Genomic DNA, 144,179 nt, shown 5'->3' with positions numbered 1-144,179 from the left:
CTTGTTTCTTCTATATGGCTTTGCAATTGAATGGTAGAATCTAACAAAACTGGGGGAAAGGTGAATGCCAGCAATGGAGAATGGTTAAATATATCACGGTATGTCACAGAGTATCACAGACCCATTAAAAAGATAATAAATTTACTTCTAGAACCAAGATTGTGGTCTCTACATATCATTTTCCACTAAAAGGGAACATTCCTACTTGGAGAAATGACTCAATCTAGATCTGGTGTAGAAAATGTACTAAGTCTAGTATACCTTATTGTGCCAGAAAGCATGGAAAACATCATGAATCACTGGGGTTTTATTAAAAGAAGACAAAAGGAGAAAATCTGAGGGCTTTCCATTGGCCAAGGATGGAACCATTTGAACATCGAATAAAATAATAGCTTCAAATAAAACATATAGATATGAAAATCTGCAAGTCCAAATATGTAACTGACTATCACTGGGGGTTGTTAAAGCACCAACTCATTTTTCATAAAATTGACAAATAAAAGGAAAGGATCAAGCCCTTATTCTGCCTTTCCTATACAACTGCTTTTTGGGATTACCAATGATTGACAAGGGAGAGGTCTTCATAGAAGAATTCCAGAGAATAAATGCAGAAAAATATTAATAGATTTAGAAAATCATTTTTCAACTCTGAGTGAAATAATGGATGTAACTAATGTTCAATTCTGAATGCTAAAACCATTAGGAAAGGTTAATGAGGAAGTTTATACTGGGGAGAGGAAGCTGACCACACTTGAACCCACTGATGAATTTCAATGTCACTTAAAGCGGGCCAGCCAATGTTCTATTCTTCCCAATGCTGATGCAAGAGGAAGCGCGCAGACAGCACCAGCTATTAAGTGTTCTTGTTAAAAGAACTGAACTTGGACTTCCCTGGTGGCGCAGTGGTTAAGAATCTGCCTGCCAATGCAGGGAACACGGGTTCGAGCCCTGGTCCAGGAAGACCCCACATGCCACAGGGTAACTAAGCCCGTGCGCCACAACTACTGAGTCTGTGCTCTAGAGCCCACGAGCCACAACTACTGAGCCCATGTGCCACAACTACTGAAGCCTGCGGGCCTAGAGCCCGTGCTCCACAACAAGAGAAGCAACCACAATGAGAAGCACCGCAACAAAGAGTAGCCACTGCTCACCGCAACTAGAGAAAGCCCGCGCGCAGCAACAAAGACCCAAAAGAGCCAAAGATAAAAATAATTAATAAAAAAATAAAAGAACTGAACCTGAATCTAGTCAATCCTCTATATTCAAGTAAGTATGTAAAGGAAAAACGTGGTAGAAGAATGTGTTAAGTGACACCATAAGGCTACAATAAGCCAAATCTAGAAGGTGGGAAGTTCTACAAAGAAAATAACCTGGTTTCTTCAATAATTGGGGCATTAAAGGGGGAGGGGAAGGGAAAACTGTCATACATTTAAAAGCGATTCATAAGACTTATCAGGAAAATGCAATGTTTGGCATTCGAATCCTCAAACTACTGAAAAAAGATATTTTTGAGGCAACTGGGGGGATTTGAACATGAACTGGATAATAGATGATTTTAAAGAACCATTATAAATTTTAACTGATAATGGTATATGGTTATGTTTTTTTAAACATCTCTGTTAGTGAAAAATATAGAAGTGTTTACTGCATAAAAATAACAAAGTCTAGGTTTGCTTAAAAAAACATTCCAGCAAAAAATAAATGAAAGAAAGAATTTAAGTCAGGCAGAATAGATGAAATAAGATTAACAAAATGCCAATAGTTGTTGAAGCCAGCTGATGGGCAATGGGGATTCAACATATTATTTTCTCTATCTTTGTATATGTCTTCAATTTTCCATTCTGAATTTAAAAATAATAAAAGAATAACTAGAGTTCTGACAGTTGGCCTGGAGCATTTTCCATGATCTCATGTTGAAAGAAAAAAGCAAGATGATGTAAAGCGCATGTAAGAATAATAATATGAACCCATTTTTGTAGAACAATGACCTGTTTTTGTAAAACACACCCATATATAAACATGTGACATTACATGTGACTTTACAAGGTGAGCACTGAGAATTATTTGGAAGGGCACATGCTAGATTATACACATGGACTAGCTGGGGGTGGAGGCTGACATGGGTCAGGAAAGTAGGTAAGGGCAAATAAAGAAAAAATATTTCACTTAAAAAAAGGTATTATGATATGACCCAATGTATAGATTTTATGACACGATTCAAATGCATATATTTCTACATGTATAAAGAGGATTGTTTTAACCTTAAAAATCAGCAAAACCTGCTCCCATTTCTGAAATTCGGGCTGTTTTCCTAGTACTGGAGCTGCGGTAAAACTCTGCAAGTCTGCAGGTAAACAGAGCGAGAGTAAACCAGGAACTCTTAGTAACAATAAATGGTGAGCTGAAGTGAGGCAAATAGAAATGGGTGTGTGGTAGGGTCTTTGAGATGGGGGCCAGCTGAAAATCAATACTCCAAAAATGTACTGAAACACTGAACACTGTGGTGTAGTCATGGATGGCAAGGAAGCAAAATGAAATGTCAGCTGAGCATACGAGAGAATAAATATCTTTTTCAGAGCCCAGGTGTCAGGCAAAATGTACACCAGCACCAGGCAGCCATGGGGCAGATGAAAAGTGCTGACCCAGAATCAGAAGTCTGTGGCTTGTACCTTACCTTGGCTTGGCCACGTACCAACTGCATGCAAGACCTTGAAAAGGAAAGAAACTTGATCTCTTAGCTTTGATTTCTACACATGTAAAAGTGACAATAAAAATAACACCTCACTTGTGATGATCAGGTGAGATAAAACACATCTACTTTACCAAGTGCTTTAAAAAGCACTTTAAAAAGTGCTGCACATATGAGGACTTCCCTGGTGGCACAGGGGTTAGGAATCCGCCTGCCAATGCAGGGGACACGGGTTCGAGCCCTGGTCCGGGATGATCCCACATGCAGTGGAGCAACTAAGCCCGTGCACCACAACTACTGAGCCTGTGCTCTAGAGCCCACAAGCCACAACTACTGAGCCCACATGCCACAACTACTGAAGCCCACACGCCTAGAGCCCATGCTCTGCAACAAGAGAAGCCACCGCAATGAGAAGCCCGCACACCGCAACAAAGCATAGCCCCCACTCACCACAACTAGAGAAAGCCTGTGTGTAGTAACGAAGACCCAACACAGCCAAAAGTAAATAAATGAATAAATAAATTTATTTTAAAAATAGTGCTTCACATATGAAAATACCAAAAAAGATCACAGACTGCCCCACACACATACATGCACACCTTACCATTCACATATATATTCATATATGGAAATATATACTGTTAACATATAGAAATGCTGTATATATATAAGTATACAACTCTCCTCCCAAATTATAGGTTAAAAAACCAAGGCTTAAAGGTCTTAAAAAGCTAATCCACATAGTAACCCATTATAATTCTTTTGGGATCTAGCAAAGATAGATATTTTTTAAATAGTCTTATTCATAGCTGTTAAACATTATTTCTCATCTGGAGAGGGGTCTGTAATCCTTGACCTGGAAAACTTCTAAAACCGGGCGCTATGGCTGAATTATGTCCCCCCAAAATTCATGTGTTGAAGCCCTAACCTCCAATGTGATAGTATCTGGAGCTGGAGCCTTTGGGAAGTAATTAGGTTTAGATGAGGTTATGAGGAGGGGGCCCTCAGGATGGGATTAGTGCCCTTAAAAGAAGAATATTGGAAAGCTTGCTCTCTTTCTCCTATGTGAGGACACAAGAAGGCGGCAGCCACCTACAAGCCAGAGAAGAAAGCCCTTATCAGAAACTGAACCCTGCCAAAGCTTGATCTTGGACTTTCCAGCTTCCAGAACTGTGAGAAAATAAATCTCTGTTGTTTCACACCCACACCCAACCTATGGTATTTTGTTATGGCAGCCTGAGCAGACGAAGACACCAGGTCAGGAGCCTCTATATCAGACCTTCACAATATCCTTAACATCCTATATCTCATTACCTTGTATCTTTAGTGCCACTTCTAGCCATGTGACCTTGGGTAAGTTACTTAAAACTTCCCTGCAGCTGTGTTTCCTTTTCCATAAAATGGGGATAATAATGGAACCTATCTCATAGGACTTGCCCACATCTTAGAGTAATGATTATGTGATTTAATACATGACCTCACCTACAATAATATCTGGCAAATAGTAAACATTTAATAAGTATAAGAAGCTGTTTCTGTCGCTGTTGTTTTGTTGTCATGTGACTACTTGGCTAAATTATAAGCTCCATAAGGGCCTAGGAACTTTGATTATCCCTAAGAATGAACACAGTAACACAGCACACAAATAAATATATGCTAAATGAACAACTAGATGATGAGAAAGGAGAGAATGATTAGGAGAGAGGGAAAACATTTTCAAGAAGTATATACTGCACCTATAAATAGAAACAAAAGCTATTTTCTCAGAGATTCTAAGCAGAAATTTATAAGTTGCAATTTAGTTGATTCAACACACAGCCAAAAAGATGAGGAAAGAATAGTATAATATTCTCAGAATAACTGTCTTGGGCATAATAAAATATCCACTGTAGAATTGTAGGGAGTGTGCTCCATCCTAAAACCCATTAAAGCTGCTGGAACAACCATTGTGCAGCTTTTGGTTTTTCATTTAATTTTAATAAAATATTTTACTGGAGGAAATGTGAGGTGTAATAGCAATGAAGTGTGTCTACTGCTTTAGGTGACATTTCATTTCATTTCTGGACACCTGTGGAGATGAATATACTAACCCCAATGCCTGGGAATTTTGGTTGCTGGTTATCCAAAAATGAAATGTCATGTACAAAAACTTATTTTTTATTGTTTAATATTCAACTGTCTGCCCAACAAATCAGAATGACAAAAACAATAGCTATTTCAGGATGGGCCACCACATGCATTATAGAAAATGCATCTCATTTGGAACTTCAGTCCTATTCTTGACAAAAGATCTATGAAAACATGAACTTTAAAATATTCCTCATTACTTCCTGAACACAGGTGATTATGATTCTTTAATTTTGTTTTGACTGAAATCATAAAGCAAAGGCATGGATATACTGCAAGTTGCAGCCACACCATATGCATAAACAATCCATACCTCTAGGCAAACCTTTTATAGCCTAAATAAGTCTAGAAGACAATGAGAGTAGTAAGTTAGATTTAAAAGCAAGATTTGATCTGTAGCTCAAAGAATTCAGAGCAGAGAGCCTGTTCATTCTATTACCAGGACCACAGTCGACAATTTTTCAACCTTATCACATATCTCAAAACAACAGAGCATAATTCCCACCTTGAATTAAATTGTCTGAAGAAATTTAGTACTACTCTCCTCCTCTGAAGTCCAAATAACTTGCTTAACTGTATAATTTAGTCTCCCCAAAATAAGGACAGAAGAAAATTCTCTTCTGGTCCATTCTCTAGCCTTCAGGGATACTGCCAAGACAAAGCTTCCCAGAGATTTCTAACATAATTGTTTGTGTTGGACAAAACCCATGTGTCATCTCTGTCAGAATACCCCACACCGATTCCTATGGAAAAGAAGGAACGAATCAATATTCATGAAATCCTTGTGTACATTTGCTCAAGTTCTGTTGGAGACAGAGTCAAGAAAGTTTATTTCTCCTCCTTTGGAAATCTACACTGACCATCACTGGAGCTTCCTGCACCAAACTTCCCACTGACAAGAGTAAGAGGTAAGTTAATTAAATAAAGTTTGGAACATGCTGCTGAATTTCTTCATCAAAAGGCCCTCCTTTGTTTTTTGCATATTTGTTCAATGGAATTACCTTGCAGCTCTGACTATGCCACATTGGTGATTGCTTTAAAAGATGTATTACCTTCTCTTTTCTAATGACTCTTCACTCTTTCCCTGGGTACTACTGTCATATGACTTTAAATATTATCTGTATGCTGATGATGCCCAAGCTTTTATGTCCATCCCTGATCTTCGCTTGACTTCCAGACTTTTATATGCAACTTCCCACTTGATGTATCCATTAGGATGAAGAATAGAAATCTCAAACATGAGCCTTTTAAAAACAACTCTTGATTTCCATCCCATATCTATTTCTCTCACAGGCATCTGCTCACTTGCTCAAACCCCAGATCTAGGATTCATCCTTGATTATTTCTTTGCTTCTCCATCAGCAACCGCTGTCCAACTGGCCTCCAAAATGAATAATGAACAAGTAAAAACTTAAATTAATATTAATTAACATAGTGATAAGTGTCATGAAGACTATGAATCGGGGTGATATTAGAGGAAGGAGTGGGGTCGTACTTTTGGTAGGGTAGTCAGGGAAAGCCTTTTTTAAAATTATTTATTTATTTATTTTTGGCTGCATCGGGTCTTAGTTGTGGCACGCGGGATCTTCATCGCAGCACGCGGGCTCTGTTGCGGTGCACAGGCTTCTCTCTAGTTGTAGCGTGCGGGCTCCAGAGCTCTGTAGCGCACTGTAGTTGTGGTGCGTGGGCTCCAGAGTGTGTGGGCTCTGTAGTTGTGGTGCACGGGCTCTCTAGTTGTGGCTCACAGGCTCAGTAGTTGCAGCGCATAGGCTTAGTTGCCCCGTGGCATGTGGGATCTTAGTTCCCCAACCAGGGATTGAACCCGGGTCCCGTGCATTGGAGGGCGGATTCTTAACCACTGGACCACCAGGGAAGTCCCAGGGAAATCCTCTTTAGGAAGGTGAAAATTCTGTCATCTGACATCTGGATGGAGACGTCCATTCCAGGCAGAAGCAACAACTCTAAGGAAAGAAAGAAGGCTGCTTTGAATGAGGGGGGAAGTACCATAACCTCTGGTTGCAAAGGGAGATAGGAGTCAACTCATATGGAACACTTTAAGCCAAAATAAGGACTTTGGAGTTTACCTATCCAAGTGCAACAGCAAGTCATCAGCAGGCTTTAACCTGGGGATGACAAGACATATTTTATTTTTAGAAGATCACTCAAGATCCTCAGACAACATGAGCTGAATTCAGTTGCTTCCTTCCATTACCATCACTTCCGCACACAGATACTATTGATCCAACTGAAAACACACAGAAATGCTGTGTAAAAGCACAGAGCAATAATAGAGAATACATAATCAACTCAGAAGAAGGAAGGAAAGAAGAGGAGAACAAGGAAGAGAAAAGCCTTAAGAAACCAAGATGAAAAAAGAACTCAAACTCTGAGTGGTAATTCTAACAACTGTTGAGAGAGAAGCCCAAGGTGGCATGGGTATGGATATCAGCCCTGATGCTAGGGTTGGGAACAGAGTCAGGTGGGGGTGGGAGTGGGGGCATAGGAGGGGTGTGTTCTACCTTGAAGGTAGGAAAAGGAGATATGGCCCAGGGGTAGTGTGAGGTAGGAAGAGAATCCTGCACAGAGCAAAGTTCCTGAAAGGATTTCCCTGTCTGGATAAAGAGGACTAGAAGAGCTCTACCCATCAGCTCAGGAAAGAGAAAAGGAAGCTTACAAATTGCTGGGAATTTAAATGGAAAACAAACAAAATCTTTCTTGAAATTGAAATCTCACACAAGAAACAGCATCAGAAGTTACAATGCCCAGGGAGTGTAATAAACTCAAGCCAAGAGGATATTATAAGAATTTCTCTACTACTGCTGAATCCCTGAAGCCCAAGCAAAAGTGAATGCAAAATTCAGCCACAAGGGAGTGCTTGACTTACGTGGGGAAAACAACCCCAGTTTAACAAGCGTTCACAATAACAAATTACAAACCACACAAGAAATAAAACCATTTGAAGGTGAAGAGCAGACACAACCATTAATAGATTTAATACCACACATTGTAGAGTAGTTGACCAAATCTGAAAGAGATTATAAAATAAGAATGGAAACTAAAATCAAAGAGCTGGCACTAGGAAAAAGAAGAGACAAGTTGAAAACAAAAACTAAACATATACTGCTTTAAACATTAAAAAAATTACTTATTCCATAACAATCTTAAGAAAGAAGCACAAAGCTGGAGGTCTCACACTTCCTGACTTCAAAATATATTACAGTGCTTGCTTCAGCAGCACATATACTAAAATTGGAATGATACAAAGATTACCATGGCCCCTGTGCAAGGATAACACGCAAATGTGTGAAGCGTTCCATGTTTTTCCAGGTCTTGGCGAGAAGATGGCAGCATCCTAGAGGGCCCACGACAATGAGCAGTTGCCAGAGCCACCACCGCCAGTGTCCCTGACCCCACAGTGAGCCACAGCGGCCCCCACTTCCTTCGCAGGTGACCCTCAAACACTAACAGGTCCACCCACCCCAAGCCACCACCTTCTGCATTTCCTCCGTGACATCCTGCTTCCACTCTTATTCTTCTCTCATCTTCCTCACAGCAACCAGCCAGACTGACCTTCCTTAAATCAGAGGCTCATCTCAACATTCACAGAAAGATAGACAAGATGAAAAGGCAGAGGACTATGTACCACATGAAGGAACAAGATAAAACCCCAGAAAAACAACTACATGAAGTGGAGATGAGCAACCTTCCAGAAAAAGAATTCAGAATAATGATAGTGAAGATGATCCAGGACCTCGGAAAAAGAATGGAGACAAAGATCGAGACGATGCAAGAAATGTTTAACAAAGACATAGAAGAAATAAAGAACAAACACCTAGAAGAATTAAAGAACAAACAAACAGAAATGAACAATACAATAACTGAAATGAAAAATACACTAGAAGGAATCAATAGCAGAATAACTGAGGCAGAAGAACGGATGAGTGACCTGGAAGACAGAATGGTGGAATTCACTGCCACAGAACAGAGTAAAGAAAAAAGAATGAAAAGAAATGAAGACAGCCTAAGAGACCTCTGGGACAACATTAAACCTAACAACATTCACATTATAGGGGAGCCAGAAGGAGAAGAGAGAGAGGAAGCACCCGAGAAAATATTTAAAGAGATTATAGTTGAAAACTTCCCTAACATGGGAAACGAAATAGCCACCCAACTCCAGGAAGTGCAGAGAGTCCAAGGCAGGATAAACCCAAGGAGAAACATGCCGAGACACATAGTAATCAAACTGATAAAAATTAAAGACAAAGAAAAATTATTGAAAGCAACAAGGGAAAAACGACAAATAACATGCAAGGGAACTCCCATTAGGTTAACAGCTCATTTCCCAGCAGAAACTCTACAAGCCAGAAGGGAGTGGCATGATACATTTAAAGTGATGAAAGGGAAGAACCTACAACCAAGATTACTCTACCCAGCATGGATCTCATTCAGATTCAATGGAGAAATCAAAAGCTCTACAGACAAGCAAAAGCTAAGAGAATTCAGCACCACCAAACCAGCTCTACAACAACTGCTAAAGGAACTTCTCTACCTGGGAAACACAAGAGAAGAAAAGGACCTACAAAAACAAACCCAAAACAATTAAGAAAATGGTAATAGGAACACACACATCGATAATTGCCTTAAATGTGAATGGATTAAATGCTCCAACCAAAAGACACCAGCTCCCTGAATGGATACAAAAACAAGACCCCTATATATGCTGCTATCTACAAGAGACCCACTTCAGACCTAGGGACACATACAGACTGAAAGTGAGGGGGGGGATGGAAAAAGATATTCCATGCAAATGGAAATCAAAAGAAAGCTGGAGTAGCAATACTCATGTGACATAAAATAGACTTTAAAATAAAGAATTTTAAAGAGACAAGGAAGGACACTACATAATAAGGGATCAATCCAAGAAGAAGATACAATTATGAATATATATGCACCCAACATAGGAGCACCTCAGTACATAAGGCAACTGCTAACAGCTATAAAAGAAGAAAGTGACAGTAACACAATAACACTGGGGGACTTTAACACCTCAAACCAATGGACAGATCATCCAAACAGAAAATTAATAAGGAAACACAAGCTTTAAATGACACAATAGACCAGAGAGATTTAATTGATATTTATAGGACATTCCATCCAAAAACAGCAGATTACACTTTCTTCTCAAGTGCTCATGGAGCATTTTCCAGGATAGATCATATCTTCGGTCACAAATCAAGCCTTGGGAAATTTAAGAAAATTGCAATCGTATCAAGTATCTTTTCTGACCACAACACTATGAGACTAGATATCAATTACAGGAAAAAATCTGTAAAAAACACAGACACATGTAGGCTAAACAATACGTTACTAAATAACCAAGAGATCACTGAGGAAATCAAAGAGGAAATCAAAAAACACCTAGAGACAAATGACAATAAAAACACGATGATCCAAAACCTATGGGATGCAGCAAAAGCAGTTCTAAGAGGGAAGTTTATAGCAATACAAGCCTACCTCAAGAAACAAGAAAAATTTCAAATAAACAATCTAACCTTACAACTAAAGGAACTAGAGAAAGAAGAACAAACAAAACACAAAGTTAGTAGAAGGAAAGAAATCACAAAGATCAGAGCAGAAATCAATGAAATAGAAACAAAGAAAACAATAGCAAAGATCAATAAAACTAAAAGCTGCTTCTTTGAGAAGATACACAAAATTGATAAACCATTAGCCAGACTCATCAAGAAAAAGAGGGAGAGGACTCAAATCAATAAAATTAGAAATGAAACAGGAGAAATTAAAACAGACACCACAGAAATACAAAGCATCCTAAGAGACTACTACAAGAAACTCTATGCCAATAAAATGGACAACCTGGAAGAAATGGACAAATTCGTACAAAGGTATAACCTTCCAACACTGAACCAGGAAGAAATAGAAAATATGAACAGACCAGTCACAAGTAATGAAATTGAAACTGTGATTAAATATCTTCCAACAAACAAAAGTCCAGGACCAGATGGTTTCACAGGTGAATTCTATCAAACATTTAGAGAAGACTTAACACTCATCCTTCTCAAACTCTTCCAAAAAATTGCAGAGGAAGGAACACTCCCAAACTCATTCTATGAGGCCACCATCACGCTGATACCAAAACCAGACAAAGATACTACAAAAAAAGAAAATTGCAGACCAATATCACTGATGAATATAGATGCAAAAATCCTCAACAAAATATTAGCAAACAGAATCCAACCACACATTAAAAGGATCATACACCATGATCAAGTGGGATTTATCTAGGGATACAAGGATTCTTCAATATGCAAATCAATCAATGTGATATACCATATTAACAAATTGAAGAATAAAAACCAAATGATCATATCAATAGATGCAGAAAAAGCTTTTGACAAAATTCAACACCTATTTATGATAAAAACTCTCCAGAAAGTGGGCATAGAGGGATCCTATCTCAACATAATAAAGGCCATATACGACAAACCCACGGCAAACATCATTCTCAATGGTGAAAAACTGAAAGCATTTCCTCTAAGATCAGGAACAAGACAAGGATGTCCACTCTCGCCACTATTATTCAACATAGTTTTGGAAGTCCTGGCCATGGCAATCAGAGAAGAAAAAAATAAAAGGAATACAAATTGGAAAAGAAGAAGTAAAACTCTCACTGTTTGCAGATGACATGATACTATACATAGAGAATCCTAAAGATGCCACCAGAAAACTACTAGAGCTAATCAATGAATTTGGTAAAGTTGCAGGATACAAAATTAATGCACAGAAATCTCTTGCATTCCTATACACTAATGATGAAAAATCTGAAAGAGAAATTAAGGTAACACTCCCATTTACCATTGCAACAAAAAGAATAAAATACCTAGGAATAAACCTACCTAGGGAGACAAAAGACCTGTATGCAGAAAACTATAAGACACTGATGAAAGAAATTAAAGATGATACCAACGGATGGAGAGATATACCATGTTCTTGGATTGGAAGAATCAATATTGTGAAAATGACTATACTACCCAAAGCAATCTACAGATTCAATGCAATCCCTATCAAATTACCAATGGCATTTTTCACGGAAGTTACACAGAAAATCTTAAAATTTGTATGGAAACACACAAAGACCCCGAAGAACCAAAGCAGTCTTGAGGGAAAAAAATGCAGCTGGAGGAATCAGGCTCCCTGACTTCAGACTATACTACAAAGCTACAGTAATCAAGACAGTATGGTACTGGCACAAAAACAGAAATATAGATCAATGGAACAGGATAGGAAGCCCACAGATAAACCCACGCACCTCTGGTCAACTAATGTATGATGAAGGAGGCAAGAATATACAATGGAAAAAAGACAGTCTCTTCAATAAGTGGTGCTGGGAAAACTGGACAGCTACATGTAAAAGAATGAAATTAGAACACTCCCTAACACCATACACAAAAATAAACTCAAAATGGATTAGAGACCTAAATGTAAGACTGGATACTATAAAACTCTTAGGGGAAAACATAGGAAGAACACTCTTTGACATAAATCACAGCAAGATCTTTTTTGATCCACCTCCTAGAGTAATGGAAATAAAAAGAAAAATAAACAAATGGGACCTAATGAAACTTAAAAGCTTTTGCAAAGCAAAGGAAACTACAATCAAGACGAAAAGACAACCCTCAGAATGGGAGAAAATATTTGCAAACAAATCAGCGGACAAAGTATTAATCTCCAAAATATATAAACAGCTCATGCAGCTCAATATTAAAGAAACAAACAACCCAATCAAAAAATGGGCAGAAGACCTAAATAGACATTTCTCCAAAGAAGACATACAGATGGCCAAGAAGCACATGAAAAGCTGCTCAACATCACTAATTATTAGAGAAATGCAAATCAAAACTACAATGAGGTATCACCTCACACCAGTTAGAATAGGCATCATCAGAAAATCTACAAACAACAAATGCTGGAGAGGGTGTGGAGGAAAGGGAACCCTCTTGCACTGTTGGTGGGCATGTAAATTGATACAGCCACTATGGAGAACAGTATGGAGGTTCCTTAAAAAAGTAAAAATAGAATTACCATATGATCCAGCAATCCCACCACTGGGCATATACCCTGAGAAAACCATAATTCAAAAAGACACATGCACCCCAATGTTCACTGCAGTACTATTTACAATAGCCAGGACATGGAAGCAACCTAAATGCCCATCGACAGATGAATGGATAAAGAAGATGTGATACATATATACACTAGAATATTACTCAGCCATAAAAAGAACGTAATTGGGTCATTTGTAGAGACGTGGATGGATCTAGAAACTGTCATACAGAGTGAAGTAAGTCAAAAAGAGAAAAACAAATATCGTATATTAACGCATATATGTGGAACCTAGAAAAATGGTACAGATGAACCGGTTTCCAGGGCAGAAATAGAGACACAGATGTAGAGAACAAACGTATGGACACCAAGCGGGGAAAGTGGCCAGGGTAGGGGGTTGGTGGTGTGATGAATTGGGAGATTGGGATTGACATACATACACTAATATGTATAAAATGGATAACTAATAAGAACCTGCTGTATAAAAAAATTAAAAATAAATAAAATTTTAAAAAACATATTACAAACCTGCAGTAATTAAAGCAGTATGGTTCTGGCATAAAGACAGACATATAAACCAATGGAACAAAACAGCTCAGAAGTATGCCCACACATATATGGTCAAATGATCTTTGATAAGGGTGCCAAGACTATGCAATGGGGAAAGGACAGTCTCTTCAACAAATATGTCTGGAAAATTGGATACCCACAGACAAAAGAATGATATTGGACCCTTATTCTACACCATACACAAAAATAAATTCAAAATAGATGAAATATTTAAATGCAACAGCTGAAACTATAAAACTCCTAGAATAAAACACAGGGAAAGCTTCATAACATTGGGGTTAGCAATGATTTCTTGGACATGATAACAAAAGGAAAAACAGACAAGTGGGACTACATAACTAAAAAGCTTTTGTGCAGCAAAGGAAACTATCAACTGAGTAAAAAATCCACAGAATGAGAGAAAATATTTGTAAACTATATATCTGATAAGGAGTTAATATCCAAAATATATAAGAACTCCTACAACTCAGAGCAAAAAAAAATTTTTTTTGTTTAATGGGCAAAGGACTTGAATAGATATTTCTCCAAAGAAGACATACATGTACCCAATAGGTACATGAAAAGATTCTCATCATTAATCATCAGGGAAATGCAAATCAAAAGAACAATGCAATATCACCTCACACCTGTTTGGATGGCTATTCTCAAAAAACAAAACAAAACAACAAAAAATAACAAGCATTGGTGAGGATGTGGAGAAACTGGAAACTTTTGCACTGTTGGAGGGAATGTAAATTGGTGCAGCCACCATGGAAAACAGAGTGGAAGTTCCTCAAAAAATTAAAAATAGAACTATCATATGATCAAGCAATCCCACTTCAGGATATTCATCCAAAAAAAAACATGAAATCGGGATCTCAAAGAAGCATCTGCATTCCCATGTTCACAGCAGCATTATTCACAATAGCCAAGAGGTGGAAACAACCTAAGTGTCCATGAACAAATGAAAGAATAAAGAAAATATGGTATATACATGCAGTGGAGTACTATTCGGCCTTTAGAAAGAAAGAAATCCCATCATCATGTGCTACAACATGGATGAACTTTGAGGACATAATGCTAAGTGCAATAAGCAAGTCAACAAGAAGGGGAAATACTGCATGATTCCAATCATATGAGGTATCTAAAGTAGTCAAACTCATGGAAGCAGAAAGTAGAATGGTGGTTGCCAGTGGTTGGGGGCAGGGGAAGAAATGAGGAGTTATTGTTCAATGGGTATAGAGTTTCAGTCTATGAAAAAGTTGATGAAAGATGAAAAAGTTGTAGAGATCTACTGTATAACATTGCACATAAAACTAGAAGTACTGTGCTGTACACTTAAAAATTTGCTAAGAGGGTAGATTTCATGTTATGTGTTTTTTTTAGCACAATAAAAAAATTTAGGGACACTTCTACATCTTAATAAATGATTTTATAACCACGAAATTATTCATTAAAAATTTTAAATTCACTGAATAGGTTATAGAAGATAAGAACCAGCTCAAGACAAAATTAGTTAACTCCAAATACATTTGAGGAAATTACACAAAATACTGCACAAATAGAAAGGAATATACAATCTGCAGGAGGGAGTAAGAAACAAAGACTAGAAGAAAAGGTTTAACATATATCTAGTAGGATAATAAGAAGAGAGAATGGTGAAAAAGCAATATTTAGGTCTGACTAATCACAGGACTCTATTCTCCTGGACACAAAGTTTGGCCCGAGGGTGAGGATATGCTGAAACATGTCCAAATAGAGTATCTCCTTAGGGTAGATATATGATGTTGGGAGATTTAAGGACTTTTCACTGGATTGAAAGATACAATGTCAGAAGCAGGGTATTGTGCTTTGGGTGGTGGGGGGTAGAGACACGTGCAGCATGAGATAGAAAATTTCTATAATTCCTTAACTTTGTTCCATACCTATTTTATTCTTTCTTTCCACAAGTTACATCCGGGGGGAACCCAAAAAACAAAAGCACACACTTCTGATCATGCACTGTGAACCCGACACTTTTCTAGGCAGTGGGAATAAGATGAGTTAAGACCTGATCCACGGAGAACCAGAATATCAGGGGCTGAAAAGAACCGAAGGCAGCCTCCTGGTGTCACATCCAGAGCTCCTCTGCTCTGTCTTCCTCCCTCACAATTCTAGAGCACCGTGTGCCAGGCATGACAATGATTGAGAGCTAAATAAAGGTATTTTAACCTCCTCTAGGCCCTGGTTTGAGTTCATAATGAAATGAAATGCACCAGCCTCCCTCTGGTAGCCAGGGTCACTCTCCCCGTGCTCTTTTGGCAGAAGCATCTCATTTGAAACAGCTTGGGCTCCCTGGGCTCTTTGTAAGGATTGGTGCGGATGAGTTTCGATGTTTTACGATTGTTGTGAAAAATCCTCTGCTCACAGCCTAAGAGAGACCAAGGCCATGCACAGAGTGGGGGCCAAATCATCAGGCACTGGGCACGCTGGAACCTGTAACCAGATGACCCTGGATGGCAGTGGGGTCTGCTGAGTGATCAGGACGGGGCAGCAGACACAACGATTAAATAGGGACTGCTGAAAATGAAAGACACTGCAAAATAAAAAAGCACTGCCGTACTACACTCTAAACAAAATGGGTTAAAGAATCAACTTAAATCCTTTTGCACTTGAGTGAAAATTCAAGAAAGTCAGCTCAAAAGATTTCTGGATCAGCAGCTTACCTTCAAGGTGGTTAAATGTAAGTTGTTCTTTCTTCCTAGAAATCATTCCTTTAACTTCATTAGACATAGGGTGACTTTTTTTTTTAATTTGCTTAGAGACAGTCTTAGTTTATATCTGTGTGTCAGGTTTATCTTTTTCAGCATTGGTTCTGGATTTTTTAAACAAAGTATTATTATTATTATTATTTGCATTAAAGTTAGCCAGGATGGGCTCAGTAGACTTCCAGTGCAATGCTGTGATGTCACTCTCAGAGCCCCCATCAGAACTGAAAGACTATTCCCCAAATGCCAGGAAGGGCTTCTGGCAGAAAGCCCCATGAGGCCACACCCCCTTCCCAGGGTACCCATGCCCAATGACTGCTTTATGTGGAAGTATAAATGTCCAGCCCCCTCACCCAACTGCAGAGATCCCTATGGGGCTGGCCCATGTTGAGGCTGCCTCATAAGCCAGCTTCTCCTCCTGCCCAATCCTCCTGTCTTTTCCGAGCCTATGGTCCCAAGAGCACTCCCTAACAAACTCCTGCACACCAATCTCCATCTCAGCAGGCCACAGCCTCTGGCAATCACCATTTGGTGCTTTTACTTCCTACCATGGACTTGTCTAGTAGTATATGAGACATAGATAGTGTGTTCTCACTCTGGTTAAATCCAAGGATGCTGAGATAACCTATCTCACTTTTCCCAATCTTATTCAGCCACAACACGTGATGGACAAAGTGATGCCCAGATGGCTCTTCAAAGAAGGATGTGCTGCCTAGCTGTGGGCAGTGCAGTGAGCAAGACAGCCTCTAGCTGTCAGATTCTTCAGGGTGTGCCTCAGCTTCAGAGAGTGGCCCCACCAAATGTCATGCCCCTTCCAGGACAGCCCATGTTCACTTAACAAAGAAAGTGTGTTAGGAAACTAGCAGCTAGGAACAGCTCCTTCCCATCTGGGAAATGGAGAAAGAAGATTTGGTGTTGCTGCCTCTGCTGGCCCCTTGGGATACTAGCCAGTTGTGGGGAGACCGCTGTCTTAATCTGAGAGATGCCTGCTATCAGCAGGCCACCATTAGTGCAGTCAGTGGAAAACAAGTCTAGGTGTATGTGAAATATTTATGGAAAATAAAGACTGAGTAGTCCTCTGTCCCATAGAAAATAGAAAGTAATATAACTGCTCTTGCTACTGTGGTATGCTGCATAAATCTACAACTATTCTGTATTTATTTGGTAACACTTTTAAAATTGGCAACAAATATTTTGATATTAATGGGCTCAAAAAATGAAAGGGACTGTTTAATCAACAAATACTCCATTCATGTGAAAGTTAATGAGAAACCTATAAATTTCAAAATGTTTATCAACACTGACCACCTACCATGGGGACCATATAATACCACTGATTCCACAAAATTCAGAAGACACAAATATGCTGAAGCATCAATATCAGCTTCCAAAGATCGTGCCTGAAGACAATGACCTAACACATACAGTTTTGGAAAGCATGCGGCAAAGCAAGACTTCGCAATTAGATCAAATAACTGTTCCTCTAAATTCATTTTATTCTAAATATTAATTAATTTATAACATTAACTTTATTCCATTTTTCTTGTGCACATACAAAAAGTGTAGCTGTTAATGCACTGGCTCCAATGCAGAAAAACATTTCAAACAATTAAATGATGTCACTTTTACATCAGTGTCATCAGATACTGCATATTGGAAAACAATTATTTTTCAATAATGATTCAATTTTTTAAATGTCATGGTACCAAAGTAAAGTATTTGGAATTTCATCCTGTTGAAAGTAGAACATTTGACATTCCTAGAGCGAGATGCCATTATAAACTCAGTTAAATGAATCAGTGCTACTGTAAATTCAGTGTTTAAAAAGTTCAACCTAAAGTTATCCTTGCATAACAATATAAATACAAATTTTGATGGCGCATAGTGTCATGGTAAAACCATGCTCTTTCTAAAGAAATCTATGGAGTAGAAATGTGCTTGGCATTAGGTGTGGTGCAACATAATTTATCTTTGCACTCAAGTTGCCAAATAGTAGCAGTAGCTATAAAAACTTATAAATATTATAACATATACATAGTTAGAATAACTGAACTACACATTTTTTGTGAAAAAACCTGATTTTGAATACGAAGCAGTATGTGTTTTTCTCTTTACTGGCTGCCATAAGTAGGATTAGAGATATTTGAGCCTTTGAAGAAATAATTTGTAAATGAATCTAAGTGCCCTATAATGGTATTGAACTCTTTATAAATGAGCCTTCTAAATTTGGGCCATATTTTTCCAAAATAGTTTTGGAAAATTTCTCATCCACATTTTCAATGAATGAAAGATCAAAAAGCTCCAGTTTTCCAGACCTTCAGAAAATGGGGATTATTGGTAACAAGGTATTGAAAACAGCAAGACAGTAAAATTTGTTCCCATAAAGAAAGGAACTGAACAAATTAAATGGTGACAGCTCGGTAGAGGAACCAAGATGGTGGAGTAGAAGGATGTGCTCTCACTCCCTCTTGTGAGAACACCAGAATCACAACTAGCTGCTGGACAATCATTGACAGGAAGACACTGGAACTCACCAAAGAAATAACCCACATCCAAAGACAAAGGAGAAGCCACAATGAGATGGTAGGAGGGGTGCAATCACAGGAAAATCAAATCCCATAACTGCTGGGTGGGTGACTCACAGACTGGAGAACACTTATACCACAGAAGTCCACCCACTGTAGTGAAGGTTCTGAGCCCCATGTCAGGATTCCCAACCTGGGGGTGCGGCAACGGGAGGAGGAATTCCTAGAGAATCAGACTTCGAAGCCTAGTAGGATTTGATTGCAGGACTTCGACAGGACTGAGGAAAACAGAGACTCCACTCTTGGAGGGCACACACAAAGTAGTGTGTGCATCAGGACCCAGGGGAAGGAGCAGTGACCCCAGGGAAGACTGAACCAGACCTACCTCCTAGTGTTGGAGGTTCTCCTGCAGAGGCGGGGGGTGGCTGTGGCTCACTGTGGGGACAAGGACACTGGCAGCAGAAGTTCTGGGAAGTACTCCTTGGCGGGAGCCCTCCCAGAGTCTGTCATTAGCCCCACCAAAGAGCCCAGGTAGGCTCCAGTGTTGGGTTGCCTCAGGCCAAAGAACCAACAGGGAGGGAACCCATCCCCACCCATCAACAGTCAAGCGGATTAAAGTTTTACTGAGCTCTGCCCACCAGAGCAACAGTCAGCTCTACCCACCGCCAGTCCTTCCCATCAGGAAACTTACACAAGCCTCTTAGATAGCCTCATCCACCAGAGGGCAGACAGCAGAAGCAAGAAGAACTACAATCCTGCAGCCTGTGGAACAAAAACCACATTCACAGAAAGATAGACAAGATGAAAAGGCAGAGGGCTATGTACCACATGAAGGAACAAGATAAAACCCCAGAAAAACAACTACATGAAGTGGAGATGAGCAACCTTCCAGAAAAAGAATTCAGAATAATGATAGTGAAGATGATCCAGGACCTCGGAAAAAGAATGGAGACAAAGATCGAGACGATGCAAGAAACGTTTAACAAAGACACAGAAGAATTAAAGAACAAACAAACAGATGAACAATACAATAACTGAAATGAAAACTACACCAGAAGGAATCAATAGCAGAATAACTGAGGCAGAAGAACGGGTAAGTGACCTGGAAGACAGAATGGTGGAATTCACTGCTGCAGAACAGAATAAAGAAAAAAGAATGAAAAGAAATGAAGACAGCCTAAGAGACCTCTGGGACAACATTAAACCTAACAACATTCACATTATAGGGGTGCCAGAAGGAGAAGAGAGAGAGGAAGCACCCGAGAAAATATTTAAAGAGATTATAGTCGAAAACTTCCCTAACATGGGAAAGGAAATAGCCACCCAATTCCAGGAAGCGCAGAGTCCCATACAGGATAAACCCAAGGAGAAACACGCCAACACATAGTAATCAAATTGGCAAAAATTAAAGACAAAGAAAAATTATTGAAAGCAGCAAGGGAAAAACGACAAATAACATACAAGGGAACTCCCATACGGTTAACAGCTGATTTTTCAGCAGAAACTCTACAAGCCAGAACAGAGTGGCATGATATACTTAAAGTGATGAAAGGGAAGAACCTACAACCAAGATTACTCTACCCGGGCTTCCCTGGTGGCGCAGTGGTTGAGAATCCGCCTGCCAATGCAGGCGACACAGGTTCAAGCCCTGATCTAGGAAGATCCCACAGGCCGCGCGGCGGCTAGGCCCGTGAGCCATAATTACTGAGCCTGCGCGTCTGGAGCCTGTGCTCTGCAACAAGAGAGGCCGCGATAGTAAGAGGCCCACGCACTGCGATGAAGAGTGGCCCCCACTTGCCACAACTAGAGAAAGCCCTCGCACAGAAACGAAGACCCAACACAGCCATAAATAAATAAATAAATAAATAATTTAAAAAATTAAAAAAAGATATCTTATAAAAAAAAAAAAAAAAAAAGATTACTCTACCCGGCAACGATCTCATTCAGATTCGATGGAGAAATCAAAAGCTCTACAGACAAGCAAAAGCTAAGAGAATTCAGCACCACCAAACCAGCTCTACAACAAACGCTAAAGGAACTTCTCTAAGTGGGAAACACAAGAGAAGAAAAGGACCTACAAAAACAAACCCAAAACGATTAAGAAAATGGTCACAGGAACATACATATCGATAATTACCTTAAACGTGAATGGATTAAATGCTCCAACCAAAAGACACAGGCTCACTGAACGGATACAAAAACAAGACCCATATATATGTTGTGTACAAGAGACCCACTTCAGACCTAGGGACACATACAGACTGAAAGTGAGGGGATGGAAAAAGATATTCCATGCAAATGGAAATCAAAAGAAAGCAATACTCATATCAGATAAAATAGACTTTAAAATAAAGAATGTTACAAGAGACAAGGAAGGACACTACATAATGATCAAGGGATCAATCCAAGAAGAAGATATAACAATTATAAATATATATGCACCCAACATAGGAGCACCTCAATACATAAGGCAACTGCTAAGAGCTATAAAAGAGGAAATCGACAGTAACACAATAATAGTGGGGGACGTGAACACCTCACTTACACCAATGGACAGATCATCCAAAATGAAAATAAATAAGGAAACAGAAGCTTTAAATGACACAATAGACCAGATAGATTTAATTGATATTTATAGGACATTCCATCCAAAAACAGCACATTACACTTTCTTCTCAAGTGCGCACGGAACATTCTCTGGGATAGATCACATCTTGGGTCACAAATCAAGCCTCAGTAAATTTAAGAAAACTGAAAACATATCAAGCATCTTTTCTGACCACAACGCTATGAGGTTAGAAATGAATTACAGGGAAAAAAACATAAAAAACACAAACACATGGAGGCTAAACAATACGTTACTAAAGAACCAAGAAATCACTGAAGAAATCAAACAGGAAATCAAAAAATACCTAGAGACAAATGACAATGAAAACACGATGATCCAAAACCTATGGGATGCAGCAAAAGCAGTTCTAAGAGCGAAGTTTATAGCTATACAAGCCTACCTCAAGAAACAAGAAAAATCTTAAATAAGCAATCTAACCTTACACCTAAAGGAACTAGAGAAAGAAGAACATACAAAACCCAAGTTAGCAGAAGGAAAGAAATCATAAAGATCAGAGCAGAAATAAATGAAATAGAAACAAAGAAAACAATAGCAAAGATCAATAAAACTAAAAGTTGGTTCTTTGAGAAGATAAACAAAATTGATAAACCGTTAGCCAGACTCATCAAGAAAAAGAGGGAGAGGACTCAAATCAATAAAATTAGAAATGAAAAAGGAGAAGTTAAAAGAGACACCGCAGAAATACAAAGCATCCTAAGAGACTACTACAAGCAACTCTATGACAACAAAATGGACAACCTGGAAGAAATGGACAAATTCTTACAAAGGTATAACCTTCTAAGACTGAACCAGGAAGAAATAGAAAATATGAACAGACCAATCACATGTAATGAAATTGAAACTGTGATTAAATATCTTCCAACAAACAAAAGTCCAGGACCAGATGGCTTCACAGGTGAATTCTATCAAACATTTAGAGAAGAGTTAACACCCGTCTTTCTCAAACTCTTCCAAAAAACTGCAGAGGAAGGAACACTCCCAAACTCATTCTATGAGGCCACCATCACCCTGATACCAAAACCAGACAAAGATACTACAAAAAAAGAAAATTACAGACCAATATCATTGATGAATATAGATGCAAAAATCCTCAACAAAATACTAGCAAACAGAATCCAACCACACATTAAAAGGATCATACACCATGATCAAGTAGGATTTATCCCAGGGATGCAAGGATTCTTCAATATACACAAATCAATCAATGTGTTACACCATATTAACAAATCGAAGAATAAAAACCATATGATCATCCCAATAGATGCAGGAAAAGCTTTTGACAAAATTCAACACCCATTTATGATAAAAACTCCCCAGAACGTGGGCACAGAGGGAACCTACCTCAACATAATAAAGGCCATATACGACAAACCCACAGCAAACATCATTCTCAATGGTGAAAAACTGAAAGCATTTCCTCTAAGATCAGGAACAAGACAAGGATGTCCACTCTCGCCACTATTATTCAACATAGTTTTGGAAGTCCTAGCCACGGCAATCAGAGAAGAAAAAGAAATAAAAGGAATAGAAATTGGAAAAGAAGAAGTAAAACTCTCACTGTTTGCAGATGACATACTATACATAGAGAATCCTAAAGATGCCACCAGAAAACTACTAGAGCTAATCAATGAATTTGGTAAAGTTGCAGGATACAAAATTAATGCACAGAAATCTCTTGCATTCCTATACACTAATGATGAAAAATCTGAAAGAGAAATTAAGGTAACACTCCCATTTACCATTGCAACAAAAAGAATAAAATACCTAGGAATAAACCTACCTAGGGAGACAAAAGACCTGTATGCAGAAAACTATAAGACACTGATGAAAGAAATTAAAGATGATACCAACGGATGGAGAGATATACCATGTTCTTGGATTGGAAGAATCAATATTGTGAAAATGACTATACTACCCAAAGCAATCTACAGATTCAATGCAATCCCTATCAAATTACCAATGGCATTTTTCACGGAAGTTGCACAGAAAATCTTAAAATTTGTATGGAAACACACAAAGACCCCAAAGAACCAAAGCAGTCTTGAGGGAAAAAAATGCAGCTGGAGGAATCAGGCTCCCTGACTTCAGACTATACTACAAAGCTACAGTAATCAAGACAGTATGGTACTGGCACAAAAACATAGATCAATGGAACAGGATAGAAAGCCCAGAGATAAACCCACGCACATATGGTCACCTTATCTTTGATAAAGGAGGCAAGCATATACAGTGGAGAAAAGACAGTCTCTTCAATAAGTGGTGCTGGGAAAATTGGACAGCTACATGTAAAAGAATGAAATTAGAACACTCCCTAACACCATACACAAAAATAAACTCAAAATGGATCCGAGACCTAAATGTAAGACCGGACACTATAAAACCCTTAGAGGAAAACATAGGAAGAACACTCTTCGACATAAATCACAGCAAGATCTTTTTTGATACAACTCCTAGAGTAATGGAAATAAAAACAAAAATAAACAAATGGCACCTAATGAAACTTAAAAGCTTTTGCAAAGCAAAGGAAACCATAAACAGGACGAAAAGACAACCCTCAGATAGGGAGAAAATATTTGCAAACGAATCAACGGACAAAGGATTAATCTCCAATATATATAAACAGCTCATGCAGCTCAATATTAAAGAAACAAACACCCCAATCCAAAAATGGGCAGAAGACCTAAATAGACATTTCTTCAAAGAAGACATAAAGATGGCCAAGAAGCACATGAAAAGCTGCTCAACATCACTAATTATTAGAGAAATGCAAATCAAAACTACAATGAGGTATCACCTCACACCAGTTAGAATGGGCATTATCAGAAAATCTACAAACAACAAATGCTGGAGAGGGTGTGGAGAAAAGGGAACCCTCTTGCACTGTTGGTGGGAACATAAATTGATACAGCCACTATGGAGAACAGTATGGAGGTTCCTTTAAAAAGTAAAAATAGAATTACCATATGATCCAGCAATCCCACTACTGGGCATATACCCAGAGAAAACCATAATTCAAAAAGACACATACACTCCAATGTTCACCACAGCACTATTTACAATAGCCAGGTCATGGAAGCAACCTAAATGCCCATCGACAGACGAATGGATAAAGAAGTTGTGGTACATATATACAATGGAAGATTACTCAGCCAGAAAAAGGAACGAAATTGAGTCATTTGTTGAGACGTGGATGGATCTAGAGACTGTCATACAGAGTGAAGTAAGTCAGAAAGAGAAAAACAAATATCGTATATTAAAACATGTATGTGGAACCTAGAAAAATGGTACAGATGAACCAGTTTGCAGGGCAGAAGTTGAGACACAGATGTAGAGAACAGACGTATGTACACCAAGGGGGTAAAGCCGCGGTGGGGTGGGGATGGTGGTGTGCTGAATTGGGCGATTGGGATTGACATGTATACACTGATGTGTATAAAATTCATGACTAATAAGAACCTGCTGTATAAAAAAATAAATTAAATTAAATTCAAAAAAACTTTTAAAAAACTAATACTAAACTTTCTTTGGGTTATTTGTATGGAAATATGTTAATATAAATGTTTCAGACATTACATGAAATTTCTAAAAATCTTATATGTTCTGGTATAATGTTATAAGTCATAATTCTAGCTATTACTTTAAAATGTATATCTCAGAAATAACTAAATTTCCTTGTCAATTGCATTATTATGAACTTTCATCAAATCTTTAACCATGGTCATTTTAAAGTCTTTTGTCATTTACAGACAGTTCTGGGTGTACTCTGACGCTTTTGCAAAAATGTTCCTATAAAAGGGTTTCATCTTCAAGGAATTCATGGAAAAGACTCTGACAAGTACAGGTTTCTAGTAACTGACTATACTGCTGAACTGAATGAATAAGCATTTTCAGAACTCTAATGGAAAACTGATGAATTCATAAAAGTGCTAACAAAAGATCAAGATGAAAAAAAATTAATTACATGGGACTGAGTGAACTGATGAGGATGATTATAATTTTTGTGACTTTCTGTTTGAATAAAAAAAAATGTGATGTAAATTTATGTAAAAAGAACTTAATGTAAAACAATGCCACTCTTCTCACATAGTTTCTCTTGTTTTGGAAAATATAGATATTTTCTGTTAAAAACGTGATTTACGCTGACATGTAATAGGTTGATTTTTGTTATTATAAATGAATTAATAAATATTTTTAAGTTTCCAAAAATAAAAAAAAAATGGTGACAGCTCAAATGATATGCAAGATTTAATTTTGAAATTCTATAACTGCACTTTGTAATATCTCACATTGTAGAAAGAAGTTTTCTTTTTTTTTTTTAAATACAGCTCCTATCTTTCCTGTACCAGACTAGGGGAAGATTGAGAACTAAATTTTGCAAAATATAAACTCGGCAAAATAGAGAAAACTAATTTGACAAGCTTTGCCTTGCGAAAATACTTTCTGAAGAAAGGTATTCTGAATGGAGGCAAAAACTACCCTTGAAAATACATTAGAATTGAGAATATCATCCACTTAGAATTTGTTCTGATCCCATTAAGTAGACTAGAGAGAGTACATTCTCCAACATAATATGGTCTACAGTGATCCACTGAGGGTTCGTTTCAAATTTCTTAGCCACAAAATGCAACTTCAAAGAAAATTTCAGGTAATTTTCTTTAAAAATGTAACACAGCAAGACCACATCGCTGTGGAAAGAAAAACACATTCTTCAGAAAAATAAAGTAGCATGGTATTTGAGATACATGTGTTTTAAGAAACTCATTAAAGGGGGTGAATAACTATTCTGATTCCTTTTTAATATTTACTTTTCACTATAAAAAAAAAAGTAGTTTTAAAAGTTTACTTTGAGGTCGATCGATGGATGTGGTGACGTCCGGCTCGCTGGGGCCGGGCCTAGGCCTCGCCAGACGATGGACGGACGTTCATGGCGAACTGGGCCGCCCTTCTCGTTCTGCCCGGAGCCCTTCGCCTCTCCTCCGCGCCGGTCGGTGGTGTCGGAAGGCAGGGGTGCGGCGTCCGGCCCGACCCCCGGTCCCCCGACCCCAGCCTCAGGGCCTGGGCGGGCCGGCATCCTCTACCACTCTCGCTTCGCCGCCTCAGCGCGTCTCGCGAGAAGCGCTCCCCGCGGTGGGGTTTGGCTGGGGCCGCGGCGGCGGCGTGCGTCCCTCGGTGCCGGAGTGCGTCCCGCCGGGCCCTCGGCGGTGCCGCTGGAGCGCTCCAGGTCGGCGTTCAGGTGCCGGAGACCGAGCGGTGGCGTCGTCTCCTGTTCCCTGTGAGCCCCTCGGGTCCCCACTGCGGCGGTGCTTCCGGTGAGCAGCTCTCTTGGGGAGTTGAGACGGTAAGGGAGGCACGGCTGTCCCCCTCGTGGGGCTGGCTGCCGCCTCGTCGCGGTCGTCCTCACTGCGTGCCGGGGGCGGGGCGGGGCGGGGGGGTGGGGGGAGACTGTCAAAAGGTCTCCCTGCTTAGGTGAGTTAGGTAAGTCAACGAATGCGCATGTTGCTCAGAGCCCTGCACTGTAATCCATTCAGAAGCGGAGACGTCCGGGCACTTAACAGCCTCTGCTGGGCTAGCAGAGATCCTAAAATGCCACAGTCGTTTCCTTACAAGATTCCCGTCGCTTCCATAATACCATGGAAGTGAGGTGCGGGAGGCAGGAGGATCAGGTAGTTCTTTCTGACAGTGGTCTCTTTGAAACATACCGAGGGACCAAGTCAAGTGGATGGCAGTAAATTGAAAGAAAGGGGACAATTGCTAGAGATATTGTGGAAGTCGAACTGATAAGCCTTGGCAGTAAGTTATGCGTGGATGAGAAGGGAAAAAAGACGGTTGAGTCCTGCAAGAGTCGACGGTGTTCTGTAGTCAGAGGTGTTCTGTAGGATGGTGATAAAGTAGGGAGGAAGAAGAGCGAACACTTTTAATATTGAAGTGCAAGGGTTGAGAGAGCCTCTTTCTATTTAATACTAATTTAGCATTTGCCATTCCCTTACCTTGTACACTTATTTACCTTTTAAGAGCACTTAGCCCATCCAGGTTGTCCAAAAACTATCCTGTGAAGTAGACATGGAGGTAAGAGAGTAGTCCAGGGTTTCAACATTAGTGGCTGACAGAGCTAGACTCTCGCGTCTCCTGAGTGGTTCTCCTTTCTTTTTCCCAGATGCTATGGCTCATGGCATTGCTAATGATCTGTAGGCATTGAAGGACAGGCATCACCGCATCCTTTTTGAATTACAAATAGGCAAAGCCAGCACTGGTTTGTGCCAGCAGCTGCCAGTGACAGGGGCTGAACTGACTAGCTTAGTCTGGTAGCCTCGTCCCAAGAATCTTTCCAACCTTGGCCGCCACACCTGGGGTTGGTCAGTTAGCTACGAGAAATCCCAAAGCATCAAGAGAAGCTCTTTCAGAGTGTTTCTCCTCTCCTAATTCTGATCTTCCCACTTCCTTTGACACTGAGCAGCAACTGTATTGGTCCCCTAACGTAGCTTTCCCCTCTCTCATTTTCTCTCTCTCTCTCTCTCGCCCTCCTTCCCCCACTTCTCCTTCTCCCGCTCTCCCTCCTGTCCTCCCCTCCCACACACTTAACCACAACCACTGCCTTGCTGTGGTTTACTTGCCCTAAATGTCCCTGCACCCAATCCTCCACCAACCACCATCATACTTACTTCTCTTAATCTCTGAAAATCTTAACTCCTCCATCAAACCTATTCACTTACCAAATATTCACTGAATCCCTATTATGTGCTAGGCACCATTCAAGGCACTGGGAATACAGCATTGAACAAGACAAAGTCCCTGAGCTCACCAGGTTTAAATCTATAGTCTTTAAAACTCTTGATTGATCACATCAGGGCTCCCTGTCCTCTGAAATACCACAGATTTTGTCTTTGTGGTCACATCACCATCAACACATTCACCCAGGCTAGAAATATGTTCATGGGTGGGAGGTGAGCTCCATGTCCTCTTACTCTGCCGTCTTGGTCTCTCTCCCCTTAACTAGAGACCCAGGCTAGAAATATGAAACTCATCTCTCACTTGTCACTCTCCATCTATATTCAGTCACTAACAAAGTCCTGGTTTTTTATATCCTAAGAATTCCACATGCCTATTCTGTTCTCCCCATCTCTACTCAGTGCTCTAGCTTAGGACTCTCATCATGGGTCATTTGGACTGAAGCAGTCACCTCTAACTAGTTGCTCTGCCTCTGGTCTTGCCTCCCTGAAATCTGCCTTCCATGACATCTCTCATGATTTATTTAAAACAAAAATCTAATCAGGTCCGTTCTTTGCTCATAACCCTTCAAAAGCCCAAGCTACTTGATATCGTACACAAAGCCCTCCGACTTCCATCATGTCTTACACTTCTTGCCTCATTGCTTTACATGGTTGCTTTACATGGTCCTATCTCACTTTTTTCCTAAGCTCTCTGTGTGTGTCTGTGTCCCTAACTCAGGGTTTTTTCATGGCTGGTTTGGACATCTTTGTGGTCTTCATGCCTAGCACAGTACCTGGCATATAGTAGCCCCTTAATAAATTTTTAACTGGACTGGGTTTCTACTGTTGTTTTGCATTTATATGTATGTCTTAAGTTTTCATGGGTGTTTCTTCTTCAACCTTACAGCGCATTTTTGGGGGTAGTCATTAGAAGTATTTACAAATGTTCCTGTTCTCTTCTTCCTTCTGCAAACATTGTAGAATTGTATTTCCCACTCCCTTTAAAGTTGGGGATAGCCATGTGATTTGTTCTGGCCAATAAAATATGAACAATAATGGCGTGCACCATTTCCTGGGAAAGCATTTAATTACCCAATACAAGATACTGCTACTATCTCTTCCCCTTGCTGTAGGGGAAGCACACAGGGAAATGGAGGCTTCATCAGCTTGGGCCCTTGAGGGACAAAGGTGAGCAGAGCCTCTTGCTCACCTGTACTTGAAGTGCAGCATAATCAAGAAACAAATACTACCAATCCACTGAGATATGGGGATTTACTACGGTCGCATAACCTTGTCTATCCTGACCACTCCATTCCCTCAGGACAGGAACGGTACCATTTATCTTTGTGTCTCCATGGTGCCATATTCAAAACAGACTAGAGGGACTTCCCTGGCGGTCCAGTGGTTAAGACTTCGCCTTCCAGTGCAGGGGTTGCAGGTTCGATCCCTCGTCGGGGAGCTAAGATCCCACATGCCTCGTGGCCAAAAAACCAAAACATAAAACAGAAGCAGTATTATAACAAATTCAATGAAGACTTTAAAAATGGTCCACATCAAAAAAAAAAAAATCTTTAAAAAAAAGACTATAAATATTGTATTTAAATTTTGATTTCTGATTTTTCCTAATTCACAATGTCCAATTTCAAATATTTCTCTCTCATCTGTTTCTGCTGTCTCATTACTAAAGCACATTTTCTGCTCCATTTTGGCACAATTCTGGTTTCTAAAATATAAAAATTAAAATTTCTAACCAGTTCATAGTCCAGGGTTGATCACTCACCTAACATTTTGTGGAGAATGAGATGTCTACCCTCTGATGACTGAGTGAACAATTCCTCCAGCTCAGCTGTAGCAGTGCTCTTCGGGGAAGTAAGGGAGGCTGGAGCATGGGTATGAAGCTCTGAGTGGTAGGGCAAAGGGATTATAATAATCAGCTTACTAGGGGAAGTGCGTGTTACAGCGCAGGTCTCCCTGTATCCTCTGCCCCAGCAGATGGCACAATAACATGTAATAAATGTAATAAAATTTTTCTGCCATTTGCCTTTATCTGCTTTAAAAACCCTCAGTTTTGAGCATATGATTCTGTGAGAAAAAAAAAATCCTCTTTCTATGATCCTTTTTAAATGCCACTGTTGAACAATGGACTATTCAAAAAGAAAAGGGGTGCAACACAGAGCCTCTACCTGAAATTCCTAACGTGTACTAATTCTCTCTGTAATCCTTACAGTAACTTGAAAGGCATATTTTTTCTTCCTCATGTAAGTATATTATTCATCACTCCAATCTTATTTCATGGACACTGGCCCAGAGCTACCTACTAGGTACATTGGTTCATAGAATTAAAAACAAAAAACCCACAGCCTTCTTACTATTTTCTTCTACCTATTAATAGTTCTAACACAATGTCTGTTACCTCCTCTGGCAGCCACAGCTCCAAACACGCCCTTTCATAGGAGAAGGTCCAGCTAATCGCAGCCCATCTGTTTCATACTCTGGAAGTTAAAATTCAGCCTGCAGGCACTGTCTCTATGATTTATGTTTCCTAAAATCAATTACAAATTTTTAGCTAGAGTTATCAAGACTTTGAATTTTAACTTGAAGTTTTCATTTTTATAAATGCCAAGTGCTTTATTTTGGAGGGAAATATTTCTACATTTACTATAACTATAATGTAATTTCCTAAAGATACTTTCTAAAAGACAAACAAATCTTCAAGTTAAAAATCAGCTTAGAGAATTTTTATAATGTTTAACGAGCTCAATCTATGGAAGGAATCTAATTTTTTTCAACCTAAACAAAGTGTTTAGGGACCACAGGAAATACTTCTCCAGTGTAAAAATACATAAAACAAACCTGTGAGCTCAGGTCTATGCTATGAACGGAGTAAGATCTTCTGCCCCATATCACCCATAACTACACCCAGGAGAAGTCCTTCATTTTCTCATTGGGTGGGTTGCTGCCTTGCTGCACATTTTAAAATCTATCAACATAACACCAAGAAGAAACCACAAAGGGAGAAGATTGATACATCCCCATACACAAATATTTAAAACCCAATCCTAAATTAAACACTAAATTAAAAGATTTATAAAAATTAGAATATTTGCAATGTAATATCTCAACAGAGAAATCTTTTACAAATCAACTATATACACACACACACACACACACACACACACACACACGCACGCATGCATGCACGCACACAAAAGAAGATAAAAAATGACCAGTAGACCTAAGGAAAAAGAAAAGAGGGATTAAGCTCTCCAAATGACATTTTTCACTCAACATATAAAGGAAGATTTTTTTTTTTTTTTACATCTTTATTGGAGTATAATTGCTTTACAATGGTGTGTTAGTTTCTGCTTTATAACAAAGTGAATCAGCTATACATAAACATATGTATATGTATCTCCTCCCTCTTGCGTCTCCCTCCCACCCTCCCTATCCCACCCCTCTAGGTGGTCACAAAGCACTTAGCTGATCTCCCTGTGCTATGTGGCTGCTTCTCACTAGCTATCTATTTTACATTTGGTAGTGTATATATGTCCATGCCACTCCCTCACTTCGTCCCAGCTTACCCTTCCCCCTCCCCGTGTCCTCAAGTCCATTCTCTACATCTATAAGCGAAGATTTTTTAAAAATAGTAATGGGATGAGGGAGGGTATAGAGCATACTTCTGGTGGCAGTAAATACTGATGTCAACTTTTGGGAAAGTAATTTAACTACATATATTAAAACCCCTATAAATGTGGATTCCCTTAAAACCACCAGCTCTAATTCAAGGTATTTGTCCTCATCCAATCATTAGACAAGTATCTGTAAGGATTTTATTGCAGGGATTTTGATACACATACAGATAAAAGTATCTGGAAGGATGCATACCAAAATACTAAGGTGTGAAGATCAACAAATAGAATCTGAAAAAAAACAATCACCAATTTTTTTCCTTTTTATTACTCATCTGTATGTCTAAAGTGTCTGTAACAAAAACTTACTACTTTTGTAACTGTTTGTCTCATTTTTATTCTCTTTTTCAGAAAATGTACTTTAAAAGCATAGAAAAGGTGATTGGAACTTTGGGATTCCTATCCAGGGTTACCCAAAAGTCAAACTGTATTCCAATCAAGAGCAGATTAAATATGAAAAGCAAAATGGTAGACTCCCTTACACAGCAACTCTTGCTTCTTCTCTGGTTACTTCTACCTACATAGAGAATTGTTCAAGGAAGATGTTTACCATCCCATATGTAGTCGAGATAATTTTGGCCATAAAGTCACAATTTTCCATACCTGCACAATGATTTTTTTTATGAGACCAGACACCTGAACAAAATCTTTGGGAATGCAGGATATGGCAGGCAGTAGAAGAGAAATTGACACCAACTTTCCTATAAGAGTCCCCAAAGTAAGAAAGTATCTCTTTCCCTTATACTGACTCCTGGTTACACACTGGAAAATAGCAGCAAGTGAGGAATGCCAAGCGTAGACACAAAAACCAGAACATGACCGTGGACTGTGAGGTAGCCAGGCTGGCAGGTGTAGGACTGAAATGGCTGCATGCCACAGCAGTAAAATGCCTGTGACATTCACACACTTACAATCAGTTTGGCGGTGTTTCCAATCCAGGCTGAGGGATTTCATTTTCCCCATATTAGGCAGTGACAAAGATTTCAGATGGACCAAACATTGTATATTACTGTCAACAGCACTAACGTAGGTTCAGCTGGCAGAAGTGAGGGAAACCAAGAGTGTCTGCATTATTTACTCCAAAGAAACGAGCTGAGCACCATCTGCTGTCAGCCACCACCACCCAGTGCAGCTCTTTCTGTACCACACCCTCACCCCACTTCCGTGAGCTCCCCCAATCTCGGCCCAAGAACCTGAAATCCCAGTGTTTCCCTAAATATAGGTTTAGAAATTTGCTTTCAACAGAGCAGTTGGTAACACAGAAGATCTCTTAAATGCTGCAAAGTGTTGTCTACTCGTGTCCAGCTGCAAAAATTATCTACTCTTCCAACCTTCCTTCTAAGACTAAATGCAATGCTACAGTGCTTCGCCTACATAACGTGGGGGGATGGGGGGTGGCCAGACCATACAGTGTGGAAAACCAATATTCTCACACTAGTGTCTATAAACTGGTTCAAGGTCATAAAAGTAGAACAGGAAAGCCTACTGAATTTGTGATAGGAAATAGATTGCATAAGCAAAGACAAGTTTCCAAAATACCTACAAACCACACATGGTATCTGTGTCTAGCTGATTTTTTTCATGGCCTTTCAGGAAATGAACTGTCCCACTCTGAAAAACCAGAGGAACAGTATTAGTAAGTCAAGACCAAAGCCAAATCCAATAGTGATTATAGTACTACATTTGATCTCTATGGACTGTAAAGGAGAATATAAAAATGAGACCCCTCAAGAGCTTTTCATTAAAAAACAAACACAAGCCATTTATACAGAAGCAGTTCAAATTTTATTTATAAATTTGTTTAAAAGCATATAAAAGATTTATTTTTTCTTTGGCTCACATTTGTGCCCTGAATTAAGAAAGTAGGGATTCAAATCTAAAGGTGCCAAAGCTTCCCCAAACCTGATCTGAGAATTAGATAAGAATTAGCTGTTTAGAGAGACAAGCATGCAGAAAGTAGGGATTCAAATCTAAAGGTGCCAAAGCTTCCCCAAACCTGATCTGAGAATTAGATAAGAATTAGCTGTTTAGAGAGACAAGCATGCAGCACCCACAGCTCTCGCTAACCTGAAAGCATCAAATGATTCCCTCCTTTTCTATCTTACTAACACGTCTATAATTATACTTCCAATAAGAGGTGAAACCAATTAGAAAAATAATGCAGCATTTCACTGGCAGTAGAGATTAAATATGAGTTCAGTAATCAGCTCCTACAAACATGCATAAATAATGACAGGGAGAAACCAGTCATCCCCAGCTGCTCAGCTGAGTGGGTGGGCAGTGGAAGTCAAGGTAAAAACAGTGAGGCTGAACAAAGCTGCAAGAAGGAAAAACATCTCGTGTGGTTTTTCAAGGTCAGTTGACAAAGGCCAGATGTAAGCAAATATTTCTCATATACCCTGGAAGAAAAAGAAAACAAAAATTAGTACCAGCAACAAAATTCAAAGCCTTTGTAAATTCAAAATGAAGCTCCTCCAAAAAACACTCTGACTACCTGACTATTTTTTCAATGATTTCAAGTCCCAGTGAAATGATTTAATTTTCAAGTTCCATTTTGAGTCACAAAATGGTCTCTGTCAACAATGTAATGGCTTATTGAATGATAGCTCGTCAGCTGTGTTCTGAGAGATAGGCTAACACGGGTCACAACTAATAGTGTTCTCAAATACTGTCACCCACCTCCATAGTTACAGCAAGGACAGGGCAAATATAGTATGGAGCAGAGCAATTTAAATGGAACTGTATGGAGTAGAGGTGCACTGTATTATACAGCAGGAAGGTGACTTCTAAGGGGACGTTGAGGAAAGGAGATAGACTTAAATGAGTCCCCTCCCCCCACTATGTGCAAACAGTCATGACATCTCCATCAAGCCTCCCAGACTGCTGGGCCAAGGTACACCTGGGATTCAGACTATTGGTGCTCTAACATTCTGGGAAACTAAAATTTCAGGTTGCCTCATGGGTCATGGCAAATGCTTAACTGCCTTTGAAGACACTGGATTCAGCGTTGCCACAGCATCTCAAAGGGTCTCACCTACTGGTATCAGAGAAAGGATCGTTTGAAGTGATTCTTTAAACATCCTACCCTAGATGCATCATGAAAAGTAATAAAGGACTCTAGAAGACCAAAAAAATGTTTAATATAAAAGCAATTTTAAATTATCAAAGAATATGGTACTATGGAGAACAGTATAGAGCGTCCTTAAAAAACTAAAAATAGAGTTACATATGATCCAGCAATCCCACTCCTGGGCATATATCCGGAGAAAACTATAATTTGAAAAGATACATGCACCCCATTGTTCACTGCAGCACTATTTACAATAGCCAAGACATGGAAGCAACCTAAATGTCCATCGACAGAGGAATGGATAAAGAAGATGTGGTACATATATACAATGGAATATTACTCAGCCATAAAAAAAGAATGAAATAATGCCATTTGCAGCAACATGGGTGGACCTAGAGATTATCATGCTAAGTGAAGTAAGTCAGACAAAGACAAATATCATGATATCACTCATATATGGAATCTAATTTTTTAAAAATGATACAAATGAACTTACTTACAAGACAGAAGCCAACTTACAGATATCTAAAACAAATTTATGGTTACCAGAGGGAGGGGAAGGGATAAATCAGGAGCATGGGATTAACACACACTACTATATATAAGATAGATAACCAACAAGGACCTACTGTATAACACGGGGAACTCTACTCAATATTCTGTGATAATCTATATGAGAAAAGAATCTGAATAAGAATGAATACATGGGGGCTTCCCTGGTGGCACAGTGGTTGAGAATCTGCCTGCCAATGCAGGGGAGACGGGTTCAAGCCCTTGTCTGGGAAGATCCCACATGCCGCGGAGCAACTAGGCCCGTGAGCCACAATTACTGAGCCTGCGCGTCTGGAGCCTGTGCTCCACAACAAGAGAGGCCGCGATAGAGGCCCGCGCACCGCGAGGAAGAGTGGCCCCCACTTGCCGCAACTAGAGAAAGCCCTCGCACAGAAACGAAGACCCAACACAGCCATAAATACATAAATAAATAAATAATTCCCATTTAAAAAAAAAAAAATGAATACATGTATAGGTATAACTGAATCATTTTGCCGTACATCTGAAACTAACACAACGTTGTAAATCAACTATACTCCAATAAAATCTTTAAAAAATAAAAATTATAAATAAATAATCAAAGAACAAATATGTATTAAGTAACCTGAGAAGAATGTGATTTAAATTAGAAAAAGCTTTAAAAATAAAGATCGGTCTAATTTTTCTACCCAAAATATGCTGATCAAAGGCCTACTACTTAAGTGTCTATATGATGTTTCAAGAAACAAGTTTTTCTTTCTTTGGCTTTCATCATAGTTTTATCATATTTTCTGCCTTCCTCCTTTCTTTCTCTGTCTTTGGCTTTTTACTGATTCCAACATATCCTCCAAGCCCCATCTGTGAGCTCTCCTCTCTCATTCCTTGTAGGAGCTCAACTGTTATCTACCAACTTCTAAACAAATGCCACATTCTAAATATATTCTGTATACTAACTTCTTGTCCACTTGTTATTTATAAAACATATCCACAATAAAAGTTTAGTTTATAACTTTTCTTATTTTTGTATGGTGTCCTTTGATGAACAGATGTTTTATTTTAATGTATATTTTTCATTTCTTTTTAGTTTATACCTTGGGTCTTATGAAATCCTCCCTAGCTCAATTTTATAAATAATCTATTTTCTTCTAGAATTTAAAAAGTCTTCCTTTCTATTTATAAGCTTTACTCTACCTGGAATTGATTTTTTTTATGATTTCATGTGGGTACTCAATTGTCCCAACAGCATTTGTTGAAGAGTCCATTTTCCCCTGATGATGGGCTCTGCCTTTTGTCATACAACAAAATTCTAGAAATAGTTGGGTCTGCCTGTGCCAATTCTATACCATATTAAATATTTTATTAAGTCCCATATGTACTTCTGTATTTTTAGGAGTGAACTGGCTATTCTTGGTTCTTTGCTCTGATTAGAATTTAACTAAATCAACAGATTATTTGAGAGCTCATTCATATCCATTAACGAGGTAAAACACCATTTGTTTATTTATTCCTTAATGTCTTTCTATAAAATTTTATAGGTATTTTAAAGGTAATATACATCTTTGGTTTTACCTTTTTATTAGGTTCTTTTGTTGATTCTCCACGTGTAGAGACAAAGTTAGTTCTTATATATTGATCCTATATCTACCAACATGGCTAGGCCCTTGTTTATTCTAATAATTTTAATATAAATTCTTTTGGATTTTCTAGGTAGATACTTGTATCATCTGTGATTTATAAGTTTTTTCCTTTTCAATGCTTATATCTGATTCAAAAGAAAAGCTTTTGATGTGTTTTTATTATGGAACTTTGATCCCTGTATTAGCTAAAGAAATTTCTTTTCTATTCCTAGTTTGCTAGAAGTTTTGACTGCAAATGAGTATTGAAACTTATCAAATGCTTTCTCTGTATCTATTGAGATGATCATATGGTGTTTCTCCTATAATTTATGAGGTAAATTATCTCGGAGATTTTTCTGGGTTTTTTTTAATTTGTGATAAGCCAAGCTTGTACTTCTGGGGTGAATATAATTTGATAAGGATATACTATGCTTTTTTAAAGAAATTCATTATTGAATCTGTCAAAATTTTGTTGTGATTTTTTTAATCTATATTTATGAATGAGACTGGCCTATAATTTATTTTCTATATAGTCTTTGATTTTGATTCACAGTTAAATTCACCTGCTTAATCCTTTGGAAGAATACTCCCTCCTTTTCATTTATCTGGAAAACATTCTAGACATTTGGAATAATCTGTTGCTTGAACATTTAGTAAAACTTTTCTGTAATATGTGTAGGCCTGATTTTTATTTTATGGGAAGACAGTAACTAATCTAGATATGGTTTAAATCATTTTGAATTCCCACCGACAAAGTGTGAAAGAAACTGTTTCCCCAGTCTTGCCAACAGAGTATGTTGTCAGTCTCTTGTGCTTTGCCAAATAATAGATGAAAAATGATATTTTGGTTTAGTTCTTAATTTGTATTCTTTTTGTTATAAATTCATTGGGTGCTTTAATTTCAAAGATTATATTTTTTTATTCCTAGAAGTTCTGTTTTGCTCTCTTTGAAATCTTCCTGGTTGTCTTTATCTCTTGTTTTTGCTCATCGTTTCAAATCCAATATTTATTCCATCAAATGTTTTATACATAGTTATTTTAAATTCAGTACCTAATCATTTTAGTATATCAAATCATTTGGTTCTAAATCTCTGTCATTTTGGTGACCTCAGCCACAACCACATGTCTCCCTGTGCTTGTGGTAAGTTCCAGTCACTGTGTTATGCTTGGGATATATCAGTGAACAAAACAGTCAAAGGGCCCTGCTCTGATGGAAGATGGAACATAAATTACCACAGGGAGAGAATAAGAGTAATTAGTCAACAAAACATCTAAGAAAATGATGTTAGAAGTTGCAGAGTGCTATTGAATAAAGAAATGGAGACTGCAAAGAGAATGACAAGAGCCTGGGGTAAGGGCACAGGTGGCAGCATTAAATGAATGGCCAAAGAATTCTTGGAACTCAAGAAAATACTTGAAAGAGAACAAATCATTTGGATACTTTGGAGAAGAGTACAGAGGGAGCAGCCAGTTCTTAAGTTTTCAAAGAACAGCCAGAAAGCTGGCATGGCTGGGAGGAATGAGGAAGAAGGGCAGTAGGAGGAGAGTGCCAGAGGAGTAGAGTGGGGTGTAGATCATGGAGCCCCTGTAAGGATTAGTAAATACAAATCCTTTGGCTTTTACTCTAAGGACTTTGGCTTTTACTCCAAACATTTGGAGAGTTGTCAGAGCCATTGGAGAGGCAGAGGAGTGACAGGATCTGACTTATTTTTCAGTCTCATATTGAGAACAGACTCTAGGTGGGTAAGTGTGGAAGCAAGGAAACCATCGAGGAGACTATTTCAAGAATTGAGATGAGCAGTGATAGAGGTTGGGATCTATTTTGAAGGAAGAGTCAAGAAGATTCGCTGATGGGTCAGCTGTGAGGATGTGAGAGATGGGTTGTACTGTTATGCAAACAGGAAAAAGTGGAGATAGAGCATTGGGGTAAAGAGGATCAAAGGTGAAGTTTTAGACATGTTAAGGTTGAACTGTCTTAGACATGCAAGTAGGGATGTTGGGTAGACAAATGGATCTGCAAGTCTAGAGGAAGAGGTCTAGGCTGGCAATTGAAATTTGGGAGTACAGAGCATATTGGTATTTAATTTCATGAGAATGAATGGGGCCATGAAGGTATTAAATAAATGTAAAGAAGATGGTCCAAGGTGGATCCCTGAGGCACTCCAGTGTTAAGAGGACAGAAAGATACAGGGGATTCAGCAAAGGAGAATAGAAAGGAGTGGCCACTGAAATAGGTGGAAACCCAGGAGAGTACAGTGTCCCAGAAGCCAAGAAAAGAAAGAGGTTCAAAGAGGAGGCAGTGATTCACCATGACAAATGATGCTGATCAGTCAAAAGATGAAAATTGAGAAATAACCATTTGATTTGTAATGTAGACAATGTCAGTAACCATGAGAAGAACATTGTGGTTAGACAGTTATGGTCTAAATTCCGATTAGACTGGGTTTAAGAGAAAAGGGAGGAAAGAAATTGGAGACAGACAGATACCTCAAAGTTTTTCTCTAAAGGGGAACAAAGAAACAGGACAGTAGCAAGAGGGAAAGGGGCTTCAATATATAATGTATATTTATTTAAGTTTTCTGCTGATGGGAATTTTCTAGTCAAGATGACAGCTGACAGTTCAGGAGAGAGAGAAGAACGTTGTTAGAACAAAGTCCCCCAGTAGGAGGAGGAGACAGAATCTGGTCCATAAGGAAAAGCAGACATAGAGGAAGAGATGTGTGTAGGTAAGTGAGGTGGAGATGGGAGACTGAGCAAGTTCTCACCTCTGTGTCACTGCTTCTTTCACGCAAGGGAAAAGCCAATATCCACTTTGGACTTGGATATGCCTGTCTTACTAAGGAATCTTCAATCATCCTCACTCACATCACATCATGAGAAAGCAATGTTCCGCTCTTTTTATCTGTGAGGAACCTAAGTGGAGATTCACAGCTCACTTACCTAAGACCTACCAATAGTCAGTGGTGAGCCAGACTCCCATATCCTCATTCTCCTAACAGCAGCCCATGCAGTATTCATTTACTCTCTCCCATCATCTTCCCTTCAATCCCAGGTATTTTTCTACATATATGTACCTTCTAAATTGGTGGGGGGGGGGGAGTTATTAAGTAGAGGAGAAAATGGACAGCAAGTTTCCAAGTCCTGTCCAAAATCTGAGTTTCAATCACATTTCACAACTTATAAATTCTGTAAACTTGGATAGTCTTAAATTCACAATGCCCTATTTTCCACATGATTCCTACTCACGTATTCTTATGTCAGTAATTTGTCAATTTCACACAAGATGCAAAGATACTGTGTTTTGATTCTTTTTTCTGTCTTGTACATTGTCCCTATTCTGAATCCATAGTGATACACATGAGCACACATTATAAATAGACACATCCACTGTGCATTCTCTACAAATTTGCCTACACTTAATTATCTTCAATATATATATACATTTTTGAAATCTATCCATAAATTTTAACCACTAGATGCATTCCAAGGGAACATGCATATAAGATTTTTAACAGACTGTATTCTCAAAAATGATCTTTTGTCCATTAAGTATTTGTTAAGGGGTGATTTCCTCTAGAGTTTCCAGGTCAGCAAGCATTTGATTACTTTGTTGTATTTTACCAGTTTAAAGGTTTCTATCCGTTCTTTTTTTTTTTTGAGTAGGTACATATGCACTTGGGCTTCAATTAAATTGTAAAACCCACTGTAGTTAGTTTTGATTCTGTACACATTGCAAACCCCACAATTCCATACATTCCAAAGCTTTGGTGCTGTTTCAATAATATATTGTGCACACAAAACACATTACACACATATTACAACACAGTTGCAAGGTTTTCTTCACGGAAATCTGTAAGAACATTTCATTTTCAAAAAGTGCATTTAGCTGTAGGGGTTTTTAAAAATCATTTTGTAGTGAAAAATTAAATGCTGGTTTCTTTGACCTGCTAGTTTCACTGTAAGAATATATTACAAGAGAATGCTTACTATTTTTATAACCATATTTCGCTGAAAATCTTCCTGAAAAAAAATGTTCATTTGTTTTTGTTTTAGGTCTGGGCAAAGGGTGATTTTTAAAAAAGCCTTGCAGTCCAGGCAATCACACAGCAAACAAAGGGCAGGTGTCATTTTTTATTCTGATTGGCATTGACTGGAGCTGAAATCAGGACCTTCTCCATCTCTCAGAAGCTATTGTGGAATTTACAGTAATCACCCTGGCTGACTGTCCATCACACAGCTGAATAGCACGCCAAAAAAAATAGTATCTGGGGAGAAGGCCACAACATATTTTTAAAACTCTCATTGTTTTCAATTCTTCAACTTTGAAAGAAATTTTTTTAGAAAAAAAAAAAAAACTCACCCAGCTGTTACCACTATTCATATTCCAATTGCCTCCAAAGTGCTGGAGGCCACCTGGTTGACTTTCACCTTGGAGTCGGTCCAGAAAAGCATTATTTACCCTTTAAAACAATGAAAAATGTGTGTAAGTGGAAAGCTTGCTGCAGGGCTGAGAGATTTCTGAGAACCTAATGTGCTGTCTGAACGGACTGTGGGGACTGCTGCCCCCATTCAGCTCAGAAGAAATCTACAGACACTTCTTTTCACATTAACCATACGACACGCTGTGAACAGTCCTCTGGTGGAGCTGGTGCCAGTCTTGGCTCAGGCCAAAAGGGGCATAAATTCTTAACTTCAGAGTTTCACTTACCCACCTCTACCAGTTCTACAAGAGCCTTGGTCACCCAAGCATCCATACCCCTCAGGGCCATGCCAGGAGTGAACCCCAGAAGCTGAGGAAAGATGGAAGCTTCAGCAAGAACTAAAACATAAAGAGAAACCAAACATAGCTCTGTGGTGCTCTTTTTACAAGACAGATGTCCCCTCCCATATATCCTGTACCCCATTGCCAGTCTTGCTAAGGTAAATCCCATTAGTGAAAAGTAGAAGGAAAATAGGAAGAGAGTGTGGGAAAAGGGACATATCAGAAGAAGGAAGCCCAAGCTTTCAAAAGAAGGGAGGGGTACATTTTTCCCTGATGTTCGGTCATACTTGCAGCAACCAATTTCAGAAATTAAGTTTAACATACAGGAGGTAAAACGATAAAGAAAGGCAAGAAGTGATTATCATAAGGGTCAGGATAAGGTTACCTGTAGGATGACGGTTATATTCTATTCCTGGAGCTGGTTACCTGGATGTCCATTTTATAATTAATCATCCTAAATATTCGTTTCATGGACTTTCTGTGTGTTATATCTTACAATTTTTGAATTTAAAAAAGAAAAAGGCCACACCATGCTCTGAGTTGCCCATGTGTGGCTGAGTAGAGTCAGGGACGTGGTGGCTGGAGAAATAGCATTGTAACAGGTACCCTGTGATGTGAACGGATTATTGAGGAATAGTGTCATGAAGACCATAAGCTTCTCAGCAGAAACAAGAGTGCCTGGAGCACAGCACCCACTCAATCCATGCTTGTGGAAGGGAGGATAGGCAGGACCCAGTCAAGTTAGCCTCCTTTTTAGTCATGAAGTTTAGCGAATGTGGTCATGGTGGGTGGCTGTAAGTCAGCGACTGTGGGAGATTTGGGAACTTTGAGGATAATGACTGCGGAGTGGCAAAGTCAGAGGCTGGGGGTTTGCCTAGCGGTCTTGCTCAGTGTGCCAGCTAAAATGCCAACTGCATGTTGACCCAGGTTAGTCTCTGGCTTATGGGGTTGCTGTTTTCTCCTCAACTCCAAGCCGCGTCTGGCAGTGGTCACATCTTAGTTATTAGAAGGCTTTTTTTAATCTCTCACCATAAAATCTACCCACGAGCCATATTCTGGTCAGACTGGTTCACTGCAGAACTGAATGTTTAAGTCACCTTTTCTAGACCTCTCAGCATGCAGATCGAAGTAAGATACTTGAGCTGGAGACTTGAATATTAAGGAAGACAGAACTGACCTTGATCCCCCTAAAACTACACAACCAATGGTATTCTGGATGGTCCATACACCTGGGGCTGTTTTTATCCAGTCTTTTTGTCAGTAACAAAGATGGGCTTTCCCTCAATATCCCCCATCCCACCCCACCTCCAATCCACTAGAATTTTTGTTGGCTCCACCCACTAAACACATCCTGAATCACCCATTTCTTTTGATGACCACCATTCTAGTCCAAATCCCTATCCTCTCTCATCCTGCTTCTGCTTCCACTCCTGCCCTCTGCAATCTGTTCTCCATACAACCACCTTACTAAATTATAAAAGGGATCATGCCTTCTGGAATTTTGTTTAAAACCCTCCCATGACTCCTATTAGTCTTAGAATAAAATCATTGGCTTACAGAATCTTCTATTTCCTGCCTACCTTTCTTACCTCATGTTGTATTATTCTCTTCCTCACCATCTATAATCAAATCATTTGGGACTCAAAAAGACCAAGCTCATTCCTGATTTAGGGCCTTTACTTTTGTTCCTATGCTTGATAAGAGGGGACATTCCATTGTATGTTTTGCACCCCCCATCTCTATGTGTCCGGCTCTTGTTTTTGGATGTCACCTCTTCATTGAGGAACTATCGTCTCCAATCTCTCCCTTAACATCACTCTGTGACGTGGTCCTCCTTGTGTGTATCACTGTCTGAAATAATCTTGCCGTTAAATTGTTGACTTCTGTTTCTTTCCTCCAGATTGTAAATTCCATGCAGTCAGGGACCTTCTCTGCCTTGTTTATGCCTATTCCCAGTGCCTAGGACAAAGCCTTCACAGAGTGTGCCCTGATATGTAAGAGGTGAATGAATGAATTGTCCAGGTGCATGGTCCCCACCTCGGCCTGCTTCTGTGACTGCAGCTGCATTGTGAAATTACCCATGGTAGTGAATGTAGTTCATTGTCCACTGCACTCAGTTCACTCAAACACTTTGAAGATGGATGACTTGTGATGCACACAAGGTGATGTGATTCACTTTTAAGCATGTTACTAAGAGGACAGCAGAGTGGGTCAACTAGAGATCATGGGTGGTAAACAGATTACCTTTTTCAATTTCTATCAAGAATTTGTAATAGGGAAGAATCTTTTGTATTCTACTACAAGTTAATCACTAAAGGGATGTTGCCTATAAGCTTAAATTATACAGAATGGCCCATTTTTGAGAACCCTTCCTCTCAGATAATGAGGTAAAATACCTTTGTTTAGCTCACAGGAAACATGCTGACCAGGCCCACCTGTGAATGACTGCAGGGAGGAAGAAATTAACACATCCCCTCTGGAGGCTAACAGAACCAGGAAATGTTTGACTCTACTCCCTCCCCTATTAGTATAAAAGAAGCCTGAATTCTAACTCAGGCAAGATGATTCTCTGGGACACGAGTCCACCATCTTCTCAGTTTGCCAGTTTCCAAATAAAGTCGCTATTCCTTGCCCCAGCACCTCGTCTCTGATTTATTGGCCTGTCATGGGACGAGAAGTACGAGCTTAGACTCAGTAACAAATTCAAATAGGGGAAAAAAGTACCAGTTTATATTTTTGTTTACTAGTGTTAGAAAATACATACATTTCATTGCTTTCAAGCTAGTGCTCTGAATTTTCTTCTAAGGATTAACTTGGATAAAAACTATTGTTCAAGGATGGTTCAAGTTTCAATAAATCAGTTCAGTTCTTTCCAATTTCCAGCTTGTGGCCCAGATCCTTTCAAGTCCTTGACCCCAGTGCTCTGTCTTTTCCCACTGGAGCTTCAACTTTCTTCTCTTACCACTTTCTAGTGTCAATTTATGCCACCAGTTCAGAAAAATTGGATATTGTATGTGTATGTGTGTGTGTGCGCGCATAGCAGCTGGCATCCTCACACATACCACACCCCAATAATATAAAGATTAAAAGGTAATATAGATTCCAAAACTGTATTCAATATTACTTTAGTGTTTCCCCAAAACATTGAAAAAACTTTATAGGTAGTGTTTTAACCAAGGATGCGTATTTTATTGCCATTTATACCTCCTGTGTTCAGCCTGGTGGATTCTGGCTCTTTCTTCCTCCTGTTGCTCTCGTTTAAATTCCAGTAATTCACTCTAGGAACAATGAAATTTTAAAATATGGTTTTCAGTTAACATGGTTGTACAGAAGACACCCAAATCAATTAAATATTTGACCTTAGCTGGTACAATATTTCATTTTTGAAACTTTTACTTAAGTACCATTTCCATGTGAAATTATTTTCTTACATAACCAGGTAGCAAAAATAATTGTGCCTTAGTCAAATAATAACTCTGTGAGTGTAAAATCGTGAGATTAAAAAGCCAATGTGCATGTTCAAGATATGAGACCATTCAGTACAACATAACACAGAGGAAAACACAATGTGAGCCAAACTCACCTGTGTCTTACAAAGAAAAACAAAACAAATTAGTTCCTTAACGAATGTTACACAATACTATTTCTTGGTAATTTCTCTAGCTTCTTTTTCCCAACAAATTCATGGCTACTTACAAATACATATTGGACTTGATTCTGTAGAGCAATTCCAAAAACACTTTCCATTTTGGAGAATAATACTCACCTATCATTGACTGGTTACTTCATATACTAGCAGAACTTTGGACTCCCTGGAGAGGATACTTTGCTTCAAATAGGAGATCATGTTACTAAAACTAAATCTCTAGCTTCTGACATTCTAATTATCTTCTTGGAAGAGGCAACAACTTCCACACACAGTTACTGTGTTTACAGTATTAAACCAATGAACTAGGTGCCAGAGAATCTCAATACTCAACTGCGTACATCTTGAGGCAGACCAAGTTATAACCTCATGTCAAAGACAGAAAAAGGCAGAGGGAAGTTATCAGGCCCATGTCATAAGTTAGTGCCTAAGTCAAAGAGGTTTTCTGAGAGAGAAAATATTGTCACCTCTTGATAAACACATACCAACACATGTATTTTTTTAACCCCCAAACTTCCATGATGAAAAGTATAAAATAAATTCAAAGTTCAGATTGACATTTTATTCTTTTAACTATATTCAAAGGCCTTCCAACATTCTATAGCCTCCAGAATAAAAAGACTGGTTTCTTATACTGTGATAATCCAAATATGCTACTCATTAATCCCTAAAGCACATTATTTAATTCTAATTTCCACCTAGCACCAATGACAAGGGTAAAATTGGAGACTTTTCTAAATAACTGAATAATATTCATTCAGCCACTTCACAAGTACTTATTAAATACCGAGATGCCAAGCCTTGTGCTAGAGACTCATTCTCTACAATGGCATAAAGTCTTTCATTTTAATTTTTGTCGCTATATGAACATAGTTTAAAAGTCTACGAAGCAACAATACTACTTATACTAGGCTTAAATTAAAATAAAAGAAGCTCCAGTCCTCCTCCTCACCCACACAATCACGTTCAGTTTTTGTGTGTGGTTTCATCTGTCAATTACCTCTTCAAAACATGAATATTCTTCTATTAATTTTTTTTAAAAAATAGTAATTTTTTTGGCTTCCTACCATGGAGAAGATTTATATCTCTATTACTACCTCCATCCCAATTCCAACTTCCATTCCTGGTACACCGCCATCCTCATCCCTCATCCTTACAACTTTTTTTTTCTTTAACTTTCAGTGAGGTGGGGGAAGGGTCCTAGGGGTCTTACCATTCCTGAGTTAGATTTCCAAGTCATCCTTTTTTCAACCCTAGCCCTCAGAGACACCAGGTGCCTCCAATTCCACACTTGTATTGGGACTGCTTCAACTTCAGTGTTACCACTTCTTGAAAATGAGTTCTGCCTTTTCCTGCTCTACTTTCTAGCTTGAACTTGTGCTGATATCCTGTTGTTCTTTTGTTCTTTTGTTTTTTTGCTCCAGCCTCCTGGCCTGTTCTTTTGTTCTACATACTGGCTTATAGTGCTTTTTTAAAAAACATTTCGAGTATTGTGTTTTTAGTGGGATTCGGTGAAAGAGGGACTGGAGATAAGCAAATGAAATATTTTGAAAGTGCAGTGTTTAACCAGAAGACCTTAACATTTTTAAACAAAAATTACACCAGAATTCTGTTACTTGATCCTCACAACAATTCTCAAAGGTAGGCAGGTAAATAAAGTGTTATTTGATGAATGAATGGATGAGCATTATTATGCTTGTTTCATAGATGAGGAAACAAAGGATCAGAGACTCAGTTTAAGTATTTTATCAAATGCTAAGTGGCTCCTAAGTAGCAAAATAAAGACTAGAGCTTAGACTTTTTTTGTTATCTAATCTTCTGTAAAAATGCATCCAAAATAGGCAGTTAAGATTAAGGATAACTTGTCAGTAGTTAATAAACAGCCATATCTAGAACTATAGGGCCCATTTACACTCAAAAGTTCTAGTAGATCCTATCTAACCTAAGTTCAAACGTAAATCCCGGGAGGGCAGGCGTTCCCAAGATGGCAGCCCGCAGGCCGCAGCCTTTGAGAGCACGGTCACCACCTGTGCTCCAAGAGAGGTGCCCGTAGGCGGCCTGCCATCAGAAGCCGTGTCTGGGACATCCCCCATGTATGCACTCAAGCCTTTTAAAGATATTGGGAGATGTGAATAGGAGCTTTCTCAGATAGTGTATGAATAACTCATTTAAGGGGCCATCAGGACCTCATGGAGTTTGAGCGTGGACCGTTACCTCGCAGAGCAGGGAGCCTCCCAAACAGCGACTGCAGACTGCATGCTGAGTACCAGCAGGTAAAATACTTGTACACTGAAAACTACAAAACATGGATGAAAGAATTGAAGAAGAAACAAATAAAAGGAAAGATATCCTGTGTTCGTAGATTGGAAGATTTAATATTAAAATGTCCACACTACCCAAAACAACCTATAGATTCAATGCTATACCCACCAAAATTCCAATGGCATATTTTACAGAAATAGAAAAAACAATCCTAAATTCATCTGGAATCACAGAAGACCCAGGATAGTCAAAGTGATCTTGAGGAAGAAAAACAAAGCTGGAAGCACCACACTTCTTGATTTCAAAATATTTTGCAAAACTACAGTAATTAAATTAGTAATGTACTGGCATAAAGACAGACATATAGACTAATGGAACAGAATACAGAGCCCAGAAATAAACTCATGCATATACTGTTACTAATCTTTGACAGGGGTGCCAAGAACACACCATGGGGAAATGTTGTCTCTTCAACAACTGGTGTTAGGAAAACTGGATATCCACATACAAAAGAATCAGATTGGACCCCTACCTTAAACCATACACAAAAATCAATGCAAAATGGATTAAAGACCTAAACATAAAACGTGTAACTGTAAAACTCCTAGAACAAAGCGTGACAGAAAAGCTATTTGACATTGGTCTTGGAAATGATTTCTTGGATGTGACACCAAAGCACAGGCAACAAAAGCTAAAATAAACAAGTAGGATTACATCAAACTAAAAAGTTTCCATACAGCAAAGGAAACAATCAACAGAATGGAAAGCCAAGCTACAGAATCGGAGAAAATATTTGTAAACCATGTTTGATAAGGGGTTAATTTTCAAAATAAATAAGGAACTCCTACAAATCAATAGCCAAAAATAAATAACCCAGTTTTTTAAATGGGCAAAGGACTTAAATGGACATTTATCCAACGAAGACATGCAAATGGCCAACAGGTATATGAAAAGATGCTCAATATCATTAATTATCAGGGAAATACAAATCAAAACTACAATGAGATATCACCTCACATCTGTTAGGATAGCAAATAAAGGGTAAGTGTTGACAGTGTTGTGGAGAAACAGGAACCCTTGTTCATTGTTGGTTGGGGAATGGCAAACGGTATGGAGGTTCCTTTAAAAATCAAAAATAGAACTACCATATTATCCAGCAATCCCACTTCTGGGTATGTATCCAAAAGAACTGAATTCAGGATATCAAAGAGATATCTCCAGTCGCATGTTCTTTGTAGCACTATTCATAGTAGCCAAGATACAGAAAAAACCTGAGTGTTCATCAGTAGATGAATTAATTTTTAAAAGTTAGTATGTACATAGGATGGAATATTATTCAGGCTTTAAAAGAAGGAAACCCTGCAATATGCAACAATGTGGATGAACCTTGAGGACATTTGCTAAGAGAAATAGTGGTTGTCATGAGCTAGGGGGTGGGGGATATGGGGAGTTGTTATTCAGTGGGTATAAAGTTTCAGTTATGCTATATTAATAAGATATAGAGATTTGCTGTACAACATTAATAAGTTATAGAGATCTGCTGTGTGGCTACAGTTAACAATATAGTAGTGTGCACTTCAAAATTTAAGAGGATAGATCTCATGTTAAATGCTGTTATCACGAAAACAAAGGGACACAAGGAAACTCTGGGAGGTGTTGAATATGTCTTTTACCTTAATTGTGGTGATGATATCATGGGAGTATGCACATGTACAAACTCTTCAAATTATATACATTTAATATGTATAGTTCTTTGTAATCAATTATACTTCAATAAAGCTGTTTTTAAAAAGAAAAAACAAAACAAAACCTAAATCCCTCTTGTCAAAGGATGCTAATTCTTCCCACATGTATTAACCCATTTCTCCAAGGAGCAACTTCTAATATCCAACCCATTCTAAGTTGATAATATGAACCCTGAACAAACCAAACTCATCAGTTCTAGATACGAGACAAAAGATTTTGTTACCACTGCAACAAAAAGAATAAAATACCTAGGAATAAACCTACCTAAGGAGACAAAAGACCTGTATGCAGAAAACTATATGACACTGATGAAAGAAATTAAAGATGATACAAATAGATGGAGAGATATACCATGTTCCTGGATTGGAAGAATCAACATTGTGAAAATGACTATACTACCCAAAGCAATCTACAGATTCAATGCAATCCCTATCAAACTACCACTGGCATTTTTCACAGAGCTAGAACAAAAAATTGCACAATTTGTGTGGAAACACAAAAGACCCTGAATAGCCAAAGCAATCTTGAGAAAGAAAAACGGAGCTGGAGGAATCAGGCTCCCAGACTTCAGTCCATACTACAAAGCTACAGTAATCAAGACAGTATGGTACTGGCACAAAAACAGAAATATAGATCAATGGAACAGGATAGAAAGCCCAGAGATAAACTCACGCACATATGGTCACCTTATCTTTGATAAAGGAGGCAAGAATATACAATGGAGAAAAGACAGCCTCTTCAGTAAGTGGTGCTGGGAAAACTGGACGGCTACATGTAAAAGAATGATTTTAGAACACTCCCTAACACCATACACAAAAATAAACTCAAAATGGATTAAAGACCTAAATGTAAGACCAGACACTATCAAACTCTTAGAGGAAAACACAGGCAGAACACTCTATGACATAAATCACAGCAAGATCCTTTTTGACCCACCTCCTGGAGAAATGGAAATAAAAACAAAAATAAACAAATGGGACCTAATGAAACTTCAAAGCTTTTGCACAGCAAAGGAAACCATAAAAAAGACAAAAAGACAATCCTCAGAATGAGAGAAAATATTTGCAAACGAAGCAACTGACAAAGGATTAATCTCCAAAATATACAAGCAGCTCATGCAGCTCAATATCAAAAAAACAAACAACCCAATCCAAAAACGGGCAGAAGACCTAAATAGACACTTCTCCAAAGAAGATATACAGATTGCCAACAAACACATGAAAGAATGCTCAACATCATTAATCATTAGATAAATGCAAATCAAAACTACAATGAGATATCATCTCACACTGGTCAGAATGGCCATCATCAAAAAATCTACAAACAATAAATGCTGGAGAGGGTGTGGAGAAAAGGGAACCCTGTTGCACTGTTGGTGGGAGTGTAAATTGATACAGCCACTATGGAGAACAGTATGGAGGTTTCTTAAAAAACTAAAAATAGAACTACCATACGACCCAGCAATCCCACTACTGGGCATTTACCCTGAGAAAACCATAATTCAAAAAGAGTCATGTACCGCAGTGTTCATTACAACTCTATTTACAATAGCCAGGACATGGAAGCAACCTAAGTGTCCATCGACAGATGAATGGATAAAGAAGATGTGGCACATATATACAATGGAATATTACTCAGCCACAAAAAGAAATGAAATTGAGTTATTTGTAGTGAGGTGGATGGACCTAGAGTCTGTCATACAGAGTGAAGTAAGTCAGAAAGAGAGAAACAAATACCGTATACTAACACATATATATGGAATCTAAAAAAAAAAAAAAAATTGGTCATGAAGAACCTAGGGGCAAGACAGGAATAAAGACACAGACCTACTAGAGAATGGACTTGAGGACACGGGGAGGGGGAAGGGTAAGCTGTGACAAAGTGAGAGAGTAGTAGTGTATATATGGACATATATAGACTACCAAATGTAAAATAGATAGCTAGTGGGAAGCAGTCGCATAGCACAGGGAGATCAGCTCGGTGCTTTGTGACCAGCTAGAAGGGTGGGATAGGGAGGGTGGGAGGGAGGGAGACACAAGAGGGAAGAGGTATGGGGATATATGTATATGTATAACTGATTCACTTTGTTATAAAGCAGAAACTAACACACCATTGTAAAGCAATTATACTCCAATAAAAATGTTAAAAAAAAACCCTATAAAACACATATATTTTATATATGCATATTACTACATATTTCTTTAAACTAATTTTTAAGATAGTTTTTTTCAGCCTTGGCAAAAATGATCCTGAAATTTATCTGGAAAAATTAAATTTGCAATCATAGCAATAAAAAAATCCTAAAAAAAAGAAAAGAAATGAGGGAAAACCAGCTTCCCCAAATATTAAAATATATCATGAAACTACAGTAACTAAAACAATTTGATTGAGTCCAGGAAAAGACTTACTACATGGAAACACAGTTTACCATAAGTTATTGTGCTAAACCCTTGCAGGAGAGATAGTTCAATGAATGATGATGGACTAGCCAACTACTGTGAGAAAAATTAGGACAAGATCCTTTATTTTTATATCAAAATAAATTTTATAGAGCCCTAGGATTTGAATCTAAAAGATGGAACCATAGAAGTTTCCAAAGGAGGCATGGGTAAGCTTATTGATAAACTTGGAATGAGGAAGGTCCAGAAATCATAAAGGAAAAGGATTAATAAAGTTGGCTGCATGAAAATTCAAAGCTTCAATTGGGGAAAAAAAAAACTTAAAAAAATGTTTATGACATACATAGGCTAATTCAATTATTCTTTTATTCAGTCATTCAACAATATCTGAGTGCTTATTATGAGGCAGGCTTGGATCTACATGACGGGGAAACGATAATGAACAAGATAGATGAGATCCTTGCTCCTTAAAAGTTTATATTCTAGAAAAAAGGAAGCCCATGAATAAGTGAGAAAAATATCCGCCCGTAATCCTATGCAGAGGATTAAACACACTGTTGTGAGGCTCAGTGGCTCAGTTCCTATTTTAGATGGAGTCTCAGGGAAGGCCTGAGTAGGTAGCTAAAGACCTTATATAAACCAACAAGGAAAACACAACCACCAAACAGAAAAAGGCCAAGGATAGGAGGAGGAAGTTGGCAGGTAAACTACAGACTGCCTGTAAATTAAAAATAGTCATCATCTTCACACATAGTCAAAGAAATATAAATCAAAACAATGAGATAAAATTTTTCTTCTATCACAGTGAGAGAAACTAGAAAAGTTTGATAGAGAATCAGGTACATCCCAGCACTTTGGTGGAGTGTCTAAGTTAATAAAAACTAATTTAGTTTTTGGAGAGCAATAAACATCGATATGTAAAATGTACACATCCTTTGCAGAAGTGTTCAAAGATATGTATAAAAGGAGAGGCATACTTGTATTATTGAAACAGTAAAAGTTCAGGAGAAAGTCTTAATGCACATTAACAAGGACCTGGCACAGTAAGGTAGACCATCCACACAACAGAATACTATGCAGCAGTTACAAAGAATTAGATAGACTGAGGGGGGTGCCTATGGTGAGATCTCTAAGACACATTAAATAATAAAAGTCAGGTTCAGAGCAATTTTGTGGGGGACTCTTCCATGTAAATAGAAAAGATACACATACATCCATTTTAACTCATATGCCGGTGTACATCATATTTTAGACATTTTTATGGTAAACCACATACTAAAATGCTAACTGTAACTATCACTGGAGATAAAAGCATAGCGAGTAGATAGGCAGAGGAAGGAAACTTTGATATCATAAATAGTGTTTGTTTTTTAAATTTTGAACCACGTGAATATATTACTTCCTCAAACCATCAAGAAGGTTTATCTGTGTAGGAGACCATTTCTGTTTCTTTATGCTTTCCTTTATTTAAAAATCTCAAAGGATATACAGTTGTAATGTAAAAGAGCAAAATACTACATCATGAGGCCAAGGACTGTCAGGGAAGAAAAAAGAGGACGGGAAGAGAATAGCACGCAGCATCCTGTTACAGAGGCAAGGACAGGGGAGAGGAGAAGATAGAGCAGGAGGGAAGGGTAAGGGAACTGATGAGGCATCACCATGCAAGACCACTGCTCCAGGTGGCAGAAGCGGGGGCTCTAGCTCCACTGCACTCAGGATTATTATTCTATAAGCAGCAAACCATATTTACTAGGGAGAGGCTGCTTTTCCTTTGGTGCCACAAAGGATTATTTCAACTAATTAATTTGTTCTGCTGAACTGACAGCCACTACAGATGCATCTGCATGCTTTATAAGCATATTCCTGGTTCACTGATGCGGTTCTCACACGTAAGTGCAATACCTCGTTGGATAGATACAAAATAAGTCATTCCTGTTCCAAGGACTGAGCTTTGGACATTGAGAAAATCAAAACACTCTAAGCCAGAGGGACATGACGCACAGCATCTGAGACACTGTCAAATCTTATCTCACTCAACACAAATTTGTGAAGCACCAACCGTTTTCCAGACACCTGGATTCAGGCTGAAGGTACAGATGCAAGGAAGACCCAGCTCCAACCTGAAGGAAATCACAGTATAATGAGAGAGACAGACCCAGAAACAACTGTGATACAAAACAAAAAGAAATGCATTACTGAATACAAGTTCAAGCAACATGACACGGGAATATGAAGGAAGGGATGCAAATGAGAGACAAGGAATAAATATTCCTGAATGTTTGACATTTTAAGTGCATCCATGAAGGCTCCCAGGGGAAAGAGTGTGTGTCTTCTCACTGCTCTGCTCATCTCCCTGCATTCAGACAGAGCTCCATACAGAGAAGGTACTTAAGTACTAGGAAAAACAAAATATCATCTTGGAGATGCCAAGAGCAGAACCTCCTGTAAACACTGGCCAAGTTGTGTTTGGTAAATGAGGACAACACTGCAAACGGTGCCACTTTCTGTGCCCACCCTGCCAGGATTGCTCTCACTGGAGGAAGGGCTGCCAGGGATCAGTGCTGGGGGCCCAAGCTAACGGCAAGAAGGAAAAGGGTCACCATCTCCTGCTAGAGGTTATAGAAATCACTTCTCTGTGTTGCAATTTACCAAAGGCTCAACTATACAACAAACAGGCGTGCTCAAGCCTGGATGCTTGAGAAAGCTGATGAGTTTAAAGGCATGTTCCAAAGCAAGGCTGTAGTAACTGGAGACTAGGATAGGGTCATTTTAAAATCATGTTTGAATTCCAGTGGGGCATGTTCTGACATGGTTCAGCTTGACTGCTTTATGTAAACATTAAAGTGCCATCACACGGGAAGGACATACTTCTCCCAGGAGAGAGTGTTCTCTCAACTCAACAAGAGGAAAAGGATAATAGAAGCAGGAGAGTTAATGCCATGAAGTTCAAGAACCCCTACTTTGAATGATTTTTAAAATGATTTTAAAACAGGAGAAGAGTTTGGGGCCGGGGACAGCTTAGAGGAGTCTTGGTTCTGTGGCTCCCCACAGTAGTAACTTTGCTCAGAAGGACAAAGATGTCCTTGGCTATGAGAAAAAGTGGAAATGACCTCAAAATATTGAGAGGAGACCAACCAAATCCAAGGAAGTAAATACTCATGGGTAAAGTAGGAGAGTGAAAAAATAGCATTAATGTGTACTCCTTTCTTACTAGTTATTGTTAATTCTATCATTTTAATATAAAGAAACTTTCAGCTGTCTGAAAAGTCTACTATTGTAGACTTTCAGCTACAATAGTCATTGAATCACACAGCTCTCTATCTCCCACCCATAAATACTTCCTATTAAATTTCTTCTAACTTAAAAAATTTTTTAAGAAATTAAATTTCTTTCTAACTTAAAAAAAATTTTTTTTCTTATAAAATTTACTTATACATTGTCAAAAATGTAGAAAGTACAAAAACTATGAAGGAAAACATAATAATCACTCATAAAAACCCTCCACCCAGAGATAAGCTCCTTTAACGTGTCAGCATATTTCCTTCGTTTCTTGATTTACATACATACAGAAATTATAACTGCTTATCACCACCTCGAGTCACATTTACAAGCTTCCACATGCCAGGCATTAGGATAAACTCTCCACGAGCTCTCTCTCACGTAATCTTAGAAACAATGTCATGAGGTAAATAACATCACTATCATCCATAACAGATGAGGTTTAGAGAGACGAAGTAATCCACACACAAAGTACCATAAGAAGAGGTGGGCTTCAAAACTCACCCAGACTCTATTTTATAATCTTGCCTTTTTTCAGTTTCGCATAGGTGAGCATATTCCTACGTCATTAAAACACAGTAGTGATTGATGCACTGTATTCCAAACTTCAAAATCTTCAAATCCTCTACTGCTGAACAAATTGTTTCACATTTTCCATTAAGATGATTTTAAAAATAAACACTCTTATATAAACAACTTGTGTGCATCTCTGATTATTTCCTCAGAATAGATGTATACCTTTTAGATCTAATACTTTTATATTTAGGAAACTCTTTAGAATTTGGTATCATCAGATAGCCCTTCAGTTCCCCTTTTACCAGCAGCAGTACAAGGGAGTCTGTAATGTTTTTTAATAGCTAATAGTGTAAGCCCTCCTTGCACCAGCAAACACACAAATTATCTGTATTTTTATAAAACTTCTTGTTTAATCTTGTGCTTATTCTCCCAGTTGAAGTGTAGATATAGTTTTTCAAACTACATCAAATTCCATTGAGATATTTATTGGAATTCCATTTAATCTCTAATTAATTTGGATAGAACTGTAGTTATTACAGTATTGATTTTACCACTCAGGGGCATCAGCCATCTCTACTTTATTCAAATTGACTTTAATGGATCACAGGAAAGTTCTCACATTTTCTGCGGGGTTTTTTAGGTTTGGGGGGTTTGGGTGGGTTTTTTTTTTTATGGATTGAGCAATTTTTTTACATAGTTGCTTTTTAAATCTTATTTTATTTTATTTATTTATTTTACTTTTGGCTGCATTGGGTCTTTGTTGCTGTGTGCGGGCTTTCTCTAGCTGCAGCGAGTTGGGGCTACTCTTCGTTGCGGTGCACGGGCTTCTCATTGCAGTGGCTTCCCTCGTTGCGGAGCATGGGTTCTAAGCATGCGGGCTTCAGCAGATGTGGCACGCGGGCTCAGTAGTTGTGGCGTGCGGGCTTTAGAGCACAGGCTCAGTAGTTGTGGTGCATGGGCTTAGTTGCTCCATGGCATGTGGGATCTTCCCGAACCAGAGCTCAAACCCGTGTCCCCTGCATTGGCAGGTGGATTTTTAACCTCTGTGCCACCAGGGAAGTCCCCATAGTTGCTTTTTGATGAGATCTTTTTATCCCCTATTTTCTAATTAATTTTTTGCTAATATTTGAGGAAGTTGTTGATTCTTATATAAATGTTTTATAACCAACTCTAACTCCATTTGTTCTAAGCATTTTTCAGTTGATTCTCTTGGGTCGTATGGGCAGATTGCTGTCATCTATAAATTACTTATTTCCAATAATTAGACAAACTCCTTTTTTTATTTTTGTCTTATCAAGTTGACTAAAACAAGTCCCAAACCTTGTTCCATGCAAAACTGAAGGTTTTTTCCCCTTCACTAAAAAGAGTTTTTCGTCAAATAACATTGAGAAGCACTAGGTTAGAATTTGCAGAACAACACTGGTTAGTGGTAGGGTTTGCAAATACCCTTATGTTGTTCACTATTCTAATATTTTCCCACTGACATTAATGTTGGTTATTGCTTTGGAAGACTATATATATGTATATTAAGAGAAAAAATTTTATTTCTAGCTCACTATGTTTTTTTTAATTGACAGATTTTAACTTACCAATGCCCATTTTTTACAACTACAGAGGTAGTCAAATTCTTTTTCTCTCATGACCTATCATATTTGCAGTGATATGATATTAAAAGTTATAATATATAGCTAGTCATCTTTGCATTCTGAGAAAAAACCTTACTATGTCTTGGTAAATTATTTAAGAGAAAAAAAAATCCCATTAGTTAGAATTTTCTTTCAGACGTTAATCTCTATAAATCTGTGTGTGTGTGTGTGTGTGTGTGTGTGTGTGTGTGTGTGTGTCTGCTCCCTTTAAAAGGTTGTGACATCATGGGGATGATAGTTAAATAATATTAATTCTAATTCTAAAGTATTTCATCGTTTTCCTTTCTCTGAAACAATTCATAGAACATAGAAAAAAAATCTGTTCCTTGAAAATTCTAATGAACTTGCCTGGAAAATTATCCACGTTTAGCTTGTTAAGGAGAAGTAATTCTCAGAAAATTTTAGAAATCACTCACATTTTCATTTGTCTTTAATTCTTTGAATCATTTTAGAGTTTTACATTTTCTCATAAAACCATTCACTCAATCCACATATTCAATTCATTAGTATAGTATTATCTATAGTAATATAAACTTAATCTTTTCTAAAACTGTGGTTCTAGCCCCTCATTTCTACTGTTGTGTAGAAACAGTAGAAATGCAGTTGTGCATTTTTACTAATCTCTTCTTCATTAGACTTACCAGAGATCTGTTCATTTTGTTGACCTTATCAAAGAACAAGCTGTTGGATTTTTATAACAGCTGTTTCTTGAAGTTTTGTTATTAATTTCTGTTCTTAATTACTTCCTTCAGTATAGTTTTTTGTTCTTGTTCTAAATTCTTAGGCTGGATACTTAATTCATTTCTGTTTTGAGTACTGATTGGATTTAAAGTTATGATTTTTCTTTCTCTGAGTAGAGCATCTCAGGGTACAGCTTTGAATGCATTCCCCATAAAGTTCTCTCATCATGATTTCTAATGTATTGTATGATAATTTTCTGTCATTGAATAATTTAAGTATGTTCTCATTTTTTGGTTTGTTTTTACTTTCCAAATGACTATATAAAATCAATAATCATGCAAAATCAGTAAGTGCAGTCAGCCTATCAGAAAAAAAATTTTGAATTCCTAGAAGGTAGAAAGGAGACAAAATAAATTATATGGAGAAACAAGCATGCAGGATAAACCAGGGCTGAGTTAGCTGTGTTTCTGAAGGAGCTCTGGGAGGCAGTCATGAAGATGACCAGTTGGAGAACTACACTGAGATGAGCTTGGCAGTGGGCTCTTCCCCTCCCACGCTTGCGTACATAGCAGCAAGCACTGACACAGCCCCTTGGGTAACAGTGAATGGAGGAAGGGTGTCTGAGCTCAGAGAAACAGGACAATGTCCCAATACCTGCTGACTTTAGGAGAACAAGAGGCTGTCACATGGAGAAGACAGGCTCCTGTATATCTCACTTGACCGTGTGCCCAGAGAAACATGAGGAGATAACCAAGAATCACCAAACATTCGAGAAAGAAAACTACACAAGATAAAACTTAAAATGGAAAGGGAAAAAAGTACTGCTAAAATAGTAAATAGAAAATTTTAATGGTTGTATAATTACCATCAATGAAGAGATCAGAAAGACTACTGCACTTATAAAGCAGAACGTGGCTATGAAAAAGTAAGTCAGCAACCTTGGTAAACAAATTTGATGCATGTGCCAAATAAGCAGAATGGACACTTATGAAGTAACATAGTGAGCAGGATGATCTAGCTCAAGGTTTCTTCCAGAATGCAATGGAAAAGTCCAAAGAGACAGGAAGTATAAGAAAAACGATTAAGAGAGAGAACAGATCTAGAACTTCTGAAACCCACTTGATACATAACCCAGAAATGGAGAGAAGAGACAATACAGGGGAAGAAATGTGAAAGGAAAATAGAAATTTCCCTGAACTGAAGTGAGACTTATATTTTGAGTTTAAATAGGCCAACCAAATATCATACAAAATGTGAAACAAAAACACTGTGAAATTTCTTACAATGGGGAGGAAAGGAGAGGAGAGAAAAGAGGAAAAATAAATAAATGCAACAGAAAATTCAGAGTCAAGAAAATAAAAAACAGAAAGCAAGAAAGAAAATGTAGTTAAAAAGTAAATTATGTAGGAGGAGCAGAGTCAAGATGGCGTACTAGGAGGACGCAGTATTCGAATCTCCTCACAACTAGGGCACCTACCAGGCACCAGTGGGGTACCACAGACATCTAAGGGGACAGGAGGAACCCCCAGCAACCGGATAGGATGTGGGGCATAGGAGGAGTGAAGGGGGAGGAGAAGTGGAGGTGGGACGGGACTGGTGCCCCTGAGGGGCGGCTGGGGGAGGGAAAGGCATCCCACGCCCAAAGGGGTAAATGGGGAACCATTGGGAGAGCAGAGGATCAAAAGGGAGCGTGGCCAGGTTTCCACTGCCCATTTGGGCCCCCAGGAACCTGCTGAGATCCTGGGCCTGATCCTCTGCCCACCTATGCCTCCTCCAGCCGCACAGGTCCTGAGGGAGTGGGAGGGAGGGAAGGGGGAGCAAAAGTAAAGGACAGACCTCCAGGACCGGCACCCCTGAGGGGTGGCTGGGGGAGGGGAGGAGTTACTGCACCCAGCGGGACCCACCCACAGTTAGGGGTCCAGCGGTGATGGGGTAGACCCTGGGGGACATGGTAGGGGAGGGGCACGAAGGAACGGAAGGGAATGGGGGCAGTGCTCTCCCTGTCCATTAGTCACCAGGAAGCCTGTTGGGCTCCCAGGCCTAATCCTCTGCCCTCAGAGCCTCCCTCCTGCCGCACAGAGCAGAGCCCCACCCCTACACACACACCCAGGGCCCCACCCCTACACACACCCCAGGGCCCCACCTCTGCACTCTGAGACCCCCTCCAATGCGCTGGGGCTAAACCCCACCCACACAACCTCACTCAGCGCCCTACCTCCAAACTCCGGAACTCCACACTCCAGAAGCCCTCCTTTCGACATCTGGCCTTTCCCCTTACGTGCAGGTCCTAAGCAGAGGCCCTGCCCCATGATTCAACGTCACCCCGACTAGGCCCTGCCCCCTGCTAAAATGTCACCCCCCCACCCGCCTAGGTCCCACCCCACCCAAAACCCCACCCCTGCCTAAGTTCCACCCCCCCACCTAAACTCCACCCCCATAGCCAAGGCTTCTTTTTTTTTTTTTCCTCTTTTAGATTGGGGTTCTGTTTTACCTTGTTGATTCATTGTTGTTGATTCTTTTATATTTTTATTTTTCCTAATAAATCTTTTACTTGTCTAATTTTATTTAATTCTTTATACTTTGTTATTGTACTCTCCTTTTGGCATGTTCCCGCCCCCGTTTTTTGTTTTTTTGTTTTCTTTTTTCTGTTGTGGTTTTATTTTACCTTGTTGCAGTTGTTTCAATTATAGTTTTATTTTTCCTAATATATTTTTTATCTTTCTAATTTTATTTTGTATTTTAATTCTTTGATATTGTACTGCTTTTTTTCTTTCTTTCTAACTTTTTTTTTTTTTTTTTTTTTTTTACAACACCATGAGGCTTGCAGGATCTTGGTTCCCAGGCCGGAGGTCAGGCACAAGCTCCTGTGGTGGGAGCTCCAAGTCCAAATTGCTGGACTAACAGAGAACCTCAGAAACCAGGGAATATCGATCGGAGTGAGGCCTCCCGGAGGTCCTCATCTCAGCACCAAGACCCAGCTCTATCCAACTGCCTGCAAACTCCAGTGCTGGATGTCTCAGGCCAAACAACCATAAGACAGGAATACAGCATCACCCATCAAAACAAACAAAAAAAAAATGAAACAACAAAAAGATACGTTACAGAAGAAGGAGCAGGGTAAAAACCTACAAGACCAAATAAATGAAGACGAATAGGCAACCTACCTGAAAAAGAATTCAGAGTAATGATAGTAAGGATGATCCAAATCTCGGAAACATAATGGAGAAAATACAAGAAACATTTAACGAGGATCTAGAAGAACTAAAGAGCAAACAAACAGTGATGAACAATACAATACCTGAAATTTAAAATACTCTAGAAGTAATCAATAACAGAATAACTGAGGCAGAAGAACGGATAAGTGACCTGGAAGATAAAAGGGTGGAAATAACTTCCAGGGAGCAGAATAAAAAAAAGAAAAAAGAATTGAGGACAGTCTCAGAGACCTCTGGGACAGCATTAAATGCACCAACATTCGAATTATAGGGGTCCCAGAAGAAGAAGACAAAAAGAAAGGGTCTGAGAAAATATTTGAACAGTTATAGTCAAAAACTTCCCTAACATGGAAAAGGAAATAGTCAAGTCCAGGAAGCGCAGAGAGTCCCATAAGGATAAACCCAAAGAGACACACACCGAGACACATATTAATCAAACTATCAAAAGTTAAATAAAAAGAAAAAATGTTAAAAGCAGCAAAGGAAAAGCAACAAATAACATACACGGGAATCCCCATAATGTTAACAGCTGATTGTTCAGCAGAAACTCTGCAAGCCAGAAGGGAGTGGCAGGACATATTTAAAGTGATGAAAGGGAACAACCAACAACCAAGGTTACCCTACCCAGCAAGGATCTCATTCAAATTCTACAGAGATATTAAAACCTTTACAGACAAGCAAAAGCTAAGAGAATTCAGCACCACCAAACAAGCTTTACAACAAATGCTAAAGGAACTTCTCTAGAGAGGAAATACAACAGAAGGAAAAGACCTACAAAAACAAACCCAAAGCAATCAAGAAAATGGTAATAGGAACATACATATGGATAATTACCTTAAATGTAAATGGATTAAAAGCTCCAACCAAAAGACACAGACTGGCTGAATGGATACATAAACAAGACCCATACATATGCTGTCTACCCACTTCAGACCTAGGGACCCATACAGACTGAAAGTGAGGGGATGGAGAAAGATATTCCATGCAAAAGGAAATCAAAAGAAAGCTGGAGTAGCAATTCTCATATCGGACAAAACAGACTTTAAAATAAAGACTATTACAAGAGACAAACAGGGACACTACATAATGATCAAGGGATCAAACCAAGGAGAAGACAGAACAATTGTAAATATTTATGCACCCAACACAGGAGCACCTCAATACATAAGGCAGATGCTAACAGCCGTAGAAGGGGAAATCGATAGTGACACAATCGTAGTAGGGGACTTTAACACCCAACTTTCACCAATGGACAAATCATCCAAAATGAAAATAAATAAGGAAACACAAACTTTAAATGACACATTAAACAAGATGGACTTAATTGATATTTATAGGACATACCATCCAAAAACAACAGAATACACTTTCCTCTCAAGTGCTCATGGAACATTCTGCAGGATAGACCATATCTTGGGTCACAAATCAAGCCTTGTTAAATTTAAGAAAATTGAAATCGTATCAAGTATCTTTTCTGACCACAACTCTATGAGACTAGATATCAATTACAGGAAAAAAACTGTAAAAAGTACAAACACATGGAGGCTAAGCAATACGCTACTAAATAACCAAGAGATCACTGAAGAAATCAAACAAGAAATAAAAAATACCTAGAAACAAATGACAATGAAAACACGACAACCCAAAACCTATGGGATGCAGCAAAAGCAGTTCTAATAAGGAAGTTTATAGCAATACAATCCTACCTCAAGAAACAAGAAACATCTCAAACAACCTAACGCAATTAGAGAAAGAACAAAAAAAAAACCCAAAGTTAGCAGAAGGAAAGAAATCATAAAGATCAGATCAGAAATAAATGAAAAAGTAATGAAGGAAACGATAGCAAAGATCAATAAAACTAAAAGCTGGTTCTTTGAGAAGATAAACAAAATTGATAAACCATTAGCCAGACTCATCAAGAAAAAAAGGGAGAAGGCTCAAATCAACAGAATTAGAAATGAAAAAGGAGAAGTAACAACTGACACTGCAGAAATACAAAGGATCATGACAGATTACTACAAGCAACTATATGCCAATAAAGTGGACAACCTGGAAGAAATGGACAAATTCTAAGAACAGCACAGCCTTCTGAGACAGAACCAGGAAGAAATAGAAAGTATAAACAGACCAATCACAAGCACTGAAATTGAGACTGTAATTAAAAATCTTCCAACAAACAAAAACCCAGGACCAGATGGCTTCACAGGCAAATTCTATCAAACATTTAGAGAAAAGCTAACACCTATCCTTCTCAAACTTTTCCAAAATATAGCAGAGGGAGGAACACTCCCAAACTCATTCTACGAGGCCACCATCACCCTGATAGAAAACCAGACAAAGATGTCACAAAGAAAGAAAACTACAGGCCAATAACACTGATGAACATAGATGCAACAATCCTCAACAAAACACTAGCAAACAGAATCCAACAGCACATTAAAAGGATCATACACTATGATCAAGTGGGGTTTATCCCAGGAATGCAAGGATTCTTCAATATATGCCAATCAATCAATGTGATACACCATATTAACAAACTGAAGGAGAAATACCATATGATCATCTCAATAGATGCAGAAAAAAGTTGTGACAAAATTCAACACCCATTTATGATAAAAACCCTCCAGAAAGTAGGCATAGAGGGGACTTACCTCAACATAATTAAAGCCATGTATGACAAAGCCACAGCCAACATCATTCTCAATGATGAAAAACTGAAACCATTTCCTCTAAGATCAGGAACAAGACAAGGTTGCCCACTCTCACCACTGTTATTCAACATAGTTTTGGAAGTTTTAGCCACAGCAATCAGAGAAGAAAAAGAAATAAAAGGAATACAAATTGGAAAAGAAGAAGTAAAACTCTCACTGTTTGCAGTTGACATGATACTATACATAGAGAATCCTAAAGATGCTACCAGAAAACTACTACACCTAATCAATGAATTTGGTAAAGTAGCAGGATACAAAATTAATGCACAGAAATCTCTTGCATTCCTACACAACTAATGATGAAAAATCTGAAAGAGACATTAAGGAAACACTCCCATTTACCATTGCAACAAAAAGAATAAAATACCTAGGAATAAATCTACCTAGGGAGACAAAAGACCTGTATGCAGAAAACTATAAGACAATGATGAAAGAAGTTACAGATAATACAAACAGATGGAGAGATATACCATGTTCTTGGATTGGAAGAATCAATACTGTGAAAATGACTGTACTATCCAAAGCAATCTACAAATTCAATGCAATCCCTATCAAACTACCAATGGCATTTTTCAGAGAATTAGAACAAAAAACTTCACACTTTGCATGGAAACACAGAAGACCCCGAATAGCCAAAGAAATCTTGAGAAAGAAAAATGGAGCTGGAGGAATCAGGCTCCCAGACTTCAGACTATACTACAAAGCTACAGTAATCAAGACAGTATGGTACTGGCACAAAAACAGAAATATAGATCAATGGAACAGGATAGAAAGCCCAGAGATAAACCCACGAGCATATGGTCACCTTATATTTGACAAAGGAGGCAAGAGTATACAATGGAGAAAAGACAGCCTCCTCAATAAGTGGCTGGGAAAACTGGACAGCTACATGTAAAAGAATGAAATTAGAACACCACCTAACACCATATACAAAAATAAACTCAAAATGGATTAAAGACCTAAATGTAAGGCCAGGCACTATAAAACTCTTAGAGGAAAACATAGGCAGAACACTCTATGACATATATCACAGCAAGATCCTTTTTGACCCACCTCCTAGAGAAATGGAAATAAAAATAAACAAATGGGACCTAATGAAACTTCAAAGCTTTTGCACAGCAAAGGAAACCATAAAAAAAGACAATCCTCAGGATGGGAGAAAATATTTGCAAACGAAGCAACTGACAAAGGATTAATCTCCAAAATATATAAGCAGCTCATGAAGCTCAGTATCAAAAAAACAAACAACCCAATCCAAAAATGGGCAGAAGACCTAAATAGACATTTCTCCAAAGAAGATATACAGATTGCCAACAAACTCATGAAAAGATGCTCAACATCACTAATCATTAGAGAAATGCAAATCAAAACTACAATGAGGTATCACCTCACACCAGTGAGAATGGCCATCATCAAAAAAATCTACATAAATGCTGGAGAGGGTGTGGAGGAAAGGGAACCCCCTTGCACTGTTGGTGGAAACGTAAATTGATACAGCCATTATGGAGAACGGTATGGAGGTTACTTAAAAAACTAAAAATAGAACTACCATATGACCCAGCAGTCCCACTCCTGGGCATATACCCTGAGAAAACCATAATTCAAAAAGAGTCATGTACCACAATGTTCACTGCAGCACTATTTTCAATAGCCAGGACATGGAAGCAACCTAAGTGTCCATCGACAGATGAATGGATAAAGAAGTGTGGCACGCATATATATAATGGAATATTACTCAGCCATAAAAAGAAATGAAATTGTGTTATTTGTTGTGAGGTGGATGGACCTAGAGTCTGTCATACAGAGTGAAGTAAGTCAGAAAGAGAAAAACAAATACTGTATGCTAACACATATATATGGAATCGAAAAAAAAAATGGTTCTCATGAATCTAGGGGCAGGACAGGAATAAAGACACAGACGTAGAGAATGGACTTGAGGACAAGGGGAGGGGGAAGGGTAAGCTGGGACGAAGTGAGAGAGTGGCATGGACATATATACACTACCAAATGTAAAATAGCTAGTGGGAAGCAGCTGCATTGCACAGGGAGATCAGCTCAGTGCTTTGCGACCACCTGGAGGGGTGGGATAAGGAGGGTGGGAGGGAGATGCAAGAGGGAGGGCATATGGGGATATACATATGCATATAGCTGATTCACTTTGTTATACAGCAGAAACTAACACAACACTGTAAAGTAATTATACTCTGATAAAGATATTAGAAAAAAAATTAAATTATGTAGCAAGAATATGTGCAAATACACTAGCAATTCCAATAAATGAGAATATATTAAAAGAGACTGCAAACTTGGGTAAAAGAAAAAGCCATTTTTGTCACTAGAAATCTAATTTAAGCCAAGTGACACACAGGGGTTAATATTAAGTGATGGAAAAAGAAATTGCCACATAAGTTCTAACAAGAAGGATGGCAGAAAAATATATTAGAATCAGACAAAATTAAAAGGCCAAAAACATGAAGCCAAAAATCACTAAATGGGAAGAGTAGTATATTACATATTAATAAAAATCTGTACTGAAAGGCAGGCTTCTCATAAGTCTCATTGGTTGGGACTACTTCCCATATCAATGGCTGAACCAATCATAGTTAAGGAGAACAGAATTTCCTTGATCATTTAGACCATTTGCAAATGGATCCCTGGACTGACTTCTTGGAAACACAGGCCATGCTAAGTAGGATGAATACATGAAGGAAAAAAACAGGGTTTTAGGAGAGAATTAGGCAATTGACAATATTTGATACACCACTCTGAAGTTATCACAACACAATTTTTTCTTGTGTAGCATTAATTACTACCAAGTGATTAATCACTATAAAATAAAAGTGCAATGTTTTTTATCTGTCTCCTTTTAATTGTCCATCTTCTCCATGAAAAAGTAAAATTCAGGAGAGCAGGGACCTTGTCTATCCTGTTTCTAATTGGAGCTCCAGCATCTTGCAGAAGGCTCAGTACAAAATAGGAGCTCAATACATGTTTGTTGAGAGGATGGATGGATGGATGGATGGATGGATGGATGGATGGATGGATGGATGGATGGATGGATGAATACTGGGATGGATTATTCTGAGATAGATCAACCAGAATAATAAAGTAAAAAAAAAAAAGCCAGAAAAGGAAAGCTTAATATGGTGTTAAATAATGTCAGAGTTACAGGGATAGAGGAATTTCAAAAAGACCACTGAATTGAATGTTCAGAAGGGATTTTACCTGTAGAGAGCAGTTTCAGTAAGAACATTTATGAATATAAACCAGAACATAAAGCATTAAGGACAAAGTGGGCAATAAAGGTGTGATTACAGTAATATTACCTTTGTCTTTTTTTTTGGGGGGGGGGTAGAAGCAGAAAAGGTGTTAGCTCTGAGGATAGCAGAATCAAGGAAGGAGTTGGTTGGCTTCTTCATTTAGAATGGCAAGAGTCAGCATGTTTGTTGACAAAAAATGTAGTAGTCAGTGGAGAATATACTGAAGGTATAGGTTGGAAAGGGAATTGTAAATAAATTTCTAGAAGAGGGAATTGAATCAAATGTAAAATACTGAGAAGTTAAACTTAAGGAAGAACCTACTGTCCCCAGAGACCAGCGTAATGTAAGAATGTGAAAGTCAGGGACATACAGGGCAGGATCAATGTGCTGTCACCTCAACTTAACCTAGAGAATCTACTTTCCAATTACTCCACAGCAGGTGTTCAATAAATACTTGTTGAATGAATGGAATGAACAAACACATGAATAGACGCAGTGATACAAATGTGTTATTTTCTGTATCTTCCTACCATAAACATGATTTTTTTTTAAATTTTACTTTATTTATTTTTTTATACAGCAGGTTCTTATTAGTCATCAATTTTATACACATCAGTGTATACATGTCATTCCCAATCGCACAATTCATCACACCACCATGCCCACCCCCCTGCCGCTTCCCCCCTTGGTGTCCATACGTTTGTTCTCTACATCTGTGTCTCAATTTCTGCCCTGCAAACCTGTTCATCTGTACCATTTTTCTAGGTTCCACATATATGCGTTAATATACGATATTTGCTTTTCTCTTTCTGACTTACTTCACTCTGTATGACAGTCTCTAGATCCATCCACGTCTCAACAAATGACCCAATTTCATTCCTTTTTATGGCTGAGTAATATTCCATTGTATATATGTACCACATCTTCTTTATCCATTCATCTGTCGATGGGCATTTAGGTTGCTTCCATGACCTGGCTGTTGTAAACAGAGCTGCAATGAACATTTTGGTACATGACTCTTTTTGAATTATGGTTTTCTCTGGGTATATGCCCAGTAGTGGGATTGCTGGATCATACGGTAATTCTATTTTTACTTTTTTAAGGAACCTCCATACTGTTCTCCATAGTGGCTGTATCAATTTACATGCCCACCAACAGTGCAAGAGGGTTCCCTTTCCTCCACACCCTCTCCAGCATTTGTTGTTTGTAGATTTTCTGATGATGCCCATTCTAACTGGTGTGAGGTGACAGCTCATTGTAGTTTTGATTTGCATTTCTCTAATAATTAGTGATGTTGAGCAGCTTTTCATGTGCTTCTTGGCCATCTGTATGTCTTCTTTGGAGAAATGTCTATTTAGGTCTTCTGCCCATTTTTGGATTGGGTTGTTTGTTTCTTTAATATTGAGCTGCATGAGCTGTTTATATATTTTGCAAATTAATCCTTTGTTGATTCGTTTGCAAATATTTTCTCCCATTCTGAGGATTGTCTTTTCGTCTTGTTTATGGTTTCCTTTGCTGTGCAAAAGCTTTGAAGTTTCATCAGGTGCCATTTGTTTATTTTTGTTTTTATTTCCATTACTCTAGGAGGTGGATCAGAAAAGATCTTGCTGTGATTTATGTCAAAGAGTCTTCTTCCTATGTTTTCCTCTAAGAGTTTTATAGTGTCTGGTCTTACATTTAGGTCTCTAATCCATTTTGAGTTTATTTTTGTGTATGGTGTTAGGGAGTGTTCTAATTTCATTCTTTTACATGTAACTGTCCAGTTTTCCCAGCACCACTTATTGAAGAGACTGTCTTTTCTCCATTGTATATCCTTGCCTTCTTTGTCATAGATTAGTTGACCATAGGTGCGTGGGTTTATCTCTAGGCTTTCTATCTTGTTCCATTGATCTATATTCCTCTTTTTGTGCCAGTACCATATTGTCTTGATTACTGTAGCTTTGTAGTATAGTCTGAAGTCAGGGAGTCTGATTCCTCCAGCTCCACTTTTTTCCCTCAAGACTGCTTTGTCTATTTGGGGTCTTTTGTGTCTCCATACAAATTTTAATATTTTTTTGTTCTAGTTCTGTAAAAAATGACATTGGTAATTTGATAGGGATTGCACTGAATCTGTAGATTGCTTTGGGTAGTATAGTCATTTTCACAATATTGATTCTTCCAATCCAAGAACATGGTATATATCTCTCCATCTGTTGGTATCATCTTTAATTTCTTTCATCAGTGTCTTATAGTTTTCTGCATACAGGTCTTTTGTCTCCCTAGGTAGGTTTATTCAAATGTGTTATTTTCTGTATCTTCCTACCATAAACATGATTCTTCTTGTTTTCTTAAGGTAAACCACTGAAGTGATAAGGAGTAACAGACTCTACCAGCCAGGAAATGCCTCCAGGGGACATTTTCTAACAACAACAGACTGAGCAAAAAGGGAGAGAAGCAAAAAGAAGGTAAATATCCTTATGTATTCTACCCTTATTGAAGTCCCTAGTGATGGAATTATCTATACGCTCATGATTCATTTTACTGAAAGCTTCAGCAAGCAAAGGGAAATAATTTATGTTAAAAAAATATGTTTAATCAGTAACCAGAAAATATGTATGTATCAATATTTGTCTAACTCCAGAAGAAAAACAAGATTAAGAAATAAAAAGCTTAATTTTCACTGTTTAAAATAACTGCTCAACCTGAAAATTAAATCCCAGATCTGATTTTCTAATCTGTTGAGCATTCTCTTTGTAAAATGTTCTACTTTTAATGGTTTTTACATTCTAAATATATACACCAAACTTTATAAAACACTATTTAAAATTCACTAAAAGTTATTTTAAAGTAAATTGTACGTACACTGATTTCATAACACTCCCCTCAGTATCTAAGTACCTCAGGACCTAGGAATAAGTTAAGAGATCACAGAAACACTTCATGTGATTTAACAGACATTACTGAAAATACAACATGAGTGTATACCAGATTTAGTTTCCACATGCTAATTACTAGAATCTTACTGTAACGTTGCTTCTTTAATTGTAGATTTCAATATGAGGCCTTTGTCAAAAGAAAAAAAATTTTTTAAACACCAAGGGATAAAAATGTTTCATGGTTTTTTTATTGCTTATATAGTAGCTTAATAACTAAATTGCCAACTTACATTATTTCTTTCAACAATTTAATTACTACGTACTATGCACAAAACAGCTCAGTGACACAGTCATTTATATTGTATGCTGGATGAAATTATGAATGAGTAAGAAATTGACCACTTTGGGGAGGAAGGTAGCACTCAAAAGGGTCAAATTACAGCAACGACAATTAGTACATATTTCATAATATGATTTCCACACACAATTGCTATAATAAGTTACCTTGTGCAACAAAGACATAAGGGGAAAAAAACCAAATTAAACGAAATCGAGGAACTCAGAATGGGAGTTAGAATTCAGTTAATTGTATAATTGAAGAAACAGATTTAAGAGATATTCTGGAAGAGGGCTTCCCTGGTGGCACAGTGGTTAAGAATCCGCCTGCCAATGCAGGGGACACGGGTTCAAGCCCTGGCTCGGGAAGATCCCACATGCCATGGAGCAGCTAAGCCCGTGCGCCACAACTACTGAGCCTGAGCTCTAGAGCCCATGAGCCACAACTACTGAGCCCATGTGCCACAACTACTGAAGCCCGCGCGCCTAAAGCCTGTGCTCCACAACAAGAGAAGCCACCACAATGAGAAGCCCGCACACTGCAACGAAGAGTAGCCCCCGCTCACCGCAACTAGAGAAAGCCCGTGCACAGCAACAAAGACCCAACACAGCCAAAATTACAAAAAATAAATAAATAAATTTATAAAATAAAAAAAAAAGATATCCTGGAAGAAATGACAGGATATCACCACAAACACAGCAAGAAAAAAGTTGGAAAATAAAAATGATGGGGAATATAATGGTCTTCAACTAGCTGAATAATTTATTTTGCTTTTTTAAAGGACCTGGAATGAAGTGGCCCCTTGGAGTTGACTCCCATCTTCCCCATCACTCCCAGCCCTTGTTGAGGAGCCTCTGGCACCACTGAGCCTACATATCAAAGGCAGGTATGACCATCAAGTCACAACACTGTTTTCAGTTACATGCCAGAAATTTCATATTCTAATAAGGATTACCCTTTAAGTACTTTTCTTAGGAGGTTCTGTATTCATTTCACTGATTTCTGTTGCTCGTTTTATTTGGAATTTTATGTTTTGTTTGGAATGCCTCACATATTTGTATATGTGTAGAGTATCCTTACTTTTCATTCTATGTATATTTTTAGATGAACATTTAAGCCAGTTTCATGATTTTGTATGCCTGCTTTGTTTGTTATGCATTATAGTAGTCTCTGGACACTATTTGCAATATCATATATCTTTGGTTTAAAAAATGGCAGTGGCATTGGTTATGTTTTGTAGATCATAAGTTCCCAAGTGTTCTATCATCTTCTCCATGAGATGCTGGCACCAACTATAGCAGACACATTGTAGCCCCTATGAGGCTAAGTAGCATGAGAGTTTTGACCAGAAGGAGCTACCACACCACCATACTTTTAAAACACACTCACATCTCACCATTTTTAACACCTGTGGGGTTTTTTTATCATGATTTTCACGTATGTAGGTATTTCTGTTCCGAAACCCTTCAAAATTATCTAGTACCCCAAGCAAATAATTAGCAGTGGCTAATTGGGTCTTTGAATACCTTCTGGCGGTGTTCATCCTTCATCTTTTGCAATTTTTTACTTCCTTCCCTTATAGAATCCATATAAGCCTGTCTTCTGGCCTGTAATGGTATATGGAAAAAAAGCATCACAACAATGTACTGGTCTGCCTGTCATGGGTCTGGTTCTAACAAATTAACCTCATACTAAGCATATAGTAAGCTCTCCATATACAGTTGCTTACTGAGTGATTTATGCATATGTCTGCAGACGCCCCTTGGGATATACAAAAAGAAGGTGAGTACAAGCACAATCATCCAGCATATTTTAAAGGATGATCTAAATGTTTGTTTCAGTAAGCTTTAAAAATATCCCCTCAGAGATAATCAACATAGTTTATTCTTTCTAATGAGAAGGATTTGAATCAGAGGAAAGTTAAATATATTTTTCAAGAATATTCCAACTAGCTGGTAAATATCAGAGGCAAGCAATGGTGACACTGACATCGGAAGCACTGACATGTCTACTGCTCATTAATGCTATCCTATTAAACAGCATGTCAGCTGCTGATTGATACCATGTAATCCCAGAGATGCCTTTCTCTCTAGGTCTTTGCATCCCTAATCTGTACCTGAAGCTCACTTCTGTTCCTGAGAGGGAAAGCAAAGCCTGTTCAGGAGCACAGGAGCCATCATTTCTGGCTGAATTAGGACCTCAAGGGGGAGCCTTGGAAGAGCCAGCACACACGGTAAGATGTCCTTCAGTCCCAGTGACCCTCCACGTCAGGGTTCCCCCCATGGGTGCAGAGACCATGTGTGCTGGAATTTATGAGATTTCAAGTATTCTATCTGTTCATGTCACTTTCTCTCCCTCACATTGATTTGTAGCCCACCCTCTGTAAGGCAGAGAGGCCAGCCTGATAAGTTAATGCATAGGAAATCCATTGTTCTCATAAAACTACCAGCAGCATCATGGCAGCAGGTGACATATTTCAGGCCTAGTTCTTTGGACTAATAATCCATAAAGCTTATGTAGCCTGATCCCCCCTTTTCTCTTACCATAATTTTTCTCAAGCACTTCTTAATTCATTCCCCCATTTCTGTCACTATAAAACCCATAGTCCATCAAATAATGAGAAGCACTTGCCAGAAAGGGAGAGAGGCTCTCAGAATTGTATCAGCTATAGCACTACCAATTAGAAAGGTGGAGCTCCAGATGTGTTCAGAAAGCCCACATGTATCCAAACCCTGCTACATTAGACAGGCACACATATCCTAGGACTTTGTTGTGTCCATATCCTGAAGACAAGGGGACTGTGGTAAGATATAAAGGAGGGCGAGTCATTCTCCAATGAGCCCTTCTTTTTATATTAGAGAAGGCTAGTTTTTATCACAAATATTCCATACAAGATCTGAAAGGTGGGAAGGGGGCCGGGGGCACATCTTATAGTCAAGGGACTAAAATAAGGAGTAAGATAGTTAAAGCAGATATGATGACTTTATTGAGGAACCTATTTGTATACCTTTCTTTTAAACTTAACCACTTTGCTGTTCTTTTATCAAAATATGGGTCCTAGTTTTTGAGTCAGAAAAAAAAATGGTTAGACACATAAAGTGTCAATGAAAAGGCCACAGAAACTGGGAAGTCACATGGCATCTCAACTACAAAGAGTTCAAAGTTACTTGCAGTCCTAATGCTTGCTGTGATCCCTGGGCACGACAGGAAGTTTCTGTTCAAAAATAGGGGGAAAAAAACTTTTGATCACTATTTTTCTTAGTTCTAAGTCCCAGAAATTTCTATGTCATATTCACATTATTTTTCTATCATAAAATACTGATTTAACATATTAATAATAAACTTTTTGTTATTCAACTAAAATATACACTTTTAGTCATCCTCCCCCACAAGCTATGCTTATAATATATTCATTCAATAAGCAATATTTCAGCCTCCTATGCACAAGCACTGTGGTCAGACATGATCCCAGACCTCAAGTGCTCATAGCCTAGTGTGGAAGTCAGACAAAAAGATTAATGAGACTAATGATTACAGGTATTGTGACATCATGAGAGGTATTGTGACAAAAGATGCTAAAAAGAAGGACATTTAATTAAACTGGATCAAGGACACCTTCTCAAACTGGGTGACACTAGGTTGTGTCTTAAAGAGTAGGAATCAGACTAAGCGGGGCGGGGCACTGTGTGAATAAATGAAAAATGGCGTTGTATTAGTTGGCTCAGGCTGCCGTAACAAAGTACCACAGACTGGGTGGCTTAAACAACAGATATTCATTGCCTCACATGGAAGTTAGAAGTCCAAAATCAAGGTGTCTGCAAGGTTGTTTCCTTCTGAGGGCTGTGAGGGAAGGAGCTAGGCCTCTCTCCTTGCTTACAGATGACCATCTTCTCCCCGTGTCTCTTCACATCATCGTCCCTCTATACATGTCTGTTCCTGTGTCCAAATTTCCCATTTTTATAAGGATTCCTTTCCTATTGGATTAGATCTCATTTTAACTTGACCTCTATAAAGACCCAGTCTCCAAATAAGATCACATTCTCAAGTACGGGAGGTTAGGTCTTCGACATATAAATTTTGAGGGGACACAATTCAATCCATGACAAGCACTAAGTTCCCATTTCAAGATGGTGAAGTGAATATGTTTCTGCTCCATTCCCCTCTCAGTAATTACCCTAAACAGAGGAGGAAATGAAACAAACACAAACCCTGCTTCAAAACCCAAGAGAAATCTGTATTCCCAGACAAAAATCTATGAAGACAAAGTAGATGAAGAAATGGTAAGTGGCTAGGAGAGGAAAGAGCAAACCTAAAGACTTGCTGGGTGGGGACAGAGGACTCACAAGAAGCCAGCTTTTTCCACAGAACAATGTGAGGGCCCCAGAAATTGATGCACCAGCTACTGGGTAAGACAGTTGGATGAAAGGATGGTGCCTATGTCTGCTTCCACCCTGAAAATTCAGGTGCTAATTCTCCCAGCCTTGAGAGGAAATCGAAAGTGTATCCTCTGGATCAACTAAACCAGACAGGCCTAGTACAGAAGGCAGCTGTGGTCATATCCCAGGGCAAGAATGAAAGGATTGTGTAAACTCCTACATACTAAGCAGTGAGCCTCTGGGCCCCCTTCTTTGAAGTTTTCTACTGCTCCCTGTACTGTTTCCTCTAAGACGTAGAGGGTGATTTTATCCTTGAAACAAGAACAGGTTGTTATTTTTTAAAAGCAGCAAAGAAAAGAGGAGCTCTTAGAAATTAAAAATATCTCCTCTTTCCCCACAAAAAGACAAACCAGTAAAATATTTAGAAGATAAGGTCAATAAAATGTGTGAGATAACAAAAAAATTATGTATATTTTATATTTTTATATACATTTTGTATATAGTATCATATATATGTGTGTGTGTGTGTATATATATATATATACATATATCTGCCCCAAGTTCCTGGCATAAAGCTCCTAAAACCTTTGTAATTTCCTAAATGGTGAGAGCTTTAGGAGCATCTCTTGTTCTAATATTTCGTCTTTGACCCCATCCCTGACTCAGGGCTCCTTAAAATCCTCATAATTTCCTAAGCGGTTAGAGCATAACGAGCATCTTTTGTTCTACTGAGGCAACTCCATGTGGGCTCCTGGGTGACTCCTGCATGGGGGCTGGTCACCAGAGAGACGGAGCCATGATTAGAAGTTTGTAATTTTCAGTCTCAAACCCCCATCCTCCAGAGAGGAAAAAGGAGCTGGAAATGGAATTAATAATTGATCATGCCTACATGAGGAAGCCTCCATAAAAGTCCCAGAGGCATGGAGGTTCCGGGAACTGTCAGGTAGGTGAACATATCCATATACCAGGAGGGTGACCACACCCCAACTCCACAGGGACAGAAGCTCCTGCACTCGGGACCCTCCCTGACTTCACCCTATGTATCTCTTCATCTGGCTGTTCATCTGTATCCACCCTTTAATAAACTGGTAAACATAAGTAAGTATATAGTAGTATGAGTTCTGTGAGTGGCTCTAGTAAATTAAGTAAACCCCAGGTGCAGGTTGTGGGAACTTGTGATTTGTGGCCAAGTTGGACAGAAGTTGTGGGTACCCTGGGGACCTACCACTTGTGACTGGCATCTTAAGTGGGGAGCAGTCTTGTGGGACTGAGTCCTTACCCTGTGGAATCTGACGCTATCACCAGGCAGAGAGTGTCAGAACTGAGTTGAATGGTAGGACACCCAGCTGGTGTTGCAGGACTGCTTGGTGGGGAAAACACCACACACACCTGGCCTCAGAAGTGTTGTGTGTGTGTCAGTGGAGCAGGAGTAAAGGAGACACTCAGGAGAGAAAGGACTGGGTTTTTTTCTAGCTCAATATGCCAGGAAGGAAGGGGAAAAATGTAGTCAAAGGTAAATTAGAGGAGAAAAAATGTTTACAAAAAAGAAGAAGATAAATCAAGGAGGCCTAAGATTTGAATAGTAAGAATCCCATAAAGAGAAAATGAAGGGAAATAAATCAAAGAAATAGCACAAGAAAATCATCTAAAACTAGAGATAAGTTTCCAGACTTAAAATGAATAAAAATGACCCTCCCACTAAGGCACAATATGAAATTACAGACTATCAGAAAAAAGGAGGTATTAAATTATTTCCAGGGGAAGCACAGAAAAGACCTCATATAAGAACTAAAATTCAGATGGCCTTGGATTTCTCAGGAACAAATAACTCAAAGTTAGAAGAGCAATGCCTTCAAAATGCTAAAGGAAAATTATTTGCAATTTGGAATACTTAACAGAAAATTGCAAGCTAAGTGTGAGGGCTGAATAAAGACAGTTTCAGACATGCAAGGGCTTGAACATACATCTTCTCTTGGCAAGCTACTAAATAATATGCTCCACCAAAACAAAGAAATAAATTTTAAAAATAGAGAAACAGAAATCAGGGAACCCAACACAGGAAAGCAACAAAAGCAACTCCCCAGATGATGTTACAGCAGTGATTCTCATCCTTGGCTGCAGAGTAGAATTACCTGGGGAGCTTTAAAAGCCTCAAGCCCAGGCCACAATACAGCAGGAGCTCAGGGGGTGCGATCCAGGCATCAGGGAACTTTAAAGCCCCCCAGGTGATTCCAATGTGCAGATGAGGTTGGGAATCATTCCATGAAAGGACAGTCCCAGAACCACAGCTGTGTAGGAGGCTTAAAGAACAACCAGCACAGGTTAAGTCAGGAGGGAGGAGGAGGAGAGGAGGGATATTTCCAGAAGGGAAAGAAACCCGAAATTGACAAGTTATCTGACAGGCACAAAGTGGAAAATTGTGTGGAAATTTTCATCAAGAGGCACTTTGTAGAACAGTCACGAAAGCTAAAGGAAGGCCATCAAATGTTCAAAGGAAACTAAGAAAATGCAAAAATAAAATGAAATTTTTTCAACGTTTTGAAAGGAAAAAAATGTAGAGTATAACTGGCTTGGCAGTGAGAAAATATTTTCAGAGTCATAATAAAGGAAAGCCTGAAATACTGAATGATTATATTGGGAGAATGGGGGAAAGAAATTAATAAGATCTAACATTGATTAATCAAGAGATAGCAATATACACGTTAACAGATATTCAGAGCCAAATAACAAAAGACACAGCTAAGGGAATGTGGCGGGATGAATAATGGCCCCCCAAAGATGTCCACGTCCTAATCCCTGGAAGTTGTCAATGTTATACTTTATATGGCAAAAGGGACTTTGCAGAAATTGAGGATCTGGAGACCGGGATATGGGCCTGTGTGATCCAGGTGGAACCAATATAATCACAATGGTCATTATAAGAGGAAGGCGAGAAGGTCAAAGTGTGGAGAGAAGGTGAGGTGAGCATGAAAAGTCAAGATTAAAGTGACCCACGTGCCAAGGAGCCAAAGAATGGTGGCAGCCAAGAGACGCTGGAAGAGGCAAGGAACCGATTTCCCCTCGAGCCTCCAGAAGGAACCAGCCCTACTGACACCCTGACTTCAGTCCCTTCATCCTCATGTCTGACTTCTGACCTCCAGAACTACGAGAGAATACATTTGTGTTGTTTTAAGCCGCTAAATTGGCAAAAAATCATTACAGCAGCAATGGAAAAGTAATACAAGGAGTTTAAAGAATTGAAATGCAGGTAGGATTGAAGGGATGCAAGGGACGTATGCCTTTCAGTGTTGACTTTTTAAAGGTCATGTGACACATGGGTAAAAAATTAAAGCAAACTGCACTGAGTGTTCAGAGGAGTGGAAGTGAGAGGATATGGCCAGAAAGGCGGGAATTAGAGAGCAGTGCTCCTCAAACATTAAGGTGCACACAAATCACCTGTGGACCGTGTTAAAATGCAGGCTCTGATTCAGGTCCGGAGCTCCCAGGTGATGCTTATACTGCTGGTCTCTGGAGCACACTTGGAGCAGCAGAGACCTAGACCGCAGGACCGCAGAGAGGCGAGTTGTGGGGGGTAGGGGAGAATGGAGGCACAGGAGGACAGAGGGCAGAGAGGGCTTTGTGCTTAAGCTAAGGCATTTTGACTTGATCCTTGAAGATATAGGGAGCCACTGGGCAGTGGAACAACAGGATGAGGTTTTTTTTAAATTACTAGTCCCTGTAGAAGACGCAGGGGGAAGCAAACCAGAGACGGGTTGTACATTAATGGTACAACTGGAAACATTCAGTGATCGGGACTGGGGAGGGTATGATGATGCTGGTACTTCTGCTTCCACACCCACCCCCAGTACAGAGAACTACATCCATCCATGTGTGAGTGGACACTGTAAGTTCTTCTTGTCTGAAGTTCTCTTGTGTGACACCCACAGGAATTTTCTTCTTGTCTTTTTCACTGACATCGTCATATGGCATTTATTAAATTCCCATCTGCCATGGCAGCCCCACATTTAAATAAGTGTGAGAAGAACAATTTTCTCAGGAAAGTTGCATTATATAGCAAAATTTAAATTGTGTTTAAAAAATCTTGAGACAGTGCGGCTCCTCACGCCCCGCCTACATGGATACCATGCAGTGTTCACCGTCTGTGCATTGACCACAGTTAAGGCAAACTGCAGGTGTCTTCTTTTAACTTCGCAGAAGTGTAATGTACATATTTGATTTTCCTAAAGCATTAAAAAATGGTTCTGCAGTGCATTCTCTGAGGACTTCTATGCATATGGATTAGACAGTATGAGAAGAACACAATATGGGTAAACAGTCAGTTAAATATATTGAACACCCACAAGTTACTAATAGTTTGGTGTCAGAATGGGAGCAGCTATTGAATGTTGTTGGTAAGGAGCCAGTACTGCTCCATAGTTCCTATTAATAGCTCTGAGGATCTTATGACTAAGGCAGTAATCAATCCACAGAAAATGCAGCTCTGGGAGAGATTACTAATGCCTTGGAAGACAATATTAAAATTCCAGGACGATCTTGTTAAATTGAAGAAACGAGCCAAAATCAATACAGCAAGCACACAGGTGTTTCAACCACAGAATTCAAGAAGCCCTCAACCAGAAATCAAGACCAGCCAAACACCCAGGTGGTAAAGCTAGCCAACTCCTGTTTTCCCTCCCCTCCCCCATCGTGAAAAGGCTATCCAGACAGATGCCGTGGAGTGTCTCTACACGGGGTTTAATTCGACTACCTACAGCTTCTCAACTCCTTCCTCCAGTGCCCTGCAATGAGGGGAGAGGGATGATGGATTTGATGTGACTTGTGGAGCCCACACTGGTAAATCTGGACTTTGGAACACTGCCTTAGAAGCACGGAAAAAAGAAGAAGCATTTAGAGGTTTGTAGGTAAGAGGAGAATGACTTTTTCCCAAGGAGTGTCCTAATGTCTCCCTGACATTTTAAGATGTGGTCACTAAAGAGAAAAGGGGCTGGGTGGAGAGGAAGATCAGATGTCTCTAACAACCTCTCATTTACCTGCCCAAACCCTGAAAAGCTGAGACTTTTTAAAACTTAAACCAATCTTTTCTTTCAACTACAACCCTTTCCGATGGTCATCCTTAATGACACTACTTCCTTGCCCCCAGTTGGTCAGTCAGTCACCAAGCCCTGCCTTGTTCACCTCCTAAGTGGTTCTCTGACCTGCACTCTCATCTCCATCCTCTCACCCACCACCTTACTTCAAGTCTTCATCATTGCTTGCCGAGGCTAATATAGAAGCCTCAGAGACCTCTCTATTACTTCAGACCCATCCTTCACCTGGTTACCAGTGATCCAGCTAAAATGCAAATCTGACCTTGAGGCTTTCCTGTTTAAAACTTTTCAGTACCTTCAGTACTGACAGAATGAGGTTCAAGTTTTCCAATGTGGCATATACATGTCTGCAGCGGTGTTCTACCAGAAGCACCATGAGCTTCCTGTGTGGGGCATCTCTGGAACCTCCATGTCCGGGAGTTGCTGATAGCCTCTTGTACCCGGGGTCAGGGACGCTACAAATCCTGCACTACCCAAGACAGCCCACACAATGAACCATCCCACCCAGACTGCCACAAATGAGAAACTCTCCTCATGGCTCCTGATTTCTTCTCCAGCCTTCTAGCTGGCCCTTCTAGACTGTGGCTACACAAAACTCATCCCTAACACAGCCATGCTTTTTCTTCCCATTATACCTTAATTCTTGCTTCTAATTTCTGACACCTGGAATGACTCTCTTCTGACTCATCTTTTAAGCTTCAGCTTTCCAACTGCTAACATGCTCTACACTCACCACTCTGCTTTATACCTGGTTCGCTCCTTCACTTGACTAAGGTCCTTCCAGGCAGAAATTGTATGTGCTTGGTAGACCTTATATAAACATAAAAATTTGAGGGATGGATAGATGGACAGATGACTGGGTGAGATCAAAGGTTTTTCAGAGGCTGATGCTCAGTCCATAATGTTGGCAACAAGTACGAGCATTGTTTTACAGCTGAGACAATAGTTGAGGTCAAAGTTTCAGCTCAGATCATCTGCCTTTAGTTCCAAAATTCTATGCTGTACAGGTCACTCTCTGGCCTTAATCTTCGTCCACTTTAAAAAGTGCCAGATGGCACCCTGCATGACGTTCCACTTACCGAAGCTGAAGATTGTGGGTCACTAACAGCCACTGGACAGGTACCTCTGTGTGGCGACTCTGTGTCGAGTCTTCTCAAGAACTCAGCAGTTTTGCTAGCAGCAACCCAAATAGGTGTTAGTGCCTTCGTAAAAGTAGAACTATCATTATTTATTGTGCCTTTGGGTACTAGCCTAGACTTTTATTGGGGGATGACTAAAAGTGTCCTAGGTAGAACAAAAGGTGAGTTTGTGGACACGGTAGAGTAGAAAATCAAAACAAAATGCTATTGCAAGACTGCATTCATAGTTTGAAAAATGTAAAACTAGGTTTGTGGAATATGAACCTATGATTTCATTATTCGTGTACTTTGACATGGAGATAAATGTCCTCTCAGATTCCACAGTATGGGGCCCTAATTTCCTATCTGACCATTTAAAGCGTGACACTCAGACTTCACTGTAGGGCTGTGGAATATCCCTCCCCTACAACACCTCACTCCACACTGGTGTCATATTAGGCCCTTCACCCTCCAGGGGTCTCTCTCCTAGTCATCTCACTGCCCTCGTGCTTTGACTACTCTCATGATACACAGAGCTTCTAATCCATAACTCTTCACCATTTATGAGTCATGGACCCCTTTGGAATTCTGAAAGCAGAAACGGACCCTCTCCCTACACACACACACACACACACACACACACACACACACACACACACACAAACACACACCTTTATACTTGATTTGTACCTTCCACGGAAGGCAAGAAGTGCTGCCAGTTCTGGTCTGTAGTTCTGGCATCTCTTTTTAGCTCTGAGAGACTGTGAAAGATGGACCTAGATGAATCCTCTGTTTTAATAAGTTGCTTTTTCCTTAAAAATCCACACCATCATCCCAGTTCCTCCCCTCATGTATGTCAAGCATGAATATTGGAATTGTTTCCCAGTCCTTACTGTAACAACTGCCCCATTCTGCTTACCAGCGATGAATTTCTGTTCCTTTGTCCTTTCCCCATGTGACTTGTGGGATTTTGATCCCCTTACTCCATATTCACAATCAAATAGCTCAGCAAGGCCAGACTTATACTGCACCAGACCCTTGCAGCCTTCTCCCCTTCTGCTTCCTTCCTTCTCATCCCTCTGCTTCCCCCTAATACTTTAGGCTGATGCTAAGATCCGATTTATCAAGCATTTAGGGCATGGGCATCAAAGGAGACACAAATGGTCTGGTAAAAATAAATGGTGTCCAGTGAGGGGGGGAATCAAAAAAGGAATTAGAAGTTAAACAGAGATGCCAACATCACTTCAAATAATTACTTAGGTAGAACATGGCATTTGAACAAGGTCAGAAGCTTGAGCTGGGAAAGGAAGAGCTGAAAGTTAAGCGACAAACATGACCCTGAGAAACACAAGGCTTCAGCAGCTGGGACAAGCAGGCTTTCCATTTGTCTAGGATTGCTTATCTTGCCCAGAATAGACAAGGAGACTAATGAAGTCGCAGAGGCTGGAAGCTGCCCCACTGTCTGGGGCTTTATGAAGCCATCAGTCAAAAGTGCAAAAAGAAGAGTATTGCCAGAAGTTTGGTTGAGATTTCTGAATATCCTTAGCTGAGAGCAGACCACGGGAGAAAGCAGTGAAAAAGAAGTGCCATGATAATAAGCAAATAAGGAGCTTCAGACCAAGTAGGCTGGCAGCCCTGCATTGTGTTCCAACAGTTGCTTCTTACCTGCCAATGCCAAGCACTAAGCTGGCTGGGTTGCTAACCACCAGGCACGGCCTTTGTGCCAACGATCACTGCCCCACTCATGCCACAAGATCAAATCATAATGACAGGGCCACCGGACTGTCAGAGGCATACAAGTAGGGGCCTGTGAAGAATGGTGGATAACTCCCACGTGATTAACTATACAAGCAAGACAAGTTCCAAGTTACCAGGCTAAATGGCATTTTTCTACTACCAATACTGTAAATTCCACACATTGGCTGAACTGGATTGGAATCCCTGTAGGTAATTATGGTCGTATTTAATAAAAAGAAAATATATGAACCTCCTTGAGGGGCAAAAGGAGGAACATCTACTGGAGGGGAAATCCAACAAAGCTAACAACCCTGGACTCTAGCACTGAGTCACCTTTTCATTGGGGTTCTTTCTTTGTCACCACTGTGACTCTGCCACCTATTGAGGGGGGGTGATCCTCTCCCACTTTATCACTTTGACCCAGGCACAAATACAGGATCCCTTCCTTTATTCTCCATAGAACAACTGAGGATGGAGCACCAATAACAGACTGCTTTTGAAGATTTACTTAACTCCTCTCCAACTTATGACACTTGTTCTTAGGGTGATGCCTCTGGCTTATCCTAAAATGTCTCTTCAGGGTAGCATCACCTGGACATTATTCCACTGTAGCAGAGACTGCTAAATATCCAACAAAATGGAAGTTCTCCTCTTCTAGTCATACAACCCGACTACATTTCCTAGCCTCCCTTGCTGCTAAGGCTGGCCATGTGGTTGAGTTTTGACCAATGGAATGAGGAAGGAAGTGATACACACCACTTCCAGGATGAACTCATAATAAGTTTCCTCCGCATGCACCTCCATACATTTTCCTCCTCCTTCTGGCTGTCTGGAATAGAGGCAAACCCCAGCACAAAGTTGGAAGTCGTTTGTGTATCGAAGGTGGCAGCACTGCTAACAATTTTTGGTGCCTGAATATCTGAGTGGAGGGAGTCTCCTCTCAAACCTGTTCACCCATGTCTTACATGAGAAAAAAATAATAATAATGCTCAAGCAACTATTTATTTTGAGGTCTGTTGATCACAGCAATTAGCCAACCCTAGTAATACAACATAAATTTATATATACAAGAGAATTATCTCTCAGTTTAGGTCATCAGTTCCACAAGCAGTACATAAGAAGAGGCCAAGAAGAGCTGAGGAAGAGTAGAAGAATAGAATTCTCAAGGATTAAGCTAGGCATCTTAGTTATTTCAGAACCTTAGTCAGGGGAGGAGAATGTGGGAAAGGGAAGGAACCCACCCATCCTTAAGCTGTCTTGGTATCAGGTCTAGGAGCTGCCTAGGCCCAGAGTATAAAAACGTATACTCATTTATCCCAGTAGTTTGAGGACAGGTAGGGGTTTGGAAGGAGAAACTGAGGGTGAGAAAGTCAGGAAAGGAAAGGGATATGGCTGCTTATATTGCAATATGATGGAATATTAATGTTTATGGAGATTCATCAATCAAAAAGTTTTTGGCCTTTTTGAAAGGATAAAATATACGGGAGGGCTTCCCTGGCGGTGCAGTGGTTGAGAATCTGCCTGCCAATGCAGGAGACACGGGTTCGAGCCCTGGTCTGGGAAGATCCCACATGCCGCGGAGCGACTAGGCCCGTGAGCCACAACTACTGAGCCTGCGCGTCTGGAGCCTGTGCTCTGCAACAAGAGAGGCCGCGACAGTGAGAGGCCCGCGCACCGCGATGAAGAGTGGCCCCCGCTCGCCGCAACTAGAGAAAGCCCTCGCACAGAAACGAAGACCCAACACAGCCATAAATAAATAAAAATTAAAAAAATTTTTTTTAAAAATCACCTGCAGTTTTAAAAAAAAATATATATATATACAGGAAAGGCCACAGAGAGTGAAATGTGTGTCTGCTGGCTCATTTAAATATGACAGAAATGCAAAGATAATTCCTATAAGGCTTTTTTTTTTTTTTCCTATAAGGCTTTTTAAAAAAATAGTTAGAGAAGACAACTAGGGTTTCTAACGTTCATGGAAGAATCAGCTTACATGGAAAACAAACTTTTGGTTACCAAAGGGGAAGGGGGGAGAGGGACAAATTGGGAGTATGGGATTAACAGATGCACCATACCATATATAAAATAGATAAACAGCAAGGATTTTAAAAAAGAATACGCTTAAAACATTCACTTAGATCTGTAGGAGCTTGTGAATCAGGCTCCTGCCACTAATCACACCCCAGGGCTACAAGGTGCTACGCACCTTCCTCTACCTGGTTACCCACCAGGTAACCGCCAACTTTGCACCATGACAAGACACATAAGAACACGCTAATAGAGACTTCCCTGGCAGTCCAGTGGTTAAGACTTTGCCTTCCAATGCAGGGGGTGTGCGTTCGATCCCTAGTCGGGGAGCTAAGATCCCACATGCCTTGCAGCCAAAAAAACCAAAACATAAAACAGAAGCAATATTTTAACAAATTCAATAAAGATTTTTTTAAAAAATAGTCCACATCAAAAAAAAAAAAAGAACATACTAATAAAAATGTTAAACTACCGATTTTAAAGCTAAATAGTCATAATTTAAAAGGTACCCTCACTGAAAAAATACCAGTGACAAATCTCTCCCTGGTTCTTTTTATCTTGCTGGGAGTGAATGGGGCAGTTTTTCCTTCTCTCACCTCCTGTCAGCTGACACACAAATGCCAACGACTGCAGGGTGCAGATGGTGATATAAATGAGTGAAGTGAAGTGAGCCTAGATAGAGGGAGGGCAACGGGAGCACGACTCAGTGATATTCACAGTACATACCAAGAACTTACTAACCTAGTATATACTAACCTAGTATAGTGCTTGACACATACCAGGTACAAATTGTTGAATAAATGAAAGCACATTTCCTAATGTGAGATATTATCAATACATTTATATTTTTACCAGTGTAATAAATAAAAAAATTATTTGTGTTTCTCTGATTAGTGAAGCTGAATATTTCATTTATTTATACTTCTTCTCTTTTAACTATTTATTTCAAGCCCTTTGCCAGTTTTTCTAGAGTCGCCTTTTTCTTATTAATTTTCAAGGCTTCTTTGTGAAATTAAGCCTTTGCCAATTATTTTTGAGGCAAATAGTTTCTCCTAGACTGTCACTTACTTGTAACGTAGTTCATTACGTCATCTATCATAGGTTTTTTTCTGTAGTCAAATCTGTATTTTTTTTCTTATGGCTCCCAAGTTGTGTATATAGCGTAGAAAGGAGTTTTACCACAAAATTATAAAAGCATTCTTCATTACATTCTAATTGTGCTGAGTTATTACAATTTGTCAAATTATCTGTCCTTTGGACACTGATTGAACAAATACTTTTATTAATAGCTAAAGTCCTAAATACTAAATTCCCATATATCCATGGGTCTATTTGTAGACTCTCTCCCATTCACTAAATTTATTTATTACAATGCCAATAACAGTTTGTTATTACTACCATACCTATGTTGTATATGATACCTGGTACAAGCTTCTCCCTGTTCCTTCAGTTTTTCAGGTTTGTCTATTTTTTTTTAATATTTTCTCTTTAAAAATGTTTTATCAAATTTCACAAAAGGTCCTGTTTAATTTATATATGAATAAGAGTGGAATTATCTTTACAATGTTGATTTTTTTCCCTTCTATAGTAAATAGATGATCTACATTTAATATTTTCATTTTATTTTAGGTATTTTATTTTATATATCGGTGTATTAGACTTATACTCATCTGTTTTACAGTGTGGATGATTATTGTAAATGAAATTTTTCTTTCAATTATATTTTATAATGAGCTTTTGATGGTGTGTCTGATGGTGCAAAGACAGAAGTGTTTGCATATTGATTTTAGATTCATTCATGATAGTCAAACTACTTGTATTAGTTCTAATAATTTTTTAGTTGATGTCCTTGAGAGGTTTTAGGTGAGCAATCAGAGGCACTTATCTCTTCCTTTCCAATATTTAAATTCTTTCTTTGTTACAAATAGAAACTCTAATTTTCTATCTAAAAATCAGTATCAGTGATAAATAGCAAATGCCCTTCTTATCCTGTTCCAGACTTTACTGAGAAAGTTACCTTCTTCTGTTTTCAAACCAACTGGGCCTACTGTCTTTTTTAGGTGAGATCAAACTACATTTTCCCTTCCATTTTGAGTTTTTATTCTATTCTGGGTTCAAGTCTAATAGCATATATTTTCCTACGAAATAAATTAGGAAATCTGGGTTAAAAAAATTAACAGAAGTAGGACACAGTATTTCTCTTCTCGAATTTTGGTTATACTTCCTTTCTTATCCTTGGAGTTCTTCCTTATTCCTTACTCAGACAGGTCAAAAGTTTATCTATTTTACCAGAATTTTCAAAAAAACCTAGTTTTTGGTTTAATTTAGTGATGATAAATTTTTCTATTCAACTTCATCACTTTTTCCCCTTTATTTATTCCTCCCTTCTATTTGTGTTTATTTTATGGCTATAATCTTATCTTAGTAAAATGCTTAGTTATTTTATTTCCATTTTTTCTAAAAGCTTTTAAACTTCTGCATCTTCTAAATAATTTTGTAGTCACATCCCATGGACTTTAATGTGGAATACTTTGAAATTTATATTCTCTTATCCCAAAGTAATTTGTAATTTCAGTTTTGGTTTCAAAATTTTTTATCCTAATAGTCTCCCCCCATCCTCCCAGGGAACCTGAATCTTTAATATTTTTATTTTTTAACTGAATAATAATTAACACAAAATATATTCGTTTCAGGTATAAAACATAGTGACCTGATATTTTTATACATTATGAAATGATCACTGCAATAAGTCTAGTGTGGTGACAGACGGTAACCTAACAGTCCTTTAGAAAGGTAATTAGAAAAAAATTTTTAAGTGGATAGACTTTAAAATTTCTTATTGCTTAATTTCTAATTTTATTACATTTTTCTTAGGAATAGTGGCTTTATAGGATTTGGGGGTATTTTTAGAACTTACTGAGAGTCTTTGAGGCCTTAGTCATGGCCAATGGTAGTTAAGTCATATTTGTAAAGAATAGGTATTTTCATAAACTAGGTACAACACTTTGTAACTATGTCTATGTTATCATGCCAAGTCATTGTTATTCATATCCTCTATTCCTTATGAAGTTTTTTGGTTCACATGATACCTATTAATTTCTACGGAGAACAAAAGGAAAATTTGACAAATCCATAATCTATATTACAGACTTCAGCAGTTTTTATTTCATATATTTCAAATCTATATTGATATTTACAGTTCACATTATCTTCAGGATTACATATTTTATGTGCATAAAATATTCTTTATCCTGTTGAATGCTTTTCATCTTGAATTCAATTTTGTCTCATATTAATATTGCTACATCTGCCTTCTTTTATTAGCATTTATGGATATATGTTCCATGCCTTTGTTTCCAACTCTTCTGTTTTATAGATATCTCTTAGAGTAGCATATAGCTAGATTTTTGCTTTTTTTTTTTTTTTTTTTGCAATCCAGGAACTTTTTTTTAAATAAGGAAATTTAGCCTATATACCTTTTTTGTGATTGCTGTCTTGTTGCTTATAAAACTTCCACCCTCTTTTCTGCCTTTTGTTGTAATTATCAATTTTTCATTTGATTTTTTTCTTCTTATGTTTTTGTTATATATCCTATTTGTACATACAATACAATTAAACATATAATAAACACATAATTACTTATTTTTTTCTATCAATATCTGGAATTCACTAGCATTCACTCGTGCAAAAAAAATAATTGTTTTACTTCCTATCCTCCTCTCTCCCTTGTGCCTCTTCCATAGCACTGAAATCCTCCATGAGTTTAATTTCATCATGTTGATTCTTAATAATAAAAAAGAAAAAAAGCTAATCATATATTTGGCTATAAATGTCATTGTCTTCTTTATTCATAATTGTTCTGATATCTTACATCTTCCTCTTTCTTGGATTCCTTATTTGTTTGACCAGAGTTTACTTTGTGGCAGTTTTTTTCAGTAAAGATCTTAGAACTCACACAGAAGTGATAAAGTTGGCTGGCTGTGCAGGTAGCTTGTCTCCAGGATGGCGGGGGCCAGGGGTGGGGGGGGCACATATTCCCCCAGGTATAGTACATTTACCAGGAGCAATTTCCGGGCCCCAGGGTCTTCTCGTGTGTCCAAAAGTTCTTAGGCTCTACCCTTGGAGATAAAGGCCAGAGTCAGCTGGTCCCTCTCTCTTCTTCCTCTGCTATCCTTGTTTGGAGTTCCTTTATACTCTACCTTCTCCCTCCAAGCACTATGCTAGATTTCTTACATGGGTTATATTGATTAATCTTTGAGTTAGCAAATATTAGCCCCACCCCATGCTATATATGAGGAAACCTAGGCTCAATGTTAGGAGAGAGGTTAAAGTTTGAGACCAGGCAGGCAGTCTGATCCTAGATCTACCCTCCCAAGAGGGGAGCACTGATGGTACCAGGTTCCAATGATGAGATACTTAAGTGAAACTATTGTGTAAATAAGGCACCAGTCAACTTTTATCTTTAACCAATTATTAACTACATCCTGAAAAAGACAGAAACTGTTCCTGACATCCAGGAGCTGCCCTGGCGTTCACAGCTAAGCCTTGGTGTTCTCCTACTGAAAGTGATTTCACACAATATCAATATCAGAGGAGGTCACTTTATGATGGTGATGAATCATGAAACAAAAGGCCACTCCATGATATGTCTGAACAAAGAAAAATACATGAACCTTGTCTAAACCACAAAAGTGACCAAACACCCCAACATTTTGGCTAATAGGAGTGACTATTGCTTATTTATCAATTACAGTATTAGTCTCACTCTGATCTTCCCTTGTTTTAAATAAGATTAAGATACCTGATACCTACTTTGCTGTACATCTGAAACTAACACAACATTGTTAATCAACTGTACTCCAATATAAAAAAAAGTTAAAAAAAAAAAAAGATACCTGATACCTAATCACTATTACCCCTGCTTCCTGATTAACAGCCGACCCAGAACAAAACCCTGCTTCCTCAAACCCTCTCCCGAAATCAACCCGACAGAGGCCCAAACCCAATCAAGTCCTTTCTGATGTCTTCTTACTAAGGTGGCTCACAATTCCCCCATCGTGCGGTTAGAGAATTTGGAATTTATTTCGTAAGCAATGGGAAATAATCAAGGCTTTTGGAATAGGATAGTGACATGACAAAAGCTGTGCTGTAGAAAATGAAATCTGACAAACATGTAAGACAATCGAGAAAAGAGACTGTTGGCAAAGAGAGTAAGAAAGCCATTCCAGTAACTCAGGGGATGACAAGGAGAAAGAAGCCATAATGCAAGTGGCATGTGAGAAATACCTATATGAAGGTGGTGGCAGTGGGAATGAAAATGAGTTAACATTCACTAGGACATCTGCAGGAAAAATTGATAGTGAGTAGAAATTTTAACCATCAACATGATTTAACATTCAGTAGGCAGGGATTCTCTCAGATTTCTCGTAAACTGTTCAGTCTCATTCTGAACAAAATAGAGGATTTTTGTACCTGTAAGTTCACTTCATTAGCATAAGATAGAAAGTTATGAATAGGATGACTTTCAGTTCACCTTACTGGGATTATAAAATGTGAGGTTGGATTTAAGTCTACCATATGGATAAGGGATCAGTTTAGCCCTTAAGTGTCTTTTGGAAGCTCCCACGAAGGGCATTAGAAGTTTAGTGAGCATATTAGAAGACAAACTTGGAACCTAAGTGTGCATATTCAGCAGACCTGCCTCGATCCTCAGCTCTAGGAAACTAAAACAGATGAAGGTGTGCCTCCTAGGTACTAATCACACTATCATTCAAATGGAAATTAAAGAGATGCGTGGTTCCAATGGCGGAAATGAAGAAAACTTCCCCACATTACCATCGGCAGGCTGAGCTCACGGTGGTGCTTGGCAATTCAGAAATAAGAAGGTCCTACTTTGGAATGAGCTTGGTTCCAAGGGCTTTTTCAACCAAGGTTTTAAGAACTGAGCTCCTTCTCCCCTAGAAATATTGGTACCTAGGAGTACAGTCCAGCCAGGAGAGCTCACAAAAGCCCATGTACCCTACAGGAAGCTTAACTGTGGAATTAATCCAGTGTTGGACCTGGAAAGGGATGTCCTTCGGGTCTGAGGAAAATCAGAGAAAGCAGACATACTTCCTCAGTTTTTCTTTTGCCTCTTGCAGGCCAAATTTAGATCTTCCTTGGAGGAATCAGAAGTCAATTTTGCCCAAGTCTTTATCTCTGAACTGACCTATTCTACAGTCTTCTCCACAGGCCTCCCACAGGCCCCCCATAAGCTACAGTGCTTATCACCCCCACCCTAGCCTGATAATCCTGACCTTGTGAGTATAGCACACCTCTGAATTACTCATTATCCCTGGTCCTTCAAATCTCAAGACCAAGATTTGGCTGCATTGCTCACTGTCTGTGACTTTGAATTACTCAACCCTCCACCTGTAAAATGAAGATGATATATCCCTAATAGGGTTGATCTAAAAATTAAATGAAAAAATGTATATAATATGCCTAACACTGCTGACACTCCACAGGTTCTCAATAATACAACAGCTTGTTACTTTGAAATAACATTTAAAAGAGCCAAGCACTTTGTATATTTTTAAAACTATACAAATGTACAATCTATTAGATTAAATGATTATTAGATATGAGTTAAAATTGTAAATGCTTAAAATATACCCAATTCTCATCTCTCCAGCAAATCCTTAAGAGAACATTGTTTTTCCTAACACCTGCACCCAAAGTGCATCTGACTGCCCCATTCACATCTTACCCTAACCCCCATAACTCATTACATGGGCTCAAAATTCAAATCTGTCTCAACATCCATCCAAAAACCACATGGTGAGAAAGATGACTATGACTCAAAATAAATTACCATTTAAATTTCAAATGCTGAAATTTAAATAATCTAAATCACAACATCCTTTCTTTGATTATAACAAAACACACACACACACACACACACACACACAAAGGTATATTAACTGTTACTTCAAATCCTCAAAGCTACCAGTAATATTGACTAATTAAAAAGGCCATCCTGAAAAATCACATTTGTCTTTTTATAAGTAATAAAGAATGACAGTAAAATAATGGTGAAAACTATGCCAAGGTTAGAAGCCTATTTCTACCCTTCACTTTCATGCTCAAGAATCCTAGAACTAACTCTACACTGTGAAATTCGAGTCTGTCCCCAGCCAGAGTGGCAGACTTAATGCACCATTAATCTGGTCTGTTCTCAGCCGCCAATTGAAATAGTCACAGTCATTTGATTTTTAAGGAAAAGACAGTACTGCAGAAGTACATTCCAGAGGTCTTTTCATAAAAACCATCCCATGTGCTCCATCTGCACACGCAATCTGCTTGTGTATTTTCAGCCAGCTTGCATGGGCAGATTAATGCGTACAATTAGAAAGCAACCCCACAGGCATTCAATAAACTGCTTTCACTATTACACTCAGGAGAGTCCCTCTGGATGTCAATAAAAGCCTAGTTTTCTGCCTGTTAGCTAAATAATTGACAACACTAAAAATAATCAGAAGCAAATGAACGAAGTCAGGAACAAAGTGGTAAGAAAGTACACATTAAGATTCTCATGGTGGTGCCCCAGGATGATATCATGAGCTTTTTCTCCAGCAACCTGGGTTTACAGTCTGCTCAAGTCCATGGTTGCCCTTCTCTACAGAAAACAAAACAAAACAAAGAACACCATTCCTAGTCTGCTACTTGAACCACACATATCACAGCATTGAAAGAATTCCTTATTTGTGTTTCTATTCTGTGATCCTTAGTTTGACAGCTTCAGGAGAATCTAATTTTTTGGTGAAGGGGATGGAATAGGGAACAGCCTAGTTGATCTAGTTAAAACTTTGTGCTGTTAAAATGCTGAGAGCTCTCGGACTTCCCTGGTGGCGCAGTGGTTAAGAATCTGCCTGCCAACGCAGGGGACATGGGTTTGAGCCCTGGTCCGGGAAGATCCCACATCGCAGAGCAGCTAAGCCCATGAGCCACGACTACTGATCCTGCGCTCTAGAGCCCGTGAGCCACAACTACTGAGCCCACGTGCCACAACTACTAAAGCCTGCATGCCTAGAGCCCACGCTCCACAACAAGAGAAGCCACCGCAATAAGAAGCCCACGCACCGCAATGAAGAGTAGCTCCCGCTCGCTGCAACTAGAGAAAGCCCACACGCAGCAACAGAGACCCAACACAGCCAAAAATAAATAAATAAATAAAAATTAAATGTTATACAGCAGAAACTAACACACCATTGTAATGCAATTATACTCCAATAAAGATGTTAAAAAAAATTCTAATAGCTCTCCTATACAATTCTTCCACCATAAATTGATTCTAAGAAAATATGATAAAGGCTTGTTATACAGAGGATCCATCTTATACAAGAAGTTTCTTTCATATTTCTAGCTATATAATGGTCATTCATTTCATTAGCTATTGGTCTTTTAATTTCAAAAGTACTTCAAAACAAAATACATTTAAAACACACACACATATACTTCTTCTTGTGTTTCTCAATAGGCGTTAACAATCAATTTGAGATACTTCTCATTTTTAGCCAACTTCTCTTTTTTCTGGTTAACTGGGATTTTTATGATAAGCAGAAGAAAGATCAAGAGCGAAATGTGCGTGTAATTGAATTCAGCTCCACTGATAGTGTGTGAGGTGCCTGAGGGTAGAACTCTTCTTTCTTTACAGAAAAAGGGTGATCTCTAGTATTCAGTAAAACACAAACTCAAGAAGCTGGAGGACTAGTAAAAAAAGGTTTGAGGACACAATCTCCCACATCCTTTAAAACCCCAAGAATCTCTCATCCTCCACTTTATCATGTTTAAAACTCCCCAGAGGATGGACTTGTTCAACTTCCCAGTCTTGTACCTAAGACCCCTCATTGGTAAGCAGGTCTTCCCTTTTCCAGTGTAAACAAGGATGCCACAGGATAAGTACATTTGTTCTTATTGTGTCTCCAGGCTACAAATGCCCCCATAGCATTTGGGGGCATTCAACTCCTCTGATTGGCCGAGAAATCAACTCTCATCCATTCTCTACCAAAGAAGGGGGAGGCAATAATACATTAACCCTTAATCTATTGCCTGCCGCCCTCTATCTCTCTCTAAGACAGCCAACTTCTCCTGGTGTTTAGCTTCACACCAGCTTCCTTACCCCCATGTCTGCCTTAGAACAAAAGTGGGGAAAGATAACGTCATTCATTAGCACTTCCACCCAACCCCATTCTATCTCCCACTCTTTTCCTGTCCTGGGTAGCGGAGGCCAGGTATCCAACTTGCTAATGGGCAAAGTGAAGTGCTGAGAAACTTCTTGTACATTCCAACCTCTGAGTCTTAAAGCAAGGAGCTGTTGCTTACAGTAGAGGCAGGAGAATCTCAGCGGAATGAGAAAACCAGAGGATGCTGTACTTGGAGGAGGGACACACTTTAGGGTGTCACATATACTCACCCCAACATCAGAATGATCTTAAATTCTACAAATGAGGTATAACGACGGGAACAGATAAGAGGAGGCAGTCAGTACAGTCCATCGGAAAATGGGAGGCCGATGACTAGTTCTGGTGGAACCAGAAATCTCTAAACGGTCTCTACAAAATAAGCTGTCTGATCCCATTCAACAAGAACCTCTGTAAGAAGTTACATATCAAGTCCCCATGAAATTCAGTCACTTATATACCATTTATTTTTTTAAATAAATTTTTTATAAGATTTTTAAAATAAATTTATTTATTTTATTTATATTTATTTTTGGCTGTGTTGGGTCTTCATTGCTGCACGCAGCCCTTCTCTAGTTGTGGCGAGTGGGGGCTACTCTTTGTTGCGGTGCATGGGCTTCTCATGGCGGTGGCTTCTCTTGTTGCAGAGCACGGGCTCTAGGGCCACGGGCTTCAGTAGTTGCGGCATGCGGGCTCAGTAATCATGGCTCGCGGGCTCTAGAGCACAGGCTCAGTAGTTGTGGCGCACAGGCTTAGTTGCTCTGCGGCATGTGGGATCTTCCAAGACCAGGGCTCAAACCCATGTCCCCTGCATTGGCAGGTGGATTCTTAACCACTGCACCACCAGGGAAGCCCTATATAAGATATTTTATTTAATCCTTACAAATGGCTGATGGGAGAGACATTACCAACCCTAATTTTTTTTAGAAAAACTAAGCTTTAAAGAGGTTTAGTAGTTTGTCCAAGGTCACAGCTGAAGAATGGAGCTAGGATTTTGAACCCAAATCTGCTTGTTTAATTCTACCATATTTGGAATTAACCTAGGGACAGAAATATGGTTCTTTGGTTTTGTCTATTCTTTTAAGCAGTGTGCAAGTAACCTAGCTACTTAGAGCTGGAACACAAACTTATCTTTAAAGCTTGTATAAGAGAGTAGATTATCTACATTATAAAGCACATAGTAGTTGCCCTATACATGTTAGCTGCTGTAATTCACAAGTCATACTGGAAAAAGTACCTTGATGTATGACCACCACTTGGGAGCTTTGCTGATAAATGTGAAATTATTTCTCAATTCTTGTTTACAAAAATAGAAGTCCTCAGTCCATTAGGTAAATCCCTAGTTAGTTTAGATTCTGCTTGGGTACTTCTTTCAAACAACATCTTCCTTATATTGGTGTTTTGGAAGTCTTCATAATCAAAAGTAACCTGGATCACCAAAAAGCAAGCCCTCCAAGTTACTTAGAATGGGGAATTTCTCAAATTTGGCAGTATTCTTTCTAATCTGTTGACTGCTAAAGAATACTTTAATGAGTATAGATATCTCCAAACTTAGAACCTCACTTCTAGAGTTCAATTATATAATTAATAGTCAACAATCCAACATCAGATGTTTTGAATAGTTACTATCACCTAGAATTTAAAAGCACAATGAACAATATGTCTATAAAAGGTACAAAGTTCTGAAAATATAAATTTACCATTGCTGATGTTCTCTAAGAGCTTCTCTTCTGAGGTTTTCTTGACGCCTCTTTTTCTCCTCTAGTTTATTGCTCTGAAATTTCAAGTATCAAAATGTAATCTATTAGGAAAGCTTTAAGCAGAATCATGATGTTAAAATTACCCAAGGTCCAAAATCTTTAGGCTCAAGTGGCCTCGGTAATCCAATATGGTACCTACCAGGGCTTCCAAGGTGATAATCCTGTCACAACCCATGTGCCCTACACTGAAAGCCAGGAGCTCCAAGTTCTTTCCATGGCTCCCCTCTCCCAAGTTGATTGGTATAATCACAGAATCAGTATTTCACATTTTTACCTTAGTTCAGATGATAGCAACATTTATATCTTAAGCAGTGTTTTCAAAATGTTCTAAGGAAAACATGAAATTTCCACACCAATCATGTTAAATTAAAATTATAATAAACGATTAAATAGATGATACAAAATATGTATATATATATAAATGGTTAAATAGTTGATACTACATATATATCTCCACATTACAATAAAGCATTCAGGAAAAGATTTTCAATAAGCCAATTCAATTCCCTTCTGACTTAGAATCAGATACTTAAAGCTGTTGAGAGACTGAACAGCAAATGTCCATAAAAAGCCATCCACTTGAATAGAAGAATCCTCTCATTTTTTAAATTAGTTGTTTGGAGAGCCTAGAGATAAACTTCACATTTGATATTACTGTCACCATGGCTCTGGCATATTTTAATCCAACTTAATAACCCAGAAACGCTTGTGTTTTTTTACTATGATACAACTGTCATTTTTTTTAATTTGCCTGTGAAAAACAAGTAGACTTCCTAGACAACAAATTTAATGGGGAGTTGAAACAAGTTCTACAACACAGGAGGACTTGAAGTTTTAATTGAATCCAAGGGAGAAGTCAAGCAGCTGGATTTGCTTTAAAAAAAAAAAAAAATGGACTTGTCCCTCAGGAAGACCTGTGAAAAGGGAATAATGGAAATCATCACTTCCAAACTCTAACATAAGTTTAGCTCCATCTTCCAAAGAGAGGAAGAAACTGTTCATATTGTTCATTTCCATGAAAGTCTTCATTCACACAGAACTATTTACTCATCCCATTTTGAAAGGTAAAATGGATGATTTCAGTTTCAGAAAAAACATAAAGGAAATTTACTACAATCCAAGAGAATTGTAATACAATTCAGTTGTAATTCAATTATAATACAAGGCAATTGGATTATTAATGAATCACAGTTCTAGGAAGCAAACTAACAGAAAAGTGTACAACTGAATAAACATGATCTCAATCTAGAAAAAAATCCTGACTCATGAGACCAAAAGTAGTCAACTGTGATGAGCTCCCCACATCTCTGGGGGAAGAAAAGGGGGCCGGGAGGTAAAAGACAGCAAGTAAGCAAGCAGTAGGTATTGATTAAACCAGGATTAGGAACGCTACTTAGAGAACAGTGAGAAAATCACACAAGCATTTAGAGACCAGGGCTTGGGGTCCTTTAGCAAGGTCAGAAATTGGAACATGGATTTTCATCTCTTCACTAATAGATTATCATTGGACTCAGCTTACAAAAACAGTTACTCAGTAGCTTAATTCTTTCCAACAAAGGTCTGTTTATCCCTCAAGAGTTGATGGAGAAGTATTTTGCAAAATACTGGAGTATTTAAGTATTCAATACCTACCACTGTAGTAGCTATTTTAGTACACTAATCCAAATACTTAAGATTTAGTCAGACTACTTATTTCTTCCCATTTAACAGTGAGTTAAGGAGTCACCCAACCATACTTATACGTATACAAATGCATAATATAAAAGATCTAAGAATATGAGGTCCAGAAGAAAAAATATGGAATGAGTTCTAGGTCCACCATCACTGAGTGACCTTAAACAAATCATTTAATATCACTGAATCTCATGTATTCAACAAACATTTATCAAATGCCTATTATATGCTCAGTACTATGTTCTGTTAGATTCTGGGAATACAAACAGAGCAGTGCCTACTCTGGAAAATTTCAGAAGCTAGCTGGGAACACAGACAAGAAAGCCATGATGGCAGTGTGTAAAATATATTAGGGAATAGAGGTTTGCAAATATGTAATATGAATACAAAGAACAAGCACAGAAGTGGGCAATTGGGAAATGCTTTCAGCAGTTCCACAGACATTCATTCAGTGCCTTCTATGTGGGCAGACCCCATCCTGGGTTAGGGTTAGGGTTAGGGTTAGGGTTAAGGTTAGCCAAAATTTGAATAACATTTGGAATATGGTTTCTAACCTCAGGTTCATGAATAAGCTGTCTGATAGGAGTATGCTCATTTTTATGGAGCGTGAGTCCATAGCTTTCTTCAGATTTCCCTAGGGGCTGATGACCAAATAAAAGGATAAGAACCATGGGTCTAATGAGAGGTAGAAATTCTAGATAGAGACCAATCTTAAGCAAGAACTTTCCAGGAGGAAAAGGAGGTGATGGGAGCAAGGCTACTGCACTCCATTGTATGGTTTCTTACTGCCCAGGGGCCTAGCAGAGAGGTTAAAAAGGCTGAAATAGAGGCAGCATTCAGCTTACCAAGGCTTGCATCCCAGCATGGGGTGTTTCAGCACAGCAGAGGTGTCTTTTTCTATTTCTCACAAAAGCACCATCTGTCACCAATCTGAGCACCCACAGAACTGACTGCCTGGATGAAGAATCTGTTTCTAATTTGCACAAAGGCAATGATGGGATAGTAGTGGCCCTGAATAGGAAAAGGGCATTCCTATAACATAATATTTTCAATATAGAAAGGCACAAGAGAATATGCCAGTTCAGGAAACCCCAAGAAGCTTGTGGATAAATTCAAAGGGGTTTGTAGTGAGATGGGTGGAGGACAAGGCTGAGGAAGTAGGAAGAGGCAATTGTAAAGAAATGTATATGCCAAGTAAAGGAGTCTGGACTTCATTAAAGGCAATGATGAGCCATTATGTTATTTTAAGCAGGATAGTAAGCAGCTCACCCTGAAAGCAGCACGAAGGATAAGCCGCAGAAAGGACCACAAATACAAAAACCAACGGTGTGGTTCTCACAGTAATCCAGGCCATAAATTATGAGTCCCAAATTAAGACAACAGGGACAGAAAAGAAAGGACAAATTCTAGAAAAATGTGGGGGACAGAAATAAGAGGAGAGTAAAAAGAAATAGTAGGAGGTAGGCTATATTAATATAGAATGAGTCAAAAAGGGGGGGGGGGGGAGATTACAGGTGACTATCATTTAAGAGCATCAGAATGAATACGAGGTCAGTTTTGAACCTACTGGATTTGAGATACACCGTGGCACATCTAGAAAGAAATATCAAGCATACAGTAAAATATATGGTTCTGGGATTCAAGAATATGGTCTGGAGATGTGGATTTCAGAAATCATCAGCACAAGCAAAATCCACAGACGTGGAAATGCAGGGGGCTTTCACCTAAGAATATGGTGGCATAGGCACAGGGAAATGAGAGAAGATGAATGGATGGGACCTGGATAGAACATCAATAGCAGAAAAACAAGCAGAGGAAAAGGATCCAGAGGAAATCCAGAGGGGTAGAATTTGAAGGAGAAAGTACTATTTAAATAGTTACAATATTACAAACAGTTTAGATAAGTTAGGAACTGAAGAGTCTCCACTGAGTTTTTCAACAAAGAGCTCATTAGTGATTCTTGGCTAGATAAATACCAATGAATTACTAGAGACAGAAGTCAAACTCAGCCCACCAAGGAACAAGTGAAGGTGAGAACTCAAAGAAGGTAAGTTTCAAAGCTAGCTGAGCTCAGCATCACCTGGGGAACTTTGTTTAAAACAGAGATGATTTTTTTTTTTTTTTGATTCAGGTGATTGATAAGGAGTCAGTCTACCTACTGGCATGTAGGAACCCAATGTGGTAGAAAAGGCTTTCAAGAAGCTGAGCTGTGATGCTTGGGAGGGAGGAGTTGAAAGCAAACCAGAACAGAGACACTTGGTTTTTAAGATGAGAGATTTCAGTATGATTATACCCCAAGAGAGAAAAACAGAAACAACAAGAAAGCTACAGGAGAAAAGGAGGGTTAACCGATGGAGCAGCAATGTTCCCGGGGAGATGGAGGAAAGATGGGATGGGAAGCACGGGTGGGAGAATCCAACATAGCAACAAGGAAGAGCACTTTCTTATTCCTGCTGAGATGAGACGGGGGCAGAAACAGCAAAGGAAGAGTAAGGAAACAGAAAAATATAGGTACTTCCAGCCTCGTGGTCTTTATTCACTAGAAGGTGGGAAATGAGGTCATGTGCTGAAAACGAAACGTGAGGATAAGAAGAATGTGAAGGGAGGAAGATGTCGGTAATTAGAGATGAGCCTAGACTGCAAAGGAAAATGCTGTGCACTAGGAATTGTTAAAGGCCCAGCTGGGAGGGAAGCCCAGCAATCTCGTGTGACAGGAAGAGCCAGTGTGTTTTTTCTCCAGCAACCCAGTTCGTGTGGGTTTATTTAATTTAGAAATAAATTAAACCGATCCAATTCCTGTGTAAAACAAAAATCCTCTCTGCCTTCCACACAAGAGGTTGATATAATAGTAGCGTCAAATGAAATAGGGCACTTCTTTACATGTATAGTTAATTAGGTCAGGGCACCCTTTTTCACTGCTTACTTAGCGCTACCCATTGTACAAAGAGATTTGCAGCTACTGTATCCTTTAATCCCACCAGTCCCATTATTATATTATTATACCCATTTTACAGCTAAGGAAAGTGAAACATAAAGAAGCTAACAGCTTACCCTTTTAGTACTACATCTGCATTTCAGAGATATCATTAACATCCCAACATTATGGGATTAATTAATGGGGTCAATTAATGGGACCCTACTGCATTCCAACAACCAGAGGCTTAATGCCCACACCAGTTCATCCACAAAGACATGCATGATGTAGGAACCATATTTCTGGGAAATACTTGAAAGTTCTGTTTTGTTCCTTGAAAGTTTTCAGAAATGGAAACTTTTCCCAGTTTATAAAAACAATATTGAAATAATTTCCTTGATGTTGAGTTTTATTCCTAAAACTGTTCTTAAACCATTAGCCCTCGCTAGTACTTGTTTCCTAGAAATAAGCAACAGTGTGATTTCTTAAAAACATGTATATGGGGCTTCCCTGGTGGTGCAGTGGTTAAGAATCCACCTGCCAATGCATTGGACATGGGTTCGAGCCCTGGTCCGGGAAGATCCCACATGCCGCGGAGCAACTAAGCCCGTGCACCACAACTACTGAGCCTGCGCTCTAGAGCCACAACTACTGAGCCCGTGAGCCACAGCTACTGAAGCCCACGCGCCTAGAGCCGTGCTCTGCAACGAGAAGCCACCACAATGAGAAACCCGCACACCACAACGAAGAGCAGCCCCCGCTCGCCGCAACTAGAGAAAGCCTGTGCGCAGCAACAAAGACCCAATGCAGCCAAAAATTAATTAATTAATTTAAAAAAACAAACAAAAAACATGTATATGGATGCATCTCTGCATCTAATATGCATACATTGTTTTCTATGCTAATAGGAAACGAAGTAGGTACAAAGTAGTTCCTACTTCATTTTATAACATTAAAACGAACTAATGATGCTTCTCAGTGTCTACATAAAACACCGTGACCTCCAGGGCTCCACATAACTTCATCAGCTTTATGACTTTATAGTTTACTGGAAAGAACAAGGAAAGGCTTCGTTTGCCACTCAGATCCGTAGCTGATTTCTTGCCCTTTCTGAGGTTATAATACCCTAAGAGGTTGGGAGAATCAAATGAAAGAATTTGTAAACTATATAGCCCTATATAATATGATTTCAAACATATGAGGATCAAAGGCAGAATAAGATGAATCAGGAGGTAGGGAGGGTCTTTGACATGGAATTGGAGATTTTTATTTTTTAAGTTCGTGGGCGTTATGAAAGTCTGGAAAAAATCAAATTACTACCCTGCCATACAGATCTCCAGGAAGACAAATTAATACACTATAAAACCACATGAGTTGTATTAGTTTTCTATTGCTGCTATAACAACCATGAACTTAATAGCTTAAAACAACATAAATTTGTTAATAATCTTACAGTTCTGGAGGTCAGAAGTCCAAAACGGGTCTAACGGGGCTAAAATAATATATTGAGGTTGAGGGAAATTGGCAGACTCCAGTACCAGTAGCAGCTGTTATGTCCACAAGGCTTTTCGGTAGCTAGCAGTATGAGTCCCCTCCAAAGACTACAGCAGGGTCTTTACTTCTTTCTACCCCTACAATAAGGACTCTATTTCCAGAATCACATCTTCTGTTTGCATGCTCTGCTATCCTAAGATGTCAGTCATCTATTTGTTCAGTGTAGAAGTTAGGGGTACCATAGTTATGGTTTTGTAGCTCCTACCCATAGGTTTAGTCTCCTTTATCCAATGGCCTTTCTCTACTTCAAACCAACAATGGCAGGCTGAGTCTTTCTCCTGCTCCATCTCTTCATGCTCTCAATCTTCTGTCTCCCTCTTCCAAGTTAAGGACCCTTATGATAACATTGGACCCACCTGAATAATGCAGGATACACACACACACACACACACACACACACACACACACACACACACACACACACACACACACACACACACACACACACACACTCTCTCTCTCTCTCTCTCTCTCTCTCTCTCTCTCTCTCTCTCTCTCTCTCTCTCTCTCTCTCTCTCTCTCTCTCTCTACTTGAAAGTAAGTTGATTAGCAACCTTAATTCCACCTGCAAACTTAGCTCCCCTTTGCCATATAACAGAACATCTCCCTAGGTTCCAGGGATGAGAATGTGGAAGAGGAGGGGAGGGGGCATTTTTCTGCCTACCACATGGGTTGTAATCTATTTTTAAATCAGTAAGTATCAGACACATAATGTGCCAGATAATTCATAAAATCCTTGCCCTCGCCACCAAGCCCTCTGAAGCTTGGTTTGGGAATGTGGCGGGGCGAGGGGTGGAGGCAGTGAAAGGAGGACCTCTTTCCTTTAGGGCAAAGCAGTGGTGTGCTGATAAGCTTAACAACCAGCTCTAGCAGGGAGGAGGAGGGGAAGTTGATTTGTAGCATTTACTGATTTCTGTGGTGAAAATACTCCTCATGGTCAGTTTCAGTCTACCAACATGAAGTCCGCTAGCCCACAAAATAGAACAATCCACTCTCATGAGCCAGTACAAGGAGGCCCCAGTACACCACTGGAAGAATACATAACATCAACACACTCTAATGTAGGGAATACAAGTTTAACTGAAGCATCCCAGTGCCCTCTCCAAAGTTCCCCTTAACCCACAGGATTAACCCTTCCTGGATCCCATTGACATGATCAGAGGCTAAAGAGCTGGCTGCCTTTCATACCTTTGTGCGTATTAAGGACCCATATGTGCTGGCAGGGAGTACAGTTTACTCTCCCCTTACTCACACACAGGTGGTGACCAATCAGAAAGAGACCCAGTGTTCCCTGGTGACCCCTCCTGGGAGAGGACAAACTGAAGGTCAAGGGGGATTAAGACCAAGAGGCCAAGTTAGAGGTTCTCGGGTGGCAATAGGCTCTTGGATTCGACTTGGCTCATAGTTCCTGGACAGCAGCCATTTGCCTGAGGGGGACGGTGGTATTTTGTAAGCTGGTGTCCATGTGTGTGTTTGCTGTGCATTTTAAGGAATAAATGCTCCATAAGCACGGCCATTATCGCTTCCCTTGGCCATTTTCGCACTGGCAATGTGAAGTATGCCATTTCTAGATGGCTAATGTCCATTTTTCTTTTATCTGACACAAGCTATTAAATGGGCTCACATTTAGTATGAAAAGCAACAGATTTATATACAACAGGGAGAGCTAGGTCAGGGTGGCAGTCCGGGCCGATTAGCCAGAGAAATCAGGTCTGTGGAAGGACCAGAGTAGGCTGCTCCTTCTCCTGTAAGGCAATTTAAATTAATGCTCCTCAAACCGGTATGTGTACAAGAATCACCTGGAGAGCTTGTTAAAATGCAGGTTCTGTTTCAGAAGGTCTGGGGTGGGACTTGAGATTCTGTATGTCTAATAAGTGATATCAAGGCAGCTGGTTCAAGGACCACATTTTTGAATGGGATGGATCTATACATATCAACTCCCTCTCCCCATCTCTCACTTTTGGACAAATTTGTACCAATAATCATTACATTATTCTGTACATCTTCTGTAGTTAATGATTGCTGTACATCTAGTGTTATAGTATAACTTGGAAAGGGAGGGAATGCTGCTTTTACTCAATGTTAAAGAAAACTGTTTCAGCCACTAACATTTCTGAATAGTATACATAATTTGACCAAAGAAGAAATGAGCTATAAATGACCCACAAGCCAGCCAATTATGGTTATTAAATGACAACTAATAAATCACTTTTAGGATAAGAGTTTACAACACAATTCTTTAGGCTCTGCAAGCCCCTTAATTAGATTTGATGATTTTCTTAGTTGCACCTGAAATACAGAATGATTATGCTATACAAAGGGAATACCTTCTCTACAATCACAAGACTGAAGTGTGAACCTTCCTTTGAAGGAAAAAATGGGGCGGGGGTGGGGTTGAATGGGAAACAGTGAGGAATAGAGAGGTAGAAAGAGAGAGAAAGACAGGTTTTAAAAAGTTATTATGAGAATCTTTTCAATGACGGTATAATAGCTGATGACTTGGAAGTGAACTGCTGAATCAAATTTAGTAAACAAAGTGCCTATACTCTTTTTTTTTTATACCTCCAGCATTTCAATTCCTCATTTATAAGTCCAGTCTTATCTCTACCCCAGAGCCTACCTCTTTACAGATGTAGCATCTCTACAGATGTAGCATCTCTACATCTACACATGTTCCCAGCCTTGAGAGACAAGGAGGTGAGGCTTACAGACTCACTTTACAGGAACAGTTCGGAGAGGGGTAGGGGCCTGTCCAAGGTCACACAGCACAACAGGACACCTTGCAAGAAAAACTTAGTTTGCTCCCCAGCCAGGTAGAGAGCTCCTCGGGGAAAGAAAAGACTCACACTCTTGCACATTCCACAAGCCATCAGCTTTGGGCTTCATTAACTCTAGTAAAAATATCTATTGCTTGGTAACCACGTTTAAATTTTGACCAACACTCAATCTTTAAGAGGAAAAAAAGAAAGAGAAGGATGAAGAGAGATACAGACAGCAAGAAAAAGAATTGTGTTTTCATGACTTAAACCTGCAGCAGATGTCATACTTGGTCATCAGTATCATGAGTCAACCTCTTGCCCCCAGACCTCCAACACTTAAAACCCATTACAGCTTAGGACTTTGTGGGGAATGGGAGCAGGAGGTTGGGGGAATGGGGATAGAAGAACAGTACATTCTTCCTTCTCTAGCAGGTGAGCATTTTTAAGAGATTTTTCCCCCCAAGCCCCAGAAAGAGTATCAAAACTAAACACATCAGTTTGAGGTTTGAAATAGATCATATCACTAATACTGAAATGTAAATGCATGCTTTTTCTTTATCAGTGAGAGAGGTATGTTCACCTATTTAACACTCACCCTGGAAAATTCAATATTTGGATATAAATATGATGGTGTACCACTGGTGGCCATTGTTACTAACTGCTGTGCCTTCTGGCCAAATACACAGCTACTCCTTTGATCACTTACCTGGGAGGCGAGAGAGTGTGATGACAAAGAACTCCAGCTCTGAGATCAGTCAGACTGGATTCAAACCCTACTTCTATTTACTGGCTACGAGTCCTTGGGCAAGTTATCTAATCCTCTGTCAGTTTCATTTGCACACTTGGGTAATAAGAATATTATACACTTCATAGGCTCTTGTGAGGATTAAACACTTCGTATATGAACAGTGTCTAGGACAGAACCTGGCACATCAGAAGCCCTCAGTAAATGCTGACTCACCATTCTCTCCAATGTCTTACCTTTTCTCTCTGAACTGCCTTCATTTTTTGGATTTCGGCTTCTTCAGCTTCCCTCTTGATTCTTATATATTCTTCTCTTTTCAGCTAAATTGTATTGAGATTACAGAAGACAAAAAGCAGTTACTATTTTTCAGTCTGAACCAATGGAACACAAAATTATGATGAAAGGAGGAGCTTCAAGATGGCAGGAGAGTAAGACGTGGAGATCACCTTCCTCCCCACAAATACATCAGAAATACATCTACATGTGGAACAGCTCCTACAGAACACCTACTGAACGCTGGCAGGAGACCTCAGACCTCCCAAAAGGCAAGAAACTCCCCCACGTACCTGGGTAGGGCAAAAGAAAAAAGAAAAAACAGAAACAAAAGAATAGGGACGGGACCTGCACCAGTGGGAGGGAGCTGTGAAGGAGGAAATGTTTCCACACACTAGGAAGCCCCTTCACGGGCAGAGACTGTGGGTGGCGGGGGGAAGCTTCAGAGCCACGGAGGAGAGCGCATCAACAGGTGCAGAGGGCAAAGCGGAGAGATTCCTGCACAGAGGACCGGTGCCGAGCAGCACTCACCAGCCCGAGAGGCTTGTCTGCTCACCCGCCGGGGCGGGCGGGGGCTGGGAGCTGAGGCTCGGGCTTTGGAGGTCGGATCGCAGGGAGAGGACTGGGGTTGGCAGCGTGAACACAGCCTGAAGGGGGCTAGTGCGCCACAGCTACCCAGGAGGGAGTCCGGGAAAAGGTCTGGAGCTGCCGAAGAGGCAAGAGACTTTTTCTTGCCTCTTTGTTTCCTGGTGCACGAGGAGAGGGGATTCAGAGAGCCGCTTAAAGGAGCTCCAGAGATGGGCGCGAGCCGCGGCTATCAGCGCGGACTCCAGAGACGGGCATGAGACGCTAAGGCTGCTGCTGCCGCCACCAAGAAGCCTGTGTGCGAGCACAGGTCACTCTCCACACCTCCCCTCCCGGGAGCCTGTGCAGCCCGCCACTGCCAGGGTTCCGTGATCCAGGGACAACTTCCCCGGGAGAACGCACAGCGCGCCTCAGGCTGGTGCAACGTCACGCCGGCCTCTGCCGCCGCAGGCTCGCCCTGCATCCGTACCCCTCCCTCCCCCCCGGCCTGAGTGAGCCAGAGCCCCCGAATCAGCTGCTCCTTTAACCCCGTCCTGTCTGAGCGAAGAACAGATGCCCTCAGGTGACCTACACGCAGAGGCGGGTCCAAATCCAAAGCTGAACCCCAGGAGCTGTGCGAACAAAGAAGAGAAAGGGGAATCTCTACCAGCAGCCTCAGGAGCAGCGGATTAAATCTCCACAATCAACTTGATGTACCCTGTATCTGTGGAATACCTGAATAGAAAATGAATCATCCCAAATTGAGGAGGTGGACTTTGGGAGCAATGATATACTTTTTTTTTTCCCCTTTTTCTCTTTTTGTGAGTGTGTATGTGTATGCTTCTGTGTGTGATTTTGTATAGCTTTGCTTTTACCATTTGTCCTAGGGTTCAGTCTCTCCATCTTTTTTTTTTTTTTTATAGTATAGTTTTTAGCACTTGTTATCACTGGTGGATTTGTGTTTTGGTTTGGTTGCTCTCTTCTTTCTTTTTATTACTTTAAAAAATATATTTTTTAATTATTATTTTTGTTTTATTTTAATAACTTTTTAATTTTGTTTTATTTTATCTTCTTCTTTCTTTCTTTCTTTTTCTCCCTTTTATTCTGAGCTGTGTGGATGACAGGCTCTTGGTGCTCCAGCCAGGCATCAGGGCTGTGCCTCTGAGGTGAGAGAGCCAACTTCAGGACATTGGTCCACAAGAGACCTCCCAGCTCCACATAATATCAAACGACAAAAATCTCCCAGAGATCTCCATCTCAACGCCAAGACCCAGCTTCACTCAATGACCAGCAAGCTACAGTGCTGGACACCCTATGCCAAACAACTAGCAAGACAGGAACACAGCCCCACCCATTAGCAGAGAGGCTGCCTAAAATCATAATAAGGTTACAGACACCCCAAAACACACCACCAGACGTGGTCCTTCCCACCAGAAAGACAAGATCCAGGCTCATCCACCAGAACACAGGCACTAGTCCCCTCCACCAGGAAGCCTACACAACCCACTGAACCAACCTTAGCCACTGGGGGCAGACACCAAAAACAAGGAGAACTACGAACCTGTAGCCTGCGAAAAGGAGACCCCAAACACAGTAAGTTAAGCAAAATGAGAAGAAAGAGAAACACACAGCAGACGAAGGAGCAAGGTAAAAACCCATCAGACCTAACAAATGAAGAGGAAATAGGCAGTCTACCTGAAACAGAATTCAGAATAATGATAGTAAAGATAATCCAAAATCTTGGAAATAGAATGGAGAAAATATAAGAAATGTTTAACAAGGACCTAGAAGAACTAAAGAGCAAACAAACAGTGATGAACAACACAGTAAATGAAATTAAAATTCTCTAGAAGGGATCAATAGCAGAATAACTGAGGCAGAAAAATGGATAAGTGACCTGGAAGATAAAATAGTGGAAATAACTACTGCAGAGCAGAATAAAGAAAAAAGAATGAAAAGAATTGAGGACAGTCTCAGAGACCTCTGGGACAACATTAAATGCACCAACATTCAAATTATAGGGGTCCCAGAAGAAGAAGAGAAAAAGAAAGGGACTGAGAAAAAATTTGAAGAGAGTATAGTTGAAAACTTCCCTAATACGGGAAAGTTAATAGTTAATCAAGTCCAGGAAGCACAGAGACTCCCATACAGGGAAATCCAAGGAGAAACACACCAAGACACATATTAATCAAACTATCAAAAATTAAATACAAAGAAAAAATATTAAAAGCAGCAAGGGAAAAACAACAAATAACATACAAGGGAATCCCCATAAGGTTAAAAGCTGATCTTTCAGCAGAAACTCTGCAAGCCAGAAGGGACTGGCAGGACATATGTAAAGTGATGAAGGGGAAAAACCTACAACCAAGATTACTCTACCCAGCAAGGATCTCATTCAGATTTGACAGAGAAATCAAAACCTTTACAGACAAGCAAAAGCTAAGGGAAATCAGCACCACCAAACCAGCTTTACAACAAGTGCTAAAGGAACTTCTCTAGGCAGGAAACACAAGAGAAGGAAAAGACCTACAATAACAAACCCAAAACAATTAAGAAAATGGGAATACATATTGATAACGACCTTAAATGTAAATGCATTAAATGCTCCAACCAAAAGACATAGACTGGCTGAATGGATACAAAAACAAGACCCGTATACATGTTGTCTACAAGAGACCCACTTCAGACCTAGGGACACATAAGACTGAAAGTGAGGGGATGGAAAAAGATATTCCATGCAAATGGAAATAGAAAGCTGGAAAAGCAATTCTCATATCAGACACAATATACTTTAAAACAACGACTATTACAAGAGACAAAGAAGGACACTACATGATGATGAAGGGATCAATCCAAGAAGAAGATATAACAATTGTAAATATTTACGCACCCAACATAGGAGCACCTCAATACATAAGGCAAATACTAACAGCCATAAAAGGGGAAATCAACAGTAACACAATCATAAGAGGGGACTTTAACACACCGCTTTCACCAACGGACAGATCATCCAAAATGAAAATAAATAAAGAAACACAAGCTTTAAATGATACATTAAACAAGATGGACTTAATTGATATTTATAGGACATTCCATCCAAAAACAACAGAATACACTTTCTTCTCAAGTGCTCATGGAACATTCTGCAGGATAGATCATATCTTACGTCACAAATCAAGCCTTGGTAAATTTAAGAAAATTGAAATCGTATCAAGTATCTTTTCCAACCACAACGCTATGTGACTAGATATCAATTAGAGGAAAAAAATCTGTAAAAAATACAAACACATGGAAGCTAAACAATACACTACTTAATAACCAAGAGATCACTGAAGAAATCAAAGAGGAAATCAAAAAATACCTAGAAACAAATGACAATGAAAACACGACAACCCAAAACCTATGGGATGCAGCAAAAGCAGTTCTAAGAGGGAAGTTTATAGCAATACAAGCCTAGCTTAAGAAAGAAGAAACATCTCAAATAAACAACCTAACTGTACACCTAAAGCAAATAGAGAAAGAAAAACAAAAACACCCCAAAGTTAGCAGAAGGAAAGAAATCATAAAGATCTGATCAGAAATAAATGAAAAAGAAATGAAGGAAACGATAGCAAAGATCAAGAAGACTAAAAGCTGGTTCTTTGAGAAGATAAACAAAATTGATAAACCATTAGCCAGACTCATCAAGAAAAAAAGGGAGAAGACTCGAATCAATAGAATTAGAAATGAAAAAGGAGAAGTAACAACTGACACTGCAGAAATACAAAGGATTATGAGAGATTACTACAAGCAACTCTATGCCAATAAAATGGACAACCTGGAAGAAATGGACAAAGTCTTAGAAATGCACAACTTCTGAGACTGAACCAGGCAGAAATAGAAAATATGAAGAGACCAATCACAAGCACTGAAATTAAAAATGTGATTAAAAATCTTCCAAGAAACAAAAGCCCAGGACCAGATGGCTTCACAGGCAAATTCTATCAAACATTTAGAGAAGAGTTAACACCTATCCTTCTCAAACTCTTCCAAAATATAGCAGAGGGAGGAACACTCCCAAACTCATTCTACGAGGCCACCATCACCCTGATACCAAAACCAGACAAAGATGTCACAAAGAAAGAAAACTACAGGCCAATATCACTGATGAACATAGATGCAAAAATCCTCAACAAAATACTAGCAAACAGACTCCAACAGCACATTAAAAGGATCATACACCATGAGCAAGTGGGGTTTATCCCAGGAATGCAAGGATTCTTCAATATACGCAAGTCAATCAATGTGATACACCATATTAACAAACTGAGGAGAAAAACCATATGATTATCTCAATAGATGCAGAGAAAGCTTTCGACAAAATTCAACACCCATTTATGATAAAAACCCTCCAGAAAGCAGGCATAGAGGGAACTTACCTCAACATAATAAAGGCCATATATGACAAACCCACAGCCAACATCGTTCTCAATCGTGAAGAACTGAAACCATTTCCTCTAAGATCAGGAACAAGACAAGGTTGCCCCCTCTCACCGCTATTATTCAACATAGTTTTGGAAGTGTTAGCCACAGCAATCAGAGAAGAAAAAGAAATAAAAGGAATCCAAATGGGAAAAGAAGAAGTAAAGCTGTCACTGTTTGCAGGTGACATGATACTATACATAGAGAATCCTAAAGATGCTACCAGAAAACTCCTAGAGCTAATCAATGAATTTGGTAAAGTAGCAGGATACAAAATTAATGCACAGAAATCTCTTGCATTCCTATACACTAATGATGAAAAATCTGAAAGTGAAATTAAGAAATCACTCCCATTTACCATTGCAATGAAAAGAATAAAATATCTAGGAATAAACCTACCTAAGGAGACAAAAGACCTGTATGCAGAAAACTATAAGACACTGATGAAAGAAATTAAAGATGATACAAACAGATGGAGAGATATACCATGTTCTTGGATTGGAAGAATCAACATTGTGAAAATGACTATACTACCCAAAGCCATCTACAGATTCAATGCAATCCCTATCAAACTACCACTGGCATTTTTCACAGAACTAGAACAAAAAATTTCACAATTTGTATGGAAACACAAAAGACCCCGAATAGCCAAAGCAAACTTGAGAAAGAAAAACGGAGCTGGAGGAATCAGGCTCCCGGACTTCAGCTTATACTACAAAGCTACAGTAATCAAGACAGTATGGTACTGGCACAAAAACAGAAATATAGATCAATGGAACAGGAGAGAAAGCCCAGAGATAAACCCACGCACATATGGTCACCTTATCCTTGATAAAGGAGGCAATAATATACAATGGAGAAAAGACAGCCTCTTCAATAAGTGGTGCTGGGAAAACTGGACAGCTACAAGTAAAAGAATGAAATTAGAACACTCCCTAACACCATACACAAAAATAAACTCAAAATGGATTAAATGGATTAAATGTAAGGCCAGACACTATCAAACTCTTAGAGGAAAACATAGGCAGAACACTCTATGACATAAATCACAGCAAGATCCTTTTTGACCCACCTCCTGAGAAATGGAAATGAAAACAAACAAATGGGACCTAATGAAACTTAAAAGCTTTTGCATAGCAAAGGAAATCATAAACAAGACGAAAAGACAACCCTCAGAATGGGAGAAAATATTTGCAAATGAAGCAACTGACAAAGGATTAATCTCCAAAATTTACAAGCAGCTCATGCAGCTCAATATCAAAAAAATAAACACCCCAATCCAAAAATGGGCATAAGACCTAAATAGACTTTTCTCCAAAGATGATATACAGATTGCCAACAAACACATGAAAGAATGCTCAACATCGTTAATCATTAGAGAAATGCAAATCAAAACGACAATGAGATATCATCTCACACCAGTCAGAATCACCATCATCAAAAAATCTACAAACAATAAATGCTGGAGAGGGTGTGGAGAAAAGGGAACCCTGTTGCACTGTTGGTGGGAGTGTAAATTGATACAGCCACTATGGAGAACAGTATGGAGGTTCCTTAAAAAACTAAAAATAGAACTACCATACGACCCAGCAATCCCACTACTGGGCATATACCCTGAGAAAACCATAATTCAAAAAGAGTCATGTACCACAATATTCATTGCAGCTCTATTTACAATAGCCAGGACATGGAAGCAACCTAAGTGTCCATCATCGGATGAATGGATAAAGAAGATGTGGCCCGTATATACAATGGAATATTACTCAGCCATAAAAAGAAACGAAATTGAGTTATTTGTAGTGAGGTGGATGGACCTAGAGTCTGTCATACAGAGTGAAGTAAGTCAGAAAGAGAAAAACAAATACCATATGCTAACACATATATATGGAATCTAAAAAAAAAAAAAAAAATGGTCATGAAGGACCTAAGGGCAAGACGGAAATAAAGACGCAGACCTACTGGAGAATGGACTTGAGGATACGGGGAGGGGGAAGGGTAAGCTGGGACAAAGTGAGAGAGTGGCATGGACATATATACACTACCAAATGTAAAATAGATAGCTAGTGGGAAGCAGCCGCATAGCACAGGGAGATCAGCTTGGCGCTTTGTGACCACCTATAGGGTGGGATAGGGAGGGTGGGAGGGAGGGAGAGGCAAGAGGGAAGAGATATGGGGATATATGTATATGTATAACTGACTCACTTTGTTATAAAGCAGAAAGTAACACATCATTGTAAAGCAGTTATACTCCAATAAAGATGTTAAAAAAAAATTATGATGAAAGGCATATTACAGTATTTTTTGTGCTATAGCGTGCCATGATTATAGGTTGGTTCTTCGAGCTACTTAGATCCCAGAGGATGGTCAGGCCACGTCTGCTGCCCACGAAATTTCTTTGTGTTTCTTCCTTGGTCTCTGTCTTTCTGTCTCCTCTGTCCCCAACCCACCTCCACCAGGTTGGAGAGAAGAAAGGGCAGGTAATTTTTCCTGATTATAAAACTCAGAGTTCACTGTTAAAAAAAAAAAAAAAAATTGCTGGAATCTTAAAAATTTCTGTAGTACTTTCAGGACTGGCATGGAGTAAACAAATCCATGTTCTTGGAACCCGAATATTCAAAACATAGTAGAGACTTAAACTAGGGGGGAAAAAACCCCTTTACCAAAGGTCTCACTGACTGATAGACAGCTTGGGTGAGAATTTGCAGTATTTATCCCTTCACTTCTCACATCCTGATTTCTTTGATTTTTGAGACTTTCTTTTGCAGTTTGTTTGAAGGTTTTATGCTTTTGGTAAAGTTACTGTGTTATTTCATGGTTACTTTGAAAGTGCTGGTACTCTAATTTCCTGCCAAATTTAAGCTAAAAGAGATGGATTCTGACCTTTTTCTGGTATTTAGATTGTATCAGTTGAAGTTGTTGTCTCTGCCTGACTTCAACCTCTGACTGGTTTCCACCTAAGTAAACAAAAAAGTCATGAAGGTGAAACATGAATGTTAAGCTGAATTGTCAGCCATCAAAGTCTAATTAAATACATGATAAGTCTACACCATGAGTTTCTTTAACATTTTCATACCCCTGGAAATAAGGACATAACTGAAACCAAGTCCCCCTAAAACCAAGTTCCTCTGCCGAGTTTATGATTAACCTCTCTACCCAAAACGTTACTCCCTTTCTTGTCCAACACCTGTTCTCCTCAAGATTAAGGAATATCAAAGAAAAGGGGGAACTGTAACTGAGCAAGACCCTATGGGTTCTTCCCGGGACAGACCCCTCCCCTGTATCCTCTGCTTTAGCTCCTCCCTGAAGTACCTACAGAATAGTATCTGATGCACGTTTCCTGAGTTGTTTTACAGATGCTAAAACCCCCACCAAATGGAAGATGTAAGCACGTGATGACCATGAGCACACAGCCCCCAAGCCTCCTGGAGCCTAAGGATTGATAACGTTAACCCCTGTGACACAGCCAGCCCTGTTACCTCACCATCAACCAATCAGAACTGTGCACAAGCTGATCACTCCCCTCCCTCACCTGGCCTTTAAAAATGCTTTCCTCAGACCCATCGGGGAGTTCAGGTTTTTTGAGCACTAGCTGTCCCCAGCTCCTTGGCTGATGATGCCTTACTGCACTGCGCTTCCCTTCACCACAACCCAGTGTCAGTAGCTTGGCTTTACTGCGCATTGAGCAGGCCCAAATTTGGTTCGGTAACATAACCAGTTTTTTAAATAAGACATTAAACAATAGTAATTGCATAAAAGAGAAAGAGCTGGACAGAAAGATAAGGCCATATTCCCCCAAGAAGAGGACAATGCTACTAAGGTTTTTCAATCATGTAGGTATTCAAATTTTTCTTTAGACTGAAATCACACCTGAAGGTCCATGCTAAATAATAAGAAATAGCACTCTGGAAATTCCAGAACATTCTTTCTGCTAGAGTATGACCATTCCTTAACCTAATAAAGATGATGATCAGTGATGCTTCCAATGCTTTTCTTCTTCTGACTCTATTGCCCTGTATTCAAGTAGCAAAAGCTCAGGAAAGCCTCAGAGGTCTTGCCATGAGACGAGTATACAGTCTTTATAACCCAGTTTTTAAAAGTACAATGGGAATACTCTAATTAAAATTGATTGTCAATCCATACTATTTATTGTTCTTTTCTTTAGGTATTCAAGAGAAAAATATGGACGTTAGGTCGTTCGTCTGCTCTCTCTTAAACCTATAATAACTGGGGGCCAGAAATCCTTGCAGTTTGACAATCATCTAAGAATTACTGTTTAGGGATTTCTCAGTGTTCATGCAAGCTTGGAGTGCATATTTTAAAGATTCCTTTGAAATAATTCTCCGGTGATTTGGTCACTAAAAGTGTCAGTTCTCTGAAAGATTCACTTGGACAGAAGATGCAGTAAAACAATTTGCATTCATCATAGTTGTTATAATTGAACAGATAAAGACACCACAGAGACTTCTGAGTCCCAAAAGCTCTATAATACCTGTTTGGTCTTGGCCCTAAGGAAAGAAACAGTGAGGGCTATTGAGGCTTTTATCTAATGTTACAGCCACTTTCAGTATCTCCTAGAACCATTCCAATATTTTACAGGGTAGAGGAATAGAGGAGGAGTTGAGAATTTAAAAATGGAGCAAGTTGGACGTTCCTGGCAGTCCAGTGGTTAAGACCCCATGCTTCCATTGCAGGGGGCCCAGGTTCAATCCCTCATCAGGGAACTAAGATCCCACATGCCGCGTGGCGTGGCCAAAAAATTAAAAAATTAAATTAAAAAATAAAAATGGAGAAAGATGTATAAGCATTTGCAGGTTTTCTTTAAAACTCATCTCAAAGTTTAAAACATTCTAGAATTCTTTTCTACTCGCTACCCTCTTCCCCCTTGACCATTCCTAGGTACACCATATAGCAGAACTCCTGCTCTTTTTTTGGTTAAGGCCCCAAGACAGTAGGCACCAATAACTCCAAATCCCCAAGGCAAGTGCTTGGCTCCCTAGGCAGGATCTGCAAGGGGGTAACTGAAAACCAGTTTGGGGAACCTTAACTGGCAACTACCTTCAGTCTATAAAAGAGGTTAGCTAGGTCAAAGGAAGGTAGAAATCAGAGAGAAGATGTCTTTGTGAATTTCATCTTCTCTGTGTATGTGTTTGGGGAAGGAGGAATCTTCACATCAATGTGAGTAAGAGAGGTTTAATGAAAATCACTTGAAGGGCTCAATCTGTGTCCCCAAGAGACTGAGGGACCTAGTGGACCCATGCTTAGGAAGGTCAGAGCCAAAAGGCACATGGCTGCTCTCATGTGGGTACTCAGACTGGTCATAAAGAAGAGATGGCTGCAGGGCAAACGGCCTGTATTCCCAGAGTTTGTGGTAAGGATACACAAGTGTTTCCTGCACTCCCAATCTGGTTGTCATGAAAGAGAATGCCAATCTAAAGTCATCTTAAAGGGACTTGCCCGGGATTTCCCTGGCAGTCCAGTGGTTAAGACTCTGCACTTCCACTGCAGGGGGCACGGGTTCGATCCCTGGTTTAGGAGCTAAGATCCTGTATGCCGCATGGCATGGCCAAAAAAATAAAAAAGGGCCTTGCCCATGTGGGCCACCCAGAGGTACAGTGGAGCTCTACAAAGATAGTCCAGCTACCAAGAGCCAGTGGTGAAGCCAAGCACTGCCAGCAGGAAGAAGTATCATATTTATCAAGGAAATCCAGGTGAGAGATGGCTGGCAGGCAAGGAGGGACTCTGAAGAACTCCAAGAACCCCAGGGGTGAGATGCACAGTAAACACACACCAAAACTTGAAGAAACTGGGATCGGTGCACTATAGACCCTAACTTCTCCTTCTCCCTTTGACCCATGAGGGGTCAGAATCTGGGAATAGTGGAGTCAATAGTGAAAAATTCAGCCACACCCCATTTCCTTTGCCAACTTTCTATCCAAAATAGACCTGGGCTGGAGCAGGGAAGAAGCTTTAATCTCTGTCAGTAACAGAGTTTTGACCAGTATTTGGGACTAAACTTAATTACTGAAATGACACTGTTTTTATGCCTAGAATTAGCTGGACAACTTTATTATTTGAGAAATACCAAAAAGATCTAACTTCATCCAAAGAACGTAAGAAAAAGTAGACCCACATAGCTGGTGTGAGGGGGCCCGTTAGGAAGGACAAAGCTGTCTCCAGGTTGCACCCCTCAAATGCAGCTTATTCAGCAAAAAGGTGACACGAGATTAACCCCTTTCATGAAATACAGTGGGATGATGATGATAATACTATTACTTGCACCCATTAAGTGATTACCAAATTAGGTTATTTTTACCTACATCTTGGAAAAAATACTTCTTGACAACTACTATGAGGGACTTCCCTGGCAGGCCAGTGGTTAAGACTCTGCACTTCCACTGCAGGGGGCGTGGGTTCGATCCCTGGTAGGGAAACTAAGATCCCGCATGCCACACGGTGCAGCCAAAAAAATAAATAAATAGATAAAACCACTGTGAGAGTAAGTGGCCTCTGACTCGTAACACATTTGTGTGAACTAAATCTGTGGGAACTGTGTGTCCAGCCCTTTAAGCTCTCAGCTGCTTCTGGAAGAGAAAAGAGAAGATGTGAATGATTCCCATTAGAGGGCTTCCCTGTTGAATGATTCAAACACCAGGCAAAGGCAGCACAGACAATTCATCACACTGCCACGTGCTCCAGAGGCCCAAAAGTCTCTATTTGCGAATGAAAACACAGGCGATGTTCTCTTTATACCCACCCTGTGTCCCCAGCCCACTCGCATCTTAGTGTTGGAATTGACTCTCCATTCATTCTTTTTCCCATAACCAGTTAACTGCCATGATTAATATGCTTGTGATAGCACTAATCAGGATGGGAGTAAAAGCTATGACAGGGCATATGCAGCGCCCAAGTAAGATTTCTTCAGAGCTGATCAACTAAGAGGCTCTAAATTATTTGGCAATTAAGCCATCCTTTTATTCCCACATAACTGTGGCATCATCCATTTGCTACTTGCAGAAAATCAGAAACAACAGTATACCTGCATACTTTTGACTTTAAGTGCATGTTTTGACATTAAATGCATTCCATTTCAAGCAGCACAATGGTCCAATGACCTATAACGTACATTGAAAGACAGATGTGGGCAAGATGCTAACAGGATCCTTGGGTGGCCCTGTCCTTCCGCATTCAAGCAACTGGCTTGCTGGCTTACCTAGCTGCATGGGTGCCAGGTTAATGGGCTTCGTCCTTTGTTGCTCCTTCCACCTCTCCAGGTCCTTCAGCTCTTTTGCAGCCACTAAGCCAGGTAAGAAATATCAAATCATCAATTATTAGAGCGTGAAAAGGGAACTGCTCCCTTGAAAGCATAACAAACCACCATCAGATGGACAATTAACCACATGCAAGCATGAGTGGACGAGATATCCAGGAAAGGAAGACACCACCCACCCAGTCCTAACCCCTTGGGGTCACCCTAAGGCACTTTCTCTCCAAAAGTCTGCACACAAGGTTCAAATTTGAAAACAGGGGCTTCCCTGGTGGCGCAGGGGTTAAGAATCCGCCTGCCAATGCAGGGGACACGGGTTCGAGCCCTGGTCCAGGAAGATCCCACGTGCCGCAGAGCAACTAAGCCCGTGCGCCCCGACTACTGAGCCCACGTGCCACAACTACTGAAGCCCGCGCACCTAGAGCCCTTGCGCCTAGAGCGCATTCTCCGCAACAAGAGAAGCCACTGCAATGAGAAGCCCGCGCACCACAACGAAGAGTAGCCCCTGCTCGTAGCCCCCGCTCACCGCAACTAAAGGATGGCTGCGCGCAGCAACAAAGACCCAACGTAGCCAAAAATAAATAAATTTTTTTAAAAATTGAAAACAACCTGAACTCCTACTAAATAAAGAAGTTTAGTTTTTCATCCCACTCTGGCATTTTTCAAACCCTATATCATTTAATGTTAAAAGTTTCCTATAGAGAGTGTGTGCAAAACATTCATGTGTCAATAAGAAGTTTTCACACACAGTAAACATAAATCCCCATAAAATTCTAATGCCCGTATTCACTTTATTTTAAATATTCCCCAAGCTTAATGTAACCATGAGGAACGAGGCCTCTCAGATTCCTGGCACTCGGAACCGCTAGGCTGAGCCTACTCCCTGTGGAGCAGTGCTCATTCCCCAAATATACACTGACTGGCAGCAGGGGGCGCCAGAGACACTAGTTCTGTTCTTCCAACGTATGCCCGAATCTCATTAGAAGTGATTATTTCAAACTTCCATTTATAATATTTTTTAATTATTAGAGGGAAAAAAACTTTCTGCAACATCTCAAAAATCCAGACTGCACTGAGGCTTAAATTCCTGTTAACTATTTAAATCAAAAACTTGTAAAATGCCAGAATCTTTGGGATTCCGTTGGTCACCTGCAGGCAGTGCCCACAGTCACCGTGTTAGCATAGGTGTGATTGTCATATTCTGCACAGACTCAGATGTACCACCCAGGGGCCTACCTGTCCAGTGGAGACCTTTATAAAGCTGCTTTCCTGCTGTGCCCTTATGTCCATTGGTCGTTACAAAATTAAATTTCCTATTAAGATCAAGATAGGAGAGCACAGAATCTCAGTGCTAGCCCCACAGTTGACTTGAACAAGCCTCAGAACTTGTTTGTGAATTAAATGAACTTTAGTTCTCCTTCCAACTCTAAGGTATAATACTGTAACTTTAAAGGGCAGCACTTATTTTACTGTACAACTTCAGTTAAGCATGTTATATGCCCACTAGGTACACGGAGCACAAAAACATGTAAGATGTAGCCCCTGCCCTCAAAGAGCTTATAATCTAAAGAAGGAAAGTGAAGTCACGAATAAAAACAGCTGAGGGTAGTGAAGTCACAAATAAAAACTGCTGATAGTTACAAAATTACGGGAACATAGAGACTAAAAAAAAAAATTCCATTAAGAAGGAATGGGACAGGGACTTCCCTGGTGGTGCAGTGGTTAAGAATCCGCCTGCCAGTGCAGGGGACATGGGTTCGAGCCCTGGTCCGGGAAGATCCCACATGCCACGGAGCAACTCAGCCCGTGCGCCACAACCAGCGAGCCTGCGCTCTAGAGACCGCGAGCCACAACTACTGAGCCCGTGTGCCACAACTACTGAAGCCCACATGCCTAGAGCCCGTGCTCTGCAACAAGAGAAGCCACGGAAATGAGAAGCCCGGGAACCGCAACGAAGAGTAGCCCCTGCTCACCGCAACTAGAGAAAGCCCGCGCACAGCAACGAAGACCCAACGCAGCCAAAAATAAAAATAAATAAATAAAAATTTATAGAAAAGAAGGAATGGGACAGATCTGCAAAGAGACAGATTTTATAATCTATTTCATATATCACTTGTCTCTTTCAAAAGTGTTCCAAGTCCTGTAAGGATATCTGCAGTGAGCCCAATTTTACAGGAACTTGATAGGTCTATTGACAATAGGTGTGAAACTGTTTAAGCCCAACAGAAACCTCAGATTTATAACCGTGCAATGAGTTCTGCTATTAACACAGAGAAACAAATTTAGAAGCACTAACAATAGAATAATTTTAAAAGGTATAATTAAAACTGCCAAAGTTGGGCTTCCCTGGTTGCGCAGTGTTAAGAATCCGCCTGCCAATGCAGGGGACACAGGTTCGAGCCCTGGTCTGGGAAGATCCCAAATGCCGGGAAGCAGTTAAGCCCGTGAGCCACAACTACTGAGCCTGCACTCTAGAGCCCGCGAGCCACAACTACTGAAGCCGCGTGCCTAGAGCCCGTGCTCCGTGACAAGAGAAGCCACCGCAGTGAGAAGCCCACGCACCGCAACAAAGCGTAACCCCCGCTCACCGCAACTAGAGAGAGGCCGCGTGCAGCAATGAAGACCCAATGCAACCAAAAATCAATTTTTAAAAAAATTATGAATAAAGTAACAAAAATTATAGTTTAAAAACACAAAGAAAGAAAATGAGAAGTATTTTGAATGGTAAATAATATACATACTCTGTTGCATCTCATTTCTTCGTTTTTCATTTGGTACTATCAAGGTATATGCACCTGTGCTAGAATGAAGAGAAAAAAATCGATTATCATGAGAAATTATTAATGCATATAAAGCACCATACATTCTTTCTGATAATATACTGTATTTATGATCATCACCATCAAATAGGTACTAGGAAAGATAATATTCCTCTTAAGACCCAGGTGCGTTCTCCAGGAGCTTACAATCTAGCTGGTAAAGTAAAACAAGTGCACACGGCCACATATGGAAATATAAAGCAGTTGATGAAGAATGACAAGTGACTTCTTCAGGGTCAGCTCTTGGTAAACTGGCTTTGTAGGGATCCACTGTTCCTCCAGGTGGCGCTCATGGGCACATCCCTTTGAGATGACTGGCATTCTCTTCCATGTCACCCACTACAGGAGTACAGGAAACACTCACACATTTTTTGCTCCCACAAACTGGGCGTAGGGGCCATTTGCAATGCAGCCACCTCCTCCTGATGACCCATCTGAGTGGCCAGATGGCCACAGTCTTGTGTTTTGGGGCTTTGACTTCTAGGCAGGGGTCTGCTGGGCCCCTCATTCTCCTGGGGACACAGGTCGAGCATAATCAGGAGTTCAGAGAAGTAAGGAGTCACTTCAATTCTCTGGGGGGATGGGGGAGCGGGGACCAGGGAAGACTTCATTTAAGCAAAAATATTCACCACTAAGGTACAAGAAGTTGTTACAATATTGTGAGCTTTTGAGGGTAGAAACTGTGCTTGAGGGACACTTCATAGAGCAAAAATATAGCACAGCAAGACTGCAGCGTACATGTAGGTACAGTGTGAGGGGAAATGTTATGGATAAATAAAATCAGCTTATAAATGTAAGTCTTTTTTAAAAAATCCCAGATACTCTTAGAAGTCTTTGTCCAACACGGAACATACAATTTCAAAGGACAAATTAGCAAAGATTGAACAGTAGAGGCCAAAAGCGCTGATTAACAGAAGCCATTTCTTCCTTATCTCATTTTCCTAGCAGTAAGCCTTCAGCCAGCTTCAAACTGGGCTTTAATTTTACAGTTGTACATGGGAGGTGTGCAACCACTTCTGCATGCAAACAGGGCTGCTGGATGCCCAATTACCTAACGTATACCAGCAGACGTTGCGTGTGTAGCCTATCATGCGTACAATGGGATGAATACAAAATTAGGAGGCAGCCGCTGGAAATTAATCCCCTGTCCATTGCATATTCTTTGTTCACCCTCAGAAAGATTTTTCACTCCTCAATTGTCCACACTTTATAGAAGCTTAGGAGCTGCAGTTCTGTGGGTAGTACCTGCAAACTTGAGTATGATGCAATAAGTGAGCCGTTCTTCAGAGCCTTAAAGATGAAATGAGATACTGGATTTAAATGCCAACCATGAAATGACTGCAGAATCATCAATGTCCGTTAACATTGTGGTATGGAGCTTCTCACCATACCAGGGATTTGACTACACTGCAAATCAGTTGTTCTTAACCTTTAGCATGCATCAGAATCACTTGGAGGGCTTGTAAAATGTTGAGTTTCTGATTCAGTAGGTATGGGACGGGGGGCATCTATAACTTGCATTTTTAACAGTTCCCAGATGATGATGATATTCTTGATCTGAGGACCACACTTTGAGAACCAGTGCTGTAGATCAATCAAGCTGTCTTCAAACATTTGGACTAAAAGGGAATTGAGGGATGAATAAAACATTGATAAAGACACAGACGTTAAATCATATGCCAAAGATCATGAGGTTAATTAAGCAATAGTGCTGAGACTCAAACCAAGCACTTTTGACTTAGACCAGGTGGGTGTCTGGAGCTAAGTATTCAGCTCAATGTAGAAAACATAAAATATGACTGTCCTTAACTTCGGCCTCTTGATAGACTTCCAAACAAAGTAAATCTACTTAGCCAAGCACCCATTATGGACTTGTTATGTTAGGGGCTTATGAGGAATGAGGGGAGATACCAAAAAAACAGACACCAACCCCTTTAACAGAGCTTACACTTTAATTAGGAACAATTCATGAAACCACCAGAGCAGACCACAAGGATATTCAAACAAGCCTTAAAGTGGGATGATGGAAGTAGTCAGAGATGCAAGGTGGAGGGGAGTCAGTGAGACCCCAGAGGAGTAGAAAATTTCAGAGAAGAATAGCAAGTTGAGGCTTAAAGGATAGGATCTCAAGTGGCAAAAAGGGTTTCTGTGCTAGCACTTTGCTAAGAGAAGCTTCATAGAGAATTTTTCAAGTTCCATGAATCTCTCTTATGAAAATATCAGGAAAGGTTTGAAAAGAAAAAACAGTTTGTAAAAGATTTTATTCTACAATATCTAATCTGATTAGGTTTAAGTGTGACAATATCACACTAGAATCTTTAGCCTTAGGAATAGGACTGTGGTCAATCTATGGCCAACATGTGTAGCCGACAAGTTCCCAGACAATACAGGGCCATGAAAAAAGGGGGAGAATTATCTAGCCTTGAAATCAGAGGCTTTTAATCGAAAACATTCAAACATAACCCCAGGCTCAAGGACAGTGGTCCCAGTAATAAATGTTTTATGTTAGAGAATTCCTTAGCAACCTCCTTAGCAATATTTCATTGGCTGAAAATGTCAAATCTGAAATATAATATTCAGAAGAAAGCATTGCCAAGTAATGGAGCCTCTATTCCTCTTCCTTCCTATAGGAAGAGGAGCTTAAGTCTAAATATCGGCTTTTTATTTTTTAATATCCTGTGGCAGAGCATAATGCCTGGGTAGATACAAATATTCATCCCTTCTCTCTTAGCTTTTCCTTGACATGAATAACAAGTATAACTTATTCATGTTTTCAGCCAATTAGTTTCCACACACAGCAAGGGCCTCTGCTGTTTTAACCTCCATGTCATCCCTTTCAACAGCCTGACTCTCAAAGCTACTGATGGAGACAAGCCCAACCTACCTGTATTTAGTATTCTGGTCATTTCCTGATGAAGCAACATTCAAGCCACTGAAATAAATGTATATCTTTGAAAATGAGTTTCCTTAATTACCTCATTGAAATTTAATGAAATATCTCCATTTGTAAGATTATTTTCACTTTCCAACAGCACACATCCATGAGATATACTAAGGGAGAACGTATAAAGAACAGCGTTAAGACAGAGGGAGAAGTGTTTTTCTGTACCATATATTTCTTAAATATATATATTTAAGAAATCTCTTCCTTGTGAGGTCTCTCCTGAGCTACACAACTGCCTCTCTGTGCACATTCTTGCGCATTTTTATAAGGTCTCATCAATAAGCACTCTATGAAAAAAATGGTATGTTGGAGTCATGAAAAATATCTTGGCTGGCTAAAAGTATTACATAAATATATCCTGGTGTGTACAAACTGCAGCAGATGTAATTTAAATTTCTAATTAGGAACAACACTGGTTTGAGCGAAAAAGAAATGTACTCAAGAGCAAAAATTCAGAAAGAGATTAAGTGACAAACAGATAATTTCAAGCAGAATAGTAGACACATAAAGTCTACTGTCCTACAAAAAATTGGTTTGAGGTTTTCATAGTTCAAGAAAATCTTATCCTTGGGTGACACTGAAACAAAGGAAAATTGCTGGTTAATCAAAGACACTGGATAGAGATTTCGATTCTAGGTATGTTTTTCTATATTGCTTTTTTAATATGGTCTTCAACATAGGACTCTGAAGCTTACTGTTTTTAACCAACGTGAATCAAACCTTATGAGGCATTCAGGTTTGCAAAACTTCTTTTATAAACAGACCATATTCCTAAGAAAAAAAAATACCAAGATCAGACTGAGTAAATCATCCTTGTCCCCTAAGCCTGTCACACCAGCCCTGATCCTGCATTCCACATCTCTGGTGTGGAAGGACTAATGAACTCTCTTTGGTCTCAAAGCCTGCAGAGCCCCAGACATAGTTTGCACACCCAAGAGACTGATGTGAAGCTGGTGAGTTCTATAACTCACAGCTTCTGTTGGAGGGCGGAATAGATGCCCAGAGGGCCTTTGTTACACACACACACACACACACACACACACACGCACACGCACACACACACACACACACATAGCCATCCCAGGATCCTCACATAGGCCCACGGCTTAGTGAGAGGTGGTAAATTTATGCAAATTAGAAAAAAGTGCCCCTTCTGCCAGGTGGAAGTAACCCCACACTAAGGCAAATGATTTAGTATGTATTTCAGCTTCAAATTACTACCTTAGCCAGGCAAGTCTGTATAGTTACCAACTGGCACAATCATACAAGATAGACCTGAAAGATGTTGTGCTTCTTCACTTAAAACACATATACACGTAAATGATAAAAGCTATGAAAAAAGAAGCAAGAGGGCTTCCCTGGTGGTGCAGTGGTTAAGAATCTGCCTCCCAGTGCAGGGGACATGGGCTCGAGCCCTGGTCCAGGAAGATCCCACATGCCGCGGAGCAACTAAACCCGTGTGCCACAACTACTGAGCCTGCGTTCTAGAGCCCGAGAGCCACAACTACTGAGCCCGCGTGCCAAAACTAGTGAAGCCCCAGCGCCTATAGCCCGTGCTCCGCAACAAGACAAGCCACTGCAAAGAGAAGCCTGTGCACTGCAACGAAGAGTAGCCCCTGCTCACTGCAACTAGAGAAAGCCCGCACAGCAACGAAGACCCAACACAACCAAAAATAAATAAATTAAATAAATTAAAAATAGTGTATAGGTGTCAATCGCAATCTCCCCCAAAAAATAAATAAATAAATAAAAATAAGTTCATCTATTAAAAAAAGAAGCAAGAAAGATTCACTCTAAAGATACAAAGAATATATATGAAATATAATATCGGAGAGACTCACCATCTTTATGAGGGCAAAAACCAGTGATGGAAGTAGAGATGGGGACCAACTGGTAAGTATACTTGCAAAATGTATTAAATTGCTTCCTCGGTAAAAGTAACTACACGGAATTCATATTTTCAGAACATAGAGATGTCAGTTCTGGGATGTGATCTGAACCTACTTGCAAGCTAAAGTTAGCCTAATAGTTAGGCTGTTACTGTTTCATGGATGCTGGTAGAAGATGTGGACTTCATCACTCATGGCATGGCACCAGCATATTTATGTCTGTTCTCTCTGGCTCCAAGTCAACATGATGGGTGCTGCACACACACTGTGTTTGCATTGCAGCCGAGGAACCCTGAATTGTGGAATCCACCATTTTTATAGCAGATAGTAAGCAAGCCTGGTCTTTGTTCTGGGGAGAATGCACCTCATCTCTCAAGGTTCCCAGCTACACAACAACCCTAAGAAATAGTCCAGGTTAGAGTAGTCAGGTATGCAATGTTGGCATACCCAGCAAGACATCTAGAGTGCAAGAGGCCCAAGGAGGACTATCTTTTCCAACAAGAGAATATTTAAGAATGGCTTAGTGGTAAGAAAATTGGCATTTGCATAAAAACACTTATCAAATTGTTATACATTTTCTATTATTATTATTCCTCTCATTATTATTATCATTAGGCTAAGCTCTGCATATGTCTACATGTCTTAAGCATTGCTCCTCAAGGTCATCTATAACTTAAAGGAGAAAACTAGAAATGCAAGACATAAAGTAGTTATATCTAAATATCTGCATAGAATATTTAAAAACGAAATTCATCCTGATTTTGAAATAAACATATGCTCACATGAGAAAATGCAGAAAATTATCTTTAAAACATTTAAAAGTCACTCATAACCCCACTCCTCAGAGATCTCAATTACAGTGTTATTTGGGTGAATTTCAGTTCAATCTATATTCTGTACATATTACACAGTTGCAGTCATATATTAAGTCCAATTTTATATGCTGCTTTCACTTATAAGTGGTTTTCCCAATTATGCACGTAACACGCTTAATATTAAATGGCTACATAATATTTCACAACATCAATGCACCATTAATATAACCACTCACTTAACCATTTCAGTTGTTTCAATTGTTCACTATTATAAACAATCCTGTAGGATGTGCAAAGCATAAAACAAAGATTGCACAGAACATTATCCAGAAGAAAACCCTTAGTAGTCCTCTAAAATCAATACTCTGAACAGGAATGTGGACTACATTTAAAATTTTGTTCCTTAGATATCCCATTTGCATTTCCAAAGTTCCAGTGACAGTTTGATCATATGATTAATTTCTGCTCTTATGCTTGACTCTCCTCAATTCCTAAACCAGAATAGATGCTGGCCTACCTAACCATTCATTCTCACCACCTCCTTACTAAAAGCACTCCTATATTATTCAGGTTAACAATGTGCTCCATTAAGACTATAGTCCCCAACCTTCTTTATAGCCAAATATGACTGTGTGATTAAGTTTGGCAAATTGAGATATAAGGGGAAGCCATTGAGAAGGATTTCTAGGAAAGCTCCATTAAATGAAGATAGACTGATGGACAGGAAAAGCTTTTTTGTTGCCCTCCCCCCTTCCTGGAAGGTTGAAGTGGAAGCTGGTGCTCAAGCAACCATCTTGGTCAGTGAGGCAACTTGAATATGTAAGACATGCATCAGAAACAGCAGAGCAGAAAGAAGCAATCTGTAAAACTACCACACTAGTGGTAATCTATTGCCAAACTGCACTGCTTTGAACCCTAATTCTGTTACTTCCTAACTATAACTTTGAGCAAATTAGTTTTTCTATTCTTTCACCTGTAAAATGGGGATAACAAATATCTATCTCTTAGTGTACGAAGTGCTTAGAACAAGGCTAGGAAATAACAAATGTTCTATTATGATTGCCTATTATTTGTACTATATCAGCCCCAGACTACCTACCTTCAGACTTACTTTATAGGAGAGAAACAAAGCCACCTATGCTTAAGACACCTATTTGGAGATATCTATTTTATTATAATAATTATATATAACATATTATGTATAAGACACTTATTATTATTGTCACCTTCTATTAGCAGTAGAAATTGAAGGGCATAATGGCTCTAAGTCTTTCTACTTGGATTAAAAGTCAAAAAGAACAACTTACACTTTAAAGATAAAGAGGTCCTTATATCAAACAGCTTGAAGTGTTTATTTCTAAGGATCTGAATTGCAGGGGACTTTTCCTTTCTATATTAGTTTTGTAATGTTTAGTTTTTTGGGTTTTTTGGCCGCGCTGCATGGTTTGTGGGATCTTAGTTCTCCGACCAGGAATTGAACCTGGGCTACGGCAGTGAAAGTGCTCAGTCCTAACCACTGGACCGCCAGGGAATTCCCAATGTAATGTTTAGATTTTTATAACAAGCAGATATGACTTTACTTTTACAACCATGAAAAAATATTCCAAGGAGTATTAAATGAGAAAATATTTAAAATAAAGATTTCTTAAATCAGGGGTTCAGATTTTCTTACAGGACTAGGTAGCACAGGATTTCCGCTCTCACTGGTTCCCTAGCAAAACAAACACTGAGCAATACCAGCTCTTGAGTTTTAATGATGGGAAACGTCTTTAGTTTTTCTACAGGACTTTAATAAATTGCCTTTTAAGTGTTCATGGTGGGGGTGGGGCATGAATTACAAACATTGCAGAACAAAGGAACCATCATTGCCTGATTCTCTGACATAGAACAGAGCCTTCAAATGCAGTCTTCTCCCTTTGATGATTTTTTTCCTGTTAAGGTTTTGTTTCAGATTCAAATACATTCTGCATAGATGCAATTAACCTTAACAATAGTATAACCTTACAGCATTCTACTGACTTTGAAGTAAGTAACCTTACTGTGTAATTGAACTAAGTTTCTTTTTTCTCATTTCTGCTATGCTTCTACCGATTATTATAGGTTTTATGTGTTTTCAAGCTTTCATCATCCCGTTGATTTATTGTTTCACTGTTTCAGTGTCAGACTTTTTGAGAAATGCCCACTCATTTTTGATATTGTATTTGAACAAAAATGATTGCTCCCCAAGACTTAGCAGAATTCAAAGGCATACCATATTAAGGAGTGGAATCTAGTGCAGAAAAGTTGGAAATTCATCCTAAACAGGACCATAATTTCTCCCCTCCTGTATAAACAGAAAGGTAAATTTGACCTAATCAAACCAAAATGTCTTTTCTTTCCATCCACTCCAACAATCTCTTCTGCCATGCAAAGAACAATGCTTTGCTTTTCACACTGTAGGTGGTAACCCACTAATGGGCCATGAAATCAACTTAATGGGTTTATTTTTAATGAATAAGAATAGAAAATGTCAAAGTCCATCACATATAGTAAGGGTGAGAATTGTTTTCTGACATTTTTTTCATTTATACATAAACTCACATATACCCATACATGTACTAGGTCATGAATGTCAAATGCATTGCTAACTTTAGGCTGTGATCAGAAGTCTGAAAGATCTCTGGAAGGCAGTATGTGGTTTAGGTTGCTCAGAAACAGTGACAGTGAGAAAGCTGTTCTAATGTAAGCCAACCAAGCTGTCATGAAGAAAAGCAGCAGAGAAAACAGGATCGCCACAGAAACTTTGCCACTACAAACTACTTCTCTATCCAAATCATGTTAAAGCTGTAAATAAATGTCACATTGCTGATTCTATAGTACCACTCTCTTTAGTCTATAGAAATTCTATTTTCTTGATGTGAAAATAGGATCACTGATGGGAAATTCACGAGCTGCACTGTCACTCCGTCCTCCAGCTCCATCATGTTCAGGATCCAGACTTTGGTAGACAGACTCAGGTTTGAGGGCTGGTTCTGTGACTAAAAAAAGCCATGAGAAATTAGGAAATCATATACTCTCTCAAGACTCAGTTTCTTCAACTATAATGGGGCAAAGTGTTTATTGTGAAGAGAAAAATGAATTATATGATGCGTGTAGCACAGGGTCTAGCACGTGGTTGTAAGTTCAAGACATAAAAGCTCGAGCTATTGAGTGTTATTTTTGTTTTAGTTCCTCGGAGTACCCAGTTTAACTGTTCTAGGTCATAACTAATTTCCTTTCTGCTACCACAGTATCGCAATGCTTTGTCACATTTCTCAATCCTAAAAGCAGTCAAACAGAGGCTTCCAAAGAGCACAAGACCTAAAAGCAGTCAAATAGGCAGAGCTCTACTGATTAGTTTGGTAGTAGAATCTGGTCATAGAGACACCTACCCAGCTCACTGAGTCATAAAATTATCATTGAGTTAAATACTGTCCGTTGTTTTACAAACTTTCTGAATGCCTACGAGCCTTGCCTGGAGATTGAGTTAAATAGTTCCCTAATGAATCGCTATCTATATTGAGCCATCAAGAAGATTACTCATTAGAATCAATCATAGATTTTTCTCTTCCTAGGTACCATTATTTCAGAGCACTAAAAGGAACTCAGGCATTATTCATTTCTCCATCTCCAAGGAGGGGTAATAGCCTGATGCTTTCATGCCATTTAACAACTACAGGCAAAAGCTTATTTTCTCACAGTCATAAGAGGAGACAGAAGAGAAATCTGGGGCATTTGCAGTGAAGAAAAAAAAGTGAAAGCAGTTCCTGTAGGCTCTCATAAGTTTGTAAAAACTTGCACTTCATTTAAGACTATTTTATGTGGCTAGTTCAGATTCAAATGAGCTGAGTCAAGAATAACTTAAGAAGTTTTTGATGGTCTGTCTTGGGTATAAATTGTACATCAGGATTAAGAGTATACTCAACAATGATTAAATAGTGATGTTTATAAAAATGGAACTAATGCTATAACTTAATGACTATGTTATCATCTATCCCATCTTATATCTCATCTTACATTTACGAAATGTTTAATACTAAAATAACACAGGGTTCTTTAAGAGAGAAAAATCAGGAATTGGCCATTAATAAGTGGGCTTACCAAGCCATTCTTTATTCTCCCTTCGCTCTCCCTTGAGAGTTTGAGGATGAAGGGGAAAAAAATGTATCAGTTACCAGGGTTAATTTCTTCCCTGGAGCACAACAAACTGGGCAAAGTATTGAAGTTAGAGGAAGGAAACTAGCGAATGTCCCCTGAGCCCCAAGGGAGGAAATAAGGAAAAGGAGTGGGTTTCCCCAGGACATAAGCACTCCAACAGCCGTGGTGTCTAAGCTGCTATTGTCAGGGGTATGGTGTATCTTAAAGGCTGTGTCAGTTTGGGCCCTCCGAGGAGTAGACATCAAGATGAGATTAGACAAGCAAGAGATTTACTGGGAGGAAGGCCTGTGAAGGATAAAAGGTAAGCAAGCAGCAGTAGGCAGGGAAAGCCTTAAGAACATGAGCAGGTCTGACACCTGTGAAAGGAGAGAGGGAGGATTGAGTAGGAAGAGCCTCAGACTGGTATACGGTTCTGAGAAAATCTTGGATAGGTCAATGGGGAGTCTTCTGGCAAAAGTTGCCCCATAAAGGAGTCCCACCTGGAATGCTCAGACACTGGTGGGAAGAGTGCAGAGTAAGTGTGCTCTCAGAGCAAAGGATACAATGGATTCAAAAGGATGGCAACTAGAGCTGGCAGTTGAACTGTGCTCCCCACAGTAAAGTCTTTTGAAGATCTGAATAGCAAGCTTCCCTGGCCGTCATAGAGGCTATTTAAACTACCGTGGTATAATAAAGTTTAAGTATTCAATCATTGTCCCTGGCTCCTGGCTCAGAGCTCCTTAAAATCCTCGGAATTCTAAGTTATAAGAATGTCAGGACTTCCCCAGTGGCGCAGTGGTTAAGAATCCACCTGCCAATGCAGGGGACACGGGTTTGAGCCCTGGTTCGGGAAGATTCCACATGCCGCTGAGCAGCTAAGCCCGTGCACCACAACTACTGAGCCTGCGCTCTACAGCCCTCGAGCCACAACTACTGAGCCCGCGTGCCACAACTACTGAAGCTCCCGCGCCTAGAGCCCGTGCTCCACAACAAGAGAAGCCACCGCAATGAGAAGCCCGCGCATGGCAACGAAGAGTAGCCCCCTCTCACCGCAACTAGAGAAAGCCAGCACGCAGCAACGAAGACCCAACACAGCCAAAAAAAAAAAAAAAGAGAGAGAATGTCAATTATATGCTAAAGAGATGATTCCTGGTGGGGGCTCTAGATAGCTTCGGGATGGGAGCTGTTTGCCATAAAAAACAACCATGTGATTAGAGGGTTAGAACTTTCAGGTCCACCTCTCCCCCAGCTCTGGGAAGGGGAGAGGGGCTGGTGATTGAGTTCAATCACCAAGGGCCAACAATTTAATCAATTATGCCTACGTGATGAAGCCTAAATAAAAATCCTCAAACAATGAGGGTTGGGGAGCTTCCAAATTAGTGAAGACATCCAGGTGCTAGGAGGGTGACCCACCCAGAAAGGGTATGGAAACTCTGTGCAACCCCCCTCCCCATATCTTCCAGTTGGCTGTTCCAGGGCTGTATCCTTTATAATAAAACTGTAATTGTAAGTATAGTGGTTTCCATGAGTTCTGGGAATCATTCTAGTGAATTATCAAACCTGGGCACGGGGGGAGGTCATGGGAACCCCCAAATTTGTAGTCAGAGACGTGGGGAGACTGGGGCCCCCCTTGTGGCTTACTCCTAAAGTGGGAGCAGGCTTGTGGGACTGAGCCCTTAACTTGTGGCATCTGCAGCAGCTGTGAGTAGTGTCAGGACTGAATTGAATTATAGATAATTGGTGTTGCAACAACATATTTGTCAGAAAAAAGCAAAACAAAAAACAAAAAAAAACACAACTCCTAATTATCCTATAGATCACAGTTCAAACATCACCTCTTGGGAACACTTTTCCTGTTCCCAAGACTAGCTCAGGCCCTGGCTTTCCTTCACAGTGCATATAAAGAGTTACTCATGTAATTATCTGTCTGCCCCATCATTAGACTGTAAGCTACACAAGGGCTTGTCTTTTGTTGAGTAGTTATTTTTTCCTGTATTTCTAATTAAATATCCAGAGCTAGAAACCCTCTCTTTTTATAGGGTTGTTGTGAAGATTCAAAGAGTTAACATATGTTTGGGGCTTCCCTGGTGGCACAGTGGTTAAGAATCCGCCTGCCAGTGCAGAGGACACGGGTTCAAGCCCTGGTCTGGGAAGATCCCACATGCCGCAGAGCAACTAAGCCCCTGCGCCACAACTACTGAGCCTGCGCTCTAGAGCCCGCGAGCCACAACTACTGAGCCCACATGCTGCAACTACTGAAGTCCACGCTCCGCAACAAGAGAAGCCACCGCAATGAGAAGCCCGTGCACCGCAACAAAGAGCAGCCCCCGCTCACCGCAACTAGAGGAAGCCCGTGCATGGCAACAAAGACCCAATACAGCCAAAAATAAATAATAAATAAATTTTAAAAAAAGAGTTAACATATGTAATGCACTTTAACAAACATAAGTTAAATACATAAGTGCTTGCCGTTATTATTGCTCATCTTTAAGTCTCTACAGTTTTTGCTATAAGGTTGGCCACAAATATGTTTAAGGTAAACTGAGTTTGTATACAAATTATGTTAAAGTTAATTGTATAGTAAAATTCCACATTATGGGTTCATTTTCAGAATATCTTTATATTTCCTTCAAACAGCATCAAGCTAAAGGACCACCTCTAGGTACGGTTATACACAAGTATCTGAACAAAGTGAACCTTGCCTGTATTACTATCATAGGCAAGAGCCTTTTGCCCAGAATTGGGTAAAATGAGGTAAAATTCCCTTCCAGAAAAACCCATGCCTTAGTCTTACATTTATCTAGAGTTTGGGGGAAGGGTAAAGGATTACTTTGGATTAGAAGTTTGTGTGAACTTTTTTTCTCTTTAAATCTGTATAAATAGCTTACATTATTTAAGGACAAGATAAAATCACGAACTGAAAATAATTAGGAAACCCAATATTTATTAGTAAACACTTTACTTAAATCCAAATATAGTTAAGGGCTCAGCCTTGCCTTAGAGTCTATTAGAGGTCCTCAGGAATCATTCTAACAACTTGCCTTAAAGTCTCTTTATATTTATATGTAAGTCAGCGTTTTAAATCAGTGTGTTTTTACAAGGCATAAACACTTCAGGGTGACAGCACAGTACTTGGTCAATAAACATTTGTTAAATGAATTCAAGGCTATCAGCACCCAACATTTACTGGATACTTGCTTTCTGCCAGGCATGAAATTATTTCATGCATACACAGACACACACATACACAGACCCTGAGAGGTTGGTATTATCTCACTTCACCTAATGAGGACACTGAGACATAAGGTAGTTGAAGTTCAGAGAGTAAGTAATGGCAGAATCAGAACTTGAACCCAAGTCTGCCTGGCATCAAAGCTCCTGCTCCTTTTCCCACGTTGGGGCTTCCCTAATGAATAAATGGAAGGATGCACACAGAACAAGGTCAAAGTTCAACACTTTATCATATAAATAAGCTCATATTGCAAGTGAACAAGTGAAGTTTCACAATTAAGCACTTAACTCTATCCTTCCTTTTTCTTAATTTTCTATCAGAAAATGCTTCTAATTTCTCTCCAAGAAAATAAATCAAATCTTAACGGCATTTTTTGGTCAATTTTACTGAGATGTTATTTGCCATTCAACAATTTTCCTTGGTTTCCTGCTTCCATTAAAGGAGACAAGCAAGAATAAACAGTAGATATAAGTGACTAATGGAGATGTAAGAAGAATTCAGAGTGGTCCATACAGGATCTTACTTGTTATATACCTAAAAGGAAATGTATCTTATAATGTTCTGCTTATTGCAACTGGTTCACATGAAAATAATGAGTTCTGTGAAACACAACTGAACTCACCCATGTATTCTCTAATGGTCTACTGGCAAATTAGAAATCACAAAATGTAGTGAGGTCATCAGATACTGAGGCCTGGAAAATTAATTAGAAAACTGCCCCTTTCTGAGTAATTTAGTCCAGCAAGATTCTGGGGTAATTTACAATTAATTTACAAATAAGAAAACAGACAGATGCAACTGCTAATGTTTATGAGATGCTATGAGCTTGCAATTAAATGATTATGTCTAAGTAGATCTTTAAAATAGAAAAAAAGGCGCATAGAGGGTATTTATCATCAACGTGAAACCATACATCCGTGACCTCTGTTACATCAAATGCTACAGCTTACAGAGATGTAGATTACTCAGAATTAAAGGACTTCCATTATGACCAGATATCCCCCCCTTTTTCTTCGGGCCGCACCGCTCGGCTTGCAGGATCTTAGTTCCCCACCAGGGATCAAACTTGAACCCGCCCTAGTAGTGAGCGCGCTGAGTCCTAACCACTGGACCGCTGGGGAATTCCGCTCCGCCCCGCCCCGCCCCGCCCCCCGCCCCACCCCCCACATTCTGAGTAGGAAAGAAACGCAGCAATCTCTAATTGAAATCACCCAGATCACCCACCCCACCTAAGGGCAACCCAAAGCTGAATAATATTAAAAAGCCTGGTACTTATATGAATTCTTTCAAAAGTTAAGGGATGAAAGAAAATCTGTTTATTGGGCATAAGGTTATATACTGTTCCTTAGAAACCAACGTTTGTCTTTCATGTAACTAGAAGTTGATGAAAAGGGGGAACTGAAAATGAAACCATCTGGAAAGTTCCAGTTCACAGAAGCAGCACTTCAAAAGCAGTCATGTCTTCACAAACCCTACTGTTGGGTTAAAGCATCTCATTCCATTGGTGGGAAAGGATCACTGACACTTTTCATAATAAATATTTCCAGGATAGTAACTGTAGTCCCTGAACCAAAGACCAGGAATAAAGGCTACCTACCTGTTCCTGGGTAGAGCACTTATCAACACCCGCGGCAAGAAACACTGCACCCACTCACTTCGTCTCCGGCTCAGTCCTCTGGTCCTAAGATGCTACTTTATCCGGGAGTTTTGCTGGAATGCAGGCTCCTAGAGGCAGCATTTGCATTTCTACTCCATAACACATTCCCTCTTCACCCTTACCCTCCCAGCTGATGTGAAGATACTATTTAGGGCATCAGTTTTCTTAAGATAGGAAGGGAAAAAAATATTTTCATACTAGCATGAGTTCTGGAGATACTTGGAAAATCAGTAAGAAGCCTAGGCAGTTACTACACACCCAGTAGTACCCTAGCCCTGTAGCCAGTCACAAGAATCAGGAAAGTAGTGTCCTCAAAGGGAACGGGGGCTCAGATGTTCAGTAAGGATCCCGGACCGGCACACTCAATTTATAAGGTAATTCATGGATGCTATTGTTTAGACAAACGAGCCTTCATTTTCTTAGAGACCCTGTAATGGGGCCCCTGGGGTTCAGACTTCAGTGATCTGAGAAGAACCTGGGGGCTTGTTTGGGGTTGGGCTTCCGCCCCGCAGGACAGGTGATTAAATACTTACAACCTCCGGCCCGCGTGCTCCGGGCTCTCCCGCGAAGGGCTCTCGGGAGCATCCTCCAAACCCCGCCTGGGGCCCTGCGGCGGGCCCAGCTCCCTGCGCCACGCAGGGGGGTCCCGGGCCGGGCGGGAGGCGGCGGGGGCTCCGACCCCGGAGCCCTGCACCCCAGTGCGGGTGTACATGGTTCAGAGCCCGCGGGGCCCGGGCCGCCGCCGCTGCGGGAAGGGTGAGGGCCGAGCTGGGACGCTTCGCGGGTCTCGAGATGCGATTCCGAAGAGCGGGAACGGCGGTTTCAGCAGCTGAGTTTCGATTCTCGCCACCAGCCGCGGGCTGCCCCGCCCCCCAGGACTTCCCCGACCTTGCTCCTCCCTGGCGCCCTCCGAGCTGATCGCAGGTGACAGCGCCGGCCGCGCCGCCCCGCCGGGGATGTTGAATGGAGCGCGCCTGGCCAGCTACATACAGGTGAGTTGGTTTGAGGTCTCACAACCACCTTAAAGGGTGATAACGTTATCTAAGATCAATCACGGAGACCTCATGCAAGCGGGAAGTAGGAAGTAACCACCAGGTAACTGAAATCCTGAAAGACACTTTAGGACTATTTAACAGGTCACCCTAATTTGAGGTTCCTGCAGGATATTTGAGACTGTGAACAATATATTAACCTTCAGGTTCCAGAGATTAGGTCAATAATTAAAATCATCTAAACAAAATTTGGCCTTTTATCAGTTTTGACTGTTTGGTTTTTGCCAAGTACTTTCTTTTTTTTTAATTTTATTTATTTATTTATTTATTTATTTATTTATTTATTTGGCTGCCGTTGGGTCTTCATTGCTGCGCGCGGGCTTTCTCTAGTTGCAGCAAGCAGGGGCTACTCTTTGTTGCGGTGCTCAGGCTTCTCATTATGGTGGCTTCTCTTGTTGTGGAGCACGGGCTCTAGGCGCGTGGGCTTCATTAGTTGCAGCACGCAGGCTCAGTAGTTGTGGTGCACGGGCTTAGTTGCTCCGTGGCATGTGGGATCTTCCCAGACCAGGGCTCCAACCCGTGTCCCCTGCATTGGCAGGGGGATTCTTAACCACTGTGCCACCAGGGAAGCCCAGGGAAGCCCCTGCCAAGTACTTCCAAGTTAAAGGAAATGGAAAGTGAAATCAAAAGTGAAAGAAAAAGCAGAACTGGAGCAGCAAGCTGAGGGGAAGGCAGAGATGATTCTCTATGCAGCCCTGCTAAGTGATCAGACATTCAAGAAATTTTGATTAAATACCTGCTCTGTGCAAGACATTGGGCAGTCATTCAACTATGGTGTGGGAGTAGTTTAAAATATGGATTTGCAAGATTCTATAGGTCCGGGGGTGAGTCCCCGCATCCAATTTTTTAATAACTCCTGGATGACTCTGATGTGTGCTGCGATGATCACCACTGTCCTTTGTGGAGCTGCCTACACAAAGATAAAAGAAGGCTCTTCCCTCACCCAACCGCTACTCTAGGAGACGCGTAAACAAACGTTAATGCCACCATGGGATAAGCGAAATAAGAAGATGTGTAAGGCTATTGGATGTTCAGGGAAAGTAGGGATTAGCCCTCCGAATAATTCAAAGAAAAGGGACATTTGAGAATGAGCCACAAAAGTCAAGGGGTTCACCAAGAAGAAGGAGGCACAATGCCGGAGGCTTGTGGCTTACACTGACGAGGTGTGTACCTACTCAAGGTGGGGCGGGATGGCTGAAACACCCCAGCCTGTAGTCAGCAAGCCACTTAGGAGTTCGATTGTTTTGCTTATATTACTGGTGCTTAGAAGATAAAGACAAACACATGTTTGGTAGCTAATGAAAGATTTAAATGAAGGGTGGGCAGTGCGTGGAGTAGGACAGGAGAGAAGGAGGTAAAGGCAAGGGACTTGTTAGGGAAGGAAGTCAGGGTTTCTATGCCACCTGCAGCGTTAGAGGTCTGTCAGGTAGACCACGGGTTCTCAAATGTCAGAGCGCATCAGAACCACCTGGAAGGTGTATTGAAACAGACTTCTAGACCCTAACCCTTGTGTTTCTGATTCAGTAGGTCTGGGGTGGGACCCTATGGGATATTGTGAAGAGTAAAGAGTTACTCTACATCAGTTATTCTCAAATGGAGCTGACTTTGCCTCCAGCAGATATTTGGCAACGCCTGGAGATCATTTTTATTGTGAAGCCTGGAAGCGGGTGGAAGTGGGGCTATTGGCATCTAGTGGAGGCCAGGAATAATGCTAAACACCTTACTGTGCACAGCACAGCCCCCCACACAGAGAATCATCCTGCCCCAAATGGCAGTAGATCAGGTTAAAAAATCCTGACCTACACAATGTGACTAGTTGAGAACCCCAATAATTTAATGGTTGCTGTTTTTATGGTGACTTTAAGGTTTTAGCTTTGTAAAATGGGTAGGTGGTACAACCATTCATCATGAATCAAGAGGAAGGTGAGAGTTTGAGAACAGTTGGGTTGGAGGTGCCTGCAGGGTGAGAAATGCAAACAGTGGATCTGGGTGGCCTTTCTGGAGGTGATCTTCAAAATCTCTTCAGCTAGGAAAACACCACAGAAACTTTTGTTTTCTGAAGAGAAAGTAGTTGTTTTGGTGGTTGAATTAAATTCAAATTTTCAGTAAGGGAAAGCCCATTAGGGGAAAACCAGTTCTGTTAAAGGAGCTGGTAATAGTAATACTGACTTCAGGAATGCATTTAGTTGACCATATTTATTTTACAACACAACCATGTAACACACCCACGTTTCAAACATGAGATAGAAATAGAAGATAATGGGCAAAATCTAAATTGCTTATTCTGTTCACTTCTTGCTTTGCTACATTCTCAAAGTGTTTTTAAAAATATGAATATGTTTTCTAAAATGTGAATTGCAATAGACATCTAAAAGCTTCTTCAGGGTGCTCAAGAGTGAGTCATCCATGATACTATACATAGAGAATCCTAAAGATGCTACCAGAAAACTACTAGAACTAATCCATGAATTTGGTAAAGTAGCAGGATACAAAATTAATGCACAGAAATCTCCTGCATTCTTATACACTAAAGACGAAAAATCTGAAAGAGAAATTAATTAATTCAAAAAGAATCATGTACCACAATGTTCATTGCAGCTCTATTTACAATAGCCAGGACATGGAAACAACCTAAGTGTCCATCGACGGATGAATGGATAAAGAAGATGTGGCACATATATACAATGGAATATTACTCAGCCATAAAAAGAAATGAAACTGAGTTATTTGTAGTGAGGTGGATGGACCTACAAACTATCATACAGAGTGAAGTAAGTCAGAAGGAGAAAAACAAATACCGTATGCTAACACATATATATATGGAATCTAAAAAAAAAACAAATGGTTCTGAAGAACCTAGGGGCAGGACAGGAATAAAGATGCAGACATAGAGAATGGACTTGAGGATACGGGGAGGGGGAAGGGTAAGCTGGGACGAAGTGAAAGAGTGGCATGGACATATATACACTACCAAATGTAAAATAGATAGCTAGTGGGAAGCAGCCGCATAGCACAGGGAGATCAGCTTGGTGCTTTGTGACCACCTAGAGGGGTGGGATAGGGAGGGTGGGAGGGAGACGCAAGAGGGAGGAGATATGGGGCTATATGTATATGTACAGCTGATTCACTTTGTTATAAAGCAGAAACTAACACACCATTGTATACTCCAATAAAGATGTTTACAAAAAAAAAGAGAGTGAGTCATCTACTGGCTTATCACCCATTCTCTCACCTTATGTGTGTGCATTTGTATGAGAAGATGGCCTTTACATGGGTTATCCTGAGGTGAGCGCCTCTGTAGCAATGCTGGTGGAGAGAAGCAGGGAGAGTAGGGAAAGTTCTGGGTCCCCATCACTGTTTCCACCCTAGTACTTTAGCCCTTATCTCTTCTATACAGTGGACTGCTGCCTGATTTTTGTTTGAAGCAAGAGTTCCATGGCTTTAAAAGTTTGTAGAACCACTATACTAGACAATTGCCTATATGTTTTAAGGGACCTGGGGAACACCTGAAGTCTAGTGAGATTGTTAAATTGCCTGAAATTTGGCAAATTAGAGATATGTTTAGGAAATGGTTTTCTTTTAAAACAGAACTGCCTCTGGGAAATAATCATTTATTCTTTCCTTTAGGTAAAGGAGTTTAATCTGAGCAAAAGACATTTTGGTGGGGAAAGAGGGAAGCTGAGTGAAAAGAGGAGGATTTCAAAAGAAAATGCTGTAAAATGAGACATTGGCAGGAAATGGGAATTCAGGGCTCAGTAAGCAATTTTAGCTAGCCCAATGAGCAAAAATTACATCAAAAAGAACTTTCACTGATCTGGTCTAATGCTAACAGCCAAGTGTGTCTTTATTTTCTGAGGAAACAAATGGGAATATATATCTGATTTTTAAATCGGTTGCCTTAGATTATTCCTTCATTAGTGTGAATAAATATATATAAATAGAGACACATAGACTTGGCTTTTTCTTGTTAAGTATCCCGTGAAAACAGTCTGAAACTTCTAAAAAGTCTTGCTTCCTTAAATTTGATTCTGCAGTGGAAAGCTAGATTAATCCAATAGATGTAGGACAGCAGTTATTCTAAAGCTTTTTTTTCCTCTTCTAACAAAGGAGCTATGTGAAACACCTAATACTTGGCATCTCCTCATTTTAAGTGTGTGTGTGTGTGTGTGTGTGTGTGTGTGTGTGAATGAGCATATTTCTATCATGACAATTTCATATTCTTTAGAAATTCTTCAAATTTTTAACATAAAATCAGGAATGCTGCAGTAATAAGTCACCTTAAGTTCATGTAAGAAATATTTATTGAATGATAAGTATATGCCATCTACTGTATCAGACCCGGGCACTACAGTGGGGAACAAACAGAACCTTGTTATTCTAGCTCCATGTTTAAGGTTATCTAACTACCACCTATTTTAGGAAACAAATTTAGAGAGGTAAAGTGACTTGTCAGCATTATGTAACAAATCTATGGCAGAACCAGAACTTGAATTTAGGTCTTCTGAGTCCAAGTCTAACTTTTTACATTTTGAAAGATGATTGTGACAAAATATGTTTTTTGACAAAATTCGGAATTTGGAACGTTTCTCAATTATTATAATTTTCCCAAAGAGCAGCTGTATATTATTTTCCAAAGCAGTTGTGTCAAAGTTTCTAAACCTATCAGAATCTACATTAATAAAAGCCTTAACACTCCAATATTCAACCCTATAATTACATGATCAAACTACCTATACAGTGACAGTACTTTATATAACATGTCAAATTTTCATGAATAGCAAACATGCTAATTTTGGTTCAAATTCCTTTTCTTTAACAGTGTTAAAATAGTTAGCTTTATAGTGTATCACAAAGAATTCTACTTAAGAATGGAAAGATGTACATTTGTTCCATTTTTCTGATGACAATGTGTCCTGTCACTTGGGAAAATAAGGAATATAGAAATGTGCTTTCCGTGATATTTCTTATCTTCTGGAGGGTGGCTGAATTTCGTTGTTTGTAAATTCAAATCTGAGGAATAGGTAGTTGCTTCCGTCTCTGGGTTCTAACACTGTGTAGTAGCCGTCACAAGACCTCTACTGGCTGCAGGGAGAAAGGAATCTCCCTTAACTTTGGAAAAACTTCTGAGACTCAAGTCAGTGGCTTGGGAGAGAGATTCCCCTGAACTGGTTCTTTAGCTGTGATGAATGAATCGAAGAGAAACTCTCTAGAGCACTATTTTTTATCAATCACTGTGCCTTTTCCAAAAGTGCCCCCTCTTAGGGAACTCCTAACTGTTCTGATGTTTTAACTCTAAGCCAACTCTGTTGTGAGCATTCACAGTCCTTTGTAAATATCACGAGGTCATTAAGAGAATGTGTGGTTCTAGGAGGCCGGCTGGGGGAAGCGAAAGACCTGACCTTGAGACCCGGCAGTGCCATTTAAGAGTTTTTTGACCTCAGGCAACCACTAAAACGCTCTGAACTTTGGTTGCTTCATTTGTAAGATGGAAATATTAATCATAATACCACCTGTCCAATCTACTTTTAGGGGTTTGTGAGAGCCAAATGAGATAACGTATGTGAAAGTGGTTCGTAAATTGCACCTTGATGATGGATAAATGGAAGTTATTTTTTTTTTGAGCTGTCAAGGCAAGAACTTTATATATGTTTTCTAATAATATTTAAATTTGTCCTCAAAGAGTTCTTAACTTCAGTTCCAGCAGCTCTTGGCTTTCAATTGCTAAAACGTTACAGAGCTATATCCTTAGTGCGTTTTATCTTGAAATCTCTTTCAGAATAGAAATAAAGCAGTATATAGTTTTACCTACCAACATATAAATGCCTGGCGCAGAAGTACAGTCCCCAGTGAAACTGGAACTCTTTTGGGATAACTGGAAGACACTGAGCACTTCATAGACATTTTGTGACACAGTTCCATCTCTAATCCCTTCTGGAATCTGACAAGAGTTCCATTTCTCTGGATAAAACCTAGGGTTCTCCTATCTGACTTGACTTGGAGAAGGAGTCATATTAGAAATTCCCATGGCCTTTCAGTACTTCCAGGAGTGTGACTTGGGGTTGGGATCCCCATAGGCACACCACGCAGGTTGAAGTTCAAGACTCTTCTGACTGGTCGTCAGCAGCTCACCAACTATGTGGCTCCTTTCCTTGAGGTACCAGTAAAATGGTTAAGGTAATGAAGTTACGTGCATCCCAAGGAAAGGGAGCGATTCCTATGTTACCTACCAAGGGTTTGCTGTTCAAACTATAGTCTGTCAGATGGATCTGTGTTTAGATCTTGGCTCCAGCACTTACAACTGAGAGGCTTTGGGTGAATTACTGAACATCCAGGGCCTCAGTTTCTTCAACTGTAAAATGCAAATAAGAGTCATAAGACCAACTGAATACTGTTGTTGTATACATTAGGTAAGTACAAAGTGCTTAGTACCATGTATCCAACCTAGCATACTCAATAAATAAATGCAGTGATCATTATTATTTAAACTCAAAAACTATTCAAGTTTTTGTGCTTATTCAAGTATATTGCGAGCTGGGCAATATACTTGAATAAGCACTTTACACGCAAAAAAAAAAAAAAAAAGATTCCAAATAGCTAATAAATGTATGAAAAGGGGCTCCACTTCATTTGTCTTGGGGAAAATGCAAATTGAAATTACAATGAGATACCTCCATGCACTCAACAGAAGGGCTAAAATTAAAAAGAAAAAACTATCATGAGCAAGGATGTGAAACAACTAAAACTCTTGTGCTCTTCTAATGGGCTTGTAAATTAGACGACCTGTTTGGAAAACTGTTGGTGGAATCTTCTAAGGCTGAATATTTTCATATCCAGCCATTCCACTGTACATGTGTTCACCAAATCATGTGCAAGAATGTTCATACGAGCATCTTTCATGGAAGTGGAAAACTAGAAACTGCTCACAAGTCTATCAACAAAAGATTGAGAAATTGTGGTAAATTCCTACAGTGTACTGCCACTATATAATAGGGGCTTCATATTTGTCATGGTCTAAATACTAGTTAGCCATTACCTTACTTCCTCAGGCTATTGCAGGCATCCTTGTATTTCTATCTAGTCTCCCCTCACTCATGTAACTTAGATTGATTAAACTTTCGGTTCAGCTGCAATAGTAGAGACTCAAATTAGCTGTGGCTTAAATAGCTTAGAAATTTGCTCTTAGGTACCAGTCCTGGCATATGCAGGCCAGGGCTAGTATAGTGACTCTATGATGTCAAGGGTCCAGGCTTCTATTGTGTTCCTCTGCCTTCTCTAGTGTGTTTCTCTTATCTGTATGTAATGCATAAATGAACCAGCCAGTGATGAAGGAGAAAAGGAAACTGGAGGACAAGTCCATTCCTTTTAAGTGTACACCCTAGAGATTGCACTCGTCACTTTTGCTCACATTTTACTGGACAAGATTTAGTTACATGGCCAAAGCCAGTTATAAGAGAAGCCAAGATATACCCTAAGAAAACCATAATTCAAAAAGAGTCATGTACCACAATGTTCATTGCAGCACTATTTACAATAGCCAGGACATGGAAGCAAGCTAAGTGTCCATCGACAGATGAATGGATAAAGAAGATGTGGTACATATATACAATGGAATATTACTCAGCCATAAAAAGAAACGAAATTGAGTTATTTGTAGTGAGGTGGATGGACCTAGAGTCTGTCATACAGAGTGAAGTAAGTCAGAAAGAGAAAAACAAATACTGTATGCTAACACATATATATGGAATCTAAAAAAAAAGAGAAAGGCTCTG

General features: G+C 39.6%; 1 protein-coding gene, 1 long non-coding RNA gene and 1 other non-coding gene across 5 annotated transcripts; 2 read left to right on the top strand and 1 right to left on the bottom strand.

Annotated features, from left to right (window-relative positions):
• Window positions 1-8,035: 8,035 nt before the first annotated feature.
• On the top strand, window positions 8,036-8,139 carry LOC137752304 (U6 spliceosomal RNA). Its single transcript, XR_011071149.1, has one exon. It is a non-coding gene; the product is annotated as a U6 spliceosomal RNA (small nuclear RNA).
• An 18,381-nt stretch (window positions 8,140-26,520) lies between these two features.
• Window positions 26,521-107,127, top strand: LOC137751810 (uncharacterized). Of its 2 annotated transcripts, none has more exons than XR_011070966.1 (5): window positions 26,521-26,696; window positions 69,456-69,567; window positions 71,097-71,201; window positions 72,409-72,548; window positions 105,606-107,127. It is a non-coding gene; the product is annotated as an uncharacterized lncRNA (long non-coding RNA). The 2 variants fall into 2 exon arrangements; XR_011070965.1 differs by having other exon boundaries at window positions 26,522-26,725.
• EPSTI1 (epithelial stromal interaction 1) lies at window positions 33,627-136,070 on the bottom strand. 2 transcript variants are annotated; one of them, XM_068526487.1, is made up of 11 exons: window positions 135,892-136,070; window positions 120,589-120,647; window positions 117,794-117,877; window positions 113,464-113,537; window positions 105,522-105,605; window positions 95,580-95,653; window positions 80,858-80,951; window positions 71,842-71,922; window positions 44,967-45,040; window positions 41,361-41,460; window positions 33,627-34,182 (listed from the first exon to the last, which is right to left on the bottom strand). In XM_068526487.1, exons 1-11 carry the CDS (start codon window positions 136,068-136,070, stop codon window positions 34,174-34,176), a joined length of 912 nt encoding a protein of 303 aa, XP_068382588.1. In that variant the 3' UTR covers window positions 33,627-34,173. The 2 variants fall into 2 exon arrangements, with proteins under 2 accessions (XP_068382588.1, XP_068382589.1); XM_068526488.1 differs by lacking the exon at window positions 71,842-71,922.
• Between the last annotated feature and the right edge of the window lie 8,109 nt (window positions 136,071-144,179).

This window comes from Eschrichtius robustus, chromosome 18, assembly GCF_028021215.1.
Source record: "Eschrichtius robustus isolate mEscRob2 chromosome 18, mEscRob2.pri, whole genome shotgun sequence".
Classification (NCBI taxonomy): domain Eukaryota; kingdom Metazoa; phylum Chordata; class Mammalia; order Artiodactyla; family Eschrichtiidae; genus Eschrichtius; species Eschrichtius robustus.
This window is presented reverse-complemented; position numbering and strand designations above follow the sequence as displayed.

Excerpts from the sequence above, each read along its gene's own strand:
- EPSTI1 (XM_068526487.1), bottom strand. The coding sequence starts at position 136,070 with ATGTACACCCGCACTGGGGTGCAGGGCTCCGGGGTCGGAGCCCCCGCC. Across the intron at positions 120,648-135,891 it reads GAGCACGCGGGCCGGAGGTT|CACAGGTGCATATACCTTGA; the intron begins GTAAGTATTTAA and ends TCTTCATTCTAG. Across the intron at positions 45,041-71,841 it reads AGGATGAACACCGCCAGAAG|AGTGAATTACTGGAATTTAA; the intron begins GTATTCAAAGAC and ends CATTGTTCCTAG.